General features: G+C 37.6%; 2 protein-coding genes and 1 pseudogene across 4 annotated transcripts; 2 read left to right on the top strand and 1 right to left on the bottom strand.

The window, feature by feature from the left end:
* The first annotated feature begins 38,901 nt into the window (after positions 1–38,901).
* Positions 38,902–118,696, top strand: Tars3 (threonyl-tRNA synthetase 3). Of its 2 annotated transcripts, none has more exons than XM_077799376.1 (19): positions 38,902–39,327; positions 40,285–40,356; positions 41,346–41,539; positions 46,329–46,452; positions 49,252–49,373; positions 51,644–51,761; positions 54,901–54,965; positions 62,926–63,004; positions 64,126–64,272; positions 65,122–65,220; positions 96,790–96,956; positions 98,834–98,996; positions 103,810–103,947; positions 105,496–105,573; positions 105,660–105,760; positions 111,729–111,833; positions 115,355–115,427; positions 116,143–116,257; positions 117,537–118,696. In XM_077799376.1, exons 1-19 carry the CDS (start codon positions 39,010–39,012, stop codon positions 117,683–117,685), a joined length of 2,427 nt encoding a protein of 808 aa, XP_077655502.1. In that variant the 5' UTR covers positions 38,902–39,009; the 3' UTR covers positions 117,686–118,696. The 2 variants fall into 2 exon arrangements, with proteins under 2 accessions (XP_077655502.1, XP_077655503.1); XM_077799377.1 differs by lacking the exon at positions 38,902–39,327 and adding an exon at positions 39,343–39,459.
* LOC144255307 (growth arrest-specific protein 7 pseudogene) lies at positions 67,461–68,871 on the bottom strand (annotated as a pseudogene).
* A 1,142-nt stretch (positions 118,697–119,838) lies between the features above and the next one.
* Positions 119,839–128,247, top strand: Tm2d3 (TM2 domain containing 3). Of its 2 annotated transcripts, XM_026394709.1 has the most exons (6): positions 119,839–119,947; positions 120,382–120,474; positions 121,988–122,145; positions 123,489–123,663; positions 125,151–125,226; positions 127,923–128,247. In XM_026394709.1, exons 1-6 carry the CDS (start codon positions 119,857–119,859, stop codon positions 128,086–128,088), a joined length of 759 nt encoding a protein of 252 aa, XP_026250494.1. In that variant the 5' UTR covers positions 119,839–119,856; the 3' UTR covers positions 128,089–128,247. The 2 variants fall into 2 exon arrangements, with proteins under 2 accessions (XP_026250494.1, XP_026250495.1); XM_026394710.2 differs by lacking the exon at positions 120,382–120,474.
* The last annotated feature ends 15,932 nt before the right edge of the window (positions 128,248–144,179 follow it).

Here is a 144,179-nt window from a genome sequence, read left to right as displayed (position 1 = left end):
AATAATAACAGAACGGGTAAGCATTAGTTTGGGGTAGATTTGTAAGGGTGTTTCCAGAGGAGATTAGAGTTTGAGTTTGAGTGGACTACAAGGGGAAAGTCTACTTCTATGTGAGTACCATTGCATTGATGGAGGTCTTGATAGAATAAAAACAGAGGGAAGGTGAATGTATCTCTCTCTCCCAGAGCTGAGATGCACTCCTCTTCTCCTGATGGGTATTAAAACTCCAGGCTTTCCAGTCTTTGGACTCTAAGACACATCAGTAGACCCCTGGTTTCTCAGGCCTTTGGCCTCAGACTGAGTCACCTTATTAGCTTCCCTGGTTCAGAGGCCTTTGAACTTGAATAGAGCCATGCTACCTGCATCCCAGGGTCTCCTGTCATGGAACTTTTCAGCCTCCAGAATCAAGTGAGCCAATCACCCTAATAAGTCTCCTCTCATCTCTCTCTATATATTCTATTGATTCTGTCTGGAGAACTAATACAGGTGGATTATAGAAATACACACATAAAAAAGAATAAAAATAAAGTAAGCAAAATTTTAAAATGGGGGTAGAAAAAGAAAATAAAGGTAAAAAGTTAAGGTCTTTTTATTCTCCTTTTTATATTTTGAATTTCTTTTTTAATCTTTTCTTACTGACTTTTAGGAGTTTCTTGTAGATTGATGCTCTCTAATATGCTAGCCAATAATCCCATGAGGCAATTAAGATCAAAATTAATTAAAGTTAAATATAATTTAAAAATCAGCTACTCAGTCACACTAGCCACATTTAAAAAAAAAAAACAAATAAAGCAAGCTTGTATTGTGTAAGCAAGAGCTGGCCAGGACTGTGTCACCTGAAACCCCAGTCCAGAGAACAGCCCCCAGCTTTCCAGGAACAAGGTTTTGCAAAGGTGGATGTCTTGAGAACTGACAGATAACAGGATTTTGAGAAGCAAAGGCAGATGGTAGGTTAATGACCTACTTGGCATGATATTTCAAGGTAGGGAGTAAATTCAGATCCCAACATCAGGATTTATGAGGCTGCTGAGGCTTTTGAGAGGGTTGTTCTTTGGTCAGGGAAAGCCAGGCATGGGTGAGTTCAAGGCACAGGCAGGAATTCCAAACAAGTTTAGAAATCTCAGTAATTTGTAGTAAAACAGAAATTAGCTTTTCATGACTTTGTGACAAGATGGCTCCTAATCTTAAAATGGAGTTAGGCTGGGTTCATCATTCCCTCCTTGTCTTATGGGTCCCTTTCAAATCTTTGATAGGGTGGAGAAAGTGCTCTGAAGGAATTCTTAATCCCTCAGGTGACAGTCTCCAGCTTCTCGGACTCACCCAAAACTGACCTTCCTGATCCAACCTGACTCGATTTACCTATCTATATGACTGTCAATCTAATTTTGGCTTTATTTCCCCCCCTTCTAATTTAGGAACTTCTTTGTGGTAAGAAAAAGGAGCTATAACTGTTCTGGCTTCTTTGGAGCTGAGAGGGGACGATGTGGGGTGGGGCAAACAGCTTTGGAGTTCCCTTTTAGAAGTTAGGTCAGATTGAAGTACACTAGACACATTTTGAGTGCTCAGTGGCCACATGAGGCTAGTGGCCAGTATAGACTTATATTGTTTCTATCATCACAGTCAATTTTTTTTGAGCAACAGAGTTATTCTATACATCCCTTCATTGCCAATTTTATTCAGTTCAAATATCATCTTCCAAAATATTGCTTTCTTTTAATTTTGACTAAGATTACTTCACTGAATAGATTTTATATTGTCATATCATAGCTTACCCCACAATACATGCATTTGGGATCCCAAAAACATTTCACCTCAGCTTTTTGTATCTGCTTTGTGATTTTAATTTTCCTATATAGGTGCTGAATCCAATAGGATGTTTTATACAGTGTGAGGTAGGGATCACTCAATGTTCTCCATTCTTGGGAGGCAGTTTCCAGTTGCTGTTGCTAATGCATTCATTTTTCACCCACTGATTTGGTAACCCAGTGTTCCTTTGTGCCTCTTCCAGGTCTAATTGGGTCAGTTTGTGGGATTTCTTGCAGGCAGCATCCATCTTTGTTTTTCTTCTTCCAGAGAACTTTATAGTTAGAACTTTGTATTATGATTTCATGGAGAAAGAGAACCCTATTTTCCCTTGATCTTCTTTCGTCCAACTACTCATAGCTCTTCCTGAACCTTAAATATCTACATGCATCTTAAAAATCCATTGCTTGAGTTCCCCAAAATGAAACAGAAAATCTGTGTCATTCACTAATGAAATACTCTTTTAAAAATAAGAAATAGTGAATGTATGAGGCAAGATCTATAGTCTACTTTTAAACCTAGGAATGAAACTCCAAGTGTTAATAGTGATTGATTTAAAATCCATTCCATGGAGTTTCGATTAGTCTGGGTAAAATGCTCAGCAAATGCTCATTTCCAACTTGCTTTGCCTTTGGAGGCTACTAATGCATGCAGTATGTCGCCATGGTAACGGTTACTTTTAGTTAGTACTTTTTATAGATTAAAGTGTTACACCCTGGAGTCTATTCATGTAAATGCATAAATCTTAAGGCAGTATGGTACTTCATTTAATATAGATATCTAATGGAACAGTCAGATGTAACTGACCAGAAGTGGCAAAATTCCAACATTTATAATTGGTCTGGGCATTGTTACCAGAAATGTAACTTTTCACTAAAATTTATTCATAAAATAAATGTTAACCTTTTTTAGCCATTTAAATTTATTAATATTTAATAAATTATGGCAGAAATGTATGTGTTGGCTAAAAGTTTGTATACACTACTTTGTTTCCTACCCTTGGTCTAAATCCCCAGTTATTATTTTTTTTAATAATTTTTTTTTGTAGTTGTAGATGGACAGAATGCCTTTATTTATTTTAATGCGGTGCTAAGGATTGAACCTAGTGCCTCACACATGCTAGGCAAGCGCTCTGCCACTGAGCTACAGCCTCAGCCCCAAATCCCCTGTTCTTACGGACATTCCAAAGATTTGGAGAACAAAATGACTCTTAATTTAAGGGAAGAAATGGGAGCCCACAGGTCTGGGTTTGGATATGGGTTCTGACCTTTATTAGCTGTGTAACCTTGAACTTCAGTTTCCTCAACCATAAAATGGGATCATTTTATCTACTTTGCACAGCAGTTGTGAAGATTAAATGCATCCTCAGTAACTGGCATGTATGATATAAAATGACTAGATAATGGTTTCCAAGTCAATACTTAAGAAGAAAGAGGGGGCAGAATATATCAAGCATAAAAGTGCTGAAGAAAGTCAATATTGAAAGTCCTGGTAAATATGAAGCCTCAGAGACAGGGGAACCAGGCAGAGCTTCCATGCACAGGGAGAAGGGTGCAGAGGCAGAGCTCAGCAGGGCAGTGAGCCTTGTCAGAGGGGCTGGTGGAGTAAGCACTGGTCAGGGAGGGACAATGGGAAGTGATGATGGGGGAACTTCAGGGGTGGAGTGAGAGCTCTGTGCCTTAAACAGAGCGACATTGTGACAAGAAGTATTTCTGAAGGAAGATTTGACAATCTAAGAGGTGTGTGGAGACATGCTTGAAGGTTATGTGTGCCCCAGGTCTGGGGAGAGCAAGGTGTAAATCCAAGCAAGGATGTAGAGAGTAAGATGAAGATGGGAATTTCGTCACAAAGAGGAAGCCTCCTCTTAGAATAAACAAACATATTAGCTATTGTGGGAACAGAAGGAGTGGGAGGAGCCAAAACTACCTGGAAAGCTTTGATCTCTGCTGATAAAAAATTGTTTCAAAGCAACAGCAATGATAATAACAATATATGGTTTGAATATGTGACATTTACCCTTTTTTAGAAACTTTTTTCAAAATGCATTTATGAATATTCTCTCATTTGACTCCCACAAGAGCTTTGTGAGATAGAACAGGTAGATGTTACATCCTCGTTTAAAATAGGAAGAGATCTTTTCTAGGAAATTGACAACTGCAAGAAAAGGAAATCAATTTTTAAGACTTATTTTATCTCAAAAAAGAAAGAAAGAAAAAGAAATTTAAGTGCTCTTTCACCTGTGTGGTTTAACACCATGGTCAAGGTCAGTGTTTTAATCAACTTTTGCATCACTATGCCCAAAATTCCTAACAAGAACAACATAGAGGAAGGAAATTTTATTTTGGCTCATGGTTTCTGTGGTTCAGTTCATGGTCAGCTGACTCCATAGCTCTGGGCCCAAGGTGAGGCAGAAGGGCATGGCTGAGGAAAGCAGTTCAGGACATGGCAACGAGGAAGCAGAGAAAGAACTCAGCTCACCACAGACAAAATATAAACCCTAAAATCATAATCTCAGTGACCTACTTCCTTCAGTCACACTCTACCTGCCTATTGTTACCACCCAGTTAAGCCAAGTAGTGAATTAATCCACTAATTAAGTTACAACTTTTATCATCTAATCATTTCACCTCTGAACATTCTTGCATTGTCTCACACATGAAATTTTGGGGGATATCTCATATCTGAACCATAACAGTCAGTTTCATTATTCAGTTCTCTTGGATCAAGTGGAATTTTCTGGAAAATGGACATCACCTGGAGGAATCTGTTAGCATTCTTAAGAACAGACCTGATGGTCCAGATGGCAGACTGTACAGAAGTGTGCATTGCAATTAAGAATGAATGTCTTATGAAGAAAGTGCCAATCAAAAATAAATATAGAAGTCAAAGGAAGATCAGTAGAATAGAGGAGAGAGAAAAGGGGAAGGGAAGAGGAGAGAAAAAAGGGAAGAATGGGGAATGAAATCAATTTCTTTGTATGTATAATTTTGTCAAAATGAACTCAAATACTATGTATAATTATAGTGCTCTAATACAAAAAGAAAAGATGTGGTAAGCAACTTCTGACATGGTCCCCCCTGGTGATCCCTCACCTTCTGGCATGATCATGCCCTTTTGTAGTCTCCTCTTCTTTTGGGTATGGGCTGGACCAAATGAGTTGATTTCAATGAATAAAATATAGCTAGGATAATGGAATATCACTTTTGAGATTATGCTGCAAAAGACAATGACTTCCATCTTTTTCACACATTCTTTTTTTGTTGTTTGTTTGTTTCTCTTCTCATGCTTGCTCTGATAAAATAAACTAGAGGGATTCACATGGCAAGAAACTGAGGGTAGCCTCCAGCCAACTGCCAGTGAAGAATCAAGCCCTCATCCTAAAAACCCTCAAGGAAATGAATCATGCCAACAACCACATAAGAGACCTTGAATGTGGAACTTTCTCCTGTTGAACCTTCAAATGAGATCATAGCCCTGTCTGACACCTCAATTGTAGTCCTGTAAGAAACTCTGAGCTGGATAACCCAACTTATCTGACCCATACAAACTAAGCCACTAAATTCTATTGTAATTTGTAGCGCAGCAATAGATAATGAGTATGCCCAGTTTTCAACACTTTGATTCTAAATCAGTTACCGTAAGGCATGTAGAAGTTCTCCTATCCTTTCCAAGGTCCCAAAATTTCTGCTTTTCTGGAATTTGAGGGAATAAAATAGAATACTTAGGAAAGAAGCAATTGTTCAGTACATACATTGCTCCCAGGAACACTTCTCTTGCTGGCCTATGGCTTCTCCAGCCCAATCCGGCTCCAGATTTTTTGCTGGGAGAGAACATTCCCCTCACTCTACTGCCTTATACTTCCTGTGCTCCCAAATTTGGTTTGAGTACAGACTGTATTCTTCTGTGTTCCTGACCTGGATTCCTATTCTAGAGTCAGATTTTCTGCATTTCTTAGCTGATCTCATCAACAAAATTTTTATTGCAGCTGCATTCAATAATTGGCTTACAACAATCTCAATCTTGCATTTTACCCACACAAATCAAAACAGCCTTGGCCACCTGGCAAGATGGTCCAATTTCATCCTTCACCAATATAAGGTCAGGTTTTGAGCTACTCAATCAGAGTTGAATGACTTTTGGTGCCCAGCCCTGGTTCTTGGCTCCTTGGTGGCTCTGCCTTTGCATTACCAACCCCACCACCTCAAGGAGGCGGGAACAATCTAACAAAGACATGTGCCAAGTTCTGGGCTGTCTTCCTATCCTTCCAGGGGGTTTGGGACAGGACTTGTGGAAGTGCCAGGTCTTCAGGGGGAGATAAGTTCCAAGTAGAGTTGGCAACAGGCACCAACACTCAGTGGCACAGCGGTGACTCATAAAAGCAGCAGGGAATGCGATGTAGCAGCCGAGAATCAGTTCCCAGGCTGTCTTCAGTAATTACGAAGAAGGCTGTTGATGGGGAGCCAGGGAAAGAGAGTAAAGGTTCCTTTTCCTAGTTTCCAAATATCTTATTTCTTGTCACATATATATATATATATATATATATATATATATATTTTTTTTTTTTTGGTACTGGGGATTGAACTTCATGGTGCTTAACTATAGAGTCACATTCCCTAGTTCCTTTTATTTTTTATTTTGAGACAGGGCCTCACCAAGTTGCTTAGGGTCTAAATTGGGTGCTAAATTGCTGAGGCTAGTCTCAAACTTGTGAGTCTCCTGCCTCAGCCCCCTGAGCCTGGGATTACAGGCCTGTGCCACTGCACCCGGCCCATTTCTATACATTTGTTTAGGCTATTTCCTTGAATGTTTTCTTATGTCTATCCCTCAAAACATATGTAAAGTCCACTTATGCCTTGGCAGCTTTATTCAAAGTGTGAACCCAAGAAAACAAGGACTTTGCACCAGAAGGTAAATCAATCTACTGCTCTTTCATTGAAAATGTCACATCATGAGAAGAATGTCCGTAAACTGAACATTGTGCTAAGTGATGTGGTTGATTTTCATCCTGGCTTAAATTTGATTCTTGGATCAGCAACCAGATGTGTGATCAACACGAAAATGATAGTTTTTAGATTCATCTGGGGAGCACCCAGACCAACTAAATCAGAATCCCTGGGGCAGGGGCCAGCCAGGAGTGTGTTTTGAAGTTTCCAATGTAATTCTAGTATGCTGGCAGGGCAAGAACCAATGATTTCTAAACTGCTTAGTCACTTCCCTTCTGGGAAGTTTTCTGTCCCCAGGCTAACTTGAAAAGAGTTGTGATGTTTAGGTAGATGGGGCTTTGAACTGTTTTAAATAATTTGTGCTTAGTTTCATGAATGCAACGGTGTGAGTATGTATTCTTGAGGGTAGGGGACCATCTTTACTTTCTTGCCTTCTCCACAATACTTAGCACTTGTGCTCAATAAACATGTGTTCAGGTTTTTATTTAGAAAACAGTAGAGTTTTTTCTAATTCTAAATTGGTTGCATTTTAAAATCAGAATACATACATAAGTTTATATGTGTGTATGAATTTGTCAAGAATTCCTTCTCAAAACACTGCACTAAATGGTAGTTCTTAAGATGTGTTCTTTCATGAAGGAAATTCAAATAAATGTATAAACTTAGACATAAATTTTTAGTTATTTAATTTGGGGCTTTATCAATTCAATGTATTTACTATTCAACCGATTATTAACTATCCATATTCCTGGATTCTGCATCCATGGATTCAACCAACTGCAGATCAAAAATATTAAGAGGAAAAAGCTTCCTCTATGCTGAATAAGTAGAGACTCGTTTCTTGTTAATATTCCCTAAGAAATAGAGCATAGCAACTATTTACAGCATTTGCATTCTATTAGGTATTGTCAGTCATCTAGAGATGATTTAAAGTATTCAGGAGGCTGTGCATCAGTTATGTACAAATAATACACCATTTTATATGAAAGACTTGAGCATCGATGGATTTTGATATCTTCTAGAGGTCCTGGAACCATCTGGGACCTGGCGCAAATCATTCAAATGCTGGGTCGGTTGAAGGGGAAACATTTATTCTAATGAAATTACTAAAAGCTGAAATGAGTCAGGCCTTGGAGAACCACTATTCTTACCAGCTCATCAAAAAGGAAATAAGAGCAACAGCTATGTATTACCAACCAGAATCAAAACGACCTTCCCATATAAATAGTATGGAGTTTTGTTTTTTTTTTTTTTTTCAGTGAAAAATGATAAAATTAAGTGGTGTAGAGTGAAATTGGCTTCCGAAGCTCTCTGGCCTGAAACTTTTGTATTGTCCTGTGTGACTGAGCTCAGTACTAATGCCATCAGAGAAGCTGCCAGGGACTGCAATGTGTTGATTAAACAGGGTATTAACCACAGGCTAGTTGCTTGAACCACACTGATAATGACAAAATTCACCCTATCTACCAAAAACACTCTTTCCATGCAAGACTTAGCAATGAAAATAAACAAAAGTACAAGCTGTCAACTACATATATCATGAAGAATGGCAAAGTTTTGGTTTTTGCTAATGCCATTTTGTCATTTTTTTAAAATTTGATGAGTTGGCTTTAAAAATGATTGTTTGTATACCTTTACAATATTGTTTAGCTTGAAAGTAATTGTGAAAGAAAATGGAGTATTAATATCACTTCTCAGAAGCCCAGATTTTATTTAACCCAGAGAACTTTACCTAAGAGATTCTGTTATGAATCACAGGCTGTCATCTCTTCATAATGGAGTGATTTAGCAAATTAAAGTTAGGAAAGGAGCAGATAGTGCTAATGGGAATGGCAAGACTGTATTAAGAGTGATTTATTCCTTGCATAAAAAAAATCACTGTCAATGACAAGTTTTAGCAATGTGAAACTCAATAACTACTTCACAGTACCATCTAGTGGTGATAAATCTCCATCCTTGTGTTAAGTGGAGATTTGTGGTTTATTTTAACCCCAAACCTGCAAATCCAGGTCAATAGCCTATTACATGCACAGTGACTGAAAACTGTTAGATGGGTAAAAGGGCAAAGTTATCCTCTACCATTCAAATTTTGCATAAGAAGATAAAGTGAGTAAATATAGAAAAGGTCAACAAAGTATCTGTAGTTCTTATGACATAGTATTAAATTTAAAAACCTTCTCAGGACTCAGACATTTTTGAAATGGATTCTCAGTAAGTTGTATTTTTAAATATTAAACAAGTACCATAGTTACTTTTTTTTGCCCACAATAATTACCTCAATTTGTTTTGACTATTACCCAAAATAGAATTATGAGTACTGCTTTATTTTTTTCTTATCTGAACAATTGTAGTTTGTATATTTCTTCCAATAGGTGGAATCTGAAAAACAATTTTGGTCTGGTATCTGTGTTGGAAAACAATTATCTTTAATGATATTTATGCAGGGCAGAAAAAAAGAGTTTGTTTTTTTTTTTCCTGGAGATCAAACCCAGGGCCTTATGCATGTTACTCAAGCACTCTACCTCTAAGCTACATCCCCGGCCCAAGATGTTCTTTTTTTTTAAGGAATAAAGGTTTCTATGAAAGCTTGAGGGTATAATTAAGAGCATCATAGAAAATTTGGGCACTGTTCAATCAAATTCAGATATCAAAACACTCTATTGGGAGCCGTGGCATGCTACTCTAATCCCAGCTATTCTGGAAGCTGAGGCAGAAGGATTGCAAATTGGAGGCCAGCCTGGGCAACTTAGCAAGATCCTGTCTCAAAATACAGATTTTTAAAAAATGGGGGCAATGAGACTGGTGATGTAATTCAGTGGTAGAGCATTTGTCAAGCAAGCTCAAAGCCCTGGGTTCAACACCCAGACCCCCAAACAGGCACTTACACTTGGTTTATGGTTGTCAGCTCATTTTCAGACTTGTAAGGTCCAACTCTAGTTTAAATATAAATAATACTCAATGTAAATCTATAATATTTTTCTTGCTTCAAGTATTGTTTTGTAAAAGTGACTCTGATTTGTTTGCTATGTAAAACCTAACAATTTAATTCATTAGATGTTATATTGCAAAAATAAAGGGCCTGAAGAGTAAATGTTAATGTTTAGGAGTAAATCTTTAAAAAAAAAATTCACAACATGTTTATTTTGCTTACTGAATTAACTTTTTAAAGAAAACCTTCATATGTATTATGATGATGTAATTTATACTATATGGTGGTATGATTTAATTTGCTTAAGAAGAAAATTTGAGAAATTGTTGCAGTATTTAAATAGTGAATGCTTTTGTCGAAGAGCAGCAAGATCAAGCCCAAAATGTTTCTGTAGTGTGCTCACATCTAATGTTGACAAAATACTAAGTTTGAACTCACAACCAATCTTTTAAAAATGAAGAAAGCAGGGAAGCAAAAAGATTAGAAACGGCAATTGAAATCTCAACACTCAAAATACAACTTGCTAGGGGGTGTGGCTGTGGCTCAGTGCTAGCGCACTTCCCTGGCATGTGTGAGGCACTGGGTTCCCTTCTCAGCACTACATATAAATAAATAAAATAAGGTCTATCAACAACTATACACACACACACACACACACACACACACACACACACACATATATTTAAAGAAAAAATACCATTTTCTCAAATACACACACATACACACACACACACACACACACAAATACACATACATTTTAAAGTGCCAAATTAATTTGCCACTTGACTTCTTTCACTTAGTGAGAAACTGTGCATAGCTTTCCATGCCAGAAACTGTACATTTATGAAATTATTTATTTTTCCATGTACAAACGTATAACAATTTTCTCAGTCAGTTTTGTACTGTTGGACTATCAAATTGCTTCTAGGATTTCTGAGTGTAATAAACCATGCTCTGATAAACATCCGTATTGCAAAACCTTTGGAAATATCCATGTGTATTTATTGCTTTAGGGTAAATCCTCCCATTCGATTTTAATCCTCTAAAAAGAAAAAAAAAAAAAAACAGGAGAGGAGGACATTTTCCTTTAAACAGTGTTTGCTTCTGTGAGGGAACAATGACATCAAGTTAGTGATTTTGCCCAGCTTCTAAGGCCCATTGCTTTCAAAACAATTAGCTAAAAATACATAGTGCTTGAGGAGATTATGAAATAGAAACAGGAATAATACATGGTAGTTAATGTCAAATAAAATTTCCCTAACTAGATTTAAAATTCCTTGAAGACAAGCTTTATTTCTTCTGATATTTCCCCGCCTCAGTCAGAAATGTTTTTGTTACAAGTTACAGAAAGCCAGGTGCCGAAACTAAAGCACAAAAGAATGTTGTGGGCCTGTATTAACTCTCAAAGAATAGAACCAGCTTCAGGCAGGGCTGAGCACAGGCTCCTAAACTCACACCATTGGCTCTTGGTTAGTTTCCCTTCTATTGGCTCTTTCTCAGTTAGGCCTTCTTCCACAAAAGCAAAAACAATCCCGTTAGCTCTAGGTTACAGGGTTTCAATTCTAGTCCTGCTGCCTCTCTGGGATATCCTTCACCATCATCCTGAGGATTCCTTTTGATGCACTCTTAGGTCAAGATTATCCAATGTTTTCTTCTCCCCCGATTTGCTCTCTCATTTTGGCAGAGCACCCCATCCATTAGCTTCCTGAGAGAAGACGCCTTGGAGTAAAATATTTTGAGACTTTGCATGACCAAAACGATTTTTGTTTGTTTGTTTTTCATTTTACCCTGACGCTTAATTAATAGTTTTATTGGTGTGAAATAAAATACTTGTATTATTTGTATCTGGTCCTCTTTCTTGGGTATAGAAGGCTGTTATCCTTCCAGCCCTTTTGTATTCAGGTGGTCTTGTGTTCTGCTACTGAAATGATGAAAGAAGTTTATCACCTCCAGACCCAGGGCATTAGGACCTTGGATGCTCCTCCATGTTCTCCTCCTCTGCCACAGGAATTCCGGAGGCCCTGTGTTTTAAAAGGACATCTCAGGATGGAAAGACCCTGAAAGGATGGAGGAGAGCCACCTGCCAACCTGCATGAGCAAGAAGTAAACACTGTGCTAAACTGCTGAGATGTCAGAATTTCTTTCTTTTTTCAATTGTGTTGTATCTCAGTGAAATAAATATTTTTTAGGTATACATTTAGATGAAGAAAAATTCAAAACACTCCCGAGGGGCATAAAGAAAACTCAAACATATGGAAATCTTTATTTTTAGAAAGGAAGATCATAACTATAGCAATATCAGTAGTGGAAAGTGTTAATTATAAAGGTGATGCAATTCTAATAAGTATCCCAGTAAGATTTTCTTTATTTCATGGAAAACTAAACACTCTGATTCTAAAGTTAAAATGGAAAAAAATGCCCAAGAAAATAAAGTTAAGTTCACACCTCACTCCACAACAAAGTCTAGTTGATTAAATAGTAAAATGTAAAAAATGACACCATAAAATATTGGAGCAAAAAAATAATTATTTAGAATCAAAAACAAGGGAGGTACTTTCTAGATAGGACATAAAACCTAACAGTTGTGAAAGAAGAGATTCATAAATTCAATTACTTAAATAAAGGGTGGAAAAACTACCTTTCATTGGCAAAGTCAGAAGACAATATGCTGGTAAAGTATTTTCAACTCGAATCATATCTAAGAATGACTTTGGTCCATTTGTGCTACTATAACAAGATACTTGAGAGTGGGTAACGTATAATGAATGAATAGAAATTTATTGGCTCACAATTCAAGAGGTTTGGATATCCAATATTGAGGGGCTGTCATTTGGCAAGGGACTTTGTGTTTGCATTATCCCATTATTCCATGGCAGAAAGCAGAAGGGCAAAGGAGAAGGTGACTGGGGCTGAACTTGCCCTTTTTTAAGAGCTCCAAACCTAATCATAAGGATGGAGCTCTCATGAACAAATCACTTCTTAAAGGTGCTACTTCTTAATCCTGTTACAATGACAATTAAACCTCAACATGAGTTTTTGAGGAGACAAACATTCAATATAGTGGTCCTACAATATAGGACCTATAATTATAGGACCATATAGTGGTCCTATAATTGTGTAAAAAAAAAGATCAATAACCTACCAGAAAATGTGCAAAAGATATGAACAGAGAGAAAAAGAAACATATCTGGATCTTCAAAGATGAAATGATGTACAATGTCACTCATAATAAATAATTTCACATTGAAGCTATAATAAAATATCATTTTCACCAAACAAATGGTGAGCGAAGGATTCCAAAGTGTAATAATACCCTGTATTATTGAAGATATAGAGAAATAAGAACAAATATAAAGTACTTGTGGGAGTGTAAATGGGTGCAACATTCACAGAGCACAATTCAACAAATCTACAAAAAATTATGCGTCAAATATCCTTTGAACCAATAATTCTCCTTTAGGGATTTACCCATATTTACAAACCTCTGAAAAGTTGAAACAAAAAGAGATAAGGTAAATTTTAGTCAGTAGGGATGACTTAAATAAATTATAGTCACACAGTGAAATATTCCATAGCTATTAAAAAAACTCTTATGAACACATGTGGATTCATCTTTAATGTAACTGTTTTTTTTCAGTTGATAACATATGATCATGATTAGTTTTGTTTTTTTTTCTTTCAGAGGAATATTTGTATAGTTTTTTTTTTTTTTTTGGTAACAGAGATTGAACTCAGGGGCACTTGACCACTAAACCATATCCCCAGCCCTATTTTGTATTTTATTTACAGACAGGGTCTCACTGAGTTGCTTAGCACCTTGCTTTTGCTGAGGCTGGCTTTGAACTCACAATCCTCCTGCCTCAGCCTCCCGAGCTGCTAGGATTACAGAGTGTGCCACCATGCCTGGTTATGTACAGCTTTTTATACATAGAAAAAAATTTCTGAAATGAAGTACTAAAATCTGGTAATTGTGGCTGTTCTTAGGAAGGGTACTGGATAGGGGAAGAAGAAGGAAGGAGAGTTTTCATCGTTGATACCTGGAATTCTGAGCCAAGTGAATATACTATCTTAAAAAAATTAAAATAGGTAAATTTACAAATAAAATTGGAAGGGGACAACTTGGGCACTTGCAACCTTTCAGCATCATTGGTTGTGGAACCCCTGGGGTTGAGTCAGTTTTAGGTCACACATGTGTAAAGGAGGTTACTTTAAAATCCCATCTCAGTTTTAGGGACACTAATTTCACTGTGGGTAGTGACATGGCCCCTGTGCACTGTGTGACTAGAGTATGGGTTTGGGTTTCCCTTTGCTGAGGTAATATTTGGCTATTGAAGGTGGGGAACCAGAGAAATTCCCTCTTCATGGCTTAGATAACAGAAGCTGTAACTAGTAAGAAGGAATGGAAAGATCTCCAGTTGAAGATGGCTGACCAGATGTTAAGTCCTATTGTAATGACCAAAGAGATAGACAAGGGAGAGTAGGTCCTCAGCCATGCTGGAAATCTGGAAAGAGTATTTTCAAGAAAGATCCAAAGACACAAAAATTCTTAAGATTAAAGCCCATGGAATCATGTTGGTGGTAACTCTAGAATTTATGTCCAGAATAACTCTGCCAGCATTGCTCCAAAATGAAAGAAGAAATTGTTCTAAAGTTGGTGTCCAGAATGAAGACTGGGGCCGGAGAAGAGGGTCAGAGACCCGAGTTAACAGCTGCTTCAGGGACAAGGAGGATGTATCCTAAGAAGTCCAGAGACTCAAGGAAGTGAATGGTCAGCCTGTCCAGTCACGTCCTGCTAAAAGTCAGCAGGTTTCTATGTGGATAAAACAATCAGCTCCAGAAAATTGAAAACCATTTCTCAAGTTAAAAATTGAGTGGATGTGTTTCCACAGAGAATGGCCCTGATGAAGTTCACATCAGAGAGCTGAAGGACCCACCAAAGGAAGGCTTCCAGAACACAGTGCCAAACACGAGGTTGGGGTGAAGGCTGAACAGGTCAGCAATGTGGTGAAGGGGGTCAGGGTGGAGTGGCCCTGCTCCTGCCTGATCCTCCATGAGCCTTCTGATGTGGGGAGGTCATGAAACCACTCAAATCCTCAGCTTCTCCAACTGCGAATGGGGGCAAACAGAGGAACTACCTGCTAGGGTAGGTATGAGCATTATGAGGTGACGCAGGAGGCTGACTGAACACAGTGGGACTCACCACTGCTCAGCTGCTTTTCTACCACTGCTAACGTTCCCAGCGGACCAGTAGACATGTTAGAAATCCATATGCAGCCACAGTCCAGTAGCAAAGTTATGCTTAAAACAAGATTATTTTTATTTCAACTATGCTGAACGGTTGAGGAATAAATGTCAAAGATAGCCGTGAGCTTATCAAGACAACAAAAGACAAGGCATAGTGAGATCAGAAAACTAGAACTCAAAGCCAAAAGTATCAGGACAGATTTTATGTATAAATAAAGGGGCAACGGTGAGCCTTGGTGTCTGAACAACATTTAAATAAAATATATTAAAAAATTAATTGCTAAATCAATAGTCAAGAGAACTTGGAAGCTTTCTCAGAATAGGACTGATTAAATAGATAAAGCAAGTGCTAGAAGTTTTAATTTTGAGACTATAAGCTTGATTCAATACATAATAATTTGAATCCAACATAGAGTATACACATTCTTTTGTTGTTATTTTGTTATGGTTTGTTTTTGCAGTGCTGGGATAGAACCCAGGGCCTTGCACATGCTAGGCAAATACTCTACCACTGAGCTACCTCCTCAGCCCTAGAATACATATTCTTTCTATGTACACCTGGAATAGCTACAGAAATTGACATAGCATTAAACCAGAAAGTCTCCAATATTTTTAAAAAGTAGAAAACATTTTGACTAATTTTTTAACTACAATGCAATAAGACCAGAAATTAGAAATAATGCAGAAAGAAATATTCCCAATCAGAAGAAGAAGAAGGAGGAGGAGGAAGAGGAGGAGGAGGAGGAGGAGGAGGAGGAAAGGAGGAGGAGAAGGAGGAGGAGGAGAAGGAGGAGGAGAAGGAGGAGGAGGAGAAGGAGGAGGAGGAGGAGGAGAAGGAGAGGAGAGGAGAGAATTAAAGTTATATGTACTATAAGGTAAAAATTAAACAGAGGGACTGGGGTTATAGCTTAATGGTAGATTGCTTGCACAACACCCTGGGTTTTATCCCCAGTACCAAAAAAATAGAACACCACCACACTACAAAAACCAAAGAGGCATCCTATTTCTTTGGGGCATAACAGAAAGTCAAAGTTGGCTTTGTGCTGGGATAACAAGGATTCTGAGCAGTAAAGCCACAGGGATGTGGCCAAAACACATGAGCAAACAAAGGAAAAGAAATAAACTCAGAAAGTTGGAAAGCAACACAAAAGGTAGAAAATTGATATCTTTTTTTTCCTTTAATTTTTATTGTTGGTTGTTCAAAACATTACATAGTTCTTGACATATCATATTTCACACTTTGATTCAAGTGGTTTATGAACTCCCATTTTTACCCGGTATACAGATCACATCAGTTATACCTCCACTGTTTTACATATTGCTAGACTAGTGTCTGTTGTATTCTGCTGCCTTTCATATCCTCTACTATCTCCCATCCCCTCCCCTCCCATCTTCTCTCTCTACCCCACCTACTGTAATTCATTTCTCCCCCTTGTTTTTTCCCCCTTTCCCCTCACTTCCTCTTGTATGTAATTTTGTATAATCATGAGGGTCTCCTTCTATTTCCATGCAATTTCCCTTCTCTTTCCTTTTACCTCCCACCTCTCACCTCTGTTTAATGTTAATCTTCTTCTCATGCTCTTCCTCCCAACTCTGTTCTTAGTTACTCTCCTTATATCAAAGAAAACATTTGGCATTTGTTTTTTAGGGATTGGCTAGCTTCACTTAGCATAATCTGTTCTAATGCCATCCATTTCCCTGCAAATTCTATGATTTTGTCATTTTTTAATGCAGAGTAATACTCCATTGTGTATAAATGCCACATTTTTTTTATCCATTCATCTATTAAAGGGCATCAAGGTTGGTTCCACAGTCTTGCTATTGTGAATTGTGCTGCTATGAAATCGATGTATCAGTGTCCCTATAGCATGCTGTTTTTAGGTCTTTAGGGAATGAACCGAGAAGGGGAATAGCTGGGTCAAATGGTGGTTCCATTCCCAGCCTTCCAAGAAATCTCCATACTGCTTTCCAAATTGGCTGCACCAATTTGCAGTCCCACCAGCAATGTACAAGTGTACCCTTTTCCCCACATCCTCGCCAGCACTTGTTGTTGTTTGACTTCCTAATGGCTGCCAATCTTACTGGAGTGAGATGGTATCTTAGGGTGGTTTTGATTTGCATTTCTCTGACTGCTAGAGATGGTGAGCATTTTTTCATGTACTTATTGATTGATTGTATGTCCTCCTCTGAGAAGTGTCTGTTCAGGTCCTTGGCCCAATTGTTGATTAGGTTATTTGTTTTCTTATTGTTTAATTTTTTGAGTTCTTTGTATACTCTGGATATTAGGGCTCTATCTGAAGTGTGAGGAGTAAAGATTTGTTCCCATGATGTAGGCTCCCTATTTACCTTTCTTATTGTTTCTTTTGCTGAGAAAAAACTTTTTAGTTTGAGTAAGTCCCATTTGTTGATTCTAGTTATTAACTCTTGTGCTATGGGTGTCCTATTGAGGAATTTGGAGCCCGACCCCACAGTATGTAGATCGTAGCCAACTTTTTCTTGTTTCAGACACCGTGTCTCTGATTTGATATCAAGCTCCTTGATCCATTTTGAGTTAACTTTTGTGCATGGCGAGAGAAAGGGATTCAGTTTCATTTTGTTGCATATGGACTTCCAGTTTTCCCAGCACCATTTGTTGAAGATGCTATCCTTCCTCCATTTCATGCTTTTAGCCCCTTTATCAAATATAAGATAATTGTAGTTTTGTGGATTGGTTTCTGTGTCCTCTATTCTGTACCATTGGTCCACCCGCCTGTTTTGGTACCAGTACCATGCTGTTTTTGTTACTATTGCTCTGTAGTATAATTTGAGGTCTGGTATCGCTATACCGCCTGATTCACACTTCCTGCTTAGAGTTGTTTTTGCTATTCTGGGTCTTTTATTTTTCCATATGAATTTCATAATTGCTTTATCTATTTCTACAAGAAATGCTGTTGGGATTTTGATTGGCATTGCATTAAACCTATAGAGAACTTTTGGTAATATCGCCATTTTGATGATGTTAGTTCTGCCTATCCATGAACAGGGTATATTTTTCCATCTTCTAAGATCTTCTTCTATTTCTCTCTTTAGGGTTCTGTAGTTTTCATTGTATAAGTCTTTCACCTATTTTGTTAGGTTGATTCCCAAGTATTTTATTTTATTTTTTTGAGGATATTGTGAATGGATTGGTTGTCCTCATTTCCATTTTCAGAGGATTTGTTGCTGATATACAGGAATGTCTTTGATTTATGCGTGTTGATTTTATATCCTGCCACTTTGCTGAATTCATTTATTAGCTCTAATAGTTTCTTTGTAGACCCTTTCGGGTCTGCTAGGTATAGAATCATGTCATCTGCAAATAGTGATAATTTAAGTTCTTCTTTTCCTATTTTTATGCCTTTAATTTCTTTTGTCTGTCTAATTGCTCTGGCCAGTGTTTCGAGAACTATGTTGAACAGAAGTGGTGAGAGAGGGCATCCCTGTCTTGTTCCAGATTTTATAGGGAATGCCTTCAATTTTTCTCCATTCAGAATGATGCTAGCCTGAGGCTTAGCATAGATTGCTTTTACAATATTGAGGTATGTTCCTGTTATACCTAGTTTTTCTAGAGTTTTGAGCATAGAGGGATGCTGTACTTTGTCGAATGCTTTTTCTGCATCTATCGAGATGATCACATGGTTCTTATTTTTAAGTCTATTGGTGTGGTAAATAACATTTATTGATTTCCTTATATTGAACCAGCCTTGCAAACCAGGGATGAATCCTACTTGATCATGGTGCACAATTATTTTGATATGTTTTTGTATCCGATTCGCCAGAATTTTATTGAGGATTTTTGCATCTAGATTCATTAGAGATATTGGTCTGTAGTTTTCTTTCTTTGAAATGTCTTTGTCTGGTTTAGGAATCAGGGTGATGTTGGCCTTGTAGAATGAATTTGGAAGTTCTCCCTCTTTTTCTATTTCCTGGAATAGCTTGAAAAGTATTGGTATTAGTTCCTCTTTAAAGGTTTTGTAAAACTCTGTTGTATACCCATCCAGTCCTGGGCTTTTCTTAGTTGGTAGTCTTTTGATGGTTTCTTCTATTTCCTCAATTGATATTGGTCTGTTTAGGTTGTCTATATCCTCCTGACTCAATCTGGGCAGATCATATGACTTAAGAAATTTATTGATGCCTTCACTATCTTCTATTTTATTGGAGTATAAGGATTCAAAATAATTTCTGATTATCTTCTGTATTTCTGAAGTGTCTGTTGTGATATTGCCTTTTTCATCCCATATGCTAGTAATCTGAGTTCTCTCTCTTCTTCTCTTCATTAGCATGGCTAAGGGTCTGTTGATTTTATTTATTTTTTCAAAAAACCAACTTTTAGTTTTGTCGATTTTTTCAATTGTTTCTTTTGTTTCAATTTCATTAATTTCAGCTCTGATTTTAATTATTTCTTGCCTTCTACTTCTTTTGCTGTTGTTTTGCTCTTCTTTTTCTAGGATTTTGAGATGAAGTATGAGATCATTTATTTGTTGGTTTTTTCTTTTTTTGAGGAATGAACTCCAAGCAATGAATTTTCCTCTTAGAACTGCTTTCAATGTGTCCCATAGATTCCGATATGTTGTGTCTGTGATATCATTTAACTCTAGGAAGTTTTTAATTTCCTCCTTAATGTCTTCTAGAACCCATTGATCATTTAGCAACCTATTGTTCATTCTCCAGGTGATGCTTGATTTTTCCTTCCTTCTTTTATCATTGATTTTCAGTTTCATTCCATTATGATCAGATAAGATGCATGGTATTATCTCTACTCCTTTATATTGTCTAAGAGTTGCCCTATGACATAATATATGGTCTATTTTTGAGAAGGTTCCATGTGCTGCTGAGAAAAAAGTGTAACTACTTGATGTTGGGTGGTATAGTCTATATATGTCAATTAAGTCTAGGTTGTTAATTGTGTTATTGAGTTCTATAGTTTCCTTATTTAACTTTTGTTTGGAAGATCTGTCCAGTGGTGAGAGAGGTGTATTGAAGTCTCCCATGATTATTGTATGTTGGTCTATTAGACTCTTGAACTTGAGAAGCGTTTGCTTGATGAACATAGCAGCACCGTTGTTTGGGGCATATATATTTATGATTGTTATGTCTTGTTGGTGTATGGTTCCCTTTAGCAGTATGTAGTGTCCCTCTTTATCCCTTTTGATTAACTTTGGCTTGAAATCTATTTTATTTGATATGAGTATGGACACTCCTGCTTGTTTCCGAAGTCCATATGAATGATATGATTTTTCCCAACCTTTCACCTTCAGTCTATGTATGTCTTTTCCTATCAAATGCGTCTCCTGTAGGCAGCATATTGTTGGGTCTTGTTTTGTGATCCATTCTACTAGCCTGTGTCTCTTAATTGGTTTAAGCCATTAACATTTAGGGTTATTATTGAGATATGGGTTGTTTTTCCAGCCATATTTGTTTATTTATGTTACTAAACATGGTTTGTTTTCCTCTTTGATTATTTTTCCCCCCTTTACTGTACTACCTCCTACTGTTGGTTTTCATTGTTATTTTCCATTTCCTCTTCCTGTAATCTTTTGCCGAGGATTTTTTTGAGGGATGGTTTTCTAGCTGCAAATTCTTTTAACTTTTGTTTATCGTGGAAGGTTTTAATTTCATCTTCCATCCTGAAGCTTAATTTCGCCAGATACACAATTCTTGTTTGGAACCCATTTTCTTTCAGTGTTTGAAATATGTTGTTCCAGGATCTTCTAGCTTTCAGAGTCTGTGTTGAAAGATCAGCTGTTATCCTGATCGGTTTACCCCTAAATGTAATCTTCTTCCTTTCTCTTGTACCTTTTAAAATTCTCTCCTTATTCTGTATGTTGGGCATCTTCATTATAATGTGTCTAGGTGTGGATCTCTTATGATTTTGCACATTCGGCGTCCTGTAGGCTTCTAGGATTTGGGATTCTGTCTCATTCTTCAAGTCTGGGAAGTTTTCTCGCATTATTTCATTGAATAGATTGCTCATTCCTTTGGTGTGGACCTCTATACCTTCCTGTATCCCAATGACTCTTAAGTTTGGTCTCTTTATGTTATCCCATATTTCTTGGATGTTCTGCTCATGGTTTCTTAACAGTCTTGCTGAGCTGTCTATGTTCTTTTCAAGTTGAAATACTTTGTCTTCATTGTCTGATGTTCTATCTTCTAAGTGTTTTCCTCTGCTGGTAGTATTCTCAATTGAGTTTTTAAGTTGGTTTATTGCTTCCTGCATTTCTAGGATTTCTGTTTGTTGTTTTTTATAACCTGTATCTCCCTGTATAGTTGATCTTTTGCTTCTTAGATTTGTTTATGTAATTCATTGTCGAAGTGATCTTTCATTGTGTGATTTTGCTGTCTAATGTCTTCCTTGAGACTCCAGATCATCTGAAGCATGTATATCCTGAATTCTTTATCTGACATTCCATCTGCTGCAGATATTACCTCTTCTAATGTTGAGTTGACCTGCATTGCTTGTGGTCCTTTCTTTCCTTGTCTTTTCATACTGTTCGTGTTTCTTTCAGCTTGGTGAAACTGTTGTGTTATTGAATTTTCCCCCTATATATTTATATTGCTCTTGTATAGTTGCAAAGTCTCCCTCACAGGCACAGGCAGCAGCTCTGCCCCTCCTCCAATTGGGGCAATGTGCCTACCACACCGGCAGCTGGGCCTGTTCTGCTGGTAGGTAGCAGGTCCACCTACCTTGCAGGCGTGGGCGGCGGCTCTGCCCCTCTGCAGGCCCCTGGGCCTGTTCTCCGGTCAGGGTTTCTGACACAGTGGTTCCGAGACTCTTTGCTTTAATGTGGTCAGGTGAGAGAATCTGACTTATTCTCCATTTGGGCAGTTCTCCAGGTATTCCTCAATCCAGTCAAGTTGACACCATCACAGAAATGAAAGATCTTTACACCAGCGCCTCGCAGTGACGAAAACAGCCTCCGGCTCTTCTTGCCTCTTTTCTCAGTCGCGCCCATCGGTGCGCCCACGCCCCTCCCCCACTGCCGCTGCCTGGGCCCGAGGGTCACCGCTCTCTGTCACCGCCCCGCTCATCTGCCAGGTGCCCGGCTGCCGCCCAGGTGGATGCAGCCAGTGGGCAGAAAATTGATATCTTAAATGATAATTCAGAAGTTAAACAGACAGGGAAAACAATCAAAATTGGTATAAGCCCCAAATCAAGTTCTTTGTAAATAACTGATAAAACTCTGAGGGAAAGATTAATAGCAGCTGTGCGCCTTAGGAACAGAGGAAAAATAAGTTCTGACCCTCCCAAGGAATCACAAGACCATGAAGCTTAAAAACTTAAAGCCTATAGCAGGGGGCTGTGTTGGAGTCCAGCATAGAGCTACAATTTAAGCACTGTTTTTTCCATCTGTATATAGAAACAGAACCCATAGGATGAAGATATGCACATATATATATATGATTATATAGTATATGTGTGATATGATACATATGATCTCTCTGTCTCTGTTTCTCTCTCTCTCTCTCTCTCTCTCTCTCTCTCTCTCACACACACACACACACACACACACACACACACACGGCGGGGGGTAATCAGCCCATGCAATTGCAGAGACTCGGTAAGTCCAAACTGTGAAGGGCCGGCAGCAGCCTGAGATGTATGCAAGGGTTAGACTTAGAGTACAAATGCAGCCTGAGGCAGAATTCCTTCTTTCTAAGGGGGTCAGTCTTTGTTATTATAAGCCTTCAACCAATCTGATAAGGTTCATTCACCATATGGAGATTTACCTTCTTTTAGTCAAAATTCACAACTCTAAGTATTTATCTCATCCAAAAAATACTTGACAGAAACATCCAGAGTAAGTTTTGTCCAAATATCTGGGCACTGTGACCCAGCCAAGTTGATGAACTATCACAGTAACCCTTTGTTGGCCTGGGGTAGCAGAGCTAGAAATGAAAAGAGAGGGCTGGGGGTAGATCACGGTGGTAGAATGCTTGCCTGGTATGTACAAGGCCCTGGGCTTGATCCTTAGCACTGGAGGTGGAGGTGGAAGTAAAGGAGGAGAAGAAGGAGGAGGAAGGGGGATGGGGAAGGAGATAGAGAAAAAGAGCAAGAGGGTTTAAGACCCAGGGATAGATAGGAGGTACAAAAGAATGATAATTGAGGTACCCTGTTTCCACCCAAGACTGAAACTCAAAACCTAGGAAGATTGGCTGCACTTATCAATTCAGCAGCATGTCTCAGGTATCCTGGGGGTGGTGTGGGCCCAGGGCAGGAGGAATGAGCCTGTGGAGGTGGTGGGGGATGAGTTTAGTCAGCAGACCTGGTATGCATGGACAGGTTGCATAGAGTAAGTGCTGGAAGCCCTGGATTGGATCATCGTTGCCTAAATTATCGGTGTAAAGAGGAACTAAGCAGAAACACGCAGTGTGTACGTTGCTGAGCCAGTCACTACTTAGCATGCTTTGAGTGCCAGTGGTATGCTGGACCTAGAGTAGTGTGAGACACAGAAAGGAAAGAATGGATCAGAGATGGCTCGTGTACATGTTGTGCATTGAACCCTCAAACAATCCGATGAGGCAGGGACTGTTCATTATCTTCACTTCCCAGGAGAGAATCTGAGGCACAGAAAGGTTAGACACAACTTGTCCAAGGCAACACCATGCTTGTAATGTTTAATTTTGTGTGTCAACTTGGCTGGGCTATAGTACCCAGTTGTCTACTCAAACAACAATCTAGATGCCACTGCAAAGGTAGTTTCTAGATGCAATTAATATTTAAATCAGTAGATTTCTAATGGAGCAGATTGCTCTCCATACTGTGAATGGGCCTTGCCTAATCAGTTGAAGATTTTAAGAGTACAAACTGAAATTTCCTGCAGAGAAGGAATTCTCTTTAAGACTGCCATAGTCCAGCCTGCTGCCCTGTGGGTCTCCACTCAAGACAACAACGTCAACTCTTACCTCAATTTCCAGCCTGCCAGCTTGCCTGACAAATCATGAACTCACCAGCCCCCACAATCATGTGACCCAATAAATAAATGTCTGTCTCTTTCTATAGATCTGTGTGTTATATTTATATCCAAATGTGTCTCTGTCCCTTTTTTCTTACTGAAAGTGAGAAGCAGCAGAGGAAAAGAAACAGATATCACCATTTTGCAAACCTCAGAGGCATCTGCAGCTCAGGGCCTTGTACCAGCAATGGCTTTGAGCAGTGGGAGCCAGACCTCACCTTCTGGATAGGCTGGGGGGAGGTCTTGCTCCCAGTGCAGGAGGCCAACCCCTGACCCACCGACCCAGCCCCAGAGAAAGCTTCCTGGCTCTGCAGGGAACCTGAGCCACCCAGTCAGGTGCAGGGAACCCTGAGAGCTTTGCTTCAAGGCACAAGTTTCTCAACCCAGCAAGAGAATTGGCAGAAATCAGGAAATGTACTTTCAAGCGCACAGATTATGGTAATAGGGACTTATTATTTTTACGATAAGCCAAATGAGAGGTAAACTCAATTATACATGCTATTTAAGCATAGCAAATGTTGGCTTATGCATTTTTCTACCATAGTTATTGATTGTCATGTCTGAGATCCATAAGAAAATTACAGAGCTCTGATAGCTAGTACACCAACTATCAACATCTCATTTCATGCCTTTAGTGAAAGGGGAGACATAGACTGGAGTGGGGACCATATTTATGATATGAATTCTCATTTTATGCAAATCCTTTCTACGAGAAAGTCTGCAAGAAATAGCCATAGAGTCTTACCACAATTCAGGTTTTATTCCTGCCCATGAAACCTGCAATTTATGAGCCAAAAGAACATAAGAATGTCATATGTGTTGAGCAATCCCAGAATATTCCACGAGCAATGAAGAGTGTTTTCTTTGAGAAAAGCATTAGCACACGCTTTAGGGGACTGCTGCTCCATTTGTAATCTTTTAATTCAGATTTTAAAGTATTATTCCTGAAGTAGATTGTTTTGGGGGTACTCTGAATGAGCAGCATTGACCTGTTTTGGGTTCCAACACAGAACAAAAACTAAGACTGGTCACCAGGTACACACTTCAACAGCATCAGCTTCCTACAACCAAATGGTAATCTCCAAGTTCTATTCTTCTCATACCGTGAAACAACTAAGAAATCACACAGAGACCTGAAAATGTCCCAGAAAATATGCATACCAGCAAAACTATTTGTAATTGACCAAAGGACACAGTGAAACAAGGAGGAAAATGAAAAGTAGCAAGACAAGACTTTTTAAAGCTGGCAAACACTAAGAATATTAACATACTTGTTAAATAACTGGAGACTTTGCTCTTGATCTTCAGTGTCAGGGGCGTTGCTAGGTTCATGTTGAGTTCCAAAGCATGCTTTTTCTTCTGCAATGTATATGTCTTGTAAGATCCTGTGGGTTTGTTCTGCATTGTAACACAAGCCGTTAATCACACTTTCTGCAAGTCTGTAAGCTCACCCACTCTTTACAGCCTTTCTTTTGTCCTCTAAAGTAATAACAATGTGTTTCTGGAGATTTGGCTATCCTAAATTGTATATAAAAGGATGACATTATTTGGTTCACATTTTTTCTAAAGGAAACACCCAGTAGTTCATTGAAATATGAATCATTACCAATTGTTGAATATGAATAATCGCTTGTCTTAGCTGGGAGTAGAGTGGCTGGTTTTTAAAACATGCATGCTGGCATTGTTCTGAAGAGAGGAGTTTGGGAGTAAATATCCATTTTCTTTGCAGTATTTAAAAACGGTTTTCATGGAAACAAGGGAAGAAGGAAAAGGAGACACCATATTTCTTTCAAATGTGGCTTCTCCTCAAGCTCCTGACCAGCGAATGGTATTCATGCCTTCCCTATCTTGGATTTAGCCTGGCAGCCATAGTCACTGGGAGGGTATGACTTTTAAAACTGACCAGTGCAACTCATTTTCTATCTCCCCAGAAACTGACCATGATTTCTGTCCTAGCTTGGGGCAGCACTTTCCTGCTTAAGCCTTTTTACTTTTTTCAGTTGTCACAGGTGATAGCCCCTAGAAAAGAGCAGATGGCACCTCAATTAAAACTTTCTGTAGGTCCCCTTCCGTATCCAGCCCCAGCCTGACAAGCTCTGCCCCCACACCCCACCTGCATTGGCCTTGCCCTTGTTTACACTGCCTTCTGTTGTGTCTTCCCTTTAGTTCCTGGAAAGCAACACCAAGCTTCCATTCCTGGGCCCAATGCCAGGCCCTGCGCCTGCCCTCTGCATGTGCATAACAAGTCCACCACGCTGCATTGCATAGTGTGGAATGGCTCACTTTTCAAGAGGCTAGCTCTGGGAATGATGGTTTAGGGATTGCTCTCATATGCCCACACTGAAATTATCCTTCCAGCTCCAGATCTTGCCTCTCCTCCCAATATGACAGGGACGGGAATAAGGGAAATGCAGTGGCCACCTGTGGAGGTGGGAGCTGCTCCGAGGGTTGAGCCTCTCCCCTCCCAGTGAGGGGGCTCTTTCCCTGTAATTAAGAGTGTCAGGCAGGCATCTGTTCATCCCTATTGGCACAAACTGATCTGTTTTAACAAGTGGAGTTGTTCATAGCAATAATTACATGTGGCTGAAAACATGAGAGGACAGTATAGCACTTCCAGGTTCCATTAGCAGCATCACTAGCTGGTCATACTAAGCAAAAGCCCTCACTCACTTCTTGTCTCTTTTTTTTTTTTTTTTTTTTTGGTGCTTGGAACTGAACCCAGGGCTTTGTGCATGCTAAGCAAACTCTATCAGAACTATAGCCCCAGCCCCTTGCCTCTGCCTTATACTGAATAAATCATTGGACCTTCCCCAGAGTGCTCTGCAGCATGAATGCTAGGTTTGCACCTTTCTTGCTCTGTTTTGTTGGGATGTATTTGTTTAATAGTATGTGTTCTAACAATGGCAGATGGCCTCTTTATATTTAGAACTGCAAGGCCTCTTTGGTAGTTTAGGAACTGATTTTAGACCCACACAGTGACAGGAAATGGATTTCCTCCTGAAGACAGATATCATTACAGCCTATCACAAAGCTTCCTTTTCTGGACGTTCACAAAGGATGAGCCCTATTGGACACACATGGATGACTCAATGCTGGAGGGACCTGAGCCTTTGCAAAGAACTTGCTTTAACAACCTGGAATTAACTAAAAGTTAGTCTTAAACTCTAAATTCTGACCATTGATATGATATTCAGGTGGCAAAAGAATGTGAACATTTTTAGAATTTTATTTCTCAAAGCTAATATTAAAAACAATCTCTCCAATTAAAATTTTATCATATCCTTGCTATTATCTTTCTTTTTATAACTTTTTAAAATCATTTTAGAATCACAGAAAATAGTACAGAAAATTCCCAGGTGGGGTTCTCTCAGTGATAGCATTCCATATAACATTCATACAATGATCAAAACCAGGAAATTGATGTTGGCACAATACTAAGCTACAGATGTTATTTGAATTGCACTGGTTTTTACAGGCACTCATTTTTTGTGTGTGTGTGTGGTGGTTGTGTATTTCTACAAAATTCTGTCATGTGTATAGATTTGTATAACCTCATCAGATTATTTCATTTTCAAATAAAGGAAATAATTTGTACTTAGTAACATTTTATAGTATGTAGAGAAGCATTGAAAATAGTAAAATATTATAGAATAACAGTAGAAATCAATCCATGTTTCCAACTCAAGACTTAATAAATGTCAATTTTGTGACACACATGCTTCAGAAATAGACAATTAAAATTTTCAATTTACAGCTATTGCCCAGCATGTACAAGACCCTGGGTTCAATCCCCAGCACCCCCTCCCCCAAAATATATAGCTAAAGCCTTAGTTAATCTACTTTCCTTTCCCTCTTCCTCTTAAGCCAAGATAATTTCTTTACAAAGAAAAATTAAGCAAACAAACAAAACTCAACCTGTGATGATTCCTTAACAAAAAAGTTAAGTAGTTACTATAACCGCTATTCAGCTGGTTTTTTACATATCAATATTTAAGTTACCTGGTAAGAAAAAATTATCAGTTTTCAAATGCATTATATATTTATCTTGCATAATATATAAATTATAGTATTTTAATTGCATATATATATTTACATATGTATCAATATATTGATACATTATACCTGGCACCTATATTATGCATTTATTTTAAAATGCATAATATATTTAAATAGATAATAAATAAATCTTTTAGTTTTTAAATGAATAATGTATTTTTAAATTAAATATATAAAAACTAAAGGATTTATTGAAAAATAAGGATTGCATTGGTCTTGTTCACCATAATGCAGGAGGCATGGTAGATACTCTGTAAAGTTGGACTGGATTAACACATGAAAAGGCAAACATTCTCTGATTTGTAAATTTATATTACAGTGCAGCCTAAAGAAATGTAAGAAGCCATTTATAAATATTCATTTTCACTTTTTTGACTTTTTCTGTAGATTGACCACTTTACAGAATGTTATAGAGACCATGGAATGGGAGTTTACAACAAATCTATGAATCAAAACTATCCTAAAAGCCAAGGATAAATTTTCCACTGAAATAAACCTCAGAATAAATCTGTCATCAAGCTGGAACTCACACTTCTGTCTTGGAGAAGTGTTGAAGGCAAATGAAGACCAGCAATAAAATACTACTTCAAAATAGTTCAAATCCTTTCCTTACAGTTCTCAAAAACTTGAATGGGTATCACAGACACAGGCCACAGAATTGCAAATAGAGATTCCTCCTTTTGCCTCTGTTCCCTCATTCTTACCACCGCCCCAGAACACATGCCCTCTCTTCCTCTTTGTTCCTGTATTGGGCTGACCGTCCCAAACCCACTCTTAGCAAGAAGGAGTTCTTTCTATTTTGAAGGAAGGAGGCTGGGAAATTGGGATAGGCCATTTCAAGGGCTCTATTTAGAAGACTGAGAGAAGCAGCTGAGAAGATTTGCATGCTAGTTTTTTAAAATAACAGCTTTTTTGTTTATATGTCACACACTATAAAATTCACCCTTTGAAGGTATACAAGTAAGAGGTTTTTGGTTTTTTAAGTATATTCTCTGACATGTGAACCATCACAACTATCTAATTTCAGGATATTTTCATCATACCCCAAAAAACTTCTGTACATTTCCCTTCTTTCCCTCCACTTCTTGCTCATAGCCACCACTAATTTGCTTTCTGTCTCATGGACTTACCTATTTTGGACATTTCATATGAATAAAATCATATAATATGTGGCATTTGGGAAAGGCTTCTTTCTCTTTCATTAGGGCTTTAAGTTCATTTGTGTTGTAGCATGCATCATTCCTTCATTTCTTTTTATGACAGAGTAATATTACTTTGTATAGATATATGACATTTTGTTTCATCAATTGATGGACACTTGGGCTTTTTTTTCTAATTTTTGGCTATTATGAATAATGCTGCTATGAATATCTTACACAGTTCTTTGTGTGGACACATAATTCCATTTCTCTTGGGCATATACCTGGCAGTGGAAATGCTGGACCATAAGGTAATTTTTAACATTCTGAAGAACCATGATTTGCCTATAGAATGAAAGCCCAGTCCAATCTTCTGTAACCTATTAATACATTATGCCTGGCATCTAAAAATCCTCATTAAAACAAGAAAGATAAAAAAATTTTTAATTAGATGATTAGAAATCATCTTGAACATTGTTCCAGGGGCTGTGCAAGGATTTCTTCAGCATCACACACATTTACTTCTGCATTGTGAGATTTAAGAGAGAAGCACTGCATGGTTTTAGTAAGATAAAGATCAATGCTGGGGCTGGGGCTGTAGCTCAGTGGTAAAGCGCTTGCCTGACATGTGTAAGGCACTGGGTTTGATCCTTAGCACAACATAGAAATAAATAAGATAAAGGCATTCTGTCCATCTATAACTACAAAAAAAAAATACTTAAAAAAAAAAGATCAATGCTGTGTTGAAACTCATTATTACATAGTGTAGTTAGGGAGCCTGATATTTTGATTCAACTATCATTAAGCTTACTACATTTCAGAGCAAACCATATTCTTACCTTGGTAATAAAGAAAAATGGAGGTAAGCAGGTAAGGGCAGAATTCCTCCAGATGAGAGCAGAAAGCACAGAAAGCACTTGGGCCTTTGGAAAAAAGCTTCAGAAAAAAATATTCCACTCTCCTCAGATAGCAATCCTGTGAGAGGATCTCTCTGTACTCCTTCAGGGAGAACACTCCATCATACACCAAGCAGAGGAGCACCTGGCCTAGTCTGAATTCCTTTAGGATCTGCTCTTTGTATCTCACCAGTATTTCTGAGAGCCACTGTTTTCTCTTCTCCTTTTCTTTTTGTGTCCTTGTCTCACAATAATAAAACCAAGACTTAGCTCCTATCTCAAACATTTTGGCCTGTGTGGAGCTGGGGAAGTGTTTCCCTCCTGGCCCTTGCCACTATTTGAACTCTGCAGCCAGTGTCCACGCCACACTGCCACCTGGAAGCAAAGTCACGCTGCCACCTGGAATTATTAGAGATCTGCAGGGAGAAAGAAGGCATCCGATTAAACCCAGGGAGAAATGCAGTGCTGACCGTCTTGGCTCAAGAGGATTGTGCTATATTAATTAACCCCCTGCAGTAGTAAACTTTGAAAGCTAAGCAAGAAACAAAGCTTAGCTAACTGCTGTTCAATTTAAATTCCTCCTTTCATCCCCAAATAATCATTTCTGTAGCACCCCATGATTATTTTCATCATTATGAATATACCATGCTCATAATCTATATTAAATGGCCACATCATAAGGTAGGAAGCTTATCAGGAACTATGCTGCTCATCTCTGCTCCCCACAACTGCAGTTTGGGGTTAGTAAAGTTACAGACAGCAAAAGAAAATTATCGCATTGTACTAGTGTCTTTTATTAAATCACCTACTGCATGTTATTTCTCAACTTAGCCCATTGAAAGAAAGGAGGAAAGGAAGGAAGGAAGGGAGGAAGGGAGGGAGGGAGGGAGGGAGGGAAGGAAAGACAGGGAAGGAAGGAAAGAAAGAAAGAGGTAAGTTTGAAAACTTCTAAATGATGACTTGGTTAAATAATACAATTGCATAAATGATCCCTCTCCTCTGATCCAAGTCTGGTGTCCACTTAATGAAACCAGATTAGAAGAAGGGATTCCTGCTGACTCAGGGGAGTGCTGCCACAAACAATGGCTCACTGCAGATTGCATGGCTGTAATACGATTGCTCCAAGACAGCCTTCATGTGTATACTTGCCTGGATCTGCTCAGACACTGGAGTCACCTCAGGACCTCCCCTGGCCAGGTCTGCAGGTGTACTGTTCTATTCTCAGGTGCACTCTCTGCCCTGTTCCTCTGTACCTGCTGATGCAAGTGAGTCATGGCAGCAGGGTCCTTCCCCATTCATATCTTGTATGTCTTCTCTCTAAAAGTCACTAAGTGCACATATCAAGGAGTTGTTTAAAGGAACTCAAATGTTTTGATGTTTTTTTTCCAGTTAGGAAATTGGTGGGGAAAAAACAATCTGTGGTTATCATAATATTCCTGCCATGTTGGTTAATAGAAGAAAGTAGAGCTTTTTCTATAGCATCTGTCTGGAAGATTTATTTTTCAAGAAATCAAAATTCCCTGGAGTGCACTGATAGTAGCACAAGAAAAATTTTCCTGGCTTTTCTTCCAGCCCTGTAAGTGACCTGAGAAAATAACCCAATATCTCTGTACTTCATTGCATTAACCATGTGGTTCTGATGCTTTAATGTTTTAGAGCCTTGCTGACTAGGAAAAGATTGCCCCTTCTAGAGTTAGCCAACAGCAAAGGATTTTCTAGAGAGCTGGTTTTTCATATGCAAACCAACCAACCCAGAACTGACACCACAACCACCTCTTTTCAGAGGGTCTGTGTGTAGCAGCAGGAGTATATGGGAAATATCTGTACTTTCTGTTCAGCTTTGCTGTGAAGATAAAACAGCTCTAAAAAATAAAATCTACTTTTGGGGCTGAGGTTGTGGCTCAGTGGTAGGGTGCTTGCCTAGCACACGTGAGGTACTAAGTTTGATTCTCAGCACCATATAAAAAAATAAATAAATAAAATAAAGGTATTGTGTCCATCTACAATTAAAACAAAAACTATTTTTAATTAAAAAAAAATAAAAAATTCTACCTTTAAAGAAAAGAATAAAATGGTCTAGGAGACTACAAAATAGCAGTATTTTTCTTAGAAGTGTTGATAAGGGACTCACTATTCCCCTGACCTAATTATCTTGGGACTAGGGACAGCACCTACTTCCCCAGAGCCCATTGAGATGATCCAACTAGTCAGTCCTAAACTGCTTGCCCTACCTCACCTGTTCCTTCCCAGGAAAACCACAACACAGGCTCTTTCGAAAATTCTTCTCCTTCTGGCTCTGCCTCCTGCCTGACCAGGTACTCCCTTTTCTTGGTAACTGAGTAATGAACTATCTTCCCAATGGCCATTGTCTGTTGATCTGTTGGCCCCACCACCCCTGAATAATAATAAAACCTGCCTTTACAAACACCCATCAAAAGTGCAAACCTCAGGCTGGGCTGTGATACTACTGTGATGCACTCTGAGCTTCTTGAAGAACCAGGACATAGGCCATCAGAATCTTCCCTAAGTGGGTTCCTTACTGACACTTCTGAGAGAAATACTGCCATCTTGTGGTAGTTTGTAATCTCTTAGAATATTTTTATTTTTATTTTATTTTTTACAGGCCATTTATAAACATCTATTTAACCAGGGATTTTTACAATTAAGTATTTTTTTATTAATACCATCTGAGTTTAATACAGGCTACATCACTGGGATTCAATTTTGCATGAGTTAAAAAGGGTAAGATACAGTTTCTGTTATCTTAACAAAGTGACAATTCATGATTAAACTAGCTTTGGATAAAATAAATGTAACTCTCAAAGTGCTCTATAGTATCACTTTCATCACAACAAAGGACAACAGGAGGTTCTAAGAACTCCTCTGAGAGAAAGTTAGCACACTGTTTAGGCATTAACAGACATTACTCAATTCTAGTTAAGTAAAATCAATTTCTGTATTAAGATACATATTCCCAAATACACATGGTTAGCACTTTAACAAAACAATACTGAGTATTTCTCAGTTATCTGCCTTTCAGTTGTGGCAGCAGGGACACCAAATGGTGGTGATGTCCATAGACAGACTTTATTGGAAGAACTATATCACTCTCCTTTCTTAGAGTCCACAATACAGAAATTTTATATGGACTCCTGAAGACCATTTCAAGGCCAGGACCAGGTAATTGCACCTAGGAGTATCCCACTGAAATAAACGAAACATCAGAGTAATTAAAGACGTATAAAAACAATGAAAATTGTAAGAAATACTGAAATCGAGTTATCTTCATGAGGTTCATAAATGGTGTTAAAAGTTTCCAACCAATTATGTTGCTTTTAAATGCCCCAAATTATCAATAAGAATCAAGCAAACACTGTCTATAGTATTTGTTAATTGTTTATTTACCAAGAAAAAACTCTCCCTTAGCCCATGTACTCATGTTTTATAGTTCAGGAGCACAAACTTCTAAGGACCTCAGTCCAAAGAAATTCTTTATATTCCAAAATCACTTTGCAACTCTGAAAGATACCAGCCCTCCTCATCTCCTCAAAATATTTCATGGAATCATAATTTCTGTGGAAATCTGCATATGCCTCCTTTCTTGGTTCAGCCACACCAAACTTATCAAGAGCTGCAACCCCCAGGGCAACCATGAATGTTCCTACAATATGAAACCGCAGCTGTTAGGCCAGAAGACCCCTCATCTGAGGTTTCATCAAAGCGCCGGAAGCCACAGCAGTTACTGTCCTCCACACCAATGTCCTTCCTGGTAGATGCAGAAATGGACCTCTTAGAACAATTTTTTAAGTTTTTTTTTTTTTTTTTTTTAAGAGCTACTTTAGATTCCAAGCCAAGTTAAGCTGAAAGAATACAGACACTCTGAGAGTGCAGAGGCTTCCTATATCCCCCTGCTCCTGTGCATGGTACAGCATCCTCTACTGTCAACACCCTGCACCAGAGTGGCAGATTTGTGCTTACATTGATGACCTTACATTGTACACCATTATTAACCAAAGCCCATGGTTAATGTTAGGGTTCACTTTTGGTGAGTTATATATTCTATGCCTTTGTAAGGATACATAATGATATAAAGAATAATTTCACTGTCATAAAAATCTTCTGTTCTCTGCCTACTCATTCCCCTTTCCCCCCAATTTTGACAAAGACTGATCTTTTTATTTTCTCCCTGTCTTCATAATTTTATGAGAGGCCATTATAACTCCAAAGTTTTCTTTGGTTTTCTACTTTGTACTAGATGGGAGGTATGGAATCATGGTGGAATAATAGAGTCAATCCCCACCCCCACCCCCACTCCAGCTAAGAGGTAGGGACAGAAAAAATACAAGCAGACAAATGAATAAAATAATTACAATATAACTGAAAGAGATGCTGAGAGAGAAGGGAGGCAAGGCTACTTTACAGGGAGCACAGAGATGACACATAAGCTAAAACCCCAGAATGAAGTTGGATAGTAAGAGTGATAGAAGATTAAAAAAGCAGAGACTTGGAATGTGTAAAATTTCAGAGCCAGGAAGGAGTAGGATTATCTGAGGATCTGAGAGCTCCAGGGACTAGTTCTTTGTAAAGGTCTCTGTATAATGCTAGAGAGGCCATGGGGAGTTCAGTTTTGCTGGCCTGATAGGTCCTGATAAGAAATTGGGATTTTACTCCATTTGCTGTAGAAAGTTTCTAAAGGCTTTACCGAGAGGAGTAACATTATCTCATCATGTTCTAAGAAGCTTACATTGAGGTTAATGTTTTACCCTTTGCTTTATCATTTATCCTCTCTTCCTCTACAATTTTTTTTTCCATATGGATATAAGTTACATACAACTTGACTAAATACTTTAGCTTGCTTTTATGAAAAATGGAGACACTCTGTTTTTTTAATACTTATCAATATCATGAATTTATATCAACACAATATTTTTATCTAATATGCCATCCATTTTCCATTTTAGTTTGTTGGTCTAATTATGCTCTTTATAAAAGCATTTTGCCCCCTTCAGGATCCAATCTGGGGTCAAGTATTGCATTTAATTATCATGATTATTCAGCTTTTTTAAATCTGGAACATTTCTAGAGATTGTATTTTATGATGTCAATGTTTTTGAAAAACATTTTCTCCCCTTCACTATTTAAACAATATGTACCTTATTTTGTATTTGTGTGACATTTCTCTGGGATTAAATAGGGGTTATGTATTCTAGGAATGAATTCTGTATAATGGATTATGCCTTCTTTGCAATGTTACATCTGGAGACTCATGAAGCCTACCTGTTCCTTATAGATGATGTTAATTTTGATCACTTGATCAAGGTATTGCCTGATTTCCTCATTGTGTGATTAATTTTTGATTTTCTCTTGCACCTAATAAAGAGTCTGCAGGGAGATGTTTTAAAACCATGCAAATATCCTGCCACTTTTCAAAACTGGCCTTTAGGTTGAGCATGACTGCTGCCTGATTTAATCTTTACTCTGAAGTTGGCAAACTGATGATTTTCTAATGCTCTAATTCTACATTTATCTCTGCATTTCCCATTTTGTTTTGGGCATCAGTCTATAGTCTATAAGCTGAGCTTCTTGCTTCTTTCCTGTTTTTCTTTTATTTTCTATTTTCTGTCTTCTAGTTTCTTCTGATTTATGAATTCCCATATTTTTGGTGGTTTATGATTCATTGTCATACTAATTATTTTTGGTTTACAAGTAGTACCAGTTTGGCCAGTGGGAACATCTTCAAGGTCATTCCTGCGTTCTTGTGACATGTTCAGACCATTTTTGTGGGGAGCCCTTCCCTAATTTCCAGCAAGACAAGCTGTTCCAGGTTTATCTTGAATCTGTATCCCAGTCCTGGAGTGACCTTTCTCCCAGGAGCCCTAGTTCTTTTAATGGGTAAAGATCAAGACCTCAATGCTATGTGTCATCATTGCTACTGGGTATCTTTTCTTGACTCCTCTGACATTAAAAGTTAGTAAATATATTCACATGTATACAACGTGCATGCATATACTTGCATTTGTGTGTGTGTGTGTGTGTGTGTATACAGAAGCATACTCACAAACATTTTATAAATCATAGGTTTACACAAATCCATCTCAGTCCACACTATCCCCATAGGATTGTTTCTTTTCTACTCTCATTCCATATTTGCATCTTTCTTATGCAATGAGAATCATAGATCCCAGTATTGACACATTTCACTCACTCAGTCTTAGAGCATATAAAAACTAGCTTCAGAATTTTTTTTCCAACATCACTACAATACAAAAACCTTCTGAAAAGAGTTCAGCATTTGTTTACAATCCATCTAAGATTGTGGATTATAATTAGTCATTTTTTTCTCCATCTCCATCACCTTTAGTTTGGTTATAATGGTCATTTGAATTAAAATCAAGTTTGTTTAAGTTTGCTGTCTACTTAAACTTATTCTCTTTTTATGTCTATTGGTTTAGTTTTTGAATATGCAGAATATTTATATACCTTCAAAAGTCAAAGCTATACAAAAGGATACACCCAGAGAAATCCCTCAGAGGTCCTCACAGCTCATTTCCCCTCTCCTGACCCCTGTAGGTAGCCATTATTGCTTGTTATTCTATTTCTTTTTGCAATGCAGTAGATAAATGCATTTCCCTTCCCTTGGTCCCTCAGAGATGAACATAATTGCCTTCTAATTTATTCTTCTATTCATTTTTGTAATGATAAGTAGATATTCACGTGCTTTCTTCTCTTTCTTACGTAACATGTAACATACTATATATGTTCTTATCATTGCACAGTATTCCCTGGAAACCATCCCATATCAGTTTGTAGTGATCTTCCTAATTCTTTTTGACAGCTGCAGAATGCTCCATTGTGTTTGCACCACAGCTAACTGAACCAGTATCCTATGCAGTATTTTATAATTACAGATAAACCTCCATTGAAATTTTGTGATATGTATTTTTATTCTTAGCAAGGTATCTTCGGAATAAATTTCTAAAAGTGGGATTGCTGCGTTGAAGGAAAAAAGCTTTTCATAATGACCCTTCATATGGGTGGATTCAACCAACCTTGGATTGAAAATATCTAAAAAGAGTTGCATCTGTACTAAACATGTACAGACTTTTTCTTGTCATTATTCCCTAAACAATATAATGTGATGACTATTTACATAGCATTTATGTTGTATTAGAAATGATGGGTAGATTGTATGCAAATACTATACCATTCTGTATAAGAGCTTAAGCATCCATGGGCTATCTGTGGTGGAAGGAGGTCCTGGAACACAAACCACCATGGATATTGAAGGACAACTGTATGTAGTTTCATTAGGGTGTTGCTATTGGTTTATCTTGATGTCCTTGTCCTAGATTGTTTATTGAAAATTTATTTTCATTCTTTTATTTTTATCAATATAGGTGTTAGTTACAAATTTTTCTCTAGTCTACATATTCCATAGAATTGTAATCTTTTCATTATTATCATCTTAACTAAATTCTGTACTTTCTCTGTTTTTCCTTTCAACAGAGTTCTTTAATAGATGGTTTTTAAATTTCCACATGGAAGTTATGGAACCTCCTTCTGGGAGCTTCTTGGAATTCCAGTTAACTTAATCAGATTAGCTCAATTAACTCATTCCCTAGCTTCTTTTCCCAAACTGCTTCTGCTCCTAGAGTGACCTTTGTCTACCTTTCCACCTTTCTTATTTCACCCAATCTTTATTTTCTGAAGCATTGCTCTTTTTCTTAACTACACCAGTCCAAGCTAATTCTCTCATTTCAGAATTCTTATGGCATTTATCACCTATATCAAATCATCTGACATGTTCAATTAAATTTTACTAAGGTATAAAGACATCATACACTCAGACTTCAGATTGTTTGGGAGATTGAATCCAAACTGTCATGCAGTAACTGTGTGACCTTGGTCAAATGACATAGTCTCTCTGTGTGTCAATTTTTCCAGCTACAAATGGATATGATAATAGTACTTCTTGAGGTGAGGATCTAAGAAGTTATTATCTGCAAAGATCTTAGAATAGTGCCAAAATTCTGAGCTTTAAGAATAACAGTAGGGGCTAGGGTTGTGTCTTAGCGCAGAGCACTCACCTAGCACGGGCAAGGCCCTGGATTTGATTCTCAGCATCACATAAAAATAAATAACTGAATAAAAAATAAAGGTATTGTGTCCAACTACAACTAAAAAAAATATTAAAAAGAGAATAATAAAAATCAATTCATGGGGTTGTGGCTCAGCAGTGGAGTGCTCGCCTCCCACGTGCAAGGCCCTGGGTTCGATCCTCAGCACCACATAAAAATAAATAAATAAAATAAAGTTAAAAAAAAATCAATTCATGTTCCTGCCATAGCAAGTTTCATACTCATGGTTGTAAGGTATACAAAGGGTATGTGGCATTTCCCTAGGCTGGAGGAGCTAGCAATTTCATGCTGGTCGGATTTAAATTTTTGTAGAGATCTTCTATGTGCTCTCCTGGGGTGGCCTTTGCCCCTTACACATCCCTGGCATGAAGGTTAAGGTCGATGCTTAATGGCTACTTTGCAGAATCGGTTTCGAGATGCAAAGGATGGTGACTGCAAGAATTCCAGAGAAAAGAAAACCAGGGAAAAATCCATTGAAATGGGATATGTTGGCCTTGCCAAAGTATTGGAGGATTTGGTCAAGTGACATAGCCTCTCTGTCTCAATTTCTCCAGCTATAAACAGAATCGTTTCAACATAAAAACCGGGATTACAGGTAGCACCTGGACATGACTCTGAAGGTTAGGGGAGTCCATTCAGTGGCCTCATCGGCACTGTCCAGGCCCAAGCCATAGGGCCCAACCCTTTAGGACCTCGACACTCGGCCCCGCCCCCCTCACCGACCCGCCCCCAGCGGTGTGTCCGGCCTTGGCCCCGCCTCTCGACCCGCCTACGCGGCGTGCGGAGCTGCAGCCCCGCCCCGTGGCTTGCCCAGGACTGAGTCTCCCTGTCGCCCTCGCCGCAACCGCTAACTCCCCGCGGGGCGTGGGTCCTTGAAGGAGCCGGCGCCATGGCTACTGAGGCCCTGGCGGCTGAGGCCGTGGCTTCGCGCCTGGAGAGGCAGGAGGAGGACATCCGCTGGCTGTGGGCCGAGGTCCAGCGCCTGAGGGACGAGCAGCTGAACGCGCCCGATCGGTGCCAGGCGGAGGGGCCGTGCCTCACGCGGGAGGTGGCGCAGCTCCGGGCGGAGAACCGCGACCTGCGCCACAGGCTGTATCGCCTGCGGCTGTGCCTGGCGGAGGAATTGAGCCATCAGGCCAAGCTAGAGAGTGCGGCGCGGGCGGCGGCCGCGCACGGGGAGGCCGAGCGCGCAGCTGCGGGCGCGCAGGTAACAGGGAGGCCCGGACTCCGGGGGGCGGATTGTGGGCTGGCGCTGCGGCGCCGCCTCCACGGACCCGCGACCCGCGACCCGCTACCCGCGACAGTGCTCACTTAGCGGTCTTCAAATCTGGAAGCGCAGGTGCAGGCCGAGGGGTGGGGGGTGTGCTGCAGGGAGGGTGTGTCCACCACGGCGCGCTACCCAGCCGGCCCAGCTCCCTGAAGGGGTGCCCCCAGCCGGGGTGCTTCGGCCTAGCTCGTGGTCACGCAGCGTGTGCTCCTCCCGGGTGCCCTACCCAGTCCTCCTGCAGCGGCTCCAGAACCGCTAGATTTCCAGCAATCACCAAATTGACCCAATGGTTTAATTTCTCAGCTATTCTATTAAAGAGCCTGCCACACATATTTTCCTAATAGCTGAAATAGCATTTTCATTTGTATGAAAAAAGGGCCGTGGTGCTTAACATTCGTTATTCTTTCCTTGGGCATAAAGATCAAAACAGTTCTGTTCCCTCCGGTAGCAGGTGGTTTTGATTTTTTATTTTCTTGTTTTGGGAATCTATCTTGAGAGAATTGTATACTTAACGTTGAATACAGTATTTTGGTATTTTAGCTCATAAAAGGACAAATCATCTTCATGTAAAACAATAAATTTTGTTAGTTCTGAAGGCTTTCTCAAAATGTGAGATGTTCTTCCCGTTCTTTGCACCGTTCATGAAGATTTTGGGTACTCACAAATTTAGCGGGAAATGTTGAAAATATATTAAATGTGCTTATAGCAAGAAGAGCAGACTCAAGAAGGACTGAACTCTGGAAAATAACTTGCCCGTTATAGGTTGTAGGTAGTGGTTGGGAGAGCCCAGCTCTGAACCTTTAAGCATGGGCACTTGGCAGTCCCCCTTCTTCCTCAGGTTTCAATGTGTTGTTCTTACTTGTCATTGGCATGAGTAGTTTGTAACTTATCTTTCAGCCTCCTCCTAGTCAAAGCCAAGAAAAGGACATTCAAAAGGAGAAATTGAAGGAACATGGACCTGACAGTGAGGTAACATTGCTATGGAAATAATATAAAATACTACTTGTAATTTAAAATATGTATAGGCAGATTTTTTATAAGAACATAATTATTAGTTAAATTATTATTTGAGATGTATTTAAGACTGTTGAGCCTTAGCTATGAGATGTTAAGGCACACTATATTTAAACGGCACTTAGTCTAAGTTGGAATAGTAAAGCTCTTACTTTGTATTGAGGAAATCAGCTACTCTGCTTTTTAAATATAAATTATTAAAACAACCAGACAATATTCATTGAGCATTAACAATTGATAGATGTAAAGGAGGAATACCTGGCCTCAAAGAGAATAATCTGGTTCTCAAGTTGAGAAAAACAGAGGAGAACCAACTAGAGAATGAAATGAGATGGTACATTTGTCCCCTCTGTATCCATGGGTTCTGCATTCACACATTCAACAAACTGTGGATTGAAAATGTTTAGAAAAAAATTGTGTCTGTATTAAATATGTATAGACTTAATGGTCATTATTTCCTAATGTACAACCACTATTTATATGGTATTTATATTGATATGTTTATTTTAAGTAATCTGGAAAGGATTTAAGTATATAGGAGAATGTGTGTAGGTTATAATCAAATACTATGTTATTTAAGAGACTTGAACATCCTCAGATTTTGGAATCCATAGGGCTCCTGGAATCAAATCCTCATGAATACTGAGGGATGGCTGTATATTAATGAGTGGTGTATTGTATGCCACTTCAAACATGTGCTGTGAATAGTGAAAAGGGAGAGGCCGGAAGGTGTAGGAGTTAAAGGTGGCTGGCTTAGAACTGGACTGTAGAGCTAAGGAATTCGATAAGTGGAAAGGAGTCTTCTGAAGGGGGAAGTAGAGAGACAAGAGAGTACATATGTATGCTGAGAAGGCAGTGTGGGGTGTGGAAAATGATTTAGAGCTGAGCAGCTAGCAATACCTGGACTGTGTTTGTTAATGTCATTTTATTCTAATAATTTTCAGGTGAAACAACCAAATTTTATAAAAGAAAGGATGGAACTTTTTGAAACCTTGAAGAAAGAACATCAGCTTTTGCATGCTATGTGTGAAACAAAGGAGAATGCAAGCAATGTGATAGCAGTAAGACTGGCTGATGGGAAAACAGTGGAAGGGGAAATTTGGAAAACAACACCATATCATGTGGCTGCTGAGATTAGGTAAAAAAAAAATACATATCATATACCTAATATATAGAGAAATATAGATAGAAAAATAGTTTGGGGAAGATATTCAGTAGTAAGCAATTGTACCAGAGCCTGGTAGAATGTTTTTCTAGGGACTGCTAGAATATTTGTTTTCTTCATTCAGTTGAATAAATTAAATGTAATGAATTTTTTCCTAATGGCTTCTAAAAAGGTTACTTGATTAAGTTTATGAATATCAGAACACAATCTGTTCTTTTATAAAAGACCCAAATTTTAAAGTTATAAAAATATATAGTAGAGAAAAAAAATTGTACTCCTTAACAGGCCACATCACAGTGACTTTATTCATTACTCAAATGATTTCTCTGAATTTTTTATAGGTCCTTTAATTTTAGATTGAAGATGTACGTGTTAGAGCTGTTATTAGTCCTGGAATAGTTCTTGGTCTTTCTAGAAATTACTGAAGTTATACTGTTTTGGTTGATGTTAATTTCTAGCATTAAATACAATTATATGGAAACTATAACCCCAAATTTCCATGTTAATACAATTTTATTATTTAAAAAACAAATCATACCAGGTGCAGTGGTGCATGCCTATAATCCCAGCGGTTCAGGAGGCTGAGGCTGGGGGACTGTGAATTCAAAGCCAACCTTGGCAACTTAGCATGGCCCTAAGCAACTTAGCGAGACCCTGTCTTAAAATAAAATATATTTTAAAAAAAGGCTAGGGATGAAGTTCAGTGGTTAAGCGCCCTGTGTTTAATCCCTAGTACCAAAACAAACAGTTTCAGCAGTTGAAATCCTCAGATTTCTTTTGAAAGCTATCTATGGCTAAGGTATTTCTGTTTCAGCCTTTATCATGTACCTAAAGGCCCTTCTAACCCAATTCCATGTTTTCCAGGAGAGATGATGTGCTAGAGAAAAATGGATTTGAGGCAAAAATAATATATTTTCTCATGGGGAGTCAGGTTTCCCGTTAATGTGTTTCAGCAATTCTCAAGTGTGGTGCCCAGACCAACAGAATTGTCATTATCAGGGAACTTGTTAGAACAGCAAATTTTCCAACCCCCTCTCAACCTCTTGATTCAGTCAGCTGTCTTATTTTTATGAGCCTCCAGTAGCTTCTGATGCAAGCTAAAGTTTAAGAACCACTGAATTAGGCTAAACTGTTGCAGCAGAGACCCCTAAAGACAGTGACTTAAGTAAAGTGTTAGACTTTCTCATGTAACAGTCTGCAAATGACCAGGCAGATCTGGTGGACATCTCTGGCCCATGAAATCATTTATGCACCCAGGTTCCTTCTGTCTTGGTGATATGCAGGGTCCTATCTGTGGGCCTGTGTACAAACAAGAAAGGGGAGAGTGAAGAACAGTGATGCTTTGGAGTCAAGTTCCCATAGTAGCATATTTCAGTTTCTACTTACATCCTATTAGCTCACATTTAGTCATATGACCACACCTAGCTATAAGATAGAATGAAAATTAGTGCTGGCTAGCACGTGTCCCACTGAAATTCTTTTACCTTGGAAGAAAAAAAAATGGTTTATAGGACAACAGGCAGTCTTTCCCAATCAATCCCTCCAACATCCAGATATCTGTGTGTGGTCTTCTTTCAACATCTGGCACTCACCCCTCTCCTAGGTGAGACGACAACTTCAGGCCCTGTAGCTCAAAGCTCACAATTTCTACATGATGTGCAGAATACCCACCCCGTCAGGCTGGCTACTGCATCCTAACAACAAATAATAACAGACAAATCTTCTTATACCATATGCATACAATAAACAAGAAAACCACAATTAAAATGTCTGTTTGGACAAAAAGGAGAAATACAGGAGGCATTGCTTTACAGAATTCTTCTGATTCTGCTCACAATTGTTATGCCCATAGTTAGTGCTGGACTCAGCCCATCTGGTCACCTTTTGGGCTGTGGAAGAAGCTTCCTCATCTACAAACCTGTGGGCCCTAATTTTGTTCTTTGGGAAGTTCACAGTTTTCTCTTTGCCCTTGTTTCCCACATCTGAATTGTGGGGAAGTTTGTCACCTTGGGGTTGTCTAGTTTGCACAGCCTAGTTTTTACAGGTGCACTTTTGGGGCCTGAGAGTCCCTTTTAAGACTAGTCACTAGCATTTGTAACAGGACTTGTAGCTGGGTTGGTAATAGAATTCCCTCAAACAGTTAACTGTAGTAAGCTTCGGGTCTGTTTGCTGCTAATCAGTTGACATGAAGAACATCTCATTTAAAGACTCCTTCTAGACAAGAAATTCCTTACCTTCAGTTTCTTGGCTTTTGTACTTGGCTCATTCCTTTTTCCCTTAGTTGAATGGACTGAGCCTATGGAAACAACAGGCTTGTGAGAGGGCAGCAACCTTACTCTCTAATTCTTACAGTTCCACTGGTCCCTATTGTCTGTCTATATGGGGCCTTTGAGAAGGGCTGTCAGTTCCCCTTCTTCCTGCTGTTTGGGACAGAAGATTATCTTTCAATATTGTACAGCCCCACATTTTATGGACTCTTAATCAATTTGAATTTTAGGTCAGAGAAGAGAACCTTCCTTGGTGAAGCCCTGTCCATTCCATCTGACATGCGAGTTTCTCATTCTAGTACTATCTTGGTAAAAGCAGCAGGAATTATCCAGTACCCTTTTATACCTATTTCCTCACATACTGTTGTAACACATGGTTTGCCTGCAAGTTCTTATCAAATATTTTGTAATGCCATATAAAGGTTGTTGGTTTTCCAATATCCTTATATCCATTTCCTTGTAACCTACTGCCCCTCTGCCAAGCCAGTGCCACATGTTTTTTTTTTTAATTACTTGCAAGCCCTTATTTCTGTATTAGCTAAAACATAGGCTAAACTACTACAAGACATCAGAAAGAACTCAGTGGCTTAAATATAATCGAAGTCTCTTTTTCATAAGGCAGTCTGGAGGTGAGTGGTCCATGTTGGCAGGTCAGCACTTCTCCACAAAGTCATTTAGAGACCTAACTTACTTCCATCTGATTTCCATGGTCCAGAAGTAACAGCAGTCTGTGTGTTCCAGTCCACAGGAAGCAGAAAGGGTGGAGAAGTGCCCTCTTCTGTCTTAAGGCTGAGATGCAGAAGTGGTACATGTCAGTTCTGCTTGTATTCATTGGCCCTAGTCATGGTCTCATGGCTACATTTAGCTGCAAGGAAAGCTGGAAAAAGTGTACAATAAGGGGACCAATGGATTTGAGGAAATTTTTTTAGTCTATCACAACTAGAAATATGAAAATAAAATTCTATTTCATTAGTAACAATATCTAACATTCATTAAGTTAACATAAGTAATCTTTTAATTCTCAGTGTAAATGTATGAGGAAGGCACCATAATTCCTATTTTATAGATGAGAACACTGAGACTTAGAGAAGCTGAGTAAATTGTCCAGAGTTTAAATCCAGGTTGGCCTCATGCCAGAGTGTGGGCTCCCAGCCACAAATGCAGTCCTGCTGCCCAAGGTAATCACAGAAATGCCAATTAAAACATGACATTGTAGAGAGGATATAATTTCATAGTATCTAACATTATGAAAGTAGAGACAAGGTACCAACTCTGATGGTAGGAAAATTTGGCAGTATATTCCAACATAAATCATTAAAAATGTGTTTCCCTTGACATAGTAATTTTACTTGGAGCACTTTTCCTGAGAAAATGCTTGGGTACTAAGATGTGTGTTCAGGAATTTTCATTGCAACTGACAAAACAATAGTAACAAAAAACCAAAACCCACAAAAAATTAACCAAAATGTTAGCTAATCTTAGTTTTTCTGCAACTGTTAAATAGCATATTTTAGAAGTCTGTCTACTGTTATGGACAATGCTGTGATTTATTTTTAATCTTAAGAAGTAGGTTACAAAATAACATACATAATGATAATTTTAACTATTTTATATTGGTGTATATATGGAAAAGCATGGAAGGATAAAATTGAATAAAATATTAACTGGAATTTCTGGGTGGTGGGATTATATATATATATTTTCCTTTGTGGTGTTCTGTGCTTCCCAGGTTTCTTTTCTTAACTTTTTGTCAATATTCCAAACAGTAAGTGTTACTGAAAAGAAAAAGATCAATACCTTAGTAGAAAAAAGGCAGAGAAAATGGACAGTTCATCACAATTAAAATTAATCATCAAAGAAATCAAAACTTTCAACATCACATTGACAGATTTAAATTTTTTTCCAGGGTGCAAGGAAATACACTCAGATGACGTTTATCAGAAATCTGTTATGCCTGTTAACCTAGCATCCTCTTCTGTGAACTTATTCACAAAAGATTCAAAGTTGCATGTGTATGGATGTCTATGTGGTATGCTCTGTAAGAGCAAAACTGCAGGTGGCCTCAATGTTCAGATTTGAAGGTTTTGTTAATAAATATAATACTTCTAGGCTGCTTTGGAAGTCTAATGTGTGGCAGTGAAAAAGCGGGGTATAAAATTAGGGGGGCAACTGGTTTTTTTTTTTTAAGAAGTGGAGAAGGGGCAGATACAGGAGAAAAACTAGCCAGTCATGTACCAAATATTATAAGAGTTATTCCTGGGTGGCAATATGTACGGGGCTTTAATTTTATTTTTTGTTTCCTAAGTTTTAAAAATAGTGAACATATATGACTTTTATACATAAAATAATTGTTATAAAGAGGTAGCTGTCCTGGTAGTTTACATTTGTAATTTCTATCCACTTTCCAAAAAAATTGAAATTATTTTAATGTTTTCTTCTAATAACTCATTATAGCATGTAATAAGGTTAATTCCCAAGTGCTTTTCTCTTACTAGTCAAGAACTGGCTGAAAACACAGTAGTTGCCAAGGTAAATGGTGAATTATGGGACCTGGACCGCCCATTAGAAGGAGATTCCTCTCTAGAGCTGCTGATGTTTGATAATGAGGAAGCTCAAGCTGTAAGTATTTTAACAACCATCCAAACAGTCTTTGGGCATTTATGTTGTAAACTGCATTGGGGAAGAGACCAGGTATTCAAGTAAAGAATGATGAATATTTTGGCCTTTTAAGATTTAAAATTATAATATGGTGTTTAATAGATATTTAATAAATATTTGTATATATACAAATAGATATCACTTTTTTAAGGAGCCCATATTTACCATTTCTTAAAATAGTTGTTTTCCTAAGTTAGAATATTTTAGCTGTTAAATAATGTGTATTTGAAATGAATTTTAGGCTTGGGAGTGTAATTCAGTGGTAGAGTAGTTGTCTAGCATATATGAGGTCTTGAGTTGAGTCACCAGCATCAGAATATATGCAAAAACAAAAAGATCATGCCATTGTGATTGGCTGAAAATGAATTCTATTAAATTTAAAAATTCATATATAGGGCTGGGGATATAGCTCAGTTGTTGGAGTGATTCCTTGCATGCATAAGGCCCTGGGTTCAATCCCCAGCACCACCAAAAGGGAAAAAAGTGCCAATTAAAAATTCATCTATATTATAATTTAATATATGTGAGGAGTTTGGAAAAAATTATCAGAACTCAGGGGCTGGGATTATAGCTCAGTGGTAGAGTACTTGCTGAGCACGTGCATGGAACTGGGTTTGATCCTCAGCACCACATAAAAATAAATAAATAAAACAAAGGTACACACACACACACACACACATACACATTTATATCTCCTCAGATATCCTCTATTTGTTACTATAATTTTCTATAAAATACCAAATTTTTATGTAGGGTCTCTGATATACCTTAACTTTTGCAATCTCTTTTCAAGTATTTCATTATCTCCATTTAAAACCCAACCTATGGCTAACTTAGGTTATATTAATTGTTATGCCTAAACTAAATTTCTTAAATCTGAACTATGAGAACTGTATTATAAATATATTTCTGCTTAAAATATGCAAACTATAACCAGTGAATAGTTAAATAGTACATTATTAAGGAAACCATTTTTTAAAAGTGATTCAGAAAGTACAAGTTTATGAACTGTCAACTGTCATTTCTCTATAGCTAGACACTGTCTGTGTGGTGTCTCCATTTAGACACTGTACAAGAATCTTTTATTCAGTGCATTCACTGTGAAATTCTTGATTCTAACCCCAAGGTTTATTTTTTCCTTGTCTGCCCATCTCAGTGTACTACTCTACTACATACTCAGTTTTCTAAATCCAGAACCTTGGAGGTTATGTGTAATTATTTTCCTTGCTCACCTTTAGTCTTCAGCTTATGGGAAAGCCCAGTAGATTATACTGGAATCTGTCCATTCTCTCCATCTCCATTGCCACCACCTGGGAGTCTGTACTCATCCTGTTATACCACCATCCAAGAAATTGCCTACTTGATGTTTCTTCCCTTGAAATCCATTCCCATACAGCTATAAAACTATGTTTTAAAATGTTTATTGCCTATTTCTCTCCTATCTGTATGAGGCTGTATCTGTATGAGGGCAATGGATAAATCTCTTTCTTTCACAATCATCTTCCCAACACTGAACACAATAAATAACAAATATCTCAGTGTGGACAGTGCCCCAAAGAGGAGATTTGGGCTTGGCACTCAGCCTGCTGTCCAGTAGCAACCACAGGAGGGTTGCTTAGCCCCAAAGGCTGGTCTCTGGGTCTGTTCGCAGAACATGTACCACCCTTTTGCTGAGGTCAGGATTATATGTAATTACTCCAGTCAGTTAACTCTGTCTGCTCTGATTTATTTTATCAAACAGCTTTCTAATTGTAATTTACTTTTCTGTTTAATAAAGGGAAGAAGGTACAGACAGAAGACTCAATTATCTTGCACCTTTGGCACTTATATTTTTATCTATTTTTTTTTTTTTAGTTGTAGGTGGACACAATACCTTTATTTTATTTACTTATATGTGGTGCTGAAGATTGAACCCAGGGCCTCACACATGGTAGGTGAGTGCTCTACTGCTGAGCTACATCCCTAGCTGTGGCACCTATATTTATTTGGTGACTTGGTTTTAGTTTACCAATAAACTATTTATTGATAAACTAATTCTTGATCCATAAACTAAGCTAGTTTAGTTAATTTTAGTTAACTCATAAACAAATTCCTTGGGAATTTGAAACTAAATCAACTTGCTGAACTTTTAGGACTGATAACCCCCTTTGGGATATGGTGAATTAACCCACATTTACACTGCTCACAGGTCTCGGGGAATCAGCAGGCATTTCTGGCAAGACCTTTTTCTTCCTGAGCTGTCTTTTAGACTTCCGCAGACACAGGCTGTTCAGCATGTAAAGATTTCTGTGGAGATACAGAATCTTGTTAACTTTAGTGATGTCCCAAACAGCCACTTGAGTTGTCTGCATCCAGCTCTAGAGAGGCTGCCTTGAAGAAAAAGGAAGGGAACTGGTACCTGGCACTCAACAGCTTTCTTCTCACTCTGGGCCTCTTGGATTTCCATGTGGCCACTGTGCTGGATGATCCTAGTGCAAGGTCTCCTTCCCCACAGTTCTGTGCACAGAAGGAAATGATGTAGTAGTTGCATCTTAGCTGCAGTGCTCAGCAGAGTAGCTTTACACAACACCTGAGCACATGGCTCTTGTGGAATGCCAAGGAGGGTGCAGAAAATAGTCCTTGTAAGTGGACATTGAGGATTCTCTTTTTACATGTCTTGGCATTTATCCCCTTCAAATTTATCCACTTGCTTACTCATGCTGCTCTACCACTTATGTCCCATGATATAATTCAGATAGCTAATAGCTTCTCTGTACACAGGTATACTGGCACTCCAGTGCTCATATTCTTGGGGAGGCCATGGAAATTTACTATGGAGGCCACTTGTGCTACGGCCCACCCATTGAAAATGGATTTTATTATGACATGTTCATTGGAGACAGGTAACACTGCATAATACTCACATGTGTTTATATTTTTTTGTTTTATAATGGTTGCGTATTAGCTTAGTCATATATATTGCACCGTGTGGTGATAAATTGGTTAACCACTTGTGAAAATTATTTTTTAATGAGGTTAGATTCAAGGGTAACTTCTCATGTTTTCTCTCTTTTCCCCAGAATGACATGATAAGGACATCTAATCTGGGGCTTGCTAGAGTATGCTACTAATTAAGACAAAAATCACAAACTTAATTCCTAGAAAGCAGTTAATCAGTTCTCCATGGTAAAGGTGCTGTCACCTTCAGCTTCAGCCAGTCATCTCTCACATTTGAATGACAGATAGGAATGGCTCACACAGACCTCACATTCCATAGGTCTGTGCTTGAAATCATTAGCAACTGGCCCTGCCCTTGTCCACCTCCTGCTCTGTATTCCTCAGAGTTCTTAAGGGTACCAACAGCTGACAACACTGAAACCTTGGATCCTTTCAGTTTCCCCCTACTCCTTACCACCACCTTACTATTGAGCGGCTCAATCTAGTTGTGCCAGTTTTATCTCCTAAATAGTTTTTCTGTCCTCTCCTCTTGTTTCTTTCTCTACTTTGGGTGAGTACAGTACGTTTCAACTTTGTCTGTCACCCCCACACTGCTCCGTAACTGAGCACATAGCAATCTGTAGCTTCTGTTTATAAACTTTGTCTTGTCTGAACAATTTTTACTCACAAGTATGAACTGTGTTTATCTACAATAACTCTCATCCCAAATGTGTGGGTTTTCTCCACACTAACAACTGATTTGCCAACTTTAGGACAGCAGCTGAGTGTTCAGCAATTCAGAGGAATCCTGACCCTACCCAGAGTTAGGCAAAACCCCAGGTTAAGGCTCAGTCCCACAAGGCTTCCCCCATTTGAGACACCAATTCCAAGTCCACACTGTCCATAATTTTGACTCACTGGCTATAAATTGAGTTTCCATGTCCTGCTCCTTGGGTTCACCAGTTTGCTAGAATGGCTCACATAACTGAGGATGGTACTTAAGTCTACTGGTTTATTGTAAAGGTTACTATACAGAATGTAGTTGAACAGCCAGTTAAAAGATGCACAGGGATAGTATGTAGCAAGGGGTGCAGAACTTCCATGCCTCTGGCTCTTTCACCTCCTAGCACCTTTTTGTGTTTGTCAGCTGGAAGCTCCTCTCCCATTCCTGGAGGTTGGGAGTTAGGGCTAAAAGTTCCAACCCTCTATGCCCTGGTCTCCCTGGCATCAGCCCCATCTGAAGCTGTCTGGGGCCCTCAGTCATCTCATTCATACACAGAAGACACTCTTCTCACTCCAGAGATTCTATTATATCACATCCATTGTCATCTCTTGTCACCAGCACTACAAGCTCATTTGTTCAACATGGTTTTTCTGACTGCCTGCTGTATGCTTGTGCTTGGTGCTGGTGATTCAGAAGTGAACCAGTCTGTCTGTCCTTGTAGAGCTTGTCAGGCTAGGGGAATACAGACATACACAGCCATTTACCATCAAGTGGTGATGAATATATGAAGAAAAAACAGGTATAAGGAGATGTGTGCCATGTAGGCAGGAAGTCAGGTCAGAGTAGAGTGTCACTGAGGCAGAGGCCAGAATGGAGAGAGGAAACAAGCCCAAGGAAACTTGGCAGGGCAGGGGGAGGGGAGGCATTTGTGGACATCTGGGGGAAAACATTCCAGGCCTCTGTGGGCATACAATGTGACTTGTTTGAGGAATGGCAAGGACGCTAGGGCAGGAGGGAAGTGAATCCCCACCAGGAGCCAATGGAAGGAGGTCAGTCCTTGCATGGTGATAGTGCTTGGGACTGTACTTCACACACGTCTTCCTCCCAGGTTAGATCCCACTGCCACTGAGGGCAGGAATGTGGTGAGCCCTTAATACAACTCTTTAGAACAAAAATACAAAAGCATGGAGTCTGAGGAAGACAACACAGGAGCAGGACTCAAAGGAGCTCACCATCTGGCTGGGGAGTCTTCTAAGAGACTGTTCTCATGTCAGGTCAAAGAAAAGCTGAAGGTAGTAGATTGCAGCATCAATTGATGCCTCAGCTTCCTTCTTAGAAATAAAGGCGTATCTGCTCTGTGGATGAATGTCTGACTCAAGTCCTGGTACAACAGATCACCAACTGAATTCAGAATGTGTATCAAATATTGATAAACGCTCCAGGGCAGCAGAGAGGGGGAATTACTCGGGGTCTGAAAGATCTGTACTGATTCTTGGGAACTCTCCTTTTTAGAGCAGTGTCCAGCACTGAGTTGTCAGCCTTGGAGGACATATGTAAAACCATCATAAAAGAAAAGCAGCCTTTTGAAAGATTGGAAGTCAGCAAGGAAACACTTCTGGACATGTTTAAGGTAACTTGGGGAAACTCAGAATAAAAATCTTTTACTAGGAATATTAACAGAAATTAACATAGGCTAGCATTTTCTCTCCCACCCCAAATACCTGGCTGAACTCACCAGATTTTTCCGCAGTCTGGGAACCTGTTATGAGGTTGTTCTGATCATTTGCTCTGCCTCTTTCCTCCTCATCTGTTTCCTAAAAAATTTCAGGCATACATAGGTAGGTAAAGGGCAGGTAAATACTCTTCATATGTGTCTTTGTAAAACTGATTAATTCTGAGTATCATTAATGCCTGATTACTGGGAATACTTATTCTATCTTATGGAATGAAGTGTCATCTGCTTTTAGAATTGAAAATAAATTGTTATCTGCTTCAAAAAAGAATTGAATATAAAGCCAATTAAGAGTATTAAACTAGGGCTGGGGTTCTGGATCAGTGGTAGAGTGCTCGCCTCGAATGTGTGAGACTCTGGGTTCGATCCTCAGCACCACATAAAAATAAATAAGGGAAATAAAGGTATTGTGTCCAACTACAACTAAAAAATAAATATTAAAAAAGTATTAAATTAAAGGAAAATTGACTACTAAATTCAACCGTGTTTGTAATCTCATACAAAATTGTGTTTTTTTCTTTTTGGGGGCAGTTTTTTGTTAACTTTCTTTTTAATCCTAGGTCTGGGGGTGGTACCAAGTGGTTGCCTAGCATAGGCCCTGAGTTCTATTCCTAGCATTACAAAAAGGAAAAAAAAAAAAAGGTTGTAGCCTGTGTAAAACTTTTGAATAGTCTTTTTATATTTTTTTGACCAATTTACTTAAATATAATCCTTAATTTTATTTTTAAATCATATATATCAGAGAAAGTATATGTTTTGAAAGTATAGTATTATTATAGGCTTGCATTAGAAATGGATTTGCTTTTTTAAATTTGCATTTAAAGTTTTTGTGTGGCAAAATATATAAAATGTAAAATTTACCATTTTAACCATTTTTCAGTATATAGTTCTTCAAGCACATTTACATTGTGTAAACATCACCACCATCCATCCACAGAGCTCTTTTCATCTTCTAAGACTCTCTACCTGTTGAACTCTAACTTTCCTCCCTGGGCCCCTGCAGGCACCATTCTACTTTCTGTCCCTGAGTTTATCTTTCTCTAGGAGCCTCATTTCTGGGGAAGCATGTCTCTGTCCTTTGGTGACTGGCTTGTTTCACTCAACATAACATCCTCCAGGTTGTCTGTGATGTAGCAGATGTCAGAATATTTTTCTTTTTTTGAGGTTGAATAAGATCCTTTTGTATGCGTATAGTAAATTTGTGGATTCTTAGGTTGCTTCTGCTTTTTGACTGTTTTTGTGAATAAAGCTGCTGTGAACATGGGTGTGCAAATTTCAGTGGGAGATACTGATTTCACCACTTTGGGGCATATACCCACAAATGGAATTGCTGGACCATATGGAAGTTCTATTTTTAAGTATTTTGAGAACCTGTCATACCATTTTCCACAGGAGTACTGAGCTGTTTACAATGTACAAGGGTTCCTGTTTTTCCATATTCTTGCCAACAATTGTTATTTTCTGTTGTGTGTGTGTGATATTGTTGTTGTTTATAACAGCCTGTCTAATGGCTGTGAAGTGGTATTTCTTTGTGATTTTGATTTGCATTTCTCTAATGACAGTAATGTTGAACATCTTTTAATGTGTATCTTCTTTGGAGAACAAGTTCTTTGCCCATTGTTTTTTTATTTTTATTTTTTTTATAATTGTAGGTGAACAGAATGCCTTTATTTGTTTATTTTTATGTGGTGCTAAGGATGGAACCTAGTGCATCACACATGCTAGGCAAACACTCTGCCACTGAGCTATAGCCTCAGCCCTCTTTGCCCATTTTTGGATGAGCTTGTTGGTTTGTTGTTGTTGTTGTTGTTGTTGTTGGTTGTGGTGGTGGTTTTAAGACAAATTTGTTATGCTGCCCAGACTGGCCTTGAACTTCTAGGCTCAAGTGATCTTCTTGCCTCAGCCTCCTGAGCAGCTGAGACTATAGCACACCTCAGTCTTGTTTTTAGTTCCTTATGTATTATGGATATCAGTCCCTTAACAGATACAGGATGTGCAGATATTTTCTTCTATTCTGTGGGTTGCCTTTTTCTTGGAGCTACTCAGGATCTAAATATATCAATGTTTGTGAAGGAAAATTATTTGGTTTGAACATGCAGGTATTAAACAGTTAAATCTTATAAATCTGGTCAGTTTGTTGTTCTCCTGACAACTCCTGTAAGAAGTTATTTAGTATAAGTACCTGGTGCTGTGATAATGATGATAAAAGCAGAAAAAAAGGAAGAGGAAAAAATTACATTTTTTAAATGTAATGACATTATTGCTTACCATAAATTTTGTTTTTGTTTTTATATAAGTCATAATATAGCTGCATCCTCAATTTATTTATTCTATGTCGTTAAAACTGGATCTTCAAGAACAGTGTTGGCTAGTAGAAATATAATAGAATCTTCAAATCTGAGCCACATATGTAAAATGGAATCTCAGATTTTGTGGCAGCTATATTTTATAAGTAAAACAAAGGTGAAATTAACTTCCAATAAAATTTTATTTAACAGTATATTAAAAATATTGTTTCAGCTGGGTATGGTGGTATATGCTTGTAATCTCAGCAATTTGGGAGATTAAGGCAGGAAGATCACAAGTTCAATTCCAACCTTGTCAGTTTAGTGAGAGCCTGTTTCAAAATTTTAAAATTTAAAGAAAAGGGCTGGGGATATAGCTCAGTGGTAGAACACCCTTGAGTTCAATTCCTAATACTATAAGGGAAAAAAAATCATTTCAACATATAGTCAATATAAAAAATAATTAATGAACTATTTTACATTCTCCCCACCCCTACTATACCTCTGAGGTCCTGTGTGTTTTTCACTTACAGCACATCTCATTTCACACTGGTCATATGTTAAGTGTCCATTAACCATGTGGGCACAGGCTTCCACCCTGGAAGTCTATCTGCCATGAGTTCTCTGTGTCCTTAGTGTCTCAGCACCTCAAAAGTAGTAGACGCTTTTTCAGTGTTACTTGAATTGATGCTTTTTTTTCTCTCATTTAACATTTTTTGTGTAACAACGTGTAAATATGTTTTTCTTTGTAGTACAATAAATTTAAATGCCGAATTCTGAAGGAGAAGGTTGACACTCCAACTACCACAGTTTACAGGTTTGTGTGCATAAATTTCAAACACTGCTCAGTAGTAAACTTGAAGGTGTTAGCAGTAGAAGCAGAGTTTGTTTTCTGGGAAGTGTAAACTTGCACAGCTGATGTACTACTATAGTAAGGAACCCTCAAATTTTATTATCAAGGGTAAATTCTTATTTTTCCTTTGTACTTATCAGGATAGTAACTGAGACCAATTTTCATTTTTTGAATGTCAGCTGTAATAGGACCTTTCTCTTTAAGGGTAGTACTATGTCAGCCTGGTCCCTTACATTTTTAGGAGCTATTGGGAAAAGAGGTGTTTCCTCCTTCTGCATTCTTAGTAACATGGTAATGGGAGCCATCCAGACCATCTTCTCACATTGTGCCCCCTGTTGTCCAGAGTTCAGGTGTATTAGCCTTCCTTTGTGAGCAGGATATTCACAGTGGGACTAAAAGGGAACTTTGGGAAGCAGCCAAGTCAGGGCTAAGAACTTAGTGTCAGTCCCAGGATCCCTCAGTTCTCGTAGTTTAACAGGAGTCTCTTGAGCCCTTTATAATTTATCTGTCTTTCAAAGCTGCCCCATGGGTAGTTGCTGTTCCCCATTTTTGTGTGTTCCTGCTGTTTGGGTGCTGCTGGGATCATCATGGTCCCATCTTAGAAGACCTAGTACCTAGGTAATTACAATCACAAATCTCCTCCACCAGAGCATTATTTCCACAGTCAAGTGCTTATCATTCTCTAAATCAGTTGTAGGATAAAGTAAATCATATTCCTTTTGTGCAAAGCCATGCATAGAGCATCTCTTAAATTATAACATGCACTCCTTGCAATTGATGTAGTATGGGATACAATAAAAGCAGTCCTTAGCAGGAAGAGTAAAGCAGGTGGCATCATTATATCAGACCTTAAACTATACTACAGAGCAATAGTAACAAAAACAGCACGGTACTGGCACCAAAACAGACTGGTAGACCAATGGTACAGAATAGAGGACACAGAGACTAACCTAACCTACAAAATTACAATTATCTTATATTAGACAAAGGTGCCAAAAACATGCATTGGAGAAAAGATAACCTCTTCAACAAATGGTGCTGGGAAAACTGGAAATCCATATGCAACAAAATGAAATTAAACCCCTATCTCTCACCCTGCACAAAACTCAACTCAAAGTGGATCAAGGACCTAGAAATTAAACCAGAGACTATGCATCTAATAGAAGAAAAAGTAGGCCCTAATCTCTATCATGTGGATTAGGCCCCATATTCCTTAATAAGACTCCTATAGCACAAGAATTAAAATCAAGAATCAATAAATGGGATGGAATCAAACTAAAAAGTTTCTTCTCAGCAAAAGAAATAATCTGTGAGGTGAACAGAAAGCCTACATCCTGGGAGCAAATTTTACCCCTCACAATCAGATAGAGCACTAATCTGTAGGGTATATAAAGAACTCAAAAAGCTAAGCACCAAAAAAACCAAATAACCCAATCAACAAACGTGTTTACCTTATTTTTGCCACTCTTCAATTAACTATAAGATTTTATTATTTATTATCTATCATTCAAATAAATATTAACACTAATATTTATTAGTGTTATTATTATTAATCATTCTTAACTTTAAGAATAAATGAAGATACAGAAAAGACAGGCTAAATTTTTAAATTCTGGCTTCTAATAATTGACAAGTTGCATTTTTTAGAACCTATTTAGATCTACATGGACACTTCTTGTGATTATTTAAAGATCAGGGTATTAAAAACTTTTGTGCTAATTTGGTATTCCTTCCTTTCCTCTGAATATGATTTTTACAACTTCCACTTTAGAGGACAGTACTCAAAGCCTTGTTTTTTTAAAAAAAAATATATTTTCATTTTTACAGCTTCATTCTATTTGTAAGACTATAAGTCACTTTTTGTCATTGTGATTTTTAATCTTTTAACCACTGGACTTTAAAATTGATTGGGATAGTTAAGACATTACTTTCTTTACTAAATTTTCTTCAGACTGGTTGATGTTAAGTAATTTTCCCTCTGACCTGTGACATTTATATTTTAATTCTGTTAATATTGCTGTACTTGAACAAAAGTGTTTACTTAAGATTTGTGAATCCTTGTTCATTATATGTTCAAGGGAATTCCTAGCTACAGCCCCTAGTGTCTGAATAATGATGTCATCTCTGACCCTAACTTTTGCCTGAAGTCTGCACTGTAAATCAGTGTTGTCATTTAATAAACCCAGAAATAATTAGGCATTTCATCATAAAACCAGAGAGCCTAAAAGAAATAAAGATCTTGACGTTTATTTTTTCTTTTGTTTGTTCTTTGTTTTTTGTTTTCTTTACTTTTATTTTCTTATCACATTTATTTTTTCATTTTTTGAGAAAAAGGAAAAAGAAGTTTTATTGCTTTGTTAGCAAAGGAGAAACACAGGGGACTTCTGTCCCAGAGGCTGTGATTCTGCCCATCAGCAGGAACAAGGAGGCTTTTCAAGAGGTGATTCAAAGGCTACATTCCATGTTGGTGTTATAATTCACTTGTTAATTTGGGAGATCTTTCTGAGATCTTCTGGTGCCATTCCCAAAGCCTGGATTACTTCTTCCCTATGGTGGATGTGTTTTCAAGGACGGGTAAATCTGCCTAAAATAGGGAAGAAAGGTAATCCTGTTTCCCCTGAGATTAGTGAAGAGGAAAGATTAGAGAGGCGCAGGGAGAGAGGAAGAGAAAGAAACATGTGCATTTAAAAAATAATTTATAGTAGCAGAGCAGCATGGGCTAATTCAAAGCATAAAGTGGAACCATTGTTACACTTCCCCACTATCAATTTCTATATTCCATTTCTATGGAAAAATGGGCGATGACATGTCCCAAGGTGCTTCCTGCTGAGAGAGGATAAAGTTGGGGAAAGTAACACAAAGTCCTTGTTCTCTATCAATTGGGACATAGACTGTTAAGGGTATTCAGTATCACATCAGTCCAGAGGTCCACAGTGGCAGATGGCAGGTGACTGGACAAGGCATACATAGGGCAGGAATTATGCTAAGACAATAATAAACTAGACAACAAAGCTTTTTTGTACACAATTAGCATGAAAGCAATCAGTATTTCAGCTAGTCTCTGAAAACCAGGAAGACAGTAATTCATAATCATATAAGTGAAAAACAGATCGAGTTTACCCATGTAGAAATAGTTAGGAAACTTTGTAAGTCGATGAGATCAGGCTCAAATTAAGTCAGGGCAAACTTTCGACTCTAGAGTCCTTTGTGATCATTTTTATTAGGCACTCCCTACAAGAACCCTTCCTTTATACCATCCAGCCTTACTTACTTTTGGTAGGGCTGACACAGGGTACATCTTAAGTTACATTAAAAAAATATTGTTTTTTTCTTTTTAAATGTTCATGTAGGAATGTGCTTTGGCTATATTGTCCTGCCAGGTATTTAAGATCTAGTTGGTCAAAACCGACCTTGTTCCTATCTACTCCTAAGAGTCAGCTGAAATTCTTCAGAGTCACTCTTGGGCACGTGTGCAAAGCATCTTGGCTCTTTTAACTTTCCTCTACCACTGGTGCCATTGGCCAGGATGGGTCAGAGTCTTGCTTACCATATGTGGCTGCTTCTTTTTTTTAAAAAATTTTTTATTTGTTTTAATTAGTTACACATGACAGTACAGTGACCATCAGGGATGTTTCCATCTCTAATAATCCTCCTCTTTTCAGAATGTATACTGGTTGGCTTCCTATTCTCTAAGGTCCTCTCAATCTCCCTGATTGGCAGATTGGGTGACTCAACAGAGTTTCAGGGCCCAGAGAGGGGTCCCATCATTCTTTGGGTCCTGGCTGACCTTAGAGGAAAAGGACTAAAATATTGGCTACTATTTCCTTGGTCCTTTTACTTCCTTGACTTTGGTCTCCAAGTTTTTGATTTTAAACATCCAGCAGGCCAGTTTCACCAGTCTTAAAGTGGGAATAAATGTTATAACTTAAACATCTATAATTTTACAGTTACTCTTTTCATTTAATTGGGGTCAGTATTCTGTGAGTCACCATTGCATTCTATCGATCCTATAGGTAATGGCTTATTATGTCAGTTTAACTCAGGTTGTTTTATTGGAAGAATTACCTCTGCAAAACACTAACACAATAGTTCTATAGTTTACAAGGAAAACAACATGAAATTAGCAGAGAAAAAACATATTCCTTTTGTGTAATAGCTACGAACCAAGTAAAATGATTTTTATAATCTTAAACTCTTACTTAATTATATAGTATATCCCCTGTTTATTTTGAGATCACAGTAATCTTTACAACAAAATTTTATCTTTTGAACATAACTCTAAATGAGCTCAAGTCTAGCCTATTTTGGAGCCATTCTAACATGGAGTTGGGTGGGAAGCAGAGCCTTATCTCAGGTAAGGGGTGGGGAGGTTTCTTGACAAATAACATGATACAATATTACATCTAAAACATGAATCAAAAAGGCTAAGGGAGCTTTTAAATTTTTATGGAAAAAGTGGCAAAATGCTTTCATGTTTTACAACATCACTTTTAAATAGATTAGGCTTTCCTTATTACCTTCCAAAAATACATTTAAATTTCTATTCCAGAGTGAAAGTCACTCAAAATTGTATATATAACTTATTGACAATAGGTTACTTTATCCAGCTATAGAACATCAAATGACATGAATAAATACTAATCAAATTTGTTATTTCTATACAAACCCAAGACCATTGCTACAGATAATTTTAGTTTGGAGAAGACCAACTTGGTAAAGTGTTCTCCCCTAAGATTTACATTTAACCAAGTTTAACTTTTAAAGTACAATTTAGAATAGAATCCAGAGTATACAGTAACAATGGTCACAGGTCTTCGTGGATTAGCAGGACTAGCAACAATCAAAGGAAAGCCTTAAATCTCTTGTACATTTAGGAAACAGTGTTAATGATCAGAAAGGACTTAGTCAAAACAAACAGATATAAGACAGGTCTTCAAATGACAGTGTGGCCCTTCTATATCAGATGCCATGTATAAAAGAGAGGACTTACTGGTTATCTTGCTGATAAACTTACATAAACTTTCATTTTAAAAACTTTTATATAACACTTACACAAGGCTTAAACAGATATAGTTCTCAGATGCATATATATACCAAGTCACATGTATTTAGGGTTTAACATTTATTTTTAAAGTAAAATATTAAGTTAATGTGTAAATAAATTTCAGATGATTTCAGTCCTGAAGAAAGATTAGTGTAGAGTAGGATAATGTCTGATTTTATGTTAAAGGGAGATATTTGAGAGCTTTGGGTTGTGACAGTTGACAGTGGCATCTCTGGCAGGGTGAGCTGGTACACACTTATAATACCAGTAATTTTCAACGCAGAGGCAGAGAACTGGAAATTCAAAGTCAGCTTTAGCAATTGAGTAGACTCTCCCTCAGAATAGAATAGAATAGGCTAGGGATGTAGCTCAGTGGTAAAGTGCCCCTGGGTTTTCTCCCCAGGATGGGAATTGGAAGGAAGGAAGGAAGGAAGGGAGGGAGGGAGGAAGGAAGGAAGGAAGGAAGGAAGGAAGGAAGGAACATCTCTTGCACTTTCTTTCAGAAGTATTCTGTGGCTTTTATATTTGAGCAAAGGGTAGAGGTATGTCTCAGTGGTCTAACACTTTCATTTACAAGGCCCTAGATTCTGTCCTTGGTATCACAGAAAAAAATAGATAAGAAAGAAGAAGGGAAGAAAACCACTGAATTTGAGCAAAAGAGGGCATACTAGGATCTGAGACTGGATGAGTTAGCTCTTTCCCTAAACCTAAATCAAAAATTGCTCTGAAACTTATAAGTAAGTAAAATCTTTCACTCAAGAAGATATAACTGGGGCTGGGGTTATAGCTTGCCTCACAAATGTGAGGCACTGGGTTCGATCTTCAGCACCACATAAAAATAAATAAGTTAAATAAAGATACTTTGTCCATCTACAACTAAAAATATTTTTTTAAAAGAAAAGCTAGAACTGGCTGGGTGCAGTGGTGTGCACCTGTAATCCCAGTGGCTTGGGAGGCTGAGTCAGGAGGATTGCAAGTTCAAAACGAGTTAAAAGCCATCCTCAGCAAAAGTGAGGTACTAAGCAACCCTGAGACCCTGTCTCTAAATAAATAAAATACAAAATAGGGAAAATCCCATCATCATTCCTTATAAAAATAGAAAAAGCAATAATGAAATTCATTTGGAAAAATAAGAGATCCAGAATAGCCAAAGAATCCTTAGCAAGAAGAGTGAAGCAGGAGGCATCATAATACCAGACCTTAAACTATATTACAAAGCTATAGTAACAAAATCGGCATGATATTGGCACCAAAATAGACATGTAGACCAATGGTACAGAATAGATAGAAGAAACAGAGAAAAACCTATATGAATACAGTTATCTCATACTAGACAAAGGCACCAAAAACACATATTGGAGAAAAGAAGCCTCTTAAACAAATGGTGCTGGGAGAACTAGAATTCTATATGCAGCAAATGAAAATAAACCCCTATCTTTCATGCACAGACTCAACTCAAAGTGGATCAAGGACCTAGGAATTATTCCAGAGACCCTATGCCTAATAGAGGAAAAAGTAGACCCAAATCTTCATCATGTCTGATTAGGCCCCAACTTCCTTAGCAAGACTTCTGAAGTGCAAGAAATAAAATCAAAGAATTAATAAATTTGGTGGACTCAAACTAAAAGCTTCTTCTCAGCAAAAGAAACAAACAATGAGGTGAAAATAGAGCCTACATTTGGGAACAAATTTTTGTCACATGCATGTCAGATAGAGCACTAATCTCTAGGATATATAAAGAACTCAAAAAACTTAACACCAAAAAAAAAAAAAAAAAACCCAACCCAATCAGTAAATGGGCTAAGGAGCTGGACAGACACTTCTCAGAAGAAGATATACATTCAATCAACAAATATATGAAAAAAATGTTCAACATCTCTAGTAATAAAAGAAATGCAATCACAGCTACTCTAAGATTTCATCTCAAGCCAGTCAGAATGGCAGTTATTAAGAATACAGACAACAATAAATGTTGGTGAGGATGTGGGGGAAATGGCACACTCATACATTGTTGGTGGGACTGCAAATTGGTACAACCAATCTGGAAAGCTGTATGGAGATTCCTTAGAAAACTTGGAATGGAACCACCATTTGACCCAGCTTTCCTACTCTCGGGTCTACACCCAAAGGACTTAAAATCAGCATATTACAGTGACACAGCCACATCAATGTTTATAGCTCAATTCACAATAGCTAAACTGTGGAAGCAACCTAGATGCCCTTCAATAGATGAATGGATAAAGAAACTGTAGTACAAATACACAATGGAATATTACTCAGCATTAAAAGAGAATAAAATTATGGCATTTGCAGGTAAATGGATGGAGTTGGAGAATATCACGCTAAGTAAGCCAATCCCCAAAAATCAAAGGCTGAATGTTCTCTCTGATAAGTGGATGCTGATCCATAATGGTGGGGAAGGCATGGGAAAAATGAAAGAAGTGTGATTGGGCAAAGGGGAGAGAGGGGAGAAGAGAGGGGGTGGGGGCAGGAAAGATGGTGGAATGAGATGGACATCATTACCGTAGGTACATGTATGACTGCACATATGGTGTGACACTACATCATGTACAGCCAGAGAAATGAAAAGCTGTGCTGAAATTGTGTACAATGACTCAAACTGCATTCTACTGTCATGTATACCTAATTAAAATTAATTAATTAATTAACAAAAAATAAAATAAATAAATACAAAATAGAGCTGGGGATACGGCTCAGTGGTTGAGTGCCCCTGAGTTCAATCCCTGGTACCAAAAACAAAAACAAACAAACAAAAAAAAACGAGAGAGAGAGAGAGAGAGAAAGAAAGAAAGAAAGAAAGAAAGAAAGAAAAAGAAAAAGCTATAACTGTCTGAACATGTCCTAAATGTTTCATTATAGGTGTGGTCCACTAATTGATCTTTGTAAAGGCCCCCATGTAAGACACACTGGAAAAATTAAAACCATAAAAATTTTCAAGGTAAGGATTGATTATTTTAATTTATAAACACAGCAAACTTAAGTTGAACTAGATAATAGATTTCACTCATATCTTTTCTAGCCTTAACATCACAATATTTTAAATTTTTCATTCTTATTTGCCTAATATATTTTAGAATTTTGATAATTAGACCACTACATATAGCTTATTTATAATTTAACTTTATATAAAGTATTCTAATGCATTTTTTATATTATATTTTAAAATACTGTTAAAGTTGCAACACTATCTCCACAAGTTTCACAGTTGTTGATTTAATCAACTGCAGAATGAAAATATTTGGAAAAGAATTGCTTCTATACTGAGCATGTACAGATTTTTTTTTTTGGTCATTATTTCCTAAATAATACAATCTAACAACAATTTGCATAGAATTTGCTTTGCTTCAAAGTATGCAGGAAGATGATTTGAAGTATACACATAGCTTTTATGCCAATTGTAAGCCAATTTTATTAGGGACTTGAGCATCCTTGGATTTCAGTATCCATGGGAGGTCCTGGAACCCCCTGCAGATACTGAGGGACAAACTGCACTGTGGTTTTCTTGAATCACCCAAAGTGAATAAGAATATTTGTCTGCATGTGAGAATAACATGCTGTAGGAAAAAGGAGAACCAGGGAATGTGATGGTGTGATATGGAATCAGAGGTGTGGGACTGACTCTGCAGTCCCAACCTTTCTGGGTCTTGTTTTCCTCACAGGTGAAATACAGGACTGCATGATAACATTACCTTTTAAAGCTCTTAATCCCTGCGCTACATCAGTGAGGCCAAGATGCCCTTCCCTGGACCTCCTGTCTCTTCTGCTCCCCTCTTGGTGATTGCAGTTGCTGTTCAACTTTCCCACCATCCAGCTTCCTGTCACTTTGATTCCTAGAATCCAGAGCAGACTCTTTATGTCATTTACTGACTAGTGCTATCATTTGGGCTGGGATAGTTTAATTAGAATCAATTTCAGATTCTTCCCAATATTACAAAAAAAATCTATAAGCATTGTGGATGTTATGGTGGAAAATTATGTACTATGTTAGAGTGATTTTATTTGTAACCAAATGTTTGATGTGTTTACCAAAATCTTATTTGGTGTTTATTTGGTGTTTAGAATTCCTCAACATACTGGGAGGGAAATCCTGAAATGGAAACGTTGCAGAGGATCTATGGGATATCCTTTCCTGATAACAAAATGATGAAAACCTGGGAAAAGTTCCAAGAGGAAGCCAAGAATCGTGATCATAGGAAAATTGGGAAGGTATGCCCCCCATCCTCATCAGTACTAAGACACAAACATTCCTTTGTTGCCTTGAGTTTACATCTCATAAAACTAAATTTAAAAAATTATATTTCGCTGTCCTATTTTCTGCCTTCTGTTTTGCTGGCATTCATTGCCTGCTGTTGAGTTTTTTCATATTAATACCCCAAATACCTTCTAACCTCTTTCCTCCCTGTATCTTTTATTAGATTTTAAAAATTGTACTGCTTTCTTATTTTTATCATGAAATTATTTTTTAAAATTGTGTACACTCCATAGACTGCATTGTATTTAGGAGTCAAGGGCAGGTGTAGAAAGAAGGATGAGATTTGAAAGCAGGTAGACCTGGATTGTTAATCTCAATCCTGCCACTTATTAGCTTTGTTGTGATGGGCAAGGTATTCACTTATGAAGCTCCCTGCCTGTCCTTGTCTGGGGTAACCTTGCAGGTTGATGTGAGGACAGATGCAGGGGTAGCTGAAAGCCATGAGAAAGAATGACCATCATCACTTGAAGCACACCTCCTCTGGTGGAATGTTCTGGTCTTTTTTAAAGCCATGTTTTTCCACGTAAGATACGTGTTTAAGTGTAACCAAGTAAAAAATTATCATTAAGTGAGAAAGATGACAGAAAAGCCAAATTAAAGACTAAGTAATCATAAGAACGAATTGTCATTTTACATGTGGTATTATGGATGGTTAGGGATAAGTACTGAGAGTCTTTGGAATGCCTATTATTAGAATATGGGAAGATAACTGAGTATGATTTATTGTTAGCATATCATGTGTATGTGATGAATATTATTCGACAAAAGATGAAATTTGAAATGCAATTATTATTTTAATCTAGGAACAAGAACTTTTCTTTTTTCACGATCTGAGTCCTGGAAGCTGTTTTTTCCTTCCCCGAGGAGCCTTCATTTATAATACACTTATGGATTTCATACGAGTAAGTTTAAATTTTTAAAATGTTTTATTCTTGTTCAACTACATTTTACATTGTACTATTTTCTCTCTTATTTAATTTACATTTTACTATTTTCTCTTATATTTAAATTATTTCCATTAATTTTATTTCAGTAATATTTATAAAAATTTTTGAACTTAAAAGAGAAATAAATAAATAAATTTTTGAACTTAAAAGAGAAATAATAGATTGTGTCTTCTAATAAAAATATGTAGCTGATTTTTGTTTTCTCTAAATGCTGTTTGATTTCATGAAATGTTGATCATATAAATCTGTAGAACTTTAAGATAAACATTAGACCAGGTATGGATTTTCCTGTGAAAGAAGGAAGGGGAAAGTATTCCTCTCTGGCACAAAATGCTAAAGTGGAAAGCATTGCTTCTCAAAAGGTGGCCTCTGTTGGCCACTGGTGGTTTGACAGCCTTAGAGGAAAGGGTAAAAAAAAAATCTGTAAAATACCTACCTTATAATAACACAAGTTCATAGATTGGAAAGTCATTAGTATTTGCATAATTAGGACTGTAGTGATTTTGTTCAGAGGTGATTCATGTGGTCTACTAGGATTATCCTTTCATTTTCATATGACTTATTTATCTTATGACTAAAAGTTACAATGATGCACTGCATAACAATGTTTGAATCAGTGACAGACTATGTGATGATGATTCTATAAGATTATATTGCCCATAATATAATGGACAGTTATGGTGCAATAAGATTATATTGTAGCTATCTTAGTTTGTTTCAGTGTCCTCTGTGATTTCCTTACAAAGAAATAGCATTTCTCAGACTGTAACCCTGTCATTAAATAACACAATTGTACCTAAAATTTTTAATTAATTCATTTATTTTTTTCTGGTTTGCTTAGTATATTGAACATCTTTCTAAAATAAACTATGAGAAAGCCATTCTAATTCAATGGAAGAGATGCTGAAAGATTCAAGATTAACATCCATTATTAGCAATGTAAAATGGAGGGAAAGATCCGTGAATTGGGCTCGTAGAATTCTGCCCCCATGGGAGATGGAAGGGTCAAGCCGAAAGCCATCAATGGGAAAGATGAAGAAAGATGGACTCTCAGGGCAGGGGTTTCTGGCTAGAAGCTGTTCCTTGCTCACTGGGTCAATTTTTTCTCCCAGCCCCCTCAGGCTGATTTCTAGGCTAAGATGGTGGAGATGGTGTTGTGGCGGGCTGAACCCAGGGGTAGTGCTGAAAAGCTTCCTGAGTCACGCTTGGCTCAGGCTTCTCCAGGGAAGTTGGACAGAGGGAAAGGAGGTGCTGGCACCAAGCGAGGGCTTGGTGCAGGGCTCTGGAAAGTTCGTAGGACCTGGAGGTCCAGGTGGCAGGACACACCTGGATAGCAATGAGAGAGAGTCTGCAATGCTCATATAGCAGTCCAAACCCTATCTTGCATAAGCAGATGGAGTCTGACAAAGACTTGCCCTAACCTGTCTCCCATGTGGGACTGACCTAGCCCTATTAAGCCCTTGGTAGGCAGCCTGGGAGAGCGGGGATCAGGGTAGCCCCGTGTTGGACAGGACACTATGGGAGACAGACTGCATGTAGTTTCTGGCTCATCTCCATCCCTCAAAGCTTTTGGACATGCACACAGCTGGAGGAGATGTCACTGGCGGAGAACTATGGAAAGCTCCCTCTAGTGAGACTGGTCAGGGGTGGCAGGGTGGGGGTGGGGACTCCCTTAAGAAAGCAGCTGAGGAATGGAGGGATCGGGATTTCCAGAGACTTCAGAGATGATGCCTGGTCTGATAGGAACCGTGATTTAATGCTCCGACTTGGGGCTAATTTGCTGAATGAGGTAGTTCCATCCTGACCTCTCTGGGCAGGGTTGGTCAGGGAAGACAGAAAACAGGCCTTCCCAAGACCCACGAGGATGAAAGTGGCCAAGAAAAGCCAGATTTGGGCTCCCAGAACGCAATGAGAAAAATAGAGAGAGGGCCATAAAGGATTCTAGGCGCAAGCTGAGCTGACGGCGCCTTCTATCCATGATTCTGATCCTGACATTGGCTTGGAGGCAGAGACAGCCCTTCCCTGATCTTCCAAAGCCCCGGAGATAAAGGGACCAGCTGGAGGATGGGCTTTGAGGCATCCAAGAGCACAAGTATGTGACGGCCACCCCTAAGGAACTCAGCAGGGACCACAAAGTTCCAGCCTCAGTTTGTTCTCAGAGCAACAAGCACGGCACAGGGTTTGGGGGGGGGGCTTCAGTCTTGGAGACAAGGGTGGGGTTGCAGGTCTGTCTTCTTGGCCTGGGAACATTTGGGATTCCCCAGCTGAGCCATCCAGATCACCCTTCTGGAATTGCCAGCTCTCTCCTCTCTCCTCAGTGGACAGGAGAGTGGGTGGGAGGGCAGCTTCAACGATCGGAGCCACCACCCCCTCTCAATAGGACCCCCAGCCCGTCTCCTGGGCAGGACCCCCGGGGCCGCACAGGCGTGTCTAGATCTCATGTCCACGGGGCGAATGTTGCTCTCTGACCCACAGCTCTCTGTCTTTGGCCGGGTCCACTTTTCGAAGCAGTTGGTCCACAGGCTCAACTGTGCTTTGGTTGAACATATCTGTCTCATGCCGCAGCTGTGTGTACTGACACAGATGTTGCTGGATCATCTCCACCCTCTCCACCTCCAGCCACTCCAGCTCCAAAGTGGTGGTCACCATCTCTTCAAACCACTTGGACTGCGCCTGGTTGTAGAGGTCCACACAACGCATGAGGTCATCACCAGCCTGTGTGGACTTTCTCCGTGCCTTCTTGATGTCCTCCTCTGTCTTGTTGCTCAGCTTGATCTCCAGCTGCTGGGTCTTCATCTCCAGGTCTCTCTGCCGCTCTGTGAGGGCTTTCTGGGCCTTCTCCACCAATGCTTAGCGGCTGGCGAGCTGCTTGCGGAGGTCATGGATATGGTGGTCACACTTTTTCATGTCTTTCTTGAAGTTCTCACGAAAGTTCATTAGGGGCTTCTCTACCTTGCTGTGAAGCTTGGCGGAGAACTTGAGATGAACCTCTGCTTCATCTGCCAGACTCTTCTTCACCTGGGCCCAGGCTTCTCCCAAGGAGCCTTCCTCCTGTGCAGCCAAGGAGTTCTGAGAGAGCTTAGCCAGGTTCTTTGCATATTCTTCTTCAATCTTTATCCTCTCTCAGACGAATTCAGACATTTCTTTCTGCATTTGTTTGCCCTTCAGTTGCTTTTGGATCAGCAGTTCGAACCCAGCCACCGTGCTATTGCCTTGGGGATCCTTCTTATCAGCCCAGAAGTAGTCACAGTAGCTCCACTCGGTTGGCTTTAACAGTTGCTGTTCAGGCATGGTGTCTGGGTGAGGGAATGTCATGCAATTTATCATCTTCTCTGTGGGGTCAACTTTATTTTCAAGATTAAATATTTTGTCTTCATTGCTTGAGGTTCTATCTTCCAAATGGTCTTGTCTGTGGGTGATACTTTCCATTGAACTTTTAAGTTGGTTTAGTGATTCCTTCACTTCAATGATTTCTTCTTTATTTCTTTTCAGGTCCTCTAATATATCTTTATAGAAGTGATCTTTCATCTCCTGAAGCAATTCTGTTATTTTACTGCAAAACTCCTTTGCCTGCTCTCTTATATAATTCTTTAAGTCGTAGAACATTTTTACTAAATACATCCTAACTCCTTCTCTGACATTTTTTCGATGGATTCTCTTATGGGAGCAGCTTGGTTTGTTTGGAGCACTTTATTCCCTTGTTTTTTCATTTTGTTTGTGTGTCTTCCCATCTAGCCGTGTGGTTCTGAGGCAGGATAGTTTCTACTCTGTAGATTTGAAGTGTCCCTGAAGGTTTCCAGAAACTCACAGATCCAGGCTCCGGTTTCTGCACTTCCCACTGGATTGCTAGGCTCAGGCCAATGCAGACCTAGCTGCAAACTCACAGATCCAGGCTCTGGTTTCTGCAGGCTCTGCCACACTGCAGGACCCAGAAGACTCACCGACCGAGGGCGATGGATGAACTCCGGGAGAGAGAGGAAATTAATTCATTTCTATGTGCCTATCACTAATTTACCCCAAGACAGTTTCTTAAAAATGACAAAACCTCTTGCAGCATATTCTGTATGCCTCAGGTAGTTACTCAGGAGTGTATGTTTGTTTTTCTGCAGATTTGGGCCTCTCCAGAATTAACTTGATGCTAAGATTCTTTTTGTTTTTAAACTGTCTAAACAGATTTTTTAATTTGTTTTAATTAGTTACACATGGCAGCACAATGATCTTGACATATCAAACATTTGAATCAGATGGGATATAATTTCTCATTTTTCTGAGTGTACAGGTTGCAGAATCACATTGGTCATGCAGTCACATATGTACCCACAGCAATAATAATGTCTGTTTTATTCTGATGTCCTTCCATTCCCCACTTCCCCTCCCTTCCCCTCCCATCACTTCTCTCTACCCAATCTAATGTGACCCACTTCTTCTTTTGTTTTTTCCCTCACATTGTCATACCTGTATTCTGTATAACGAAGGGGGTCTCCTTCCCTCTTCCATGCAATTCCCATTCTCCCTCCTTTTCCCTCCCACCTCTGTTCCCTATCTAGAGGTAATTTTCTTCTCATGCTCTTCCTCCCTACCCCATTTTGAGTCACCTCATATTTTGAGTCACTTTATATCAGAGAAGACATTCGGCATTTGTTTTTTTGGGATCGGCTAACTTCACTTAGCATAATCCGCTCTAATGCCATCCATTTCCCTGCAAATGCCATGATCTTATTATTTTTTAGTGCTGAGTAATATTCCATTGTGTATAAATGCCACATTTTTTTATCCATTCATCCATAGGCATATAGGTTGGCTCCACAGTCTAGCTATTGTGAATTGTGCTGCTATAAACATTGGTGTGGCTGTGTCCCTGTAGTATGCCGTTTTTAGGTCTTTTGAGTATAGTCTGAGAAGAGGAATAGCTGGGTCAAATGGTGGTTCCATTCCCAGTTTTCCAAGGAATTTCCACACTGCTTTCTAAATGGGCTGCACCAATTTTGCAGTCCCACCAGCAATGTATGAGTGTACCTTTTCCCCCGCATTCTCGCCAACACTTGTTATTTGACTTCATAATGGCTGCCATTCTTACTGGAGTGAGATGGTATCTTAGAGTAGTTTTAATTCACATTTCTCTGATTGCTAGCAATGGTGAGCATTTTTTCATGTATTTGTTGATTGATTGTATGTCCTATTCTGAGAAGTGTCTGTTCATGTCCTTGGCCCATTTGTTGATTGGGTTATTTGTTTTTTTGTTGTTGTTGTTGTTTAACTTTTTGAGTTCTTTGTATATCCTAGAGATTAGAGCTCTATCTGATGTGGGAGGGGTAAAAATATGTTCCCAGGATGTAGGCTCCCTATTCACTTCACATATTATTTATCTTGCTGAGAAAAAAACTTTTTAGTTTGAATTTGTCCCATTTGTTGATTCTTGGTTTTAATTCTTGTGCTATAGGCAACTTATTAAGGAACTTGGGGCCTAACCCCACGTGATGGAGATTAGGGCCTACTTTTTCTTCTATTAGATGCAGAGTCTGTGGTGTAATTCCTAGATCCTTGATCCATTTTGAGTTAACTTTTGTGCATGGATGGTGAGAGATAGGGATTCAATTTCATTTTGTTGCATATGGATTTCCAGTTCTCCCAGCACCATTTATTGAAGATGGTATCCTTTCTCCATTGCATGCTTTTAGCACCTTTGTCTAATATAAGGTAGTTGTAATTTTGTGGGTTGGTCTCTGTGTCCTCTATTCTGTACCATTGGTCTACCAGCCTGTTTTGGTGTCAATACCATGCAGTTTTTGTTACTATTGCTCTGTAGTATAGTTTAAGATCTGGTATAGCTATACCACCTAATTCACTCTTCCTGCTTAGAATTGCTTTAGCTATTCTGGGTCTCTTATTTTTCCAGATGAATTTCATAATTGCTTTTTCTATTTCTGTGAGGAATGCCATTGGGATTTTGATTGGAATCACATTGAATCTGTAGAGTGCTTTTGGTAATGTGGCCATTTTAATAATATTAATTCTGCCTATCCATGAGCATGGTATATCTTTACATCTTCTAAGGTCTTCTTCTATTTCTCTCTTTAGAGTTCTATAGTTTTCATTGTATAGATCTTTCACCTCTTTTTGTTGATTCCCAAGTATTTTATTTTTTTGAGGATATTGTGAATGGGGTAGTTGTCCTCATTTCCATTTCAGAGGATTTGTCATTGATATACAGGAATGCCTTTGATTTATGGGTGTTGATTTTATATCCTGCCACTTTGCTGAATTCATTTACTAGTTCTAGAAGTTTCTTGGTAGAACTTTTTGGATCTGCTAGGTATAGGATATATCATCAGCAAATAATGCTAGTTTAAATTCTTTTTTCCCTATTTATGCCTTTAATTTCTTTCACCTGTCTAATTGCTCTGGCTAGTATTTCAGGAACTATGTTGAATAGAAGTGGTGAGAGAGGGCATCCCTGTCTTGTTCCAGATTTTAGAGGGAATGCCATCAATTTTTCTCCATTTAGAATGATGCTGGCCTGAGGCTTAGCATAGATAGCTTTTACAATGTTGAGGTAAGTTCCTGTTATCCCTATTTTTTCTAGTGTTTTAAACATAAAGGGATGCTGTATTTTGTCGAATGCTTTTTCTGCGTCTATTGAGATGATCATATGGTTCTTATCTTTAAGTCTATTGATGTGGTGAATAACATTTATTGACTTCCGTATATTGAACCAGCCTTGCATCCCAGGGATGAATCCTACTTGATCATGGTGCACAATTTTTTTGATATGTTTTTGTATCCGATTCGCCAGAATTTTATTGAGGATTTTTGCATCTAGGTTCATTAGAGATATTGGTCTGTAGTTTTCTTTCTTTGAAGTGTCTTTGTCTGGTTTAGGAATCAGGGTGATGTTGGCCTTGTAGAATGAATTTGGAAGTTCTCCCTCTTTTTCTATTTCCTGAAATAGCTTGAAAAGTATTGGTATTAGTTCCTCTTTAAAGGTTTTGTAAAACTCTGCTATATACCCATCCGGTCCTGGGCTTTTCTTAGATGGTAATCTTTTGATGGTTTCTTCTATTTCCTCAATTGATATTGGTCTGTTTAGATTGTCTATATCCTCCTGACTCAATCTGGGCAGGTTATATGACTTAAGAAATTTATTGATGCCTTCACTATCTTCTATTTTATTGGAGTATAAGGATTCGAAATAATTTCTGATTATCTTCTGTATTTCTGAAAAGTCTGTTTTGATATTGCCTTTTTCATCCCGTATGCTTGTGATTTGAGTTCTCTCTCTTCTTCTCTTCGTTAGCATGGCTAAGGGTCTGTCAATTTTATTTATTTTTTCAAAGAACCAACTTTTAGTTTTGTCAATTTTTTCAATTGTTTCTTTTGTTTCGATTTCATTAATTTCAGCTCTGATTTTAATTATTTCTTGCCTTCTACTTCTTTTACTATTGTTTTGCTCTTCTTTTTCTAGGATTTTGAGATGAAGTATGAGATCATTTATTTGTTGGTTTTTTCTTTTTTTAAGGAATGAACTCCAAGCAATGAATTTTCCTCTTAGAACTGCTTTCAGTGTGTCCCATAGATTCCGATATGTTGTGTCTGTGTTTTCATTTATCTCTAAGAATTTTTTAATTTCCTCCTTGATGTCTTCTATAACCCATTAATCATTCAGTAACCTATTGTTCATTCTCCAAGTGATGCATGATTTTTCCTTCCTTCTTTTATCGTTGATTTTCAGTTTCATTCCATTATGATCAGATAAGATGCATGGTATTATCTCTACTCCTTTGTATTGTCTAAGAGTTGCCCTGTGACATAATATATGATCTATTTTTGAGAAGGATCCATGTGCTGCTGAGAAAAAAAGTGTAACTGTTTGATGTTGGGTGGTATATTCTATATATGTCAATTAAGTCTAGGTTGTTAATTGTGTTATTGAGTTCTATAGTTTCCTTATTCAACTTTTGTTTGGAAGATCTGTCCAGTGGTGAGAGAGGTGTGTTGAAGTCTCCCATGATTATTGTATGGTGGTCTATTAGACTCTTGAACTTGAGAAGAGATTGCTTGATGAACATAGCTGCACCATTGTTTGGGGCATATATATTTATGATTGTTATGTCTTGTTGGTGTATGGTTCCCTTGTGCAGTATGTAGTGTCCCTCTTTATCCCTTTTGATTAACTTTGGCTTGAAATCTATTTTATTTGATATGAGTATGGACACTCCTGCTTGTTTCCGCAGTCCATATGAGTGATATGATTTTTCCCAACCTTTCACCTTCAGTCTATGTATATCTTTTCCTATCAAATGCATCTCCTGTAGGCAGCATATTGTTGGGTCTTGTTTTGTGATCCATTCTACTAGCCTGTGTCTCTTAATTGGTGAGTTTAAGCCATTAACATTTAGGGTTATTATTGAGATATGGGTTGTTCTTCCAGCCATATTTGTTTATTAGTGTTACTAAACCTGATTTGTTTTCCTCTTTGATTATTTTCCCCCCTTTACTGTCCTACCTCCCACTGTTGGTTTTCATTGTTATTTTCCATTTCCTCTTCCTGTAATGTTTTGCCAAGGATTTTTTGAAGAGATGGTTTTGTAGCTGCAAATTCTTTTAACTTTTGTTTATCATGGAATGTTTTAATTTCATCTTCCATCCTGAAGCTTAATTTCGCCAGATACACGATTCTTGGTTGGAAACCATTTTCTTTCAGTGTTTGAAATATGTTATTCCAGGATCTTCTAGCTTTCAGAGTCTGTGTTGAAAGATCAGCTGTTATCCTGATTGGTTTACCCCTAAATGTAATCTGCTTCCTTTCTCTTGTACCTTTTAAAATTCTCTCCTTATTCTGTATGTTGGGCATCTTCATTATAATGTGTCTAGCTGTGGATCTCTTATGATTTTGCATATTCGGCATCCTGTAGGCTTCTAGGATTTGGGATTCTGTCTCATTCTTCAAGTCTGGGAAGTTTTCTAGTATTATTTCATTGAATAGATTGTTTATTCCTTTGGTTTGGACCTCTATGCCTTCCTGTATCCCAATGACTCTTAAGTTTGGTCTCTTTATGTTATCTCATATTTCTTGGATGTTCTGCTCATGGTTTCTTAACAGTCTTGCTGAGCTGTCTATGTTCTTTTCAAGTTGAAATAGTTTGTCTTCATTGTCTGATGTTCTATCTTCTAAGTGTTCTACTCTGCTGGTAGTATTCTCAATTGAGGTTTTAAGTTGGTTTATTGCTTCCTGCATTTCTAGGATTTCTATTTGTTTGTTTTTTATTACCTCTATCTCCCTGTGTAATTGATCTTTTGCTTCTTGGATTTGTTTATGTAATACATTGTCAAAGTGATCTTTCATTGTCTGATTTTGCTGTCTCATGTCTTCCTTGAGACTCCAGGTCATCTGAAGCATGTATATCCTGAATTCTTTATCTGACATTCCATCTGTTGCAGCTGTTACCTCTTCTAGAGTTGAGTTGAACTGCATTGCTTGTGGTCCTTTCTTTCCTTGTCTTTTCATACTGCTCACGTTTCTTTCTGCTTGGTGAAACTGTTGTGTTTTTGAAATTTTCCCTCTATTTATTTATATTGCTCTTGTATAGTTGAAAAATCTCCCTTGAAGGGTGGGTAGTGGCTGTGCTCCTCCTCCAATTGGGGTGATCTGTCTACCACGCTGGTGGGCCACTAGGTCTGCTCTGCCGGTCGGTCGCAGGTCTGACCACCCTACAGGAGTGGGTGGCGGCTCTGCTATGCCCCTCAGCAGGCCGCTGGACCTGTTCTGCTGGTGGGTCTCAGGTCCGCCTACCCTGCAGGCGTGTGGGGCAGCTCTGCCACTCCGCAGTTTGCTGGGTGTCCACATCAATTTTTATAGCAAGTCAACTCACAATAGCTAAATTGTGGAACCAACCTAGATGCCCTTCAGTTGATGAATAGATAAAGAAACTGTGGTATATATATACACATTAGACTATTACTCAGCATTAAAAGAGAATAAAATCATGACTTTGCAAGTAAATGGATTGAATTGGAGACTATCCATTGGTTAAATGAAGTAAGCCAATCCCAAAAATCCAAAGGCTGAATATTTTTTCTGATAAGTGGATGCTGATCCGTAATGGGGGTGAGCGGGGAGCATGGGAGGAATGGAGGAACTTTGGATAGGGCAAAGGGGAGGGAGGTGAAGGAATGGAGCATGGGGGTAGGAAAGATGGTGGAATGAGATGGACATCATTACCCTAATACATGTATGATGACAGGAATGGTGAGACTCTACTTTTTATATAATCAGAGAAATGAAAAATTGTGATTCCTGTGTGTATTTTTTTTAAAAAAACAACCGACTAACCAACCACAAAGAAATGGTGATACATGAAATTCCTGGTAAAGAATTCAAAATAATCATCTTAAAGAAGCTCAGTGAACTACAAAAGGACACAGGTAAACAAAGAAATGAAACCAGGGAGAAAAATACCTGAATACAACGAAGTTCAAAAGGAAACCATAAAATTAAAAAGATACAAATTGTTAACACAGAAATCCTAGAGATAAAAAATACAAAAAAAAATCAATAGAGAACTTCAATAGCAAACTCAAACAAGCAAAAGAACTATTGAGATACAGAATTTTTGAATTCAAAGCCAAGTCATTTGAAAATATCCAGTCAAGGGTGCAAAAAGGAAAAGAATGAAGAAGAGTGAAGAAAGCCAAAGGGACTTCTGAGATACCATTGAAGAAAATTTCATATATATTATGGAAGTTTCAGCAGTAGAAAGGATATTGGGCAGAAAATCAATTCTAAGAAAATGGATGAAAACTTCTCAAAAATGGGAGGGAAATGAACAAGTTGATTCATAAAACCCGAAGACTCCCAAATGGGTTGATTCTAAGGAGGTCTTCGCTGAGGCACATCATAATCAAACTGGTAAAAGTCAAAGACAAAAAGAATTTTAAAAGTAGCAAGAGGAAAATGACTCATAAAGAAACAAAGTAACGTTCATTAGACTATCAGAAGATTTCATAGTAAAAATCTTGTAGGCCAAAGGAGATATTCAAACTACTGAGGAGGAAAGACTATTAACCAAGAATACTATGCCCAGCAAAAGGGTTCTTCAAAAATGAAAAGATAAAGACTTTCCCAGAAAGACAAAAACTGAGGGATTGTGTCAATAGACCTGCCTTCCAAGATGTGCTAAAGGGAGTTCTTCAAGGTGAAATGAGTAAGTGCTAAACAAAAATGAGAAAACATGAAAAGTACAAATCTCACTGCTAAAGATATATACAAATGTATGTGTGTGTGTATACACACACCTTTATACATACATACACAGAGATGTATACATGTATATAAGTGTATACATATATATGTATATAGATACATATAGAGAGAGACAAAGATAAAATTATGTAAGTTTATGATAACACATGAATCGATTTTAACCCTACTATAAAATTTCAATGATTTAAATGTATTAATAAGGTTATTCTAAATACATAAAACAACACAAAAATGTGTGTGGTCTTATCCACACTATCTACAAAGATAAACTCAAAGTAGATTTAAACATAAGACGAGGATGCAGTTCAGTGGCAGAGTGCTTGACTAGCATGTGTAATGTCCTGGGTTTGATCTTCAGCACTGCAACCAACAAACAAACATAAAACCTGAAATATGAAACTACTATAATAAAATATAAAAAAGAAAGCTTTCTGACATTGGTTGGTGCCGTGATTTTTTGACAAGATGCCCAAAACATAGGCAACAGAAGCAAAACTAGAAAACATAGACTGGGTTAAACTAAAAAGGTTCTCCACAACAAAGGAAACAAATCAATGGAGTGGAAAGGTAACCTACAGAATGGGAGAACATATTCGCAAGCCATTATCTGACAAAGAATTAATTTCCATAGAACATAAGAATTCCTAAAAATTCAATAGCAAAAAAAAAAAAAAAAAAGAGCTTTGAAGGATTTGAACAGACCACATCTCCAAAGAAGACAAATAGCCAACATCACTCAGTGACTAGGAAATGTAAATCAAAACTACAAGATAGCACCACACACATGTAGTCATGATTTTTTTTGTATACACATTTTTATTGCAGCGTTGTTTGTAAAAGTAGAAAAGTGAACATTTCAACAACCTGAACATCCAGAATTGACTGAATAATATTTGTATATATTCTTACAACTGAATAACTATGCAGCCATTAAAAACACTATAAACTGAAATGGAAAAAATCTTCCTAAAAATTTAAATAAGATTAAGTTTTAAGAGTAGTCTAAAAGAGGTGCAGTGCCACATGCCTATAATTCCAGTGACTCCAGAGACTGAGGCAGGAGGATCCATCACGAGTTCAAAGCCAGTCTCAGCAACAGTGAGGCTGTTAAGCAACTCAGTGAGACCCAATCTCTAAATAAAATACAAAATAGGGCTGGGATGGGATATGGCTTAGTAATTGAGTGCCCCTGAGTTCATCCCTGGTAAATCCCCCCAAAAAAAGAGTATCTACAAGATGATCACATTTATGACTATTTCATATATAAGAATGTAAAAATAACTGGAACCCAAAAACATCCTTCATCACTATTTGAAGACAGAGGTGATTTTCATTTTTTCTTTCATTATTTCTTGTATTTTCCAAAAATAACATACATTATTTTTATAATAAGAAAAAGAAGCCAAAATTTAGTTCATTTTTTAAAAATGTTATCATGATTATTCAAAACAAAACAGTGCTAGTAAGATTATGCAGAAGATGGACCCTTTTATGCTGTTGCTGAGTATGTATAATGGAAAGCAACATAGAAGATCCTCAAAAACTGAAAATAGAATTACCATGTGATTCAGAATTCCATTCTTGGAAATTGAGCCCAAAGAACTGAAATTGGGATCTCAAAGAGATATCTGCACTCCCATGTTCATAGAAGCATTATTCACAATAGCCAACATAACAGGAACAACCCAAATGTACATAGACATATTAATTTAGGATAAAGAAAATGTGGTGTGCTTGGTGTGGTGGTGCATGCTTATAATCCCAGAGACTCAGGAGGCAGAGAAAGGAGGATAGCAAATTCAATGTCAGCCTCAGCAACTTAGTGAGGCCCTAAGCAACTTAGAGAGCCCCTGTTTCAAAAGAAAATGGAAAAAAGGGTTGGGGATCTGGCTCAGTGATTAAGTATCCTTGGGTTTAATGCCCAGTACCAAAAAATAAAATAGAAATTAATTAAAAAAGAAAAAGGAAATGTGGTATTATATACATAATGGAATACTTGCTATTCAGCCTTTAAAAAAAAATACTGTCATTTGTGGCAATATGGATGAACCCAGAGGACATTATGTTAAGTGAAATAAACCAGTCACAGAATGTATGATCCTTCTAGCACGAGATACCTAAAATAGTCAAAAGTATTGAGGTAAACAATAAAATAATGGTTACCTAGGAAGTGGAGGAAAGGGGAGAGAGGAGTTGTTTAATGGGTGTAAAGTTACCCTTATACCAGATGATTAAGTTCCAGAAATATGCTGTGCAACATATTACCTATAGTGAAGAGTAAGGCTTTGTGTACTAAATCATTTTGAAAGAGAGTAGATCTTATAGTGAGTGTTCTCACTACAAAAAAGGAGGATGACACAAGGAACGTTTTGAAAGTGATAGATATATTTACTACCTAGACAGTGATAATAATGAGTGTATACATTTATCCATACCTACCAAATAATGAACATTAATTATATGAAGTTTTTGTAAGGTTATTATAGCTCAGCAAAGTTGGCAATTTCTTTTAAGAAAAAAAAATAAAGCAAAAAAACACTTTTAAACAGAAAACAACAGGCCCAGGTGGATTCACTGGTAAATTCTACCAAATGTTTAAGAAAAAAATAACATGAATTTTTTTACAATCTCTTTCACAAAATAAAAGCAGAGAAAATGCATCCTAAATCATTCAATGAGGCCAGAATAACCTTTGTACAATATCTAGAAAAGAATATTATAAGAAGTCAAAATTATAAACTAGTATTTCTCATAAACATAGATGCAAAATCTGAACAAAATATTAGTAAAACAAATATAATATATAATTAATGTATTATATGCATTATGTATAGAATTAATGTATTTAAAACTAGTTACTATGAATGAACTAAGCAGACACTTCTCAAAAGAAGAAATACAAATGGTCAACAAATATACAAAAAAATGTTCAACATCTTTAGCAATTAGGGAAATGCAAATCAAAACTACCCTGAGATTTTATCTCATTCTGGTTAGAATGGCAGCCATCAGGAATATAAACAGTAATATATGCTGGAAAGGATGTGTGTGTATGGGGGCGGTGGAGATTGTAAATTAGTATAACCATTATGGAAATCAGTATGAAGTTTTCTCAAAAGACTAGAAATGAAACCACCATATGACCCAGCTATACCATTTCTCAATATTTATCCTAAAGAATTAGACATTGCTATAGCAATACATGCACACCCATGTTTACAGCAGCACAATTCATAATAGCGAAACTGTGGAACCTAGGTGCCCATTAACAGATCAATGGATTGAAAAAATTATATATATATATATATATATATATATATATATATGAATATAATGGAATTTTATTCCATCATAAAGAAAAAATAAAATTATATCATTTGCAGGAAAATGGAAGGAACTTGAGAACATTATGTTAAACAAAATAAGACAAACTCAAGAGATCAAGGTTTGCATATTTTCTCATATGTGGAAGCTAGAGAGGAAAAAAAAAAGAAAGGTGTTTGTGTGAGGGGATGTTTCATAAAAATCAAAGGAAAATTAGTTGAGTAGAGGAAAGGGACCAGGGGAGGGAGAAGGGGAGCGAAAGGGGAAATACTGGGGAATAATATTGACCAAATTATATCGGTATATAATGTGCATGTGTCAATATGTAGCAACAAATTCTACCATTATGTGTAACTATAATGCACCAATAAAAATATGGAAAAACATACATGCCATCATCAGGTGGAGCTTATTATAGTATGCCAGGCTGGTTCAATGTTCAAATATCAATTAATGAAAAGCATAATCATATCATGAATGCATAATATGCATTTAACAAAATCCAATATCTATTCATAATAAAAACAACAAAAAAGTTTCTGGCAAACTAGAAACTTGATAAAAGATACCTGTGAATAACAAACTAACATTGTACTTAGTGAAGAAAATAGATGTTTTTCCCTAAGAATGAGAGTAAGACAAGGATGTCCCTCTCACCAGTCTATTTGTTATTGCACTGGAAATTCTAATTAATGCAATAAGACGAGGAAAGGAAATAAAGGGTATAAAATTGTGAAGGAAGAAATAAAACTGCTTATATTCACAAGTGGCCTGACTATCTATATGGAAAATCCACAGAATTTACCCAAACAAGAAAACAAGCAAACAAACAAACAAAAAAACCCAGAAAAGATACTGTAAATAATAAGCAATTATAGCAAGTTTGTAGGAACTAAGAATATGTAAAAGTCAATATCTTTCCCATATAATAGCAATAAACAAGTGAAATTATAAATTTCACACAGTACCATTTATGTTAGCACTACCAAAAATAAAATACTTCGCTAAAAACCTAACAAAATATGTACAAGATCTAGATAAGGAAAAACTACAGCACACTGGTGAAAAACATCAAAGAATTAAATAAATGGAAAGATAATCCATGTTCATCAGTAGGAAAACTCACTATTGTTAAGTTAGGAAAACTCACTATTGTTTGTTCTTTCACACCTCATTTATAGATTCAATGAAATCCCAATCAAAATCCAAGCAAGACAGGCCGGGTTGTGGCTCAGCGGTAGAGCCCTTGCCTAGGACATGCAAGACCCTGGGTTTGATTCTCAGCATCACATAAAAATAAATAAGTAAAATAAAGGTATTGTTTTCAACTACAAATAAAAAATAAATTTAAAAAAATCCAAGCAAGCTATTTTGTGGATATGAACTGATTCAAAGTTTATATGGAGAGCCAAAGAATAGACAACACAATACTGAAAGAGAAGAACAAAGTTTGGAGAATTGCCACTACTTAACTTCAAGATTTTCTATATAATGCTAAAGCAGTCAAGACTGTATATTTTTACTAAGAGAATAGATAAACAGAACAATGGAAGAAAACAGAGAGCCTAGAATTATACCCACAAAAATAAGTCAATTGCTCCTTGACAAGGGAGCAAAGGGAATGAAGTGAGAAGTGATGGCCTTTTAAACAAACGAAGCTAGAACAAATGGACAGGCACGTACTAAAAAGAAAATCAAACTATCCAATAGACCTTAACTCTTTCACAACAAAATTAATTCAAAATGCATTATAGACTTAAAATGCAAAATTATAAAACTCCTAGAAGACAACATGAGAAAATTTGGGTCATGGTGGCAACTTTTTGGATACAAGACCAAAGACACAACCCATGAAAGAAAGAGAGTATTGAAAAACTATGCTTCATTAAAATAGAAAAATTTAAATTAAAAAAAAACTTCTGCTCTGTAAAAGATACTGTCAAGAGAATTAGAATGCATCCACTTACTAGAAGAAAGTATTTGCAAAAGACTTATCTGATAAGGGACTGTTTTCCAAAATATACATTCTTAAAACTCAACAATAAGAAAATTACAAACCCAATTTTTAAAAAATGAGCAAAGATGTAAACAGACACTTCATGAAGAAGATATACAGATGGGAAATTATTAGATGTATAAATGTCCAACATGATATATTATTAGGGAACTATAAATTAAAACAACTATGAAATACCATTGCACATCTATCCAAACAGTCAAAAGCCAAAACACTAACAAGAAATGACAGTGAGGATGTACAGCAACTATAACTTTCATTCCACATTCACAATACTGTAACTGTACTATAATTACATATACTATAATTGTAACATATTTCTCATGCAAAAATGTAAAATGGCACACTCATTTTGTAAGACAATTTGGATGTTTCTTACAAAACAAAATAGGCTTACTGTATGATCCATCAATCATATGGCTTTGGATTTATCCAAATGAACTGAAAATGCAGGCCTACACACAAATCTACGTGTGAACATTTATGGCCACTTCATTCATAATTGCCAAAACTTGGAAACAACCAAGACATCCTTCAATAGGTGAATGGAAAAACAAACTGGTATATATACACAATGGAATGGCATTTGGCAATAAAGAAAATTACATGAAGGAATTTTAAATGTGTATTGCTAAGTAAAAGAGGATAGTCTGAAAGTGAACATGTTGTTTGATTCCAACTATACAATATTTTGAGAAGGTAAAAATCATAAAGATAGTAGAAAAGATTGCTGGTTGCCAGGTTGCCACCAGGTAGAATGAACGGGTGGAGCACAGGGCATTTGGGGGTGGTGAAACTGTTTTGTATGATGTTATAATGGTGGACATAGACCCTTAGTGCTGAGAGTAATTCTCTAATGTAAACTATGCACTTAACTTTTTTTAAAAAAATTAAAGCCCCCCCTCTACATTTAAATACTTCTTTGTCTGGTTTATTTTGTTTCATATTAGAAAGGCATTCCAGATTTCACAAAGTTACTATTTGCATAATATATCTTTACTACCCTCTTACTTCCAACCTCTTTGAATGTAAAATGTCTTTTGCAGACAGCATGTCATCAAATCTTCTTTTTTAAATCCAGTCTGACAATCTCTGCCTTTTATTTGGAGTGTTTAGTCTATTCACATTTATTGTTATTATTTATATGATTGAAACTATATCTTGCATTTTGGTATTGATTTTATATGTGACTTTTTGTCAATGTCAGAACTGCTCCTGCTTTATTTCTTTCTTTTGTAATAAGTAGAACATTTCTATTGTATGATTTTAATTCTCCTATTAACGTTTTGACTATTTAAAGCAACTTAGTTATTGCTTTAAGTCGGTAGCACTACAGGAGAAGAGCTGGTCAGACCAGTCAGAGTTACCTCATAAATACAAACTGCCATCTGCCAGAAGCGGCTGGAGCCCCCAGCTTCGAGAAGCCAATGTCTCTGAGGACTGCTTTTGCCTTGATGGCCCTCTGGATCTTGTTTTTTCCTGTAGTCCAGGTTCCTGGCTTCATTCTGAGGCTTTGATCTGGGCCTCTTTATGCAGGATCCCTTCCGATCTTTGAGGGGCCCTTCTCTTCTGCCAGAAGAGAGTAAGTCAGTCGGCTTTTTTTAGATGCAGAAAATAGGGCCTGAATCAGAGAGACTTGAAGGGTCTTTCAAATTCTATCATTCTCTGAGATTGTCTTAAAGTAGCACTGGGAAAACTTTCTCACCCTCTAGTCTCCATTCATGATCTCATTATATCTCCACATGGTATCAGCTGTGTGATTTAAACACCTTTCTGCCTGATGTAAGATAAATAATAACTGAAATTTAACCATTATATGATGTGATTATTTAGTGTTAGACTTTTGTGCTATGAAACTACACAATGTCTTACATATGTTTTCTGATAGAACTAGGGCAGTGAATCCCTTCTGGATATTTTTCTCTGAAATTACACTAAAAGAAATAAACAGCTGTCAGGAATATGAAGGCTAAACCATTAGACTGCTGACTCAGTGCTCTGGGAGTTACAATATGTCCTAGAATACAAGTCACATGCCCTGACGTTCAAGTACTTGCTTTCTTTTTGTAAGGGTCAACATAGATTAGTTGTGTGAGGTTGAAAAGAGGACAGGGACACAAGTGCAAATACAATTGCATGTACAAGTAACAACCAGCATTCTAGACATACAGGAATCATCAAACAGCGTTTAAAATGGAATTGATAGCCAATTTTTACAATTCGGAAAGCCTATTCTTTTTTAATATTTATTTTTTAGTTGTAGTTGGACACAATACCTTTATTTTATTGATTTATATGTGGTGCTGAGGATCAAACCCAGGGCCCCGCACGTACTAGGCAAGTGCTCTACCACTGAGCCACAACCCCAGCCCCCAAGCCTGTTCTTATAATAGTTTTCTCTGTCTTTTTCATCTACTGAATTATATAATTCTTTATTCCCTTGTCTTATTTTTCCTCCAAAACAGTGTAAATTGTTGTAATAGAGATAATATTTTATAAATAAAAAACTCACACATTTTATCCATAAGCCACATTGTATTCCAGACTCTTATTTAGAATAAGTCAGTGAGTTTATTGCCTAGGGATGAATGCAGGTGTGCGTCCTCTTTGACAAGACGCTAGCTTGAAATCCAGGCTTCACAGTTTTGGTAGATTATTTTAACTGCCAGTTGGATGGCCTGCCTCGAAGCCTGAACCATCATCTCCTACGGTATAGATAAAGAGTCCTTCCATCTACCTCTGCTGGGCCTGTGGTTTTCTTCAATGTAGTCAGAGGAGAATATCCTAGAGGAAATAAAAAGAAAAACCTGCTTCATCCCGTCTGATGGATGGTGGCTAAAACAGAGCCTAAAATAGGGGCTGAGTGTCCCTTGTGAGATTCCAGAAGAAAAGGAGTGCTCCAGAGGTGCTGGGCTGACCTCAAATCCATGGTCAGGGAGAGAAGCCAGGCTACCGCAGGGTCTAAAGTAGTCATGTTGAAGGTGTTTCTGGCACTTGGAAAGGTCTCAGCTGGTGAGATGAAGAAGCTGGATCTGTCAGGGGGCGTGGCCCCACAAAAATGGTTCTAGAACCTGCAAGTCTCACCACGAATCATTAGCCACTGCCTAGTCTCAGAATCAAGGAGGGAGCCCAGCACTGAAACAGCCATGGTCATGTACGAGATCAAAGGCATGCAACTGGCCACAAGGTCACCACACAGATCAATGCTGTATGTCTGTGTAATAAACAAGAGACAACATTTTTTGCTGTATGTTCAAGTTATGGCAGGTTTCAGGTAGATTACAGGTTGACAGGAAGTATGTACACACTTACTTGCACACATGCACACCTTGCTGTGAATTCCTGGTTTGGGTAGCTGAGGAACAGAACTTTCACAGAAGTAAATATTGAAACAGGGCAAGAAGATGTTCACAAATGTCAAGCACCTTTTGGGTTTTGAACCAATGCTGGCCCTGGTGCAACCAGTTCTCATGCAGTGGAATAGTGTTGCTGTGGCCAGTGGCCCCTGAACAATTGTCCGTCTTTCCAGGAAGCCAGTGCTAGAAAAATGTTCCACCTCCTCAGTGTTAATATTTCCATGTGAACATATAATTGTGGGGTTATATACACATTATTTTACTTACACAACCAATATTTTATCAGATTAACCTTTTTCCTGTCCTTAGGGTTGCTGAAATGTACTGAGGTCATGTTGGCAGTGTCAGAGCACCTCTGATGGGGCACTGCAGTGTGGTGAGAAGGGCCTGGGGGCAGCATAATGAAGCTGCTCTTGTGGCATGCAGGGGACATTTCTTATCTTCCTGGCAGTTCCCAAGACTAAGCCAGCACAGCAACTTTTCTCCAGGCTGCACCTCACCAATCCTGCCAAACAAACCCTTTTCAGGATCTTCTTAACTCTTGAACTTACTGTGGAGGCTCAAGAAGCTGAATGACATTTTCCTTATATGATGTTGATTATATTTATCACAATATCTACTTTTATCTCTTCAGTTTCTGTCTGCATTATGTTCCCGAAACGTTGTCATGGTCACTCTTTTGTACCCTATTTTGTTCTTGTATCTGTATATATATATTTTTTTAATCTCAACTCGGTTTCCATAAGAATTTTTAATATGCTCATTGTAATGTTTGTCACTATTTGTTGGGATCAGAGGTCAGAGTCCAACATGATGGTCAGCAAATTTAGGGCTGTGGGACTCTTCCTTTTGTGGAAAAGAATGTGATGGAAGTTTGATAAACCTCGATACCGTGTAGTTGTTTGGGATGCTGGTCACAGCGCCATGATGGAGTGAAGTGCATTTGAGTGTCATCTCAAAGCGGGCACTGCCATTCTATTTCTGATTTTTCATATGGAATTTCTTGTTTGTTTGTTTTGAACTTTACGATTCTACAGAGTGGATGGGCTCACCCTGACAAACTCATACATGCATGGAAATCGATTTCAGTTCATGATACTCCCTTTTCCCTCCTTCCCTTCCCCCTTCTCCTTCCTCTATTGGAGTTTTGATGAGTCCCAACTTTTAGGACTTTCTGAAGTCTTTGCTTCTGATCTCATTCTCTGTTGGGAGAATTTGTCGCATCATGTACCACACATGGTACCTGAGACAGAAGACCACTCTTCCCACTGGAATACTCCCAGGGTGGTCAGCATTCTAAAAATATGAGATTTAACCAACCACATATCAAAAAAAGAATTTCATCTATACAGAACATGTACACGCTATTTTCTTGTCCTTATTCCCTACACAATACAGTATAACAACTATAGCATTTGCCTAATACTAGGTATTATAAGTAATATAGACTAATTGGCTGAGGCTGCAGGTATGGGCACAGCATTCATCTCCACTCATGTGGCCCAGGTATCTTAATGGAGGTTCTCTTGGCATTTTGGGTGGGATAATTCTTCTTTGTTCAGAACTTTTCCACACATTGTCAAATACTTAGTAACCTAGATTCCCCTTTGTTAGCTCTCAGTTCTCTAGAGCCTTGCTACTTAAAGTGTGGTCCTCAGAGCAACAGTATCCCCTGAAAGTTTGATAGAAATGAAAAATTTACCATACGTTCAAATTCACTAAATTTGAACAAGGTCCCTATTTAATCCACATGCACAGCAGAGAACACCCTGGATAATCTCATGACAACTTTTTTATAGTTAGACATTTTCCTTCTTGGTGGTATAATATTTTGGATACCGACTCCCAGTGGTGGTATAATATTTTGGATACCGACTCCCAGCATCTTTTGATTTGTATTTTTGCATTGTAATTCAAGTAGAATGCTCTCTGCCAAAGAGCCATCATGTTCCTATTCAACCTGGGCTCCAACATTAATTGAACTATATTATAATTATAAAAAAAGAGTAAGAGATAAAAAAAGAAATACTAGGGACTGAAGTGGAGCAAATTATATTTCATGCATGTATGACTATGTCAAAATGAACCCCAATATTATGTGTAACTATAGTACACTGATAGAATATTTTTTTAAAAGCGAAAACAAAAAAGGAGCAAGAATATCAAGTGTTCTTAATAATTCCTATTCATTATTCCTATTAGCTAATGACAGACAAAACCCATATCCTATAGAAGGGGTAGAAACTGGAAGTGTTTCCTCAAGAGCTATACTATGCCGCCAGGCATTGTCCATCTTTCCTGTTAGTTATTTTATTTTTAACTAGGAGTTTTTCTTAATCTAGAGAAAAGCCTACTTGCAACGACCATCTACCCACACTTCCCATCAATCATCTGCAGCAACAAAAATTCAAAAGGCCCCAAGACCACAAACACCCTAAAGGAATAAATAAAGGGATTGTGTGTCCGTGCAGCTAGCAGGGCTCCAGCTGGCATAAAGGGCTGCTTGTCTATTTTATTTGATATGAGAATGGACACTCCTGCTTGCTTCCGAGGTCCATGTGAGTGGTATGATTTATCCCAACTTTCACCCTCCGTCTGTGTATGTCTTTTCCTATCATATGAATCTCCTGTAGGCAGCATATTATTGGATCTTTTTTTAAAATCCAGTCTACTAGCCTATGTCTTTTGATTGGTGAGTTTAAGCCATTAACATTTAGGGTTGCTATTGAGATATGGTTTGTACTTCCAGCCATGTTTGTTTATTTTTGTTATTTAACTTGATTAGTTTTTCCTCTTTGATTAGTTTTTCTCCTTACTGTACTACTTTCCACTGTTGATTTTCATTGTTGTTTTTCATTTCCTCTTTGTGTAATGTTTTGCCCAAGATGCTTTGGAGAGCCAGTTTTCTAGCTGTGAATTCTTTTAACTTTTGTTTATCATGGAAGGTTTTTATTTCATTGTCAAACCTGAAGTTTAATTTTGCTGGATACAAGATTCTTGGTTGGAACCCATTATCTTTCAGTGTTTGAAATACATTGTTCCAGGATCTTCTAGCTTTCAGCATCTGTGATGAAAAATCAGCCATTAACCTAATTGGTTTACCCCTAAATGTAATCTGCCTCCTTTCTCTTGTAGCTTTTAAAATTCTCTCCTTGTTCTGTATGTTGGACATTATAGTGTGTCTTGGCATGGGTCTCTTGTGGTTTTGTACATTCGATATCCTGTAGGCTTCTAGGATTTGGATTTCCATTTCATTCTTCATGTCTGGAAAGTTTTCTAAAATTATTTCATTGAACAGATTGCTCATTCCTTTGGTTTGGACCTCTATTCCTTCCTCTATCCCAATAACTCTTAAATTTGGTCTTTTTATGGTATCCCAGATTTCTTGGGTGTTCTGCTCGTGGTTTCTTATAAGCTTTTCTGAGTTGTTTAGGCCCTTTTCGAGGTGATATATTTTATCTTTGTTGTCTAATGTTCTGACTTTTAATTGGTCTACTCTACTGATGATACTATAATTTGAGTTTTGAATTTGGTTTATAATTTCCTTCATTTCTAGGATTTCTATTTTCTTTCTTTTTTTTTTTTGTATAACCTCTATCTCCCTGTAGAGTTGATCTTCTGCTTCTTGGATTTGTTTATGTAATTCATTGTCAAAGTTAACTTTCATTGTCTGCATTTGCTGTCTAATGTCTTCCTTAAGACTCCAGATCATCTGAACCATGTATATCCTGAAATCTAACATTCCTTCTGCTGCAGATGTTACCTCTTCTAATGTTGACTTGTCCTTGTCTTTTCATATTACTCACATTTCTTTCCAGCTCTGTGTGACTGTTGTGTTAATATTTTTACCCCTATATCTTTATATTGCTCTTATATAGTTCCAAAATCCCTCTTTTGTAGATTAAAAACAATGTTAACAGTTCCCAATATCAATAATACATCATCTATGAGCAAGTTTTCATTATTAATACATTTATAGTTAGACTCTATGTCTACAGATGTTGGCTTCAATTATTATTTAGAATATAGTCATTAGTTTGATAAAAGGCATACCGTTTCTGGTGGCATATAGAGAACTGAGGGTCAGGCATAGGACATAATGTTAAGGGGGAGAGGAGTGAGGGTATGGGATTACTCTAACTTAGCAACTTTAGAGGTGAACTGTAATGAATAGACAGGGGTAATTTACAGAAGAATGTATAACTTCAAACTCTTTATCTGTATTTAGAAAATTACCCTACATATGAATAGTAAAAGATAGGAGGTTGAAAGTGGGATAGAGGGAGGAAGAAAAAGAAGAAGAAAAGAGAAAAAAAACAATGAAAGAAAGAAAGAGAGGGAGAAAGAAAATAAGAAAAAAATTAAGGGGGGGGTGTGAGGTGGGGCCTATGCAATTCCTCTATATTATATTATTCTGGTGATTCAGTTCTTAAAGTCTAATTTCATGCAAAGTTCTTTGATTCACATATGTTGAGGTTGTGAGGACCAGAGGGGGAAGGGTAGAGGAGATTTGATGAGAAGAGTGAGAAAAGAAATGAAAGGAAAAAAAAAGTCTCAGAACTCTGTTTTCTTTTCTTCCAGTAGGTGGAGTTGTCTATTCCTATTCTTGAGTCTCTGAGTTCAGGGTGGTGGAGGTAGCCATTGTGAGAGGGCTTGAGCTTCTAACTGGAGCCTCCCTACTCTTAGTCTCTGAGTTGGAGACGAGGTGCCTGTACAGTTGCTGTTCCTTGTTGATAGCTACATCCCCCAAAAACTTGTGAGAAAATTTTTAAGTTATCACATCTGGGGGTGGGGGAGTTGGAAACCGGGTACCTGATCAGCCATGCCCACCGATAGATGGAGAGAAAGGTTTTCCAAGATGGATTCCCTCTGTTACCTGCATAGGGTGTTTGGTGAGGTGGGGTTGCTGGGGTAACCTTGTGCTGTGTCCAGAGCTCGGTCTGGTGACCCGAAAGCAAAGCTTCTGTTCTGCCCCACCTTCTGTTTGTGCCAGCGAGTGCCGCACAAGGGCTGGGGCTTCCGTCTGCACCGCGCCAAGCCGATGCTAAGATTCTTATGAATGATATCTTAGCACCTCTTTTTAATCATCATCCTGTCTACTTCCCTCACATCTCTCCTATTCTTAATCCCTTTCCTGATCCTTGTCTTTTTTCTTCATTATCCATAACTCTCATTTGAAGGAACCTTTCAAATTCAGTAACTTCCTGAGGAGAGGGCTCATGGAACGTGCTGGTTATTTGCTTCACTAGTCTTGTTTTCCTTCCTTAGCTGTTGTGTTGTGCCCCTGAAGTCTGAGACTGACCTCTGGGGACTCAGCATCACCCAAGCGCTATAACTTCCAGCAGATACTGGCCATTGCAAGGGAGGAGTAGGAGAATAGAGGGCAGGGAAATGAGATGTTTAAAGTATCACTGAAGATTATTAGAGATTTTGGTGGGTGGTGATGACCAGTCACAGCTGCTGCTTTGGATGTGCTGTCTTTGCTGGAAAACCAACACAGTTGCTGGCACGTGGAACTCTCAAGGTAGGAGTAGAATAAATGGAAAGTCTTAGCCGTGGCCTTAAAGGGCTCTCTTACCTTTTATAGATGCAAGACAGACATGGCTGATAATCAAGCCCAAGGTCTGATTGTGTGGGTTGCAGAATTGTGAAAGCATTTAAATACACAGCAAGTCTAAGGTAAGGGCACTGGTTGAGGAGGTCCCCGAGGCTTGGAATGAGAATTTTTAGCAGACACAGGCTGAGCACTCTGAATTCCAGATATACTTATGTGAAAGACTTTGGTTTTCCCATGTATAAAGAAACTTCCAGGCACCTCATCTGTCTTTTTTTTTTCCCTCTTGGTCTTGCTTCTTCCCACATTTAGTAATTCTTAAATTATATGCCAGATATTATATATAAATAACTATAGAGAATGATGTTATCTCCTGTTGGAGCATTCACCCTCTGCCAGGATTGAAGAGTGATCACTCAGACCAATCAGAGAGATTCAACTGGCTTAGGACTGGGTTTCTATTTTAGTAAGAATTAGTCTGCTTCTGTTTCTTTCCTGTTTCCAGGACATAGTCCTCTGGATTTCCAGTTGACAGGCTGGTGTTTCTGTGTCTCTTTAACCCCAAAAGACTAGAGGAGAGTTAATTCTGCTATTCTAATGTGTTCTGTAACTGAATAACAGATTATTTCAATTCTCATCTGATTGCTACATCACTCTTTTCCAGTAATATGCCATCTGAATCAGATCTGAGTGTAGATGAGATTTCTCAGGAACAGTTGAGGCTCCTCAGATGCAGTTCCTTGGGCTCCGGTCACCAAGTACTTTCCTCTCCATTTCGACTTGTGAACTACAGATACAGGTTATCTGCTGGTCACCTTTCCCTCCCTTTCTCTCCTGCATTAAAAAATGATAGAGGAAAAGGATGCAGTAGATAGGGGAGGAGGCACATAGTAGTCACCAGTCTAGAAATTCTGATACCTACTAATGATCCTTCCTCCCACCTAAAGTTATTCCTATGCTGGCTTCTGTTACCATAGATCAACTTTACCAGGCCTTAACTTAATTTAAATGGAATCATGCAGTATTTGTTCTTGTGTTTCTGACATTTCTTTTGTTCAGCTTAATATCGGAGATTCATTCAAGTTGTCATAGTTGTAATATTTTTTGTGTTTTTTTTTAGATATTCCATTTTATAAATGTAATATACACAATGATTCATTTTCAGGTGTACATTTAGGTTGTTTCCAGTTTGTAGCTATTAGACATGAAGCTATCATTAACATTCTTGTCTTTTGGTACACATAAGTTCTCACTTCTGTCAAATAAAAATTATACAGCAATTGTTTTGGACTAAGCTCTTGTACCAGGCCCCCACAGACCAGACTAAAGAATCAAAAGGAGCCACTGAGCTAAAGTTCTAAGCTGAAACTGTTCTGTTTATCTCACTTTCAGAGAAATCAGGATTATAGAGATAACATCCAAATTTCCAAAAAAGGCCAGTTTTAATTGGCATAATAATGAAATTTCCCTGTGCTTTAATATTTAAGAGAAGTAACCTGAAATAACTGAATGTTAACTTGTGAGTTAATTTCTATTCTGTCTCCCTGAACCCTCCTTACAAGGGAAATAACTTTGAAATGACCCGTTTTTGTTTTGTTTTTGCTTTTTTCAGTCTCTCTCTGTCCATAAAACCAACTTCCTTTGCTTTGGTCTTCAGAGCTCTTATTCTTTCATGAACTCAAGTATTGATTTGGTTTTAGAATAGAAAATAAAGCCAATTAAGATAATTAAACTAAAAAGTTTACATTTTACTTGAGTACTTAGAAGTGTGAATTCAGAATCATATGGCAAATTTATGTTAACATTTGTAAGAAACTGCCAAACTCTTTTCCAAGGTGACTATTTTTTACATTCCTGCCAGCAGTATATGAGGTTCCTTTTGTGAAACTTTCCACAGACACATCTTTTGAGTTTCTCAGAATCCACTTGACTCATTGCATGGTCTAGGAGCCATGGAGTGGAGAGGAAAGTGGCTCCTCTTGGAGAATGTCTGCTTCTTCTCCCCATGACCCTTGACTTAGTAGATTTCTTTGCAGATAATGTGAAATCTCAGTGTATTTACCTGTGCAGAGAGGGTCCTGACCCAGGCACTCAGAGGGTTTAACTGAAGAAGGTGTAGTGAAGGAGATACTTACAAAGGTATGTGCCCAGTTAAGGTAACTTATAAGGGACGGACAGTAGAGCACCCTGGGGTCAAAACCAGCAGGAATCCCTCACCCTCTATCTCTAGTCCTGAAGAGGAAAGGAGAAGCAATAGTGGTACCAGAAATCAGAGAGAGCTGGACTCCATGGAAGAGATGCCATGCAAAGGAAGCTGTAACCATAGAACATAGCCAGAACCAAAATCAACCCAAGGCAAGAAAACACTGGGGAAAGGGAATAAGAACCTGACCTCTCTCTTCTTCTACCTTCAGAATTCTTTCAGAGCTTCTCATTGGTCAAATCCAGTTAGAAGTCAGAAGGCAAATATTAGTCAGAATTATCCAGAAGCCAAATATATTAGGATTCTCTTGAGAAATAGAACCAGAAGGATATAAAGAGAGGAAGAGACTTATTGTTAGGAACTGGCTAACATGATCACAGAAGCTGAGAAATCCCATTCTCTGCCACCTGCAAACTGGTGGTGAGATTCCAGTCTGAGTCTGAAGGCTCCTGAGTCAGGAGGCTGATGGTGTAAATTCGAGTCCAAGGGTCAGAGAGTCCACAGGCAGGCAGGAAGCAAAAATAGTAAGCCTCCTTCCTCCACAGTTTTGTTCTGTTAAGGTGCTTAACAGATTGAATGATGCCCATCCACATTTGGGAGGGTGATTTTAATAAGTCCACCAAATCAGAAGCTACTATAATCCAGGAAAACTCTCAGAAGCTGGGCAGAGCGGCACATGCCTGCAATCCGAGTGGCTCGGAAGGCTAAGACAGGAGGATTGTGAGTTCAAAGCCAGCCTCAGCAAAGGTGAGGCACTAAGTAACTCAGTGAGACCCTGTCTCTAAATAAAATACAAAATATAGGGCTGGGGATGTGGCTCAGTGGTCAGGTGCTCCTGAATTCAATCCCCAGTAGCAAACAAACAAACAAACTCTTGGAGAAATGCCCAGAAGCAGTTTTTAATCTGGGAGCACCAGGGTTCAGTCAAGCCAACACAGAATTAACAACCATCATAGCTGGAATGTCTGAGTCAGCCTGGGCAAGACAGACAGTGGCAAGTTGAGAATAACCAGCATGGGTATCTCTTGTGCCTCTCTGTACCCATTTTTGTGCCCTGTTTGAGTGAAAATATTTGTGTCTTTAGACAAAGTCCCATCAGCCTTTGTATCATCATCATCATGTTGGCTTTGTCAGTTCTGTTTCACCCAAAATCTAAATTGTGTGTTTAGCCATCATTAGTGCTCTTCAGGTAAAAAAGCAAAGACAAGACATAATTAAATGCTACCACTGCAGCCTTAGCCTCTGTAGGTGGACATGGGCCTGAGCTGAGAAACCAGAGCTTCCTCCTTCTGCCACCCCATCCATGTTCTCCATGTCCCACCGGCACTTCAGATGGCTAGATTTAGTGGTAGGTATGTTAGTCTAGAGTTTTAAACAAACAGTTTTAAATAACAGAAATTCATAGTCTCACTATTCAAGAGGCCAGAAGTGTAAAATCCAGATGTCCTCAGGGCCATGTTTCCTCCAAAACCTCTAGAGGATCCGTCTGTGCCTCTTCCTCACTGCATGAGGGTTGCCAGCCGTCTGTAGTGTTCCTTGGCTTGTAGAAGCTGTCTCTCCAGTCCTCCAGTTTCTTGTGGCCTTCTCCTGTTCTGTTTTCACATGTCTTCCCTCTGTGCATGACTGTCTCTGGTCCAAATTTCCCCTTTTTATAGGGATGCTAGACATATTGGATGAGGAGTCGTGCTAGGGACCTCATTTTGATTTGATTACCTCTGTAAAGACACTGTTCCCACATCCTGAAGTGCTGGGAGTTAGGACTTCATAATGTCTTTTGGGGCAGAATGCAATTCAAGCCATAATAGTGGATAGCCTAAATCTTCTCATATGATCTAAGCTCTTAGTAATTCTGTCTTTATAAAAGAGTTCCCCACTATTATTGTTGAATGTGGGAATAATTAAGGGTTTTGACTGAATCCCAGACACAGCCCTCCTTACTCCACTGTTTGATAGCAGCACAATCATCCCAATAGTCAGGATCGGTCATCTTCACAGAGTAGTAAGTCATTCTCTGCCTGTTAGTTCCTTAGCAGAGGGAACCCAGAATGAGCAAGGGACAGCCTAAACCCCCAACAGAAGTATGTCAAAGTTTACTGGTGCAAGCTTTCTCCTCTTGGTCACCAAGACACACATTATTTGAGATACCAAAGCTCCAGAGATGAAGAAAAGATCCTAAAAGTTTCCCAGAGACATAGGACTGGGTATCAGAATGTAATTAAAATTCTCAACAGAAAACTAAAAATCAGAAGACAAGCACTGTTGGTCAGTTTTTTTGTCACTGTGGCCAGATTACCTGACAAGAACAATTTAGGAGGGAAAGTTTGCTTTGGCTCTGTCTCAGGGGTCTTTGTTCATAGATGGCTGACTCCATTGCTTTGGCCCTAAGCTGAGGCAGAACATCATGCTGGAAGAAAGCAGCTCAGTTTATAGGATCCAGAAAGCAGAGAGAAGGCAGGGGCGAAGAGGCCACATGGAAGATGCATTCATCCAGGTACAACCCCAGGAACCATCTCCTTCAGCCATACTAAGCTGGTCAGTCCATCCAAACCAGGCTCGACTGATTAGATCACAGCTCTCTTAATCTAATCATTTTACCTCCAAACATTCCTGCATTAATACAGGAGCTTTTGGGGAACACCTCACATTCAAAGCCTTAAAACTGTGAAGCCAAGATATCTATATCCATCTAGACCAAGTTTACTCCTGGGATTCTCCCACTGCCAGCCTAGTCACAGCTTTCCCAGGTCTTTTGAGGCAATTGTTATTTGTTTCCTACTTTTAGTTTCTAAAGTAACCCAGCACTCATCTTCAATTCTCCTTTTCTGTCTTTGTAAATTAACACTTATATAAAAACTCTCTTTATAATTATTTTAATGGGGTTTTGGGAAGAAGCTGTTCATGTGGAATTGTTTTAGCTTTTGTAATGAGAACTTGCTTGAAAACTATTTTCTTTTTTTGAAATGACACTGATATAAGAGCTATTTAGGGGTTTCCAAGTGGCTAGGTATAAATAAAGCTTCAGTACCTTCAGTAACCCAAAACTATCACTGCGTTGTTTATAATTTTAAAATGTCTTTTTATAAATTTTAAATTCTGTTAACTTGCCAAAAGTATGGTGGTCAACACGTGTGCCAAATGTCCATTTGATTTACAAATGATTAGAATGTAATAAAAACAAAGATCATCACATCGATATCTTGACAAAGGCTGGGGAAAGAAAAGGTATCAATAAAATAAAAACTTTACTTGACAAACTCTCTTCTTCTGTTACCATGATTTAATGAAGGAAGCTGTTAATAGGGAGAGAAGTCAGCTTCTGACTTAGTGGATATTAGGTACTTAACATGTCAAAATTGAGAAATTAAAATTCTCAAATTCATTTATGTCTAAAACTTAAATGGATCAAAACTGTAACATGACACTAAACATTCAGATTTATTAAACTGTATAATTTTTCCTACCTCTTAAGTTATAGGGGGAAAAAGCCCCTGCTGTTTATCTAGAATGCAGAAGGGCTTTGAAGTTTTTAGTTATAGAAAGTTTCTATGGATATTGAATTTTAATTACTAATTTACAAAGAATTATAACATTTATATTATACACTATTTTGTACATAAGATAAATATACTATTGAAAATTTTACTGTGCATATGTATTTCTTTTTTTTTCATGATATAGAAAACACCACATCTAAAACTGAGCACATGTGAATCATGATCCTTAGTTTAAAAAGTTTGCTCATAGTGTTGTATTGCATGGAATTGTGATCTCTCCTAGCAGATTTTAACATTAAACACTCTTATCTTAAAGGAGGAGTATCACAAACGAACCTTCACGGAAGTGCTCTCTCCCAACATGTACAACAGTAAACTCTGGGAAGCCTCGGGCCACTGGCAGCATTACAGTGAGAACATGTTCACCTTTGATATTGAAAAGGACACGTTTGCTCTCAAACCCATGAATTGTCCAGGGCACTGGTAAGTATTAAAAGTGGAGAAGATATGGCATAAGAGTGCACAGCACACTTCATCATAATTAGCTGTTATTATTATTTTGCTTTTTAGATTTAAATGGTTACTTTAATCTGAAGAATGATGGTTACTAATCATCTTTATCTAGTTATTTTCATTCTGGAGAATGAAAGTATGTTTGATATTCAGCAGGCATGGAATGTTAACTGGAAACCATTTAGTTTTTGTGCTTCTCAGAGAACAGTATCAATTTTAAAAATTATATTTGTCCTCTTAATAGTAATATATTTCATATATACATATTTGCAAATAGTTCTATGTACTGTTTGGGTTATTTTAACAAAAACATTGAGGTCATAATAAATGGTTTTCTGAATTTCATTGATTGTAAGGTACTTTTTCCCTCCATATATCAACTTCTCTGAATTTGGGATGCATCTTATAATTGGTGGCATCTTAATATTTTGTCACAAAGTAAATTGTAGGTCACTCTATTTCCTAATAGTACCTAAAATAAAGGTATATCTTATACCCAATGTTGTTTTTGATTCTATGAGAGAATTATCATAAAGTAGGTTTATAAATTCAACCTTAAAGACAAGCAGATTTTACAGCTAGAAGTGAATAGACATAATTCTACACACACACACACACACACACACACACACACACACACACACAACTATTATGGTTTTGTCTTACCAACCTACATAGTTTCTAATAAATTAACCTTAGAAGCTAACTGTTTAAACCAATATCGGAACATTAAAGAAAGCTCCTTGCCCTTTTTAGTAAAGATTAAAAGAAATTTAACTTGAAGATGACAGCATGTTAAAATATATATAACTTTAATGTTATGAAAACTGGTATGTTAATAGTCTTCAGTCTCTCTTTTTAAACAGAATGTGAGTCTAAGCTGGTGTCCCACGCTCTCTAAAACATTTACATTAACACCTTCTTAACTTTGCCACCAGGTATTATTTAAACCTGTAGCCTGCAATTTTAATTCTAATTACAAGTAAGGCTAAGTGATTATAGAGAAGGTATTTTGCATCTTCAGGCTTCAGAATAAGGAAGCCTGTAGCAATGGAATAAGGTATTCAGGAGTGCTTTCTGCAGAAGAGAATTCAACAGAGAACACTAGTTGGATGCTTCCTGAGCTTGGTGCCAGAAACGCAAAGGTGATTTATATAGTCCATTTCCTCATGGAGCTCACATGCATAGGGGGCAGGAACATATATGTAGGCAATCACTTATTTTAAAAGACCAGTGCCATAACAGTTATATGTTTGAAGTGTTCTTGGAGCCTGAGAAGAGATGGACCAGTCCTATTTGGAGAAGTGTCCAGAGGGCTTCACTTAAGAAGTAGCCTTGGAAATGAATTATAAATGGCAAGTGGAGATTTACTGGGTGGATGAAGTCAGAATTTCTGTAAGACATAATGAGATTCTTTCTAGAATGCTGCAGTGATGTAAACTTAAGATTCAAAAATTCCTAGAAGAGGGCTAGAGGCTTAGCTCAGTGATAGAGAGTGTGTTTAGCACACAGGAGGCCTTTCGTTAGATCCCCAGAACCTAAATAAATAAATAATCCATAGAAAAACATTATAAAAAATATTTTTGGTTGTAGACAGGTACAATACCTTTATTTCATTTATTTATTTTTATATGGTACTGAGGATCAAACCCAGTGCCTCATGTGTGCCAGGTAAATACTCTACTACTGAGTCACAAACCCAACCTAGAAGAGCATTTTTAATATAGTGATCTAAGAACCAGAATAAGGAGTTTACAAATATTGAGGCTTAATTGTAATTTCTTAATATTTAGATAATAATTATTGTCTATGCTATGTAAAAACCGTGTTTCATGTATCTTTTCTAGTCTGATGTTTGCTCATCGTCCACGATCTTGGAGGGAAATGCCAATTAGATTTGCTGATTTTGGAGTTCTTCATAGAAATGAACTGTCAGGGACTTTAAGTGGCTTAACCCGGGTCAGGCGCTTCCAGCAGGATGATGCTCATATCTTCTGCACGGTGGAGCAGGTAAACAGTGACACAAGGTGAAGCATGACTATCAGGAATTCACATCTCCTACTGTTTCAGATTTGCTGTGAAATGAGATGTTTCATTTAGTCTGCAAGGACTCAACTCATTCAGTTCTGACATCCTGTCGTTATCTAATTTACATCAATAGGTCAACAATTTCCTGACATGAGATTTATTATTTTTGTCCTTTGGCTTCCTTTACTTATTTTATTATCTCAAGTTCTACTAAGTGGACTATTTTAAAGATTTGCTGGAATTCAGGATGTTTTGTTTTTTAATATCGCCTAGAAATTCTTATCGAGTTTATATTTTTAGTTCAAATTAAAATTGTTGACAGAGAGTCACTGTTCAACACTTCAGGTCTAATTACTTATTTGACCTGACTGGCATTTATAGAACGATAGCAGAATATACATTCTTTGAAGGTATACATGGAATATTCCCAAGATATTCTGGGCCATAAAACAAGTCTCAATAAATTTAAAGGAATTTAATTAAAACAATGTTCCATTGAACACAGTGGAATTACAGTAGAAATCAATAACAGAAAGCTATTTGTAAAACTTCTAAATATTTGGAAAGTAAATATCACACCTCAGAATAACTCATATATCAAGAAAAAAATCAAGAGAGAAATCAGAAAATATTATACACTGAATGAAAATGAGAACAACATCACAAATTAAAATAGTTTACACAGGGACATTTATAGCACTGTATACTTACATTATAAAAGGTTTCAAATCAGTCACCTCATTTTCTACTTAAGAAACCAGAAAAAAGAAGAGCAAAATACACCTAATGGAAACCAAAGAAAGAAATAAAATAATAAAGAACAGAGCAAGAAATTATTATGATGTGGATCTTAAATGCCCTTGAGAAACTCACATGTTGAAGGCTTAGCTCCCAGTTGATGGTGTATTGAAATTTGGTGGAATCTTTAGGAGGTAGAGCCTAGCTGGAGGAAGTCAGGTCATTAGGTGCATGCCCTTGTAGGAGATAAGGGAATACTGGGACCCTGGCATCTCTCTTTCTTTCTTCCCTGCCCCTGGCTCTCCTTCCTGGCTTCTATGATGTGAGAAGCTTTGCTCTACCATGTGCTCCCTGCCATGATAGTCTGCCCCACCACAGGCCCAAAACAATGGAGCCAACTGACCTGTTTCCTTTTAAGATAATTATCTCAGGTATTTTATCATAGCAACAGAAAGCTAACACAGAAATTGCTGAAGGAACATTCACTGGAATAGAAAAAAGAAAAATAATAGAGAATATTACTAAAAAGCAAAAGCTGATTTTTTGAGAGGATAATGAAATTGATAAACTTTTAGTCAAATGTAGGGAAAAAAGATAAGACACAAAATTTAAAAATTAGGAATGAGAAGTACCATCACTGTGGATTTTGTACGTTAAAGGAATAGGGCACATTGTGAACAACTTTGTATCAACAAATTTGACAACCTAGATGAAATGGACATATGTTTGAAAAACATGCCAAGCTTCACTCAAGAAGAAATAAATGAGTGGCTCTTTGATCATTATGGAAATTAAATCAATAGTTTAAAACTTCTCAGAAAGAAAATTCCAGTCCTAGGTGGCTTCATTCGTTAATTCTACCAAAAAGTAAGGAAGATATAATACCCATTCTAGACAGATTCTGCTGGGAAATTGAAAATGCTTACCATCTTATTCTATGAGGTACCATTGCCCTGATGTACAACAAAGCAGAGCCAGTTAAAGAAAACTGTAGACCAATGTCATGAACATAATGTCAAAATTTCTAAATATGATTTTAGCACATTAAATCCAGTAATATTTTAAAGGACAATTTATCTTGACCAGGGAATGGGAGATTGATTTAACAATAGAAAATAAGCCACTGTTACTTAGTTTGTAATTAACAAAGTAAAATTCAACATTCATTTCTCATAAAAATGCTTAAGAAACTAGGAATGGAAGGGAACTTCCTCAGCCTGATAAAAGGCATCTGTGAAAAATTTATAGCTAATGTCATACTTAAAAGTTTATTCTTTTTAAGTTTAAATGCTTTACCCCTAAGGTTAGGAATAAGATAAAAATGTCATCTCTCATTAGTTTTATTATTGATTATTAAACTGGACAATTTCTGTAAAGAAAAAAGGCAAAACAGAGAAATAAATATCCAGATTAGAAAGTAAGAATTGAAATTCTTTACTTGCAGATGACATGACCGTGTATGTCATGGATGACATCTACAAAAAACTTATTGTATTTACAAAAGAATTATGAGAACTAAGTTTTTAAAAATTCTAGTATGGAATATCAATATATAAAAATCAATTTTGTTTCTTTATACTAGCAGTGAACTATTGGAAATTGAAAATAAAGAATAATCATTTATAATATCATCAAAAATATGATAAAATGTGGGGAAAATATTGCAAATATGTTGCTATGAACTTAGTTTTTCACCCCAAAATTCATATCTGAAGCCCTACCCCATCTCACCCCGACATAGGATGGCATTTGGATATGGAGTTTGGGACATCAGTTAGGTTTATATGAGAGAACAAGGGTGGGGCTTTCATGATATGATAAATACTGCTATATGAAGAGATACAGGAGATCTTGCTGCCTCTCTCTCTATCCTCTCTGCCATGTGAGGACACAATTAGAAGGCAGCTGTCTGCAAGACAGGAAGAAAGCCCTCACCAGTAAACTGAATCTACCATCTCCTTGATCTTGGTTTTTAGCCTCCAGAATTGTGACAAATAAACTTCTGTTGTTTAAGCCACACAGACTATGGTTTGTTGTGGCAGTCCAAGCTGACTAGGATAAAAGCAGGTAAAGTTTCTACACTCACTTGAGTTGGTAAAATCAGCATCAGTAGATTGTGATAGTTAAATAATACCTAGAGAAACCACTAAAGAAAACTATACATAGCCAGGTGGTGCACACCTGTAATCCCAGTGACTTGGGAGGCTGAGGTAGGAGATCATAGGTTCAAGGCCAGCCTCAGCATATTAGTGAGACTTTCAGCAATTTAGCAAAACCCTGTCTCAAAAAAGAACTGGGGATGTAGCTCAGTGATAAAGCACCCATGCATTCAATCCCTAGTGCGAAAGAAAGGAGGGAAGGAGGGATAGAATTACCAGGATGAATCATAGCCTAAGCCATACAACAAACCTCAACAAATTTGAAATAATTGGAATCATAAAAGGTTTCTTCTAGCTACAATGAAATTAAAGTAGAAATAAATAGAACAATAATGGGAAAATCTATAAGACCTATTGATCACTCTCCCTAAATATAGCATTACTTTGTGAATGGTTGCATTCATTCTTGAATTCTCAGCATTCAGCATAATGCTTAGTACAGGGGCAATTACCTTTTGTATTAGGGTTCTTCAGAGAAAGGGAACCAATAGAATATATAGAGATATACAGAAGGGTATTTATTATGGCAATGAACTCACATGATTACAGAGGCCAGGAAGGCCCTATTACATACCGTCTGTAAGTGGGAGAACCAGGAAAACTGGTGGGTGATTCCTAGTTACCAATATGAGACCCATGGCCTGAGAACTGTGAATAGAGGTGTAACTGGTGTAATTCCCATAGTCCAAGGGCCAAAGAACCAGAAGTTCCTATGTCTGAGGATAGTAAAGGATGGATGTCCCAGTTTAAGAAGAGAGGGAGGTGGGCATAAGGGTAGGAAAGTTGGTGGAATGTGATAGTCATCATTACCCTAAGTACATGTAAGAAGACATGAAGGATGTGACTCTACTTTGTATACAACCAGACATATGAAAAATTCTGCTCTATATGTGTAATATGAATTGTAATTCATTCTGTTGTCATATATAACAAATCAAAATTTTAAAAAATTAAAAATTAAAAAAAAGAAAGGGGCGGGAGAGAGAATTTAATTTGCCTTCTCTCTACCCTTTTGTTCTCTTGGGGCTCTCAACAGATTGTATAGTACCTACCCATACTGTGAGGACAAATCTTTACCCAGAGTCTACTGATTCAAATACTAACCACTTCCAGATACACCCTTACAAACATAAGAAATAATGTTTTTCTAGCTACTCCTTATCCCAGTCAAGTTGACACATAAAACTAAAGGATAAATACCTCTTAAACCAATCCCCTGCATTCTGACTGCTCTCTCTGGGTTCAAAGCACTATCGTATCATTCCTGAACAATTTCACCAGCTTCCTGACAGACTTCTCTAGCCTTTCCAGTCAGTTTCCGTACAGCAAAAGAACAGTTTGTTTCAGATTAGTCCCCTCAACCTTTCACTGGCTCCCCATTGTTGTCAGGGTAACACATCCAGACATGACCCTGGCTTTGTAGGTACTTTATTTTCTCTGGTCCCTGCATACTTCTAGCCTCATCATATACCACCCATCCCTGTCTGCTCTCCCTTGCATCCTATGAAGCTCCCTGACTGTCTGCTCCTCTGACCTTGACCTTCACCCTCAGTGTTTCCTCTGCTTGGACTGGGAACCCACTGGCCACACCCTACCTCTCTACAGAGAACTCTTGCCCAGCCTCTGGCCATAGTGTGGCCCTGACTTCCTCTGGGCAGCCCTCTTTAACTCCTGTTCTGGGTGTACCACTGCCTTTTCACAATGTAGTGCCCTTGTCTGCATCCTGCATATGCCTGACCCACAAATGAAGATGCAAGTCAGGAATGGATAGGCAACCAAAATAGTGTCATATGTACTCTATTAAAATCAGGCTTTATCTGATATGAAGAATTTTTTAAATGTCCTAAATAAATTTAATTTGGTGTTCTATTTGAATATTTCATTTGCTCTGATTTCAGATTGAAGAAGAAATAAAGGGGTGTTTGCAGTTTTTACAATCAGTTTACTCAACATTTGGCTTCTCCTTTCAATTAAACCTGGCCACAAGGCCAGAAAACTACCTTGGAGAAATTGAGATGTGGGATGAAGCTGAAAAGGTAAGGAGAAAGAAAAAGCTCCCCTTTCATTTTTGTAGGTATGAAAATCACTCAAGAAACTGCACTTCTCTAGAAATTTTAAAACGAAGTCATGGGATCAACATGCAGGTTGTAGAATGTGTTTGTCCATTTGCCTTCATGATGAAAACATTTGTTTAACACTTAAAAGTTTATGTCAGGTTTTCATTTGGACCCTTTTTTGGTGCCAGTCACAAATAACTGGCATACATTTTTAAAGAAATCCTTCTATTTACAGTATGTCTTGGTTTGTGTAGTTAATTTTAAAGCATTGCCTGTGGAGTTACCTTAGTCTGACTCAGAGTCTCAGAGATGTGGCCTCTGCCTGAGATGCATGCACATGGTGCTTGAGTCAGACCCAGCCTGTAGAGCCCACTCTACGCCTGAACACACCCAGACTTAGACATCACATCTCAGCTTTGAAAAGCCAAGGTTAGGGTCAGCGCATGAGGGGACACTCCCAGACCTCAGGAAGGACATCTCTGTCTCTCTCAAGACCATATTCTGACTGAAGTCCTGGGAGCATGCCACGACTTCATAACTAGCCACAGGCCCTGTGCACCACCTCTGCCTTGGTCTTCTCCAAAAGCACCTCACTCCCAGATGTCAGGTCTCATTCCTGGGCACCAGTATTTTGGGGTGATAACAAGAGTTTGGCTGTTATTTTGACAGTGTTCTGGTCAAGATCTTAGGAATGCTCAGTTTCTTCCTAGGAAAGCTGCATTCACAGGAATGCCAGGAGACTCAAAGTTCCCCTTTACTACAGACACCCACTCATCTTTAGTGTGGGACATCTTCATCACAAACTGTGAAGAGAGTGTGGAGAGGTAGTGGCTTAGGCTGAAGACCAAAGTGGAGCTTCATGCCCACACACTGCTGTAAATCATGGGATGCCCCCATCCCCAGACACATGCAGAAGTGGAGGAGAAGCTAAAGAGAAGTAGCAAGGCCTACTGTTCAGTTCTCTCTCCCACCCACACATCATGAAAGAGGGAGCCTTTTCATGTGTGGAGGAGCATCCATCTATAAGGTGAAACAGATCCTGGACTTTCACCAGGATGCAGAAGCTATCAGAAGGAACTTGCATTGGAAGGAGGACCCAAGCATCCTTTCTCTAAACTCTGGAATTCACTGGAATAGTTTAGTAAATTATCTCTTTTTCCCCCCAACTAAAATGTACATATGTGGGGGCTGGGGTTGTGGATCAGCAGCAGAGCGCTCATCTAGCACGTGCGAGGCCCTGGGTTCGATCCTCAGTACCACATAAAAATAAATAAAATAAAGGTATTGTGTCCAAGTACATCTTAAAAAATAAATATTTAAAAAATGTATGCATGTATGTTGATAGAAGTGTCATCTTAATCATCTTTCTATCATCCCTATTGAATATAAAAGATGCTCAATAAATATATATTGAGCTAATGTAAAATATAAGATATATTGAATTCATTTTTATGAGGTATATGAAAAAAGATAAAATATGCAATAAAATAGAAGTTTAAAATATTTTCTTCTTTAAAAATAAAATAGCAACTGCAGAATAGCTTGATGGAATTTGGAAAACCATGGAAAATGAACCCAGGAGATGGAGCATTTTATGGCCCTAAAGTAAGTGGATCATATGCATTAAAAAAAAAGTAAAATTTAAAAGAAAAATTTCAACTGTCACTAAGCAAACATTGTTTAATTTATAGATTGATATAAAAATCAAGGATGCTATTGGCAGATACCACCAATGTGCTACAATTCAGCTGGACTTCCAACTGCCTATTAGATTTAATCTTACATATGTTAGGTGAGTGATTGAATATGATTAAATAAAGTAGTACTAACATCCTAATTATTTGTCATTTGAGATGAATATACAAAAATAAACATTAGTGTATATCTAGTATATGCCAAATATTCAATATGTATTTGTTATAAACTATTTGGGGATTTTCTTAGTTCATTTTGTGTGGCTACAACAAAACTGGGTACTTTATAAAGAAAAGAGGTTTATTCAACTCATTATTCTGATATCTGGAAAGCCCAAACAGCATGGAACCAAGGGCCCTCCTGACTACATCACAATGTGGCAGAGAAACAGAAAGGGAAATGGCTGCATATAGAAAGGGGCAAGTGTGTGGGGTAGCCTTATAACAACCTGCTCTCCTGAGAACTAACTTAGTCCTCTGAGAACTACATTAATCCTTTCTGAGGCTAATGACCCTATAACCTGATCTCCTCCCACTAGGCCTGACTTGTTAAAGATCCACCACATCAGTGGTAGAATGCTTGCTTAGCATGCACAAGGTCCTGAATTCCATCCCTGGACCAAGCTTCCAGCACATGACCTTTGGGGAACACATATACATCCAAACCAGAAGAGGGGTCAACTTTAATTTTCTGAGGACATGGTCTGGTAGGGGAAGAAAGATAAGTAAGCATAGGATTAGAGATCTGAACAAAGTACCATGAAAACATGGTCCAGGTGGTTAACTGTCCCTGAGGCATAGGGGGAAGACTTCACAAAGAGCTGGAGTGACGTGAGGATGAGATAGTTGCCAGAGAAAGCAGGGGAAAAGGCAAATTTTTCAAACCAATAACTTCTTGTTGTAAAAATATTTCTTGACATACAGTAAAACTCTGTGTGTGTGTGTGTGTGTGTGTGTGTGTATAGATGCATGTGTACAGTTTGGCCAGTCTTAATGCACATATAGAGTGGTTTGACTTCACAGTTATGACTATATTATTCCAATAAATTTATTTGTGCTATTTGCAGTCAAACTTCCTCCTGCCCCTAATCCTTGGCAACAATTAATATGTTCTCTGTCACTATAATTTTGCCTTTTCCAGGATGTCATATAAAAGGAATCATGCTATATTAACCTTAAGAGACTGTCTGTCTTCTTTCACATAGCATAATGCCTTATATATTCATGGGTGTTTTTTCATGTTTGAATAGTTTGTTCCTGTTTATTGCTGACCAGCATACCATCATTGTATGGATGCAGCACAATTTGCTTGTTTAGTCATTCACTTAAAGGCATTGATTTGTTTGCATTTTGGGGGGATTATGAATAGAGCTGCTTCAGACATTAGTGGATAGATTTTTATGTGAATGAAAGTTTTATTTCTTTAGAGTAAATATGATAAGTGTATGTTAACTTTGTAAGAAATTGCTGAACTGTTTTCTGTAGTAACTTTACCATTTGATATTCTTGCCAGGAATGCATGGGAGTTATATATGTGTCACTTCCATGAGAACACTTGGTATTGTCCGGGTTTGTTTGTTTATTTGTTTGTTTGTTTTTATGGTGCTAGGGACTGAGGGTCTTCCATGCTAGGCAAGCACTCTGCCTCTCAGTTATATCCCTACCCCTGTTTAAGATTCTCCTTAACAAATGCATAATAGTATTTCATTATGTTTTGATTTTGTATTTCTTCAGTCCTAACAAAATTAACATTTTTTTATGTGCTTATTTCCCATTTATATGCTTTTTGGCTAAGGACCTGTTCATGTCTTATCCTCATTTTAAAATTGGGGTTTTTGTTGTTTTATTACCTTTGAATTTTGAGAATTTATGTCTTTAAATATTTTAGGTATAAATGTTTTGATCATTATTTACAAATATTTTCCCTCCAAATTTGTAGCTTGCTTTTTTATTTTTACAGTATCTTTTCATTCATATTGAGTTTTTAGTTTGAATGAAGTTTAATTTATAATTTTTTTTCTTTTATGGATTGTGAGTTTTGGCATCATGTCTATGAACTCTTTGTCTAAGCACACAGGTCATGAAGATTTTCTCCTATGTTTTATCTCTAGTTTTAAGTCACATTTAGATCTAAGATATCTCTTGCATTTGTGTGTGCGTGTGTGTGAGTGTGTGAATGAGATGTAGAGTATAGATTAGGGTTCCTTGCATCTAGATTGTTTAACATCATTAAAAAGAACATTCTTTTGTCATTGATTTGCTTTTGCAAAGATCAGTTGGACATACTCTATTGTCATGTATATCTAAAAAGACAAATTTTTTAAAATTAAAAATCAAAATCAGTTGGACAGCTGGGCACACACCTAAAATCCCAGCAATTTGGGAGGCTGAGGCTGGAGGATTCCATGTTCAAGGCCAGCTTTGGCAACTTAGTGAGATCTTGTCTCAAACTAAAATAGAAGGGACTGGGGATATAGCTCAGTGGTAAAGTTCCCTGGGTTCAAACCCCTACCTTCCCCGCCCCCACACAAAGACATATTTATGAGGATCTGTTTCTAGATCTTCAATCTGTTCTGCTGACCCACTGATTATACCTTTGTTAACACCATGTAGGTTTTTTAAAAAAAATATTAATTTTTTTAGTTGGACACAATACCTTTATTCCATTCATTTATTTTTATGTGGTACTGAGGATCGAACCCAAGGCCCTGTGCATGCTAGGTGAGCGCTCTACTACTGAGCCACAATCCCAGCCCCACCATGTAGCTTTATAGTAAAAAACTTACAATCAATAATGTGAATCCTTTATTTTCTTTTTCAGAATTATTTTGCTTTTAATAATTCTATTTAAAATCCTGGGAGGAATTTTGATTGGAATTGCATTTAGTTTGGGTCAGATGGACATGTGAACTCTGTTGCGATCCATGACCTTTTTATTTCTTTCCTCATTTTTTCCAGATTTTAGCATAGAAGTCCTTTGCAAATCTTCATAGATGTAGATATCAAATATCCAAGTATTTCACTTCTAAGGGATGATTCTAAGTGGTATTATAGTTTTAATTTTTATATACATGTGTTCATTGCTCATATGGGGGAAATGCAGCAGATTTTTGTAAGTTGACCATGTATGCTGAGACTTTGCTGAACTCACATTAATTCTAGGATATTTGCTTTTGTGTTTTTGTAGAATTCTCAGGATTCTACATGATTGTGGACAATAATTCCAGGTATAAACAGGGACAGTTAATTTCTGTTTCTGATTTGTATTCCTTTTGTTGTCTTCTCTTGCCTGATTGCACTAGCTAAAACTAGTATTGCTTTGAGTAAGAGGATGAGAGTGGACACCATTGCCTTGTTTCTAGTCTTAGAAGGAGAGTATACAGTGTTTTATTCTTAATCATACTGTTAATGTGTAGGCTTTTTGTAGATACTCTATCAAGTTAAAGAAGTTCCTTTGTATTTCTAAATTTTCAAGATTTTTTTATCATGAATGTGTGTTGAATTATTAGATTTGTTAAATTGTTTTTCTGTATAAATTCATATAGTCACGTGATTTTCCTTCTTTAGTCTATAATTATGGTAGATTTTGTTTATTCAGTATGTTGAACTAGCACTGCACTGCTGGGATAAAATCCACTTGGTCATACAGTGTCATTGTTTATGTATTAGTGGATTTGATCTTCTAATGGCTTGTTGAGAATGTTTGAATGTACGTTCATATAGGATATTTAATTTTCTTTCTCATATTGTCTTTGTACAAGTATCTGTGCATTCTGGCCTCATAAAATAAATTGGGAAGGTTATTCCATTTTGTTCTATTTTCTGGAAAAGATTATGTAGAATTGATGTTATTTCTTTTTCAGATATTTGGTTAAATTAGCCATTGAAACTATTGCTATAGGTTTCCTTTTGGGAAAGAAGGAAAATTATTGACATGTTTAAAATTTAATAATTTTTGATAGAATATTTTCCTTTTAAGATGCTTAGAGTAAATGAACAACCACTCCTCATACAAGGAGGACGTGGAGGAGAAACAAATCAGCCAGCCAGCCATTCAAGGTGTATGTGGACAGTGGAGAGAGGGAGAATAGAAGTAGAGGCAGCAGCAGTCTGTGAACAGGTCAGAGATGACAATGGATGGAACCAGGTGATAGAGGTGAACAAAGAGGGTGTGTTTGGGGTGTGCTCTAGAGGAAGAACCAATGTGATTTATTCAGGCTTAGGAAGGAGAGAAAAGCATGGAGGTCATCGCCATGATGGAATAGGGATTTATCCTATATTAGCAAGGGAGGTTTAACATGAGACTCAGCCTTGCAGGAAGGTGTCAGGTAAAACTTAGCATTCGTTCCTGTGTCATGGGCAGAAAGAAATTCCCTTCTTATAATAGGAACGTTTATCAGAAAACAATAGTAACCCCTCAATATAGTTGAGAAGAAGGTGATTATGCCTACTATTTGTACCATTACTCAGAATTATTCTGAAAGTACAAATATTCAAAAAAAAAAAAAAGGAGAGACTAAATTGTTATTATTTGTAGATGTTAAAATGTTTAGAAATTGGCCAGGGATGCAGCTCAGTAGTATAGCACTTGCCTACCATTTGTGAGGCCCTGTGTTCAACCCCTACAACTGCCAAAAACAACCCAAAATTCTTGAAATCTGACAGAATCAAATGGAGAAAAATTGGAACTAATAATACAGTAAGTTATTATTAGTAAGCAGTAAGCACAAAGTACAAATTTCAATTTGCTTTCATATCCATTTAGTAATAACCTGCCTCAAAATGTAATGTAAAAAACATTTCAGAAACAACAAAATGCAAATTATCTAAGAATAAACTTAATTAGAAATAGAAATACATAATATTTACAAAGTATACACTATAACATTTTATCAAAAGTCAGTAAAGAATTGTTTAAATGAAGATTCACACAACATTCTTAGAATCAACATTGTAAAGATAATATCTTCTAGTTTATCTATGAATCTAATATGATTCTGTGAAAATCCATTGAGATTATTTTGGGGGAAGCTCGATATTCATTCTAATGTTTATTTGATAAAAGCAGAGTTGGTGTCACTGACTGCTTTAAGTCTACACTTGATGAATCATGGGACAGAAATTTCTGGTTACCAGGGTTTTATGAAGGGGCTACGCTGCTTCTCTTTCATTTCCTATAGAAAACAACATAATATATCATTCAGGAATATCCCATGCTGGTTTAAGTTTGTGAGATAAATGATTTCTACATATGTCTGCATAAGGCTGGATTGAAGCCATTCACTCACCCCAAAACTTTCTGAGGGATCTAGACAGGGAGTTTTGTTTGACGTTGATCTAAAGGTAATTTCCCATAGCAGAAATTATTGATGGAGATGTTATCCAATATTACTTCATTTGAAGTAAAGCTAATTAATTAGTCTCTGTTTTTGTTTGGTTTGTGTATGTTTTAGTAGTACCTAGCTGGTACAATTTATAGATAAAATTTTCTCATAAGAACCTATTATATTTGTTACAGTGAAGTAAAATTTATCTTTCTGAGAAATGTGCACATAGATCTCAGGGTGGTTACTTCATTGTGATTAAGAGTCATACTTTGTTTTTCTATTTTTTTCTAAAGGGGAGTAGATCATTAAATGTAAGACATGTGTCATGAAGGTTTTAGGTCTATGAAAGGAATTTGACCAGTGGACTTCTAGAATAAATATTAAAAACAATTTGAAAAATTAGGTTTACTACGTGGGCACAATAGTGGCAGGAATGGGGTACATAGGATCAGATAAAACTGCCTGTGAATTTAAGAAAGAGAATGTGGGAATTGATTGCATTACTCTCTGTACTTTTGTATGTGTTTAGTGTTAAAATTTGTTAAAAATAAATGAAACAAAAGACAAAGCAATCTTTTGTTTTGAGGAAATAAAACAGCCACTAAAGAAATAGTCAATGGAAAGATACCCAGAAACACTAATCTAAATCTATAGACAAAATTAAATATAAGGTAAGAATATAATAAAGTTATTACCTAATTTTAGAAAAATACTCAAATGTATAATTTTCGTTTTTTAGTAAGGATGGGGATGATAAGAAGAGACCTGTGATCATTCACCGAGCAGTGTTGGGATCAGTGGAAAGAATGATAGCCATTCTTGCAGAAAACTATGGGGGGAAATGGTAAGTGACATGAAAGAAAAAAGCTAGATGTCTCTTATTTTTAAAAATCATGGCTAACAACATTAAATTGGTAGGAAAAATGGCAGCTCCCGCTTTTATAATTAGCAGGTATGCAAAGAATAAATAAGAATTATTGTTCCTTTTGCCAGATCAGAAAACAGAAACAAAGAAAGCAAAAACAGAGTGACATAAAATTGCACTATTTTCCCTTTGGGGAACTCAGTCCTATTAAAGAGTTATCTTTTCACCTGTGTTAAGCTTGTCAAAGATCCATTTACTGTCTGGAAAACACGTGTTCAGTTTCCCAGGGTACTGTCTCTTGTCACACTGCCGTCTCTTGTTCAGCTTGTATTGCTTACCTTTGGGTGTTCCTTGTGACCATTGTCTGGGAAGAAAACATGGAAACCTGATCCATAAATAGCTGAATAATACACTGGTATAAAAACCAGAGAGAATGGCCACAGCATCACAGTCCAATCAAGGGATGACTGTGGAAAAGGAAAATGCTCTCCAATGCAGAATGTAGAATGGTACATCTTATGGTCCCCTCTGCCTGGAAGGAAAACTGGTCAGAGGTCTGAAGTTTTACATTGATGTAGGGCTCTGGGTACTGCTTTGGCCACAAGACCAGAGATATAGAAATAATTAGATTGGAAAAATAAATGCCAGATAGATTTGGGGAAGAGGACTTATGGATGATTCCTCAGAATGGGCCATGAAAGTGGTATTGCCCACTGTAAGGTCCTCACTGTTGAAGAGAGTTTCAGCATTCTATACAAGAGGGCCCATTCAGTTATCATCAACTTCTTTTTGTCCCTCATAATTATTCATATCAAGAATAAAGTGGCCACTAGGTGATATGCATGAGCATATCATGGACAATAACATGGACATTCCCTCACCAAGTTCTATATTACTACATATCTTCTGGGGACACTATTTACTATTGGTAATGATATATCCTGATCCCACAGTATGGTACCATAACCCAGGGGGAGCAGCCAGCTGTCTTGTGGCAGTTTGATTACATTGGATCCCTTTCAGCATGTGCCAGTGCCAGAAAAGATAGCAAAGTTCACTTTCTTTTCATAGAAGACAGTTACTCTGAATTTTGCTTTGCTTTGCTTTCCTACCATGCTTTCTGCCAGCAGCTCTGTGAAGTAATTTATAGCCAAGAAGTAAGGCCTGAGCCTGTATTGGCTCTCAGAAGTAGCCCCCACCACTATTATTGCTAGGCATAATACCTGTAGATTTCACTGTGGATACTGGGCACTGGATGCCAATGCTAGAGTCATTGTCACAGGTTCCTCAAAAGCCCTGTGATGGGCTATAGCCATAGCTCAGTGGTAGAGTGCTCGCCTAGCATGTATGCAGCACTGGGTTTAATTCTCAGCACCACATATAAATAAATAAAGGTCCATCAACAACTAAAAATATATATAATATATATATGAATATTACCTACTGGCCACTTTACTCATTATATGAGTAATTATATAATTATATATATATGTATGTATATTATAGTCAGGGTGCTGTGTTTGTATATCTTCCACAAACTAGTTCCCACACATGCATTCTAGTGTTCATGTCAAGAGAGGGCAGGGAAGAAAATTTCTGAGCAGGAATCATAAGGTAGGAAATTTCCCTGAGTGTCTTCCAAAGGTACTGGGCAATTAGAGAGTCTGTGTATATCTGAGATATTTAATTTATGACCTTGGAGAAATATACTGTAGTGTCATGGAGCTTTTAAGCTATTAAAATTATACAGAAGCCAAAAATATAGGCAAGAATATAGATACTAAGTATGAGTTAATATGTATATATTTCTTTCTTTTATACACAGTATTCTGTATTTTATCATATGTAATTATGTTTACCATATATATTATTTCATTTTTGCAATTTAAGAAAAATACATACATTCATAAAGTACCATCTGGGAATAGTCCCAATTGTATTCCCTTCTACCTTCAAAATAATTTTGATGGTACCATACCGTAGGATCAGTATTTATCGCTACTGAAGGCAAATTGTATCCCCAGAGGCCATGTAGTGATTTGGAACTTGGTGAAGGAATATCCATGTTGTTAATTTAAAATCCAGTTGATATGATGGTGTCTTACATTAAAATGGTAGTGTGAAAGTGGCAAAAACAAACAAACAAAAAACAACAACTAAAGATAACTAGTGGGATTAGGAGATGAAGTAGGAGACAGGAGGTGGTGCCAGTGTATGGTATGGGCTGTCCTCCTCACAGGGACCAAGATTTCTGACACCAGCTGACCTGTGAGGGAAATGTCTCCAAAAACTAAAAGTAAAAACGGTTAAAATGTGGTTCTCTGGAGAAAGTAAGACTGGGGACAGACTGAGGCCAGAGCACGTTATACACTCTGTTTTTCATCAGATGTTGAATTATGTCCATCGTATGTTATTTTATTTCTATAGTTTATGAATGCAAGAACTGCCTGGGAATAATCCCCATTGCATACCCTTCCACCTACAAATTATGATGAAGAAATAGGCAAATGTCCACATCAAACATTGCTTTTACCTACCCCTCCATGCTTTTAAAAAAATATTACATTTTGACACAATCATTACAGAGAGCATAGTCTTTTCCCAGTTTCCACCCACCCCCATGGCAACACTTGCCAAATTTAAGTATCACAACCTAGGAAATAAGCATTGATATGATCTACCAACCTCATTTAGATTTCACCACTTTCACTTGTACTCATCTAAGAGAGTGTGTGTTTCTGTACACACACACACACACACACACACACACACGTGTGAGTGCTTAGTTCTATAAGGTTTTTATCACAGTGTCTGGATGGAATAACTGCTGCCAGTCAAGACTCACTTATAAGGACACTCCTATTATTATTATTCCCACAAATGCTCTATCTCACTCCTGTCCACCAATTTGGAAACCATGAATCTCTTCTGCATTTCCATAATGCTGTCAGTTTAAGATTGTCAAGTACGCGGAATCATATAGTATGCAACCTCTTCAGATCAGCTTTTTTTTAACTCAGTGGAATTCCTTTGAGATCCATCAGTGTTATGTCAAGTACCAACACTTGGTTCACTTTTACTTAATGATGTTCCATGGTATGGAAGCACCACAATTTGACCATTCTCCTGCTGAAGGATATTTGGGGTATTTATGGCTTTTGGCTATTACAAATAAAGCGGCTATGTATGTTAGTGTGCAGGATTTATGTGAACATAAGTCTTCATCTATTTAGGATAAATGCCCAGAAGCACAAGTATGTGTTTAACCTTCCATCTGTGTTCCAACCCATTCTTCCTTCTCTTTTCCTATCAAAATTCCAGGTGTCTCCTTCTGTCTACTCTACTTCCTTTTAACTCTTAATGTGGTTTGGTTTGCTTCTATACCATTCCACTGAATTTGCTCTCTTGTAAAGCCATACTTTAAAAAAAATCTTTGGTTATTTTTTAATCACAGAATAAGTGGTCATTTTGAAATGATTTTGAAAATGTATACTTTTCAGGCCTTTCTGGCTATCTCCTCGTCAGGTGATGGTCATCCCTGTGGGTTCAACTTGTGAAGAATATGCAGTTCAGGTAAAATTAGAGACATTTGAAGTACCTAATACTTTGCCATGTATTCTGTGTAGGTCATTGGCTTGAAGTGTCATTCCTGCTTTAAAATACTGTATAACTAACACATTAATTTAATAAGTTTTCAGTTATTGGAAGTAACATGGGTCATATCCATGTAGTTGAATCAGAGTGTTTTTGAGAAATTAGTATTTCAAAACATAATTAAATTATTCTTTTCCATATGGCTCTATTAGAAAAGAATACCTTATTATCTGTTACTGCATAACAATTTCCCTAACACTGAGCAATTTAAAACAGCAAGTATTTATTATCTCAGCATCCTCGAGGTAGGAATCTGGGAGCAGCATAGCTAGTGCATTCTGGTGTGGTGTCTGATGAGGCTGCAGTCAGGCTGTCACAGGGCTACAGTCCTCCAGGCTTACTCATATGGACTTCAGCTCCTTACCTTATTGACTTCTTCCTAGGCTGCCTGAATGTTCTCACAACATGGCAGCTTGAGTGATCTGGGGAGTGAGAGATGCAGTCCTTTATAACCCAGCCTCAGAAGTGTACTATCACCACTTCTGCCCTCCTCTGTGGGTAACAGACCGACTCTGATACAGGGTAGAGGGCTACACAGGGGTATGAATATCAGATGGGAATAATGAGGGCTGTCCTAGAGTCAGTCTGTCTACCAAAAATAATGTAATAATGAAAGTATTCCTTGTTCTTCCAGGTATCCAATGAATTTTTTGGAGAAGGATTTATGGCCGATGTTGATTTAGATGACAGTTGTACACTGAATAAGAAAATAAGAAATGCACAGTTGGCTCAATATAATTTTATTTTGGGTAACTTAAATTTGTTTATATTTTTTCAGTTTGTTTATATTTTTGCTTTAATTTTTTTAAAAAGGCAAAATAAGGACTATGGCATAACTACTTGATTATGACATTTTGACTGTTTAATATCTATGTACAAAGAAGAGTCCTGGATTAGCTGTTGCTAGGTCCTCTGTTATTTGCTGGATGAAGACTTATAAAGTTCCACATGAATCCTGTTGTGTAGTATTATTAACAATAGTGAACATCTCAAATGAAAATGAAAGAAATTTGAAAATAACCTCTTCAGTAGAATTATTATCCTTGTTTCAACCATGTGACAGAACTGAAATAGTTTCCCTTGCTTTGCTGGTTTATTAGAAATCATGGGAATTAAACAAATGAATGAGAAAGATTCCAAATTTTCAAAAGAAAAGAATTAAGGTGAAAAAAAAATACCTTGAGAAACATGAGTAATTGGATACAGAATCTAAAATTTTGGTTGTAAACCTGTATAATCAAGAGAAACTGATATTGACATGCCTGCAGGCATGGTATTGCTCTCTCTCATAAGCTGAAAGAATAGTAGAAAACACAATCAATATGCATAAAGTTGTCCTATCGACAGTTGTTCATTGATAATGTTTGACTCTGTGGTAGGTATTGTGTTGTTTAATCAGGCTCACTGTGGTGACAGAATCTCAAATTAGGTTAGACAAAGATTTATCAGAAGGGTACCCATGTCATGAAAAGTAGACCTAAATAGCCAAACCATTAGAAAAGTTTGTAATGTAAGCCTCAGCCCTTACAAGGATTATCTCTCCCCATTTCTGGTTCCTGTTTTTGCACCAGTCATTTATGCTTCACTTGAGTATATAGTTTGTTGAAATTATCAGTGGATCAGTTTGTTCCTTTTGTGTGGCAAGAAACATGGCTGCAGATTCCTGCTATCATCTCACAATATGGATTACTACTGAGAACAAGCTTTTTGCCCACATCCCAGGAAATTCTGGTTGGCCAGCATGGGTCTGTGTGCATCTTTTGACTTATCAAGTACCACCAGGTAGAGTCAGGGGATCTGTAAGATTTCCTGCTCTAAATCATGCCCCATGGCCACAATACTATATTCTCAAGTGAGCAATAAAAATATGTGATTAGAAGTCATTCCTTACCTCAAGACACTCAGCTAAAGCATGAACTTAATGACCATTAGATAGAAAATTAGTGACTAATACTGAAGAAAAATTCAGTTAGACTCATAATACCACTGTTGACATAATGGTTGATTTATTTCCCTTCCTTTCTACAGTGGTTGGAGAAAAAGAAAAGATAAATAATGCTGTAAATGTTCGAACAAGAGACAACAAAATTCATGGAGAGATTTCAGTAACTTCTGCCATTAATAAATTGAAGAATCTCAAGAAATCACGTACACTAAATGCTGAGGAAGACTTTTAAAGTGCTTTCCTTGTACTTGCTTCTATGTAATCTATTTTGACCTTTGCAAATGCATTTTTCCTCACTAATTAACATGTTAGAACTTCTAAGAACTTTGGACCCACTGATGGATCCACTTATGGGATCAGTTGAAATGGGTCACAGTGAATGATTAGCATATATGTATAAAGTTAATTCATTAATGTGTTCTGAAGATGATAAGAAGAGAAGCTTGGAAAATTTCCAAGCAATCAATGACTTCAGAGACCTCAGTGGTGAGATATTATTCATTGAAAGATGGAAACACTAGAAAATGAGATATATGAAGTTATTGCTAAAACTTGTGATTTTCAGCAGATAGGCTCCAGGGCTAGGGATAGAGCTCAGTTGCAGAGCGCTTGCTTAGAATTCAAAAGGACCTGGGTTCTATCCCCAGCACTAAGAAAAAACGGGAAAAAAGATGGGTTCCATTAAAAGTCCACAAAGCCTTTTTGACTTTGAGGGGAAATCTTATTTTCTTATGTCTCAGGTATTTTTATGGCTGTTTTTAAGTTAACATTGAAACTTTATTTCATTTAAATGGAATCATTACTTAATTTGTTTTAACTAACTGGCAAAAATAAGTAAAGCAGGTATTAATAAATATTGAATTACTGATAAAGGACTCATAAAATCAAAGAAATTCAGTGTTGTGGAATCTGTTATTTGCATTGTAGTTTAAGAGTTGCAGTTTTAATGCTTCTAATTAAAAATTGAGCTTTGTTCGTCTTTAGAAATAATGAATTCCCCAATAAAATGCATCACACAGTGTTTCCTTGTTTCGGCTTTGGGCTTATACCAGTAAGATGCTCACCTGGAGTTAAATTGCTTTTTTGTTGGGAATGACATTTTATTGATTTATAGACTCAAAATGATTTGTGATTTTTACTTCCTGAGGAATGTGAACTGTGAAATAGTTGGTAAACAAAGTGTCATATGTCAGGCCTGTGTAGTAGTAATACGTGTACCTTGTGATAAAAATTTTAAAGCATGTGCCAGGTGTTATTCCGTGTTCTTTTTTCTTCTTTCACTCATCAAAAGTGCAAGTGAAAAACTGGGTGTTAGAGGGTGACAGTAATACAGCCCCGGAGAAGAGGCTACTCCACTGCTGGTTGCTCCCAAAATATTCCAATTGGTAGGAAAACAGGTTTTTTACTTAAAGCCAGCTTTGAAGGAAGTTAGAAGAAAATTTTTATTTCACAATTCCATCTTGGGAGGCTCTGAGGACAAAGACAGCTTTTAAAAAAGAGAAGAAGCAGGCAAAGTGTGACAAAAATTAGGAAATACCCATATGCAGATTTAGTTAGCCTACGTTAGAGGGCAGGGCAGGGAACAATTTGGCATTGTGGGCTTCCTTGGTGTCTCTTAGACCAGGGGAGGTCAGCTCCTCAGCCTTTACTCTCTTAGCATGAGGAAGCTGCTCTCAGTTTTAGAGGGGCCAGAACTCGGCCTATTTGATGGGCGGTCCGAAGACCCCAAAGTGAACGATCTTTTGGCGGGTGGAATAGAGAGGCACCTCAAGACGTCTGCTGTGCTGGGAACAGACATAGGTGGGTAAAGCGTTCCCTTCCTTACCCTAGGCTGGTCGCCTTCGGGGAGAGGCTGTGCTTGGACCCTCTTTTCGCATGAAAAATCCCACATCGGGCTTTTTCCCAGTCGTACAGGAATTTTCTCTAAATACCACGTATCCTTAAGGACTTGGCTAGTAGGCAGGGCAGTTATGAAATGTGGTCCCTGCACCTTCGCACAGTACCTAGCACACAGTAGCAACGTTTATCTCTAAACGAAGGCATCCAACTACCTGAATATAGTGCCTAACTCCCCAAATTTCCGCCTCTACCTTCAGTCACTTCTGGGTGAATTTCGGTACTACGGCGATCCTTTCCCAGGCTACAGCAGTGGAAAGAGAAGGAGGCGGGGCACGCGTCTAGTCAGTGTGAGGGACTCTAGGGGATCGAGCATTTTCACCGGGTCAGGCGATTGCACTCCTCCAGGTGACCCTCGGCAGGTGCGGCGGCAGCGCAGAATAGCGCGGGACCACAGCTTCAGAGCGCCTGCGCCCGGGAATCCTTAGGCCGCGCCCGGACACGCCCCCATTAGGCGCGCGCCGGGAACCCCGCCCCCCGGCCCGGAAGTGCGCGCGCGCCGGCAAGATGGCAGCTGCGGCGGGACCGCTCCTGCGCCTCCGCCGCTTGTGTCGCGTGCTGCTCTTCCTCTCGCAGTTCTACATTCTATCTGGTGGTGGTGAGTTAAAGGTCGGGGGTCGCGCCAGGGAGGGCTGAGAGTTTAGAGGGTCCCAGGAGCTGCTAGAAGCGTTGGGGCCGGGACCACAGAGGCTGCGTGCTGGGCGGCGGGCGGCGGGTAGCTGCAGTCTGGCGTGCCCTGGATGCCTCGCCGGAGCCTGTGCTCAGCTACCTCGCTACCGAACCCTCCAGCTGAGAGGGAACTCTCCGTGGCTCCGCCGGGGAAACAGAAACTGAACTTGAAACCGCCTTTGTTAACCTGCAGACTCGAAACGGTGTAGACCCTTTTGGTGATGCGCCCTTTCAGTTTTCTGAATTCGGGAAGTCAGACCCTGAGGTTTTCAAGAGCAGTTATTGGCTTGGTGTAGTACTTGCGTGTTAACCACACAAACCAAGGTTTTCATATCCCGGGATAACGTGTTTCTCTAATTGTAGGATCCTTAAATTTAGAGCATTCGCAGCCGCTGGCTCAGGCAATAAAGGATCCGGGCCCAACACGTACATTCACAGTAGTTCCCAGGGCAGCAGGTACTAGACGTTTTCTATTCTAGTAAATGTGCCTTTTTATATATAGTAGTTTCTTTCTGTTTTTGATACAGTTTCTTTTAGTATACGAAGACACTTAATTTTTGACTGTGTATTGTATCTTAGGTTATGTGAATTACGGGCAGATACACAGCCATTTTCAGTAGACAGTTTTGGTATTTGAATACCTTTTGACATTCCTACCTCATCTCTTTTCCAACCTCACGCTTCTCATTTCAGTCTTATTTGTGTTATTTTTCCACTTCCTCTATCCAAGTAACCTTTAACCAGAGCTTCTTTCCCTTCAGAAAATTCCTTCTATTTCTAGCACCCAGTTCCTGCTGGTGATTAAAAGGTCCCCCAATGCTGTATGAATTGGAAACGTATGAGAGGGATTAATGGAGACATGAAGTCTTGAGTCTCAAGATGCTTTTGGGAACTTGAGGAAATTACTCACCCCTCTTGGGCCTTTATTTCCTCTCCATTCAGGCTGTGAGGTTAGCCCAACTGCCTGAAAGCAGTTGTGGTTCTAAAGTGTCCAGACTCCAGCCATGTAGAAATAGGAACAATAGAAAAGAAAATTGTATTTTGTAGATTGACTGCTTAATACAGTGGTGTTTGGTAAATGGAAAGTAGTTTCATTCCTTTAGAGTTCCATTATACCAATGACTCAAAACTGGAAGAGGTATTTTAGGATTCTTATTTGAATGTGAAAGTTGATTGGATGTGATTTAAGATGCTTTTTTTTGTTTTTAAAGAGAAAACGCAAGAATTCTTGGCTCTTTTACACATTTTTGAAAACCCCTCTTCTCATTAATACTAGTGACTTTTATGTTCTATTAACTGCTAAAAATGTGTTGCCCCATTGTTTGGATTGGGAAAAAAAGTTGCAACTTGCTGAAAAAATTATTAAAATATGGAATTAATTTGAACCTTGTTATAAAAATATAAATATTATATTAGCAAATATGGCTTATTGAAATATCAGTGTGGAATAATGACAAAGTGTTTTCTAGAGTTGGTACACCAAAGGTGTCAGTGGCTTCATTTCCTATTCAGTAAATTTGAATGAAAAGAATTTTGGATTGAAAATGGAGAGATTTGAATTCTGGCTTCATTTGTACCATAAGTTTCCTGAGATTTTCCATAACTCCTACCTTGTCTAAGATTTAGATTTTCATCTTATAAATGGTAGATTTTTTGAGCTCCTAACTTGCATCTCACATTTTCTCTGCATTATTTGTACATGAGCATCTTCAATTTTCATGGCCACTTGGGAGGCAGGACTGAAATACTTTTTACCAGTATGCTGCCCACCTGGTCATACAGCTGGTTGGTGGCAGAACCATACTTTAATTGTAGGTGTCTCTCTGACTCTGACTCCAACTTAGTGCTTTTTGCATTCCAGCGTAGTGTCTCGTTGCTAATGTTTGTGTCTCTTCACCTTAGAAAAATTGTTTTCCTGTTATTCTGATTAGTGTCAAGAGAGAATAAGCCACTCTCTCACCTCTCACAGAAAGTACCGAAATCCCACCCTATATGATGAAGTGTCCAAGCAATGGTTTATGTAGCAGACTTCCTGCAGACTGTATAGACTGTGCTACAAATTTCTCCTGTGTCTATGGGAAGCCTGTCACTTTTGACTGTACAGTGAAACCTTCTGTTACATGTGTTGTAAGTACTGCAGCTTACCTATTCTAAATAAATGCATTGTAAATTCCCAAGTTAAAAAGTGTTGTTAGATTTAACTGTTGGAGGGAGATTCTGAAATTGTTTTTGTATTCTTTTATAACAGCCCTGTAAAGTAAATAAATAGAAATAAATTTTTAAATCCTGTATTCCTTTCCTTATCAAGTTGCTACTGTTCCAATTATGTTGGTAACTGACAAGCCAGTTGGTATTATATGAAAATGTGCAGGGCAGAAATGTTGTTTTGTAAGACCTGGAGAAGGTCTCATTTTACTAGTGTATCTGAAGTCGGTGTAATTCCTGCAGATGGGTTCTGTGTTCTTGGTAGTGAGAGCTGGTATAATATAGAGGCATGAAAATGTCTTTTTACATAGATGAGCTTGCAAAGGAGTCAGTTCTTTGTAATGAGAAGATGGATTCAGTAAATGCTGGGATGACTGCATACCTCTCTGGAAAAAAAAAAATTAAGTCCCTGTTTTGTCCAAAATAAATCCCAGATAGAAACATAGCTGAAAGAAAGGTAAGAGTGTCCTTTTTTGAGGGTCACTGAGCTGCAAGTTTGGAGGAGGATCCAGGTTCCCTGATCCCAGCTTGGTGCTTCTGTAAGCATAGCACATTCCCTTGCTTCTGAGTTCCAGGTCTTCCCTGCCATCTCCAGTTGCAGTCTGCACCTCAGGGTTTTCCCTCCTGCTGTCATCTCCATGAGCACTTGGCATGGTCACCCCGTAGGCAGCCCAACTGAGAAGGAACTACATGACACACAGCAATTCAGACATATATGCCATGTGATTGTTCTAAGCTGGAAAATGCTGGGAAAATTTGGAACTTGGAAGCAAGGCAGTATGCTATGCTCACAGAAGCATCAGGCAGCTATCTGTGACTATGACCTTATAAAATAATTTTTTTCTATACTTCTAAAATATATGTACTCTTAAGCATCCCTGAGTTCAATTGCTGGCACAAAAATAAATAAATAATTAAAATAAAAATTCATGTACTGATTATAAAATAAGTTAATTAGGCAAAAGTGGTAAAATAATCTTATCACCCTGAAGTAACTTTTGCTATTTTGATGTGAGTTTATGTAGGTTTTTCCCAACTTTGGTAGGTAATATATATTAGGGTGTATATTTTTATGATTATAAGATCATACAACATACATTTATTTTACATACATATTGTTTTTGTGTCTATTTTTCTCCCACTTACTGCTAGGTCCTAAATATATGTATTTTAGAAATTTTGTATTATATGACTATGTGGTCTTAATGACATGATGACAAACAACTGTATTATGATTGATTAATTCTGTGTCCTTCTGTGTATAGGATCAAGACTTCAAATCCCAAAAGAGCTTTATCATCAACATGACTTGCAGATTTTGCTGGCAGCTTCCTGAAACAGATTATGAGTGCTCCAATTCCACCAGCTGCATGACAGTGTCCTGTCCTCGGCAACGTTACACTGCCAACTGCACGGTGCGGGATCACATCCATTGCTTGGGTAAGTCAGTCAGAGTTCAAGGAATTTCATAAACAAAGTATTTCTAAGTTCACCAGAAGCTTGAAAATTTAATTATTTTATCATATACACCAGTGGTTTTTTAGTTGTGCCAATCCGAATTAGTAGACTTGATGGACTAAAAAAGAAATGTATGGAAAATGTGCAACTCTTTTTAAATACAAAATTGCACGAAACAAAAAATATCTCAGATCTAAAACATAGTAATTGAATTTCCCCTGATTAACAATGAACAGTTCTGATACATTGTAACCACCTGAATGTTCCCTTTGTCTACTTTTTCTTCCTTCTCCATAGAGGTAACACCTTTTGAATTTCATCATCCACTTCCCTTTTAAAATATTCTGTGGTTCTGTGTGTGTGTGTGTGTGTGTGTGTGTGTGTATGTGTGTAATATAGTGTGATATGCTCTTTATTTTAGATTAGATGTATAAAATAACATAAGACTGTGGTCTTCTGGGACCTCTTTCCTCTCAACATTAGGGCTCTAATGGGACTTCTCTTATTATTTTTACACTGTCAGATTATAAATTATAAAATTGTATCAACAGTGTATCCAGTCTCCAAGGTATTGAATTTTTTGCTGTTTTTACCTATTGCAGCAACTCTTAAAATTTCTGTACCTATCTTCTGTTTGTATATTTGTAGCAGTGTGTCTGGCATATATATTCTCCATCAGGTCTTATTTTCTAGAGTGGTTTACATTCTGAAATTTACATTCCCATCAGTGGTAGCCCATAACTATTCTTGATGATCTAGATCTTCAGTATGTCTTATCTTTAGGTTTTGTCTAATATTAAAGATTTCTGGTATTATTTTATATTCTTGGTACTGTCCTTAGGTGACCCTAAAACTCTTTCCCAGATTTTGACTTTTTTCCTCCCCACTTTCCTTAGAGTATCTTTTGTTTAATAGAATTTTGAAAATGTGATTAAATAATTAGTCTTATAGTTAACTACTTCTTTTGTTGTTTCTTTTCCCACCCCAGGTTCATAATTTTCTATATTTATTTTCTTTTAAAAACTGGAAGTTTGGCCTTTCACAGTTAGTACTATAATCCATGAGAAATTGACTTTGGTAGATGTTAGGAGGCAAATTCACCTTTCTATGTCCTCCCGCATAGATAGCCAATTTTGCAGCTCATCTCTCACTCTCTATTATATGTCAAGTGTTTATATGTGGTGCTGGTTCTGGGCTGGCTCTTCCTGTTGTATATATCTGTCTTCACCCAGATATCTAGTAGAGCATTTCATATTCTTTAAGTTTTAACACCAACTTAACTGATTTAAATATTAAATCTGTGCTTATAGATGGTAAGGACTTTCTTTGAGTTAACTAGAGTAAAACTAATTATAAATAGAGGTGACCTTTTGATTCTAAATTATAAGGCATTAGTTATAATGACTTCTCTGAGAGTATTTTTGTACCCATTTTTTAATGTAGAGTGTTTTCCTTTTTCTTTTTGTAAGGTAATCGTACTTTTCCCAAAATGCTATACTGTAATTGGACTGGAGGTTATAAGTGGTCGACTGCTCTGGCTCTAAGGTAAGCTTTGGTATTAATAAGTTAAAAATACCATTTGGATTTCTTTGGGATCAATGCAATTTTTCAAACATTAGGCTTAGCCAGACACATCCTTTGCTAAGATCCTACCACTTCTGTTAGATAGCCTCTAGAAAACACAGGTGCAGATAGGTAAAAAGATCAGACAGTACTTTTGTAGAATTTAGCTGCAGGCATATATAGATTTTAAGTCATTCTAGAAATGACTTAATTGAGTTGTTATTGTAGAGCATTAGGACTAATCAGGGTTCCCATCCTGAACTTATGTGAATCAGTAAAATGCATAGGCTAAAATATGAAGGTTTTGCAAGGTATATTTTTAAATTTTAAGTAACTTTGACCTTATAAAAAATAACATTTTATATAATGTAAGCTATTTTATATAAGTTTATTATAATATAATATAATGAAAGTGGAAAATAAAGAAAAACTAAATAATCTATAATTTCAGATAATTACAGATCTATAACTCTTAAAATGTTTATATTTTAAACTTTTCATCAGGATTATATCAGTCTTCCCACTAAGGAGAAAGACAGGTGCTGCGCTGGTTAGATGTTTAATCAAAAAGTTATGCTATCTACCATGAAGTCTTGATGTTAGAGCCTGAAACCTGCGATTTGTGACATAGGGCAGGATTTTTTTAACCTTCTCCCTGTTGATATTTTGAGCCAAATAATTCTTTGTAGTAGAGCTGTCCTGTGCATAGTAAAAATGTTCAATAGTGTCCTTAGCCTATACCTACTACTAGTTGTCAGTCATACCCCATTCCCCCAGTGGGGACAATCAGAATGCCTCCAGACCTGGCCAAATGTTCCCTAGAAGGCCAAATTGCCCATTTTTGAGAGACATTACATTAGGGTTTGTGCTGACCAGAGGTTTACTGGAAAGTAAAAGAGGAATCCAAGATAGGAAATTAGACATGACAAAATAAGATTTGACAGCCGGCCATACATAGTTTTTGTCAGTTAATTATTCAAATTAAACTAGCAATTGACTTTAAAAGAAAACTTTTTAATTTAAAGTAATTTTAGACTTATATAAAAGTCACAAAGATGGTAGAGAGTTTCTTGCGCACCCCTCACTCAGTCTCTGCTGCATAGTTAACATCTTACATTACAACATGATACATTTAGGGACTTAAAAATTGTTTCCTTCATAGAATTTAACATAGTACTTTTTTTTTCTTTTTTTAAATCAATGTTTTATTTCCAGTTTTACGGCATCTTACTGAACACTTTGGCACATATTAAAAATGGATCTCATATTTTCTTTGCAAACAATTTACAATTTGCATTTTCAATGAGTTCAGGGTTAACATAGTACTTTTAAAATATTCTCTGTAAATGAGATATGCCCCAAAGTACAGTTGTCCCTCAGAAGCCTTGGGGTGTTGATTCCAGGGTCCACTTGGATACTCACATCCTTTATATAAAATAGCACAGTATTTGCATAGAACTATAGATATCCTTCCACGTGCTTAAATCATCTCTAGATGATTTATAATACCTGATACAATGTGAATGCTAGTTTTTTTTTAATGTTTTTCTTTAGTTTAGATGAACACAATGACTATTTATTTAATTTTATGTGGTGCTGAGGATTGAACCCAGTTCCTCACACATGCTAGGTGAGCATTCTACCACTGAGCCACAACCCCAGCCCTGAATGCTATGTTAATAGTTGTTATTCTATATTGTTTAGGTAATAAGGGCAAAAAGAAAAGTCTGTGCATTTTTAGTACAGATGCATTTTTTTTCCCAAAAAATATTTTTGATCTGTGGTTGATTGACTACAAATGCAGAACCTCCTTGGAAACACAGAGCCAGCAGTCTTCTGCAGTAGGGGGAGGGTGTAGGTTAACAATATCAAAACAGAGTTGGCTGAATGTGAATAATCATGAGAGCTGGCTCATGGAAACTGTTTTCTACTCTTTCCTTTCATTTGAGTTTTGAAATTTTTATAATAAATATTTTCCTGATATTGTTAGATCTTAAGATTTGAAGCACTTAAGAATCATTAATTCATAATACTAAATTTTTAGATAAGAGTGACTGAAAAGCCGGGCATGTGGCTGGGGAGGCTGAGGCAGGCGGATTGTGAATTCAAAGCCAGCATCAGCAAAAACAAGGTGCTAAACTCAGTGAGATCCTGTCTCTAAATAAAATACAAAATAGGGCTGGGGATGTGGCTCAGTGGTCGAGTGCCCCTGAGTTCAATCCCTAATACCAAAAAGAAAAAAAGTGACTGAAGAAAGTTAAGACAACTTTATCTGGTTTAGTTCATTGTGGTATATGTCTCAAGACTCCAGCTCAAGACTACATGTCAGAACACTTTCTGTCAGACTAATTTGATTAAAAAGCAGTGAGATTGATTATTTTTATTAAAAAGAGAAAAACGTATCTTTCACCATGGTTAAAAATTGTATGCTTCTTTATTCATTTTTTTCTGGGTGCTGGGGATTGAATCCTAGGCCCTGTACATGCTAAGCCATATGTGTTTATTTTTGATAAGCAGTCTTGCCCAGCATTATTTGGTGTTGTGAATTTATGAAATGGTCTTTTATGCTCTAACTAGGTGTTGTTATAATTTAAGACCTTTTCACAAATATGACTTGGCGTGGATATTACACCATAGCTGGCTACATTTACGGATTTCAGCCTACTTTATTGTTGCAGCATCACACTAGGTGGGTTTGGAGCAGACCGCTTCTACCTGGGCCAGTGGCGTGAAGGCCTGGGCAAGCTCTTCAGCTTTGGTGGCCTGGGAATATGGACACTAATAGATGTCTTGCTAATTGGAGTTGGCTACGTGGGACCAGCAGATGGCTCTTTGTACATTTAGCTGTGGTTATGTGCTTCAGAGAGGAGCAATCCTTAGGAAAAGGTCTGTTGGCCTATAGTAACTGATGTGTTGTGAGTTGTGTGTTTGTATGTTTTTAATGTACAGCATCTGTACTTTGCTTGCCTTGATAAAGGTAAAATAAAGAAGTTAAACACTGAACATGCTAACCTGGAATTTGTTTTTATTTACCTGAATTATTTTTTTTCTGTGAAAAAATATAAACTTAAACCCAGAAGAACAAATTCTGCAGTGATGGAAAGGCCATTTAATTCCATGAAGTTAGTTTTATTGTTGCTTGAGTCAATCTGTGGTTTGTATCTCCAACCTGAAGGGGATGTCTTGAAAAGCCATTCAGCTGTGAATGTAGAGAATGGGTGAGCTCTGATTCTGTTATCTAACTAAGGTTTTCTATGTCTGCTTCAGTCATCTTTTGAGCTTTGCAGTATAGTCTGATCTTTATAAAGTAAAATGTAGAACTTATGTGTTTAGTTGCCATGATTCAAATTTTGTTAATAAGGTAGAGGGTTGCAAATGTATTAAAATTAATAAAATTACACTTTAAGAAATATTGTACACTTGTTTTTATATTTAAATATCTTGAATAGTCATAACAACTTACCTTTATTATTAAGAAGTAAAATGTTTATTTTTGCCACATTCCAGCAGTCTATTGATAAAGTGGAAGTGTTGGTAAATGTGATAAATGTTTTTGAATTATTGTAGTTCTCTCGTGAACCCTTTCTTGGACAGAAAAGAAATTATTCAAAGTGGGTTCTACTCAAGGTTGCTTTTAAATATTCTTAACATTCTTCTTTTCAAATTTAGGTGTCTGTGTGTATTGCTTTTTAAACATCTGCACATATTAATAACCAGAAGACTTAACCATCATACCTGATCTAGAAGCTATAAAATATCTCTTGGGAGTATTTACATAAATATCATGAGATGGACTCTTATTTTTTTCTAGTTTATTTGCTAATTACAGGTTCCCTGAAAAGAGAATTAAATCATTTTGGTGGTAACTTGCCTTTGAAGAATGAGTGTCTTCTTGATTAGGTATGTCTGGATTTCATCAAGAGCAGTTCCAGCTCTGGTCACTAGGTGGTGCATCCCCTTTACATTTGCTTTCCCATTCTACTTCCAAAGCAGCCAATCATAAGTTGTTTTTTTTTTTTTTTCCTAGAAACTTGTCTGTGAGCATAGAGCAATAATTTGAGGCAATTGTTTTTTCACAGTTTGTGTGGACTTTTAAAGGGCAAATTAATACTTTTTTCTTATTTGTGAGACTCATGGTTGCACTGGCATTTGCTTAGAAAATAACTTTTAAACAGCAAAAAGCAGCCCTTTGTTAGCTATAATAAAATTATCCTCTTAATTATTTAGCTCCCTGTTGAGCAACCACATGTGGTGGAGCCAGGGAGTGGGGTTGGTGGGAAGTTACTGGCTGTACACGTTGCTCCTGGAAGAAATAAATAGCAGCTTCCTTGACAATTGGAGAAAAATATATATGTATGTATGTATATGTGTGTGTGTGTGTGTGTGTGTGTGTGTACTGGAGTATTGAACCCAAGGGCCCTCTACCACTGAGCTCTACCTTCTACCACTGAGCTCTGTCCCTTTTTATTTTGAGATAAACTCTAAGTTACTGAGACTGGACTTTGAACTTGCAGTCCTCCTGCCTCAGCTTCCCAAGTCTCTGGGATTACAGGTATGTGCCACCACACCCAGCTGATAATTGACCATTTTTATAGTTTTTGGACCTGACTTAAATAACAAAGTTGCCTTGTTTAAAAGGTGAAAGCTCGAAGATTCAGAATCCATAAAAAGAATTATGAATGAACTTGTTCTAAAATCCTAAAAAGTTTGCACAGGGGGCTGGCCTTTGGAACATAAAGTGTATAAGCCAATCAGGGGTACCTTTATACCAAGGATTTGGTGGAGTCAAGTCTCTGAGGAAGAGAACTACTAGGAAATATGAAGAAATTTACAAATACAGTTTAAACAATCTTATGAATGATGGAAGCAAGAATCTTGTTCTCTGAATTCAATCTTATGAATGATGAACAGCCCCTTAAAAAAAACTGCAGAATAAAATACACTTTCAAAGGACATCAGTGAGGGTGAGTGTGAACTGTTAAAAATCCCATGGGCTTATACTGGCAGCAAAATTCCATGTTTGGCTCTGGCCTGGGGTTCTATTCCTCTGCTATCCATTGTTCTATTTCTATAGCAGTCCATTTGAGCTGCCATAACAAAACACCATGAACTGGATGGCTTCTACATAACAACTTTATTTTTCATGGAAATGGAGTCCAAGATCAAAGTGCTGGCAGATTTAATACCTGGTAAAGGCCCCTTTTCGCATAGCATGCCTTTCTGTGTCCTCACATGGTATTAATGTGGAGGGTCTCTCTGGGGCCACTTTCATAAGGAAGGGCACTAATTCCTTCATGAGGGTTCCACTCTATGGCCTTATCATGTCCCTAAGGCCCCACCTTTAAATACCGTTGCCTTTGTGCAAGGGGGTTAAGATTTCTTGAATTTGGGGAGGGAGCATAAAGAGACCATAGAATGTGTTCTATGAGTTCTGACTAGGGAATATTAGGGAACCTGTTTCACAGGTTGGGGACCATATAAGTCAACCCTCTCTTGATGTTTCTCTAGATATTCAGGATTTATCACTGCAGCTTGCCATCTGTCATTATGTAGTCTTTATATCTTTACTTTGCTATGTCAGCATTCTTGCATATTACACCCAGTAATTCCTCACAGGAAGGTGCCATTTTATTTATTTCTATCATTCCCTTTGTCCTTAGTATAATGCCTTGCACAGAGTCCTTCATATATTTGCTGAGTGTGTTAATGTCCCCAGTGTCTTGGAGGTTTTGAAATGATCATTTAAGAATTTCAAGGCACTTGATGTGGCTGCAGCAACATAATATTCAGAAATTGGCTTTGGATAAATATTTGTCTATAGCACCATGTTGCTCCAATTTCTCCAAATGACTGAGGAGCCATTCTGCTTTATGGTGCTTATAAAAAGGTATTTTAAAAAGCTCGTATGCCTCAAGACTTAAAAATGTAAAAATATCTTCTCTAAGCTATACCATTATGTTTCACTGTGCTTTTTTTTAATACCTTATGCCAGAATTGCATTTATTTTTGGTGCATCATCAGCTAAGGAATTTGCAAGTGATTTTAATTCATCCCATGAGCAATGAGTGGAAAATGAGCTATGTCTGATGCAGCTTTTCAAATATGACATGAAGAGAGCTCCAAAATGAAGACAGATTTCCTTTACCCCTGCTCTTCAGCTTCCCCTCTGTCCATGCCATATCCAACAAAAGCACTTTTGATTAAGTATGAAGTGTCACAAGAATGTAGAGGGTAGGGGCTGCAGTTGTAGCTCAGTGGTAGCACACTTGCCTAGCACGTGTGAGGCACTGGTTTCGATCCTCAGCACCACATAAAAAAAAAAGTATTGTGTCCATCTATAAGAATAAAAATGAAAAGAATATAGAGGGTATGTAAGTTAAACATTTTTTTTTATTGTTTGTATCATTGTGTATGTATGTATGTGTGTTACTGAGGGAGGACCAAACCCAGGGCATCATGCCTGCTAGGCAAAGGCTCTACACTGAGCTGTGTCCTCTGGCTCTTAATTTTTTTAATTGTATATATTTATGATATACATGATGTTTTAATATAGGTAGTGAAATTATTCCTATATCTATGATTACACATAATTGCCTATTTTGTGGTAAGATCACTTAAAATCTACTCAGCAAATTTCCAGCATATAATACAATAATTATAGTCCTCATGCTATAAATTAATTGTTATTATTCGTGATACTGAAGATTAAATCCAGGGCCTTGCTCATGCTAAGTAAGTGCTCTCATACACCCAGGCCCTGTAAGTTACTGTTACAATCTAGGGGACTTCGGTATGAATTCTGAGATTTGAAGTATTGAAATTATCTTTTATATTTTTATACAAAATATTTTTATGCAAAAATATATTTTTATGCAAAACAAGTTTTTCTTGAGAGACTTGGACATAATTTATCAAGAGACTCCGTGAGGGCAGGCAAGAGTCTTTTTCTCTGTTATAGTCCAGCTTGGACAGCCCTACTGAACACACAGTAGGTATACAGTGACGGTTGAATGAATAATGAGGAATTTCCAGGAGTAAGCCAAACACCTACAACTATTGCTAAGGACACTTTTTGAAAAGGTGGCAGAGGGCAGCTAGATCATGGCATCCCCCTTTTCAAATAAAAAACCAACGGCAATCTAATAGAAACAAACACATTCTTCCCACAGAAAAACTGGCAAACAGAAACTCAGTCACAAATGAGCTAAAAGACAATTAAATGCCAGAAATGTCAAAGAGAAGTGGGAAGGGAAGAACAACTTATTGCTCAGGGATACAAAATTACTCCCTCAAATGGTCCTGGTGAATTAGCAAAACCCAGAGATTCTCACTAGCTAGACAAATTTACTGGCAGAAGGGGAATAATATTTTTATCTGTGCCCTGTCACTACTGGAGGAGGAGAGGGGCTAGTGAACAACTAGGATGGATGCCTTAATGCACAAGGAGGTTCCACACTGAACCAAAGAAAGAATTGAAATCCAAGGTGAACCCCCACAGACCACAAAACCCACTCACTACCTAGGGGAAGAAAATCTTGGTTCAAGACAGTTAAAAAAAAAAACCTTAGTAAAGAAACCAGAGACCTCATATTCTAACAAAGATATAGTCTTAGTTGCTTCACTCTTTCACCCCAGCTATCAGACCACAGGACATTGAAGTGAACACAAAATAGAATTTACAAAATGCTCAGGGAAAAAAATGAATTTATTGACATGAAGTTGTCCACATTACGTTGAACAAAATGAAGAGAGATGATCCACTTAACATTAACTAGAATGACAGTAATAATAATATTAATAATAAAATAATAATAATAAAGATAATAACAAGGATTGGTGAAGATGTGGAGAAGTTAGAACATTCAGACATTACTGGCAGTCACCTGAGAAAACAGTCTGACACTTTTTTTTTTTTTGGTACATGGAATTGAACCCGGGGATGCTTAACCACTCAGCCACCACATCCCCAGCCCTTTTAAAAAATATTTTAGAGACAGGGCCTAAGTTGTTTAGAGCCTTTCTAAATTGCTGAAGCTGGCTTTGAACTTGAGATCCTCTTTCCTTAGTTTTCAGAGCTGTTGGGATTATAGGTGTGTGCCATGACACCCTGCCAGCACTTCTTAAAAATGTCAGAGTTGCCATGTGGTTCAGCAATTCTACTTGTAGGAGTGTGCCCAAGAAAAGTGAAACTACACATACATATAAAAACTTTTTCATAGATACATTATCCCTAATAGTAGAAAGTTGTAAACAACCCCAATGCCTTGATGCATAAAGCATAAACCAGATGTGGCATATCCATGCCATGGAATATTATTTCATCATAAAAAGGAATAAAGAACTGATACATGCTACAACATGGACAAACTTCAAAAATGCTCTACTGTCTAGTGTAGTGGCTGCACACCTGTAATCCTAGCAGCTCAGGAGGCTGAGGCAAGAGGATTACATGTTCAAAGCCAGCCTCACCAACTTTGCACGGCCCTATGTAACATAGCAAGGCCCCAAGTCATGTAGCAAGACATGTCTCAAAATACAGTGGTACATATACACAATGGATTATTACACAACCATAAAGAAATGAAATTATGGCATTTTCTGGTAAATGGATGGAACTGGAGACTATCATGCTAAGTGAAATAAGCCAATGCCCAAAAAACCAAAGGCCAAATATTCTGATATGAGGATGCTGACTCACAGGGGGAGGGGTTTCCCCCATCCAACAGGTTGGAGTCACTGGAAGGGAGGGATGATGGGAATGGGGAAGGGTAGAATGAATCAGACATAACTTTCCTATGTTCACACATGAATACGTGATCAGTGTAACTTCACACCATGTACAACCACAAAAAAGGAAAATTATACTCCAAGTATATATGATGTGTCAAAATACATTCTACTGTTACATGTAACTAAAAAGAACAAGTTTTAAAAATTGAAAAATAATATAACAATTTACAAACAACTATATTTATTATAATACAGTATAAGATTGCAGAATATTTGTATTATCCAAAACTTATGTTATGCAAAATACAATTATATTTTCTTTAAGAAAAAATAAGATACAAAAAAATGTGCTAAGTGAAAAAAAAGACAATTACACTTTGAACTAGTGAACTTTATGGTGTGTACATTTTTCAATGAAGCTATTTTTTAAATTATTTATTCTAATTGGGTATACATGACAGCAGAATGCAGTTTGACTCATTGTGCGCAATTGCAGCACAGATTTTCATTTCTCTGTTTGTACATGATGTAGTGTCACACCATATGTGCAGTCATACATGTACCTAGGGTAATGATGTCCATCTCATTCCATCATCTTTCCTACCCCTGTGCCCTCTCTTTTCCCCTTCCCTCCTCTTTGCCCAATCACAATTCCCTTTTTTCCTAAGACTTCCCCCACATTATGGATCAGCATCCTCTTATCAGAGAGAAGAACATTTGGCCTTTAGTTTTTGGGGATTGGCTTACTTCACTTAGCATGATAGTCTCCAAATCCACCCATTGACCTGCAAACGCCATAATTTTATTCTTTTTTTTTTTAAGAGAGAGTGAGAGAGAGAGAGAGGGAGAGAGAGAGAAAATTTTTTTAATATTTATTTTTTAGTTCTCAGCGGACACAACATCTTTGTTTGTATGTGGTGCTGAGGATCCAACCTGGGCCGCATGCATGCCAGGTGAGTGAGCTACTGCTTGAGCCACATCCCCAGCCCAATTTTATTCTTTTTTAATGCTGAGTAATATTCCATTGTGTATATATACCAACTTTCTTTATCCATTCATCTATTGAAAGGCACCTAGGTCGCTTCCACAGTTTAGCTATTGTGAATTGAGCTGCTTTAAACATTGATGTGGCTGTGTCACTCTAGTATGCTGATTTTAAGTTCTTTGGGTATAAACCAAGGAGTGGGAAAGCTGGGTCAATGGTGGTTCCATTCCAAGTTTTCTAAGGAATCTCCATACTGCTTTCCAAATTGGTTGTACCAATTTGCAGTCCCACCAACAATGTGTGAGTGTGCCATTTCCCCCACATCCTCACCAACATTTATTGTTGTTTGTATTCTTGATAACTGCCATCCTGACTGGCATAAGGTGAAATCTTAGAGTAGCTTTGATTTGCATTTCTCTAATTACTAGGGATGTTGAACATTTTTTCATATATTTGTTGATCGAATGTATATCTTCTTCTGAGAAGTGTCTGTTCAGCTCCTTAGCCCATTTATTTATTGTGTTGTTTGGTTATTTTGGTGTTAAATTTTTTGAGTTATTTATGTATCCTAGAGATTAATGCTCTACCTGATGTGCATGTGGCAAAAATTTGCTCCCAAAATGTAGGCTCTCTCTTCACCTTATTGTTTCTTTTGCTGAAAAGAAGCTTTTTAGTTTGTATTCATCCCATTTATTGATTCTTGATTTTATTTCTTGTGCTTCAGGACTCTTGTTAAGGAAGTCAGGGTCTAATCAGAAATGATGAAGATTTGGGCCTACTTTTTCCTCTAATAGGCACAGGATCGCTGGTCTATTTCCTAGGTCCTTGATCCACTTTGAGTTGAGTTTTGGGCATGGTGAGAGATAGGGGGTTAGTTCACTTTACTGTATATGGATTTTTAGTTTTCCCAAATGAAGAGGCTACCTTATCTCCAATGTACATTTGTGGCACCTTTGTCTAGGATGAGATAACTATATTTATGTGGGTTTGTCTCTGTGTCTTCTATTCTGTACCATTGGTCTACATGTCTATTTTGGTGTCAATACCATGCTGTTTTTGCTACTATAGCTTTATAGTGTAGTTTAAGGTCTGGTATTATGATGTTTCCTGCTTCACTCTTCTAAGGATTGCCTTGGCTATTCTGAGTCTCTTATTTTCCCAAATGATTTTCTGTGGGAGGCCATCCTTGCACGTGATTGAGTTACCTCCCCTACTGGGTGTGAGGAGCTCAGATACTTTTTTATGTGTTAGAGCTTTCCCCACCCTTCTTGGGTTCAAGGGCTTGTCTGTGTGGAGGCGTGCCTCACCACTGCCCTCAAAGATCCAATCATCTCACCTGACCTTGGAACACTGCCCCCCTTGACCTTCATTGGATGGGATTTTCCCCAGAATTTTTTGTTCCCCAATAAAAGCCCTCTCCCTGGCATGCTCTTTTTCTCTCTCGCTAGCCTCTTCAGTAAACCTCGCTACTTCCCTGGGTAGCTTGAGGCTAGGGATTCGAGGAGGTGTCCTGGAACTGGTTTAAAGGTAATTGGAGTCTGTGTCTTTAATTTCAACTCCCTTAGGATTTTCCCACATGGCCGAACCGTTCATACCGTCTGTGCTGGCCACAGACTAAAATTTTCATTATTGTTTTTTCTATTTCTATAAGGAGTGACATTGGGATTTTAATTGGAATTACATTGAATCTTTATCGTGCTTTGGGTAGTATGACCATTTTGACAATATTAATTCTGTCTATTCAAGAACAAGGGAGATCTTTGCATCTTCTAAGGTCTTCTTCAATTTCTTTCTTTAGTGTTCTGTAGTTTTCATTGTAGAGGTCTTTCACCTCTTTTGTTAAATTGATTCCCAAGTATTTTTTTAAAAAAATATTTATTTATTTGTAGATGAACACACAGTATCTTTATTTATTTTTATGTGGTGCTGAGGATCGAACCCAGTGCCTCACACATGCTAGGTAAGCACTTCACCACTGAGCTACAGCCCCAGCCCCTCCCAAGTATTTTTTTAATTTTTGAGGTTATTGTGAATGGGGTAGTTTTCCTAATTTCTCTTTCAGAGGATTCATCACTGATGTATAGAAATGAATTTGATTTATGGTATTGATTTTATATCCTGCTACTTTGCTGAATTCATTACTTAATTCTAGAAGTTTTCTAGGAGAGATTTTTGGATCCTCTCTATATAGGATTATGTTGTCAGCAAATAATGATATTTTGAGTTCTTTTTCTATTTGTATCCCTTTAATTTCTTTGCCTGTCAAATTGCTCTTCCTAGAGTTTCAAGGATAATGTTGAATAGAAGTGGTGAAAGAGGGCAACCCCATCTTGTTCCAATTCTTAGAGGGATATGCTTTCAATTTTTTTCCATTTAGAATGATGTTGGCCTTGGGTTTAGCATAGATAGCTTTTACAATGTTGAGTTATGTTCCTACTATCCCTAGTTTTTATAGTGTTTTGAACATGAAAGGGTGATGTATTTTGTCAGATGCTTTCTCTGCATCAATTGATATAATCATGATTTTTATATTTACGTCTAGTGATGTGATGAATTACATTTATTGATTTCTGTATGTTGAACTAGCTTTGCATTCATGGAATTAACCTCACTTGATCATGGTGCCCTATTTTTAAAATGTTTTTGTATGCAATTTGTCAGAATTTCATTGAGAATTTTTTGCATCTATGTTCATCAGGAAAATTGATCTGAAATTTTCTTTTCTTGTCGTGTCTCTGCCTGGTTTTGGTATCAGGATGATGCTAGCTTCATAGAATGAGTTTGGACGGGTTCCCTCCTTTTCTATTTTATGGAATGATTTGAGGAGTGTTGGTATTAATTCTTCTTTGTAGGTCTTACAGAACTTGGCTATGAATCTGTCTGGTCCCAGGGTTTTCTTGGTTGGTAGGCTTTTGATGGTATTTTCTATTTCCTTGCTTGATATTTATCTGTTTAAATTGTGTATGTCCTTCTGGCTCAGTTTAGGTTGATTATATGGCTCTAGAAATTTGTCAGTGTCTTTGAGGTTTTCTATTTTACTGGAGTATAAATTTTCAAAATAGTTTCTACTTGTCTTCTATATTTCAGTAATGTCTGTTGTGATATTTCCTTTTTCATTATGAATTTTAGAAATTTGAGTTTTCTCTCTCCTTTTTGTTAGGGTGGCTAAAGGTTTATCAATTTTATTTTTTCATAAACCCAGCTTTTTGTTTTGTCAATTTTTATTTTGTGAATTGTTTCTTTTGTTTCAATTTCATTGATTTCTGATCTTATTTTAATTATTTATTTTTTTAAAGAGAGAGAGAGAATTTTTAATATTTATTTTTAAGTTATCAGTGGACACAACATCTTTGTTGGTATGTGGTGACTGAGGATCGAACCTGGGCCGCACGCAAGCCAGACAAGTGCGCTACCGCTTGAGCCACATCCCCAGCCCTTAATTATTTTAAGTCTCAATCATTGATTGTTTTATTGAGTTATATAGTTTCTTTGTTTAGTTTATGTTTGGAAGATCTATCCAGCAGTGAGAGAGGTGTATTAATGTCACCCAGTGTTATTGTGTTGTGGTCTATTTGAGAAGGGTTTGTCTGATATATATAGATGCCCCATTGTTTGGGGCATAGATATTTATGATATCTCTTGTAGATGTATCAATCCCGTAAGCAGTATGAAATGTTATTTTTTATTCCTTTTAACTAGCTTTGGTTTGAAGTCCACTTTATTTGATATAAGAATGGAAACCCCTGCTTGTTTACCTGGTCCATATGAGTGGTATATTTTTCCTGCCTTTCTCCTTCAATCTGTGGATGTCTTTTCCTGTGAGATGAGTCTCTTGGGGCAGCATATTGTTGGGCCTTTTTTAAAAAATCCAATCTGGCAGTCTATGTCTTTTAATTGATGAGATTAGGCCATTCATATTCAGGGTTGTTATTAAAATATGATTTGTATTCCTGAACTTTTTGGTTTTTAACTTGACTTGGTTTCTCCTTTGATTGGCTTTTCCTTTACTGTAGTTTCTCTCTTTGCTGATTTTTCATTGTTGTTTTTCATTTCGTCCTCCTGGGATATTTTGCTGATAATACTCTGTAGTGCAGGCTTTCTTTAGATTTGATGATGAAATAAAAACATTTCATGATAAACAAAAGTTAAAAGAATTTACATGAAAGGGTGATGTATTTTGTAGGCTCCCTCACCTACAGATGGCCACTGAATCTTGGGAAATGCTTTCTCTGCATCAATTGATATAATCATATGATTTTTATCTTTAAGTCTAGTGATGTGATGAATTACATTTATTAATTTATGTATGTTGAACTGTAAATTATTTTAACTGTAAATTCTTTTTAACTTTTGTTTATCATGAAATGTTTTTATTTTGTCATCAAATCTGAAGCTTAGTTTTGCTGGATATAAGCTTCTTGGTTGGCATTCATTTTCCTTCAGAGCTTGGTTTATGTTGTTCCAGGATCTCCTGGTTTTGAGGATCTAGATTGAAAAATCTGCTATGATCCGAATTTGTCTCCCCCTATATTTGATCTGATTCCTCTCTCTTGCAGCCTTTAAGATTCTATCCTTATTCTGTATGCTAGGCATTTTCATTATAATGTGCCTTGGTGTAGATCTGTTATAATTTTGTAAATTTTGTGTCCTATAAGCCTCTTGATTTTCCAGTTCATTCTTCATGTTTGGGAAATTTTCTGATATTATTTCACTGAAGAGATTGTGCATTCCTTTGTTTCAACTCTCTGTGCCTTTCTCTTTCCAAATAAATCTTAGTTTTGGTCTTTTGATGCTGTCCCATAATTTTCGGATGTTCTGTTCATAGTTTCTTACCATCTTCACTGTGTGGTCAAGTTTACTTTCAAGATTGTATTTTTTGTCTTCATTATCTGACCTTCTTCCTAGCAATCTAGTCTGTTTGTGATGCTTTCTATTGAGTTTTTTATTTGGTTTATTGTTTCCTTCATTTCAAGGATTCTGATTATTTTTTCAGAATCTCTATTTCTTTCTTGAAGTAATCTTTTGCTACCTGTATTTGCTCTCTTATCTCTTATTGGAATGATCATTTTTGCCTGTATTTGCTCTCTTATGTCATTCTTTATTTCTCAGATCATTTTAATTATGTACATTCTGAACTTCTCTGACATTTCATCACTGCCCTGTCCATGGATTCTATTATTGTAGTATCTTGGCTTGTTTGGTGCACTTCCTTCCTTTGTTTTTTTATGTTGTCTATGTATTTTCCTTTCTTACAGTTTCTACCCTATAATCTTATAGTGTCCCTGCAGATTACCTGTACCTCCCCTTGGTGTTGGTCTTCCAGTCCCCTGCCAGGGTCCCAAGGTGGATGCTACTGCAACTAAAGGTGGTGATGGCACTAGTAAAGGTAACTCAGGATAGCAGTGGGTGTGTCCCAAGATGGAAGCTACCACTTTCAGAGATGAGCCTGAAAAGATGGGTCTTACAATGGCTTTGGGCTACCTGTTTGGAGACGCAGTGCTGTAGTAGAGTGGGCAGCTGCCTCAAGGCCCTGTCTGTTGTTCCAAGGTAGAGGCTACTATAGGGGGAGGGCTATGGTAATGGCTGCAATGTCCTAAGATGAAGGTGGGCTCGGGGAGTGATGCATTGATAAACAGGGAGCCACAGTGTGGTCCTCCACTCTGCATGGCGGCAGTCCTGGGCCTGGGCTCTCACACACGTCAGTGGGGGGTAGTCCTAGGCCTGAGCCTGGGCTCTATTGTGGATTGGCAGGGATGGTTCTGGGTCTGACCTGGGCCTAGGCTCCCTACAGTGAAGCTATTCTTGAAAAAAAGAAGGGCCTCAACAACTGTATATGCACAGCATAGCAAGAGGGATGAGAGAGCACAGAAGAACAGAAAGGGAAGAAGGAACATAATATGCAAAAGAAAGATGAAGAGCTCATCTCAAAGATAACATGGCTAAGACACAGATGGGAAGTCCTGGCAAAGCTTTTATGCTATAGAACATTTAAGTGCATTTCTTTGTTCAGCAAAAATACCAAGCCCCTACCATGTCCCCTACCTTCCTAGGGCTGGAGATGGAGCAAGAAACAAGTTCTTCCTTTTGGGAGCATATATTCTTGTACGAAAATGTAGACCTGCAGATATTGCCTCCATTGAACCCTTCCATCATGGAGAGAACATTGATTTGTCCTCATTGGAATTGACACATGTTCTGGTTGTTCATTGCTTCACACAAAATTGCTTCTGATCAAAGAACTCAATTCACAGAAAAATGTGCCACAAAGTGTGAACTTATGCTGAGAAAGTGGGAAATGGCTCCCAAAATAAAGCCACACTATGATTTTAACCCCTAAATATAGAAATGCACACAGAATCCTTGCAATACTCCTTTACCCCTTAGAGTGGAGGTTTAGAGTCATTGATTTGAGATATCTCTTTCTTCTTTTGATGCTGGGGATCTCAAACCCAGGGATTTGTAGATACTAGGAAAGTACTCTACCATGGACCTAACTCCCCAGTCCTCTCATTTTCTAATATAATTTTTTTGTCTAATATAATTTTTAATGCTTTTGGGGGCATCTCACAATTTCTGTTGTATTCAATTAAATACATTTTATAATTCCATTTTTAACTTCCTCTTTGACCCAAGGTTTTGTTTGTTTGTTTTAAGCATACCTTTAAAAATATTTCCAAATGCACAGGAGCTTTCAAGATATATTTTTGTAATTATTTTCCAGTTGAATTTCATTATGGTCAAAGAATAAAATTTTTATTATTTTAAATCTCAAATTACTTGGTTTACTTTATGGCTTTATCATGACATGACTGACATGATGTGTCAAGACAACATATGACAGATGTTATGCATGCACTTGAAAAGAACATGTGTTCTAATAGTCCAGGTAATATGTTTTGCAAATTTCAATTAGTCAAGCTGGTTGATAGTATATTTGGAGGTTTCTATATCTTCACCAATATGTCAATTTATTCTGTCAATTACTGGGTAGTGTTGCAGTTCCCAACTGTAGTGGTGAATTTGTGTATTTCTTTTTACAGTTCTATCGATTTTTGTTTATATATTTTGAAACTTTTATTGAAAATACACATTTGGAATTGTGATTTTGTTGTTATTGTGGTAAAACATAAAGCTTACCATTTAACCATTTTTAGGCATATAGCTCAGTGTCATTAAGTACATTCACATTGTTGTGCAAATATCACCACCACTCCTCCTGGCTCCTTTTCTGCCTCTTCCACCTTCTCTTGAATCTCTGGTGCCTTTTTAATTTTTTCCCCCTGCTTTCTCTTTATTGCTCAAATTGGAAATTTCTATTGATCTGTTTTTGAGTTCACTGAATCTTTCCTGTATCATATCTAAAGTAGCACTGAGCCATTCTGTGAGTTTTAAATTTCAATTATTATATTTTTTGTTATATAACTTTACTTGATACCTTTTTATATCTTTATTTGCTGACATTTTCTATTTTTTACTTTTTTAAAGTGTGTTCATAATTGCTCACTGTAGTATTTTTATGATTACTGCTCTAAAATCCTTAGAAGATAATTCCAATATCTGAGTCATTTCAATGTTGCCATCTTATAATTTGCCATTCAAGTTGTTGAATGAGAAATCTCCTGGTTTTTCATATGACAAATGATTTTTTTATTACCCCTTGGGCATTTTGGGTATTGTGCTATGAGACCTGTTTGACCTTTTTTATTATTCTTAAATTTTTTTTTCTGTCTAGGAATAGTGTGCAGGTCTGGGTACGGGTGCATCTCAGCTCCCCACTGACTTCACTTCATCCCCCTGATGACAGTGGCATGCAAGAAGGCAGATAGGTGTCACCTAGTGATGGGAGTCCTCACAGAAGGAGCTGCCATGAGGAGAGCTGCCTATTGAGGGAAAAGTGTTGGGGAACACTCCTAAGGACAGAGCCTTAGGAGAAGCTCCCGCTCAACCTTTCTTGAATGACTATATTTTTGTGCTTCTGTAACCCTTAGACATCAACCTCCAGCTCCTTCAGCCTTTGAATGTAGACTTACACCAGAAGCTCCTGGTGGTCTTTCAAGCTTTCAGCCTTGGACTGAGACTGCATCACTGATCCCTCTTGTTCTGAAGCTTCTGTCTTCTTGGACTGAGCAGCTACTGGTTTTCTTGGCTCCCCGCCTACAGATGGCCACTGTAGGACTATCCAGCCAATCAAATAAATCCCCTCTCATAATCATGTACATTCTATTGGTTCTGTTCCTCTGGAGAATGCTAATACCTACAATTTCTTACTCTACTCCATTCCTAATGTTCCCAGTTTCCTTCTATTGTTTCTGTTCTATCTGAAGAATTTCCACTAGCATTGTTTCTTCAGAGCAGGTTGGTCTGCTGATAACAAATTCTCTTAGATTTCTTTCATTCAAGAACACCTTTATTTCACTCTCATTCCTGAAACACTGTTTTGTTGAATATAGAGTTGTTGGTGACAGCTTTCTTCTCTTTCACCCCTTTTCTTGCCTCCTCTGTATGTAATATTCTCTCTGTTCTCTGGCTGCCTTCAAGCTTTTCTCTTAGCCTTTAGCTTTAGGCAGTTTGACTGTAGTGTGTGTAAATGTGTGGGGTTTTTTTTTAAAAATATTTTTAGCAGTAGATGGACCCAATATATTTTACTTATTTTTTATGTGATGCTAAGAATCAAACCTAGTGCCTCACACATGGTAGGCAAGTGCTGTACCACTGAGCCACAACCCCAGCCCAATGTATGAGTGTGATGTGGGTAGTGGGTACTGATATTATTTCCTTCCTTTTATTTTTGGTATTTATTCTGCTCGGGGTCCTCTGAGATTCTGGAATCTGTAGTTTATCATTATCATTACTTTTTTGTCTTAAAATATTCTTCGGCACCAATCTCTCTATTCTCCTTCTGTGACTCCAATAATATGTATGTTAGACCATATGATGATATCCTACAGTCTTTGAATGTTTTGTCATTTTTTTCTCTTTGTGTTTCTATTTGGATAATTTCTGTTGACCCAGTTTCAAGTATTATTTTAATTAATCCAAAGCTGTTTTTATTCTACTCTTGTGCCTTTCAAAATAAGTTTTCATTTGTGACAGTGTATATTTCTAGCATCCCTAGTATACTCTTTATTATATTTTTTATCTCTCTCTTGGAAAATTCTCTGACTGTTCATGGTCATTGCCTCTCCTTTCCACTAGATGCATTAGTGTATGAATTATAGTA

This window comes from Urocitellus parryii, chromosome 6 (genome assembly GCF_045843805.1).
Source record: "Urocitellus parryii isolate mUroPar1 chromosome 6, mUroPar1.hap1, whole genome shotgun sequence".
Classification (NCBI taxonomy): domain Eukaryota; kingdom Metazoa; phylum Chordata; class Mammalia; order Rodentia; family Sciuridae; genus Urocitellus; species Urocitellus parryii.
Note: the sequence above shows the minus strand (reverse complement) of the source record. Positions and strands in the feature narration are given on the sequence as shown.

Coding starts and splice junctions, on each gene's coding strand:
- Tars3 (XM_077799376.1), top strand. CDS start 39,010: ATGGCTACTGAGGCCCTGGCGGCTGAGGCCGTGGCTTCGCGCCTGGAG. Junction 96,957..98,833: donor ATGAATTGTCCAGGGCACTG/GTAAGTATTAAA, acceptor TATCTTTTCTAG/TCTGATGTTTGCTCATCGTC. Junction 98,997..103,809: donor TCTTCTGCACGGTGGAGCAG/GTAAACAGTGAC, acceptor CTCTGATTTCAG/ATTGAAGAAGAAATAAAGGG.
- Tm2d3 (XM_026394709.1), top strand. CDS start 119,857: ATGGCAGCTGCGGCGGGACCGCTCCTGCGCCTCCGCCGCTTGTGTCGC. Junction 122,146..123,488: donor AACCTTCTGTTACATGTGTT/GTAAGTACTGCA, acceptor TTCTGTGTATAG/GATCAAGACTTCAAATCCCA. Junction 123,664..125,150: donor GGATCACATCCATTGCTTGG/GTAAGTCAGTCA, acceptor TCTTTTTGTAAG/GTAATCGTACTTTTCCCAAA.